Consider the following 144,179-nt stretch of genomic DNA (forward strand, 5'->3'; position numbering starts at 1 on the left):
AATAAGGTCGTACAGGATCCGCAAGGGGAGGGGAGACAGATGCGATAGGCGAGGCGAAGAGCATGGCGTTCACGGACCTCAAGGAATTTGTAAAAGGTATGAGGAGCGGAGATCCAGGCAGGGTGGGCGTAGCAGAGGATAGGGCGGATGAGGGATTTATAGGTATGGAGGATGGTGGAGGGGTCCAGACCCCATGTACGGCCAGAAAGGAGCTTGAGGAGATGGAGTAAGGAGCGTGCCTTGGCTTGGATTGTCCGGAGGTGGGGGGTCCAGGAGAGGGGACGGGCAAGGGTGACGCCAAGGTACTTAAGGTTGGGGGTGAGGGCGATAGGACGGCCATAGACGGTGACATAGAAGTCGAGGAGGCAGAAGGAAGGGGTGGTTTTGCCTACAATGATCGCCTGGGTTTTGGAAGGATTGACCTTAAGCAACCACTGGTTGCACCAAGTGGTGAATCAGTCCAGATGGGACTGGAGAAGGTGTTGGGAGCGCTGCAGGGTGGGGGCGAGGGCAAGGAAGGCGGTGTCATCAGCGTACTGGAGAAGGTGAATGGAGGGCGGAGGCGGCGGCATGTCCACCGTATACAAATGGTACAGAAGAGGGGAGAGGACGGAACCTTGGGGCACACTGGCCGAGGGGAAGGTATAGGAATCCGTGTTATGGATGGTGACTTAGGAAGGACGTTGGGAAACAAAGGACCCGATCAGACAGACGTAGTTAATAGGAAGGGCGAAGGTTTGGAGCTTTAGACCGGAATGCCACACACGGCCATAGGCGAGTTCGAGGTCAAGGGAGAGAAAGATAGCGGAGCGACGGGAATTAAGCTGTTCGGAGAGGAGATGATTGAGGTGAAGGAGAAGGTCATCGGTATAGAAGGACGGCCGAAAGCCACACTGGGTAACGGGAAGAAGGCGGTGCTGGCGGATATGCTGGTGGATGCGGCGGGTAAGGATGGATTCCAGCCCTTTGCCGGCAGTGCGCCGCCCTATAAAGCCCGTTTGGTGGATGTATCTGCCGGAACTATTTGCGATCACGTGCCTGGCGTTTCAAAGTAGTTTCTGGGCTAGCTGCAACCGCTGGTGAAGCTGTTCTGCAGGCTCCGCAAACTGGTAGCGGTCCCTGGCGACCCTTGGTGGAGACCTGGTAGACCTGGTGTTACAATGTGTTGTGGCCGCCTGTAAATATTTGTGTAGGCAACACAGACGACGTAGGTGTTCCTGGTGAATATTCGCCCTGTCATGCAGACATCCCGTGTTGGTTGGACGTAAAGAGGGATGCCGGTGCAGTAGGCGCTACTATGTATGAAGTGGGCGGCCACAGGAAAAGCAATTGCCAGGCTCGGATTCATAGGAACAATCTGATGGAAATTTCTTGTCGTCATTCCATTCTACAGCTGATGGTTGTCATTATTCGAAATTGCGAATACATTTAATGAATATTCTTGACAGTGTGCAGTCTGGGGCACAGTTTAATCTTGTCACAAACGTTCATAACAGCATGTAATCCACTATACATTAAAATTACAGACATGAGATTATGACCAGCAGCTTAATAGCATGTTGATCCACATTTGGAACGCAACCCAGCAGCAGCATGGTTTAGACAACTCCTTGGCAGATTTCCATAGACCGGAGGTACAGGTATACAATTCCTTGTAAATTAAGGGACTGTCGTCCATGAGCGTTCCAGATCTTTCGGGTTAAGATTAGGCGAATTTGGAGGCCAAGACACATACGTGAGTTCACTGTCATGCTCCTCAAACGACTGTACCACTATCTGGCCGTGTGACACCGACATTTATCCTGCTGTAAGGTGGCATCGCCATCTAGAAAGACATCAAGCTTGGAGGGGCGCAGGTGATTCCTAGCAGTGTTCATATAGTACAAATCACCAGCAGTCTAGGGGTAGCGTTTGTGCATAGCAATCAAAGCGTCCTTTGTGCCAGGTTTGAAGACAGGTAGTACTTAAATTTTGGAAAAAGAACATGAGAAATAGCGGTTGTAAACCTCCGTTTTTAAGAATCACCCTCGTACTGCCAACGGCCTTGTCAAAGAGGCAGAAGGGTCAGAGAGAGTTTCAGAGCAAACTTTCGCCTATGGGTTGGGAAACTGTCTCTCTAACTCAGAAGAATCAGCAATGATGAATGGCATGACGATGCAGAAGGCTATGGAAATCACTGTGCAATATATACACAATGCATGTGCACAAAATATGTGGGCAGTAATTGAGGAAGTGTCATGATTATCTCTCCACTGGCAAAACATTACAGATTAGTTTCCCATTCAGATATCCTTTAAGGGAGAGCAATGGACGAGGTGACTATGGGAAAACAACAGCGTCGTCCGATGGGTGGGAGAGTGGAACGTCGGACGTACGAATGTCATATGAAATCTAGAAAATTTAAAAACAGAATACGAAGGTTCTTCTAGATACAGCTGGCTTAGTGAAGTGGAATGGAAAGAAGGTAAGAATTTATTGTCAGACACATATAAGGTGAAACAAATAACATGAGAAAATTGTGCAACAAGTGTAGGATTCGTTAGCAGAGAGTGGGTTGCTGTGAACAGTTCAGCAATAGGATTCTTCTATTCAGAATCGGCAGCAAACCAACACCAAGAACAGTAGTTCAGGTATACATGCCTAGGCCACAAGCAGAAGATGAAGTGGTAGACAAAGCACATGAGAATATTGAACAGGTAATACAGTATCTAAAGAAGGTAGGCAACAATGTAATAATCCTCAAGGAATAGAAGGCAGGAGTAGCGGAAAGAACAGAAGACAGAACAACGAGAGAATATGGGCTTGGTAGTAGGAATGAGGGAGCGGCATGACTAACTCGGTTCTGAAATACATTTCAGCTATTAATAACAAATAGCTTGTCAGAAATCACAAGAGGAGGAGGTATACTTGGTAAAGGGCCGGAGACACAAGGTGATTCTACCTGGATTACATCATGGTCAGGCAGAGATTCCGAAATGAGATGCTCAGTTGTAAGGCGTACGCAGGAGCATATTTGTTGTAGACTCAAATTGAAAATTTAGGAATTACGAAGGGAAGACTGCAATGTTTATAAAAATGGGAAAAATGAATGTGAAAAGAACTGGGATGCTGAAGTGGTGAGGGATAATAAAAAGAGTTTGAATTCTCTAAGGCTGTAGGTACTGCCATAGTGAGTACCACGGTAGATAGACCAGTTGAAGGCGAATGGATGTCTCTAAACAGGGTACTCACAGAAGTTGGACAGACAAATACAGGTAAAAAGAAAGTAACTGTGGATGAACCTTAGGTAACAGAAGAAATACTCCAATTGATCGACGACAGAAGGAAGTGCAAAAATGTTCAAGAAAAAGAAGATACATAATATTTGGAAGTCCATCGTCTCGGATGTTGGACAGTGACTGAGGATATATATAAAGAAAACGAAACACCACAGCCTTATCATCAATGAAGTTTATTTCAAACGACTAATTTCGGTGCAACACTTACGCCGTCTTCACCTCCATTACAAACCGAAAGAGTAGTTTCATTCCTCAGCCCATGTAGCGTAGAATAGACTTCACATTCCGGATGCAGGCAGTCCATGACAACTAGTATTATATGTAACTTCCTGGCAGATTAAAACTGTGTGCCCGACCGAGACTCGAACTCGGGACCTTTGCCTTTCGCGGGCAAGTGCTCTACCATATGAGCTACCGAAGCACGACTCACGCCCGGTACTCACAGCTTTACTTCTACCAGTATCTCGTCTCCTGCCTTCCAAACTTTACAGAAGCTCTCCTGCGTTCGCGGTCTGAATAAAAGGCTCGGATGGTTCTACGACAGTGTAGGTTCCTGATTTCTCAACTAGCGTCGTAGGATGACGGGATTTCGGGTTTCACTTAATACGTCAGATGTCCACAACACGCAGGCGGCGGCTACACCGCGATCAGGGGAGTATGGAATGGACTGGGCGGCTTTTACGTTAGAGGGTCTCGGTAAGGCGCAGTAACGGGTTCATATTCAAGGGGTGTGGTTCCAAACCGTCTTAGCTGTGCTGAGACAGAACCAGAGCGCCAAGCGCTAGTAGGAAACACTGAAGCTCAAATCGTTAAAGGTACCTAAAGCTGGCTTTAACTAGTGACAATTTTGGTGGAAAAAAACCTGACCGTGATTAAAAAGAGTAGATTAAATACAGTTGGTGACGACTTCTTTGTCGCTGTTAGAAGTAGTTTATCTCGTAGCGAAACTGAAGTAGACAGTTCTTATGAGTTCTTAGGGTAGGGGTTATACTTGACATTCGGAATAAATTAAGTATTGGTTCCTGTTACTGAGCCCCCCTCCACCTCACCTGCTCAGACGGTACAGTTGCTGAACAGTTCAAAAAACTTTGAGTCTCATCACAAATAGGCACCCTACTCTTGCAATTATCGTTGGTGGTGACTTCAATTTGCCCTCGATTTGTTGGAGAGAATACGTATTCAAACCCGATGATAGGTCTAAAACATCGTCAAGAACTGTACCAAACGCTGTATCCGAAAATTATCTTGAGCTCACTGCAAGTGTAAATAGTTTCGAAAACATACGTGACCTCCAGCAACAAATAATCCTGAACAAATAGATATGGGATACAGGAATTCGTGACTATAAGATGGTTGTAGCGATAGTGACAATCGCAACATTCAAAATCCACCAAAAATAAACGCGAAATATATCTGTTATAAAAGGAGATAGAAATTCACTTACGCCTTCCTAAGAGACAGCTTTCACTCCTTCCCAGCTAGGTAATTGTAGACAAGGTATGGCTCAAATTTAATGAAATAGTATCCAAGCAATTGTGAGATTTATACCACATAAATTAATAAAAGGTGGAGCTGGTCCACCACAGAACACAAAATAGATCAGAATACAGTTACAGAAGCAGCGAAAGAAGCATGCTAAATTTAAAATAACAAAGTCTCACAGATTGACGATATTTTACTGAAGCTCAAAGCTTAGCACAGACTTCAATGCGAGATGTTTTTAATATCTTCCACAATGAAACTCTGCCTCGAAATCTGATAGAAAATCTAAAGATATTCTGGTTGTATGTAAATTACAGCAGCGACAAGACATAATCCATACCTTCACTGCGCGGTACCAATGGTAATATGAAAGTGCCACTAAACGGGAGTTATTAAACACTGTTTTCGGAAATTTCTTCACCAAAGAGGACGAAGTAAATATTCCAGAATTCTAATGCAGAATAACTGCCAATATGAGCACCTTAGAAGTAGACATCCTCAGTTTAGCGGAGCAGCTTAAAGCACTTAAGGAGGCTAAGTGCTTTGGTCCGTATAACATATCAAGAAAGTCCCTTTCAGAGTATGGTGATACAATACTTACCAATAACATACAACTGGTTGCTTGACGAATGATCTGTACCAAAAGACTGGGAAGTTTCACAAATCACACCAACACTCAAGAAAGGAAATAGGAGTAATCTGCTGAATTACAGAGCCGTATCACTAACGTTGTTTTTTTTGGAACATATACTGTGTTCGAATAGTGTGTGTTACCTTTAATGTAACGGTCTCTTGCTTCACAGTCGGCACAGATTCACAAAATTATAGTTCTTAGGAAACATATAGTTATTCATTCACACGGAATAATTAGTGCCATCGACACAGGATCTCATATTGATTCCATAATCATAGATTTCTAAAACATTTTGACACCATTTCTCACAAGAAACTTGTAATCAAATTTCGTGCCTATGGAGTATCACTTCAATTGTGGAAATGGATCAGAGATTTCCTCTCAGAAGGGTTACAGTACGTAGTAATCGACGGAAAATCATCGAGTGAAACAGAAGCGATATCCAGCGTTCTCCAAGGAAATAGCCGGCCGCGATGGCCGAGCGGTTCGGAACCGCGCGAATGCTACGGTGGCAGGTTCGAATCCTGCCTCGGGCATGGATGTGTGTGATGTCCTTAGGTTAGTTAGGTATAAGTAGTTGTAAGTTCTAGAAGAATGATGACCTTCTATGTTAAGTCCCATAGTGCTCAGAGCCATTCGAATCATTTTTTTCCAAGGAAATGTTATAGGATCTCTGAGGTTCCTAATCTATGTAAAAGATTTATGAGATGAACTGAGCAGCTCTCTTAGATTGTTTTCAGATGATGCTGTTAGTCGCGTGTAGTAAAGTCATCATAAGAACAAAATAAACGTCAAAATGACTTAGACACGATATCTGAAGGGTGCGAAAAGACTAAATTTCATTGGCAGAACAGTTAGAAGATACAACACGTCTATGAAAGAGATTTCGTACACTAAGCTTGTTGGTCCTCAGAGTACTACTGTGCTGTAAGAGATCCTTACCAGACAGGATCGACGGAGGACATCGAGGAAGTTCAAAGAAAGGCAGCTCGATTTGTATTATTGCGGAATAGGTGAGATACTGTCACGGATATGATAAGCGAGTTTGTATGGCAATCATTAAAACAAAGATTTTTTAATTGCAGCAGCGAGATCATATCACGATCATTCAAACACCTACTCTGTCCTCTGAATATGAAAATATTTTATTGCCACCAACGTACGTAGGAAGAAACGATCATCATAATAAAATAAGAGAAATCAGAGCTCGTGCAGAAAGATTTAAATGTTCATTTCTCCCACACTGTGTTCGAGAATGGAACGGTAGAGAAATGGTGTGAAGGTGGTTCGAAGAACCCTCTGCCAGGCACTTAAGTGTGAATTGCAGAGGAGTCATATATATGTAAATGTAGATGAAGACCAAGAACGAAGTGGTCAGACTATAAAGGGTATATTACAGGGATGCAGTCTTTTCTCCGTTGTTCAATCTATACAGCGTGAGCATTAATAAAAGTGACAAAATGCAGGGACGGATTCCCGACTGGAAATGCTGGAAAAAAAGTTTCTATGAACAAGTGTCTCGAATGGACGGTGTGTGTGAAACGATAACAAATGGTCCCGGAAATCATTACAGAGGTGCATCGCATCCATGCCACAACAGATGTTCAAAGTAACTTCCATGGGATACAACACACGCGTTCACACATACCTGTCGTGCAGGATACACATAATTGTACTTTGGCGTACACCATGTTGGCGGGCCACTTGCTGGAGCCAGTACCAGGGTTCGCCTCAATAATCTGTAGAACCCGGTCCTCCAAATATGGTGCAGGCACAGTCCGCCGCCCTCTGCACGTTCGTCTGTCTGGAAGGACCCGTGATCCAAGAACGCCCAAAAAGGGCTTGAATTGTTGTGTGATGAGGTTGGTGTCTGTGAGGGCACTTGTTATTTGTATAGCCGTGCGGCCTCTCGACCGTTTTCATCTGCTTGACCGTACACAAACACCATCTCGGCCTGTTTCCGACATGAATGGCGGACCATTCTGCTGCTTACAATACGCTGCGTCAAATCACACAGCCTGCTACGTACAGCAGGCCGCAATGACCGAGCGGCTCTAGGCGCTACAGTTTGGAGCCGCGCGGCCGCTACGGTCGCAGGTTCTAATCCTGCCTCGGGCATGGATGTGTGTGAAGTCCTTATGTTAGTTAGGTTTAAGTAGTTGTAAGTTCTAGGGGACTGATGACTTCAGAAGAAAAGTCCCATAGTGCTCAGAGCCATTTGAACCATTTGTTACGTACAGGGAAGACACGACATGTGGTCAGAGAAACATTCATTCGTCAGTGCCATCTACTGTGGCAACGATGCATCTCCGAACACATGTTCATAGGCCTTTTTTCCTCCATTTTTTATTGTACGCTTCGTGCCAGAACCCTATATGTTAATCAATGGCTGGTTGCCAATCTATTTCTGTCATAAATGGCGGGTCATCGTTTCTTGGAAACTCATAAGTCCAACATTCTCTCCGATCATTTATATTCTTATGGCTATGGCTGGAAAATACCTGGATAAGGCCGGGAAATACGCGAAGATTTCAGCTGGATTACATCATGGTCAGACAGAGATCCTGATATCAGGCAGTGGACTGTAATGCGCACCCAGGAACAGATGTAGACTCCGATCACAACATAGTAGCGATGAAGAGTAGGCTGAAGTATAAAAGATTAGTCATGAAGAATCAATACACAAAATAGTGGGATACGGAAGTACCAAGACATGCAAGAGTGGTGACATCAAGAGTGCAATGGGAATTCCACTGTTCAATGCAGAGGAGAGAGCGTATAGGTGGAAAGAGTATACTCAAGGCCTCTATGAGGGTAAATATCTGTCTGATGTGATAGAAAAAGAAGCAGGAGTCGATTTAGAAGAGATGAAATGAAATGAAGTGATCGTACGGCATTGATGGCCGGCAGGCACCATCCGGGATTGTTCGGCCGCCGGGTGCAAGCCTTATTTCAGGTGAGGCCACATTGGGCGATGTGTGCGTCGTTGATAATGAGGACAGCACAACACCAGTCCACGAGTGGAAAAAATCTCCATCCCGGCGGCAATCGAACCCGAGCCCGGTGCATGGTAGGCAAACACATTACCACATTCTCTTCTTTGCATTTTATTCGTTGTATTTGGTCGTAGCGCACGTCACATGACGTCCATTGGATTTCGTTGTTGATCCTTTCACTCAGTTTTTTTATCACAGAGACCAGCCAGGTCTCTGACCGAACACACTGAGCTACTGTGCCGGCACTCAGCTAAACAGGCGGACTTAGAAGAGATAAGGGGTCCAGTATTGGAAATAGAATTTAAAAGAGCTTTAGAAGACTAGAGATCAAATAAGGCTGAAGGTGTAGATAACTTTTCACCGGAATTTCTAAAATCATTGACGGAAGAGCGAGAAAAATAATGTATATAGAATATATGAGTCTGGCGATATACCATCTGACTTTCGGAAAAATATCAGCCACACTGACAAGTGCGAGAACTACCGCATAACCAGCTTCACAGCTCATGCGTCCAAGCTGTATCAAGAATAATGTACAGAAGAATGGAAAAGAAAACTGAGGATGTGTTACAAGATGATCAGTTTGGCTTTTGGAAAGGCAGAGGCCTCAGAGAGGGAATCCTGACTTGGCGGTCGATAATGGGAGCCACACTAAAGCAAATTTAAGAGACCTTCATAGGACTTGTCGACCTGGAAAAAGCGTTCGACAATGTTAATTGGTGCAACATGTTCGAAATTCCGAGGAAAGTAGGGGCAAGCTTTAGGGACAGACCGGTAATATACAACATTTACAAGGGATAAGAGAGAATAATAAGAGTGGGAGACCATGAATGAAGTGCTTTGATTAAAAAGGATGTAAGACCGGGATTTGGTCTTTCGCTCCTACTGTTCAATCTATACGTCGAGGAAGCAACGAGGGAAATAAAAGAAAGGTTCAGGAGTGAGATTAAAACTCAAGGTGAAAGGATATCAGTGATAAGATTCGCTGATGACAAATTCTATCCTTAGTGAAAGTGAAGAATTACATGATATGCTAAATGTAATGAACAGTCTAACTCTGATGAGTACAGGAGATGGATTGAGTGCAAATAGAAGAAAGACCAAATTAATGAGAAGTAGCGGAAATGAGAACAGCGGGAAACTTAACATCACGACTGACAGTTACAAAGCAGATAAAGTTAAGGAATTGTACTACCTAGGCAACAAAATAACCAATGACTGACGGAGCATGGAGCGCATCAAAAGCAAATTAGTTCTGGCACAAAGGGCATTCCTGGCGAAGAGAAATCTACTAGTATCAATCATAGGTCTTAATCTGAGGAAGAAATTTCTGAGACTGTACGACTGAAGCACAGCATTGAATGGTACTGACACATGAATTGTAGGAAATCAGGACCAGAAGCGAAATGAAGCTTTCGAGATGTTGTGCCTCAGACGAATCTTTAAAATTAGGTAGACTGGTAGGGTAAGAATGAAGAGGTTCTCCGCAGAACTACCATGGGCTACCAGAGACTAAGTAAGCGTGGACTAGGGTAGTTTTCCTAGTAGCCTTGGTCAGTTAAGATAGTACCCACGTTACCTGTACGTTAGGGGTGTTGCATACCTGTCGGTCTTTACCTCATATAGAGCGCCTTGGTTACGCACGCGGTCAGTTACTAGATTTCCCAGAAACGGGAAGTGGTTAAGAGTCTAGGAACTGAGTAAGGATGTATAAAAGGCCCGCGTAACCTACTGAATATCTTTGTTCTACACACTTTTACTTCAAAATAAACAGTATATATAATAAAACTGAAACTGACAATGTTTAATTCCGGTTTAATTCTAAAATAACTGATTTGTAACGTGAAACACTGGGATGTTATAGTAAAAATAAAAAATACAATATAAATTTACCATACATTGCAACAAAACGCAGTTTCCTAAAAATAAATCACGAAATTAAAAAACCGCAGAACAAAAATGTATAAAACATCGCTTCAGTACTCAAGTACTTATATGAACATGTTTCTGTTATCAGTAACAACTTTCGCATTTATCGACATTAACAGGAAACTCTTGCCTTTGATCATAATGAAGAACGTTCTACTGAGTACAAAATAACAACAATAATTACAAAAAATTTCATGTTTTTGTATTGAAACTGTACTTCAATCAAAAGTAATTGCTTTTGTTACACAAAAGAGCAGAAGTTATACGATCAACTAATTATTATTTATTATAAAACGTAACGTATATTCTTTACGGATATAAAATATGCAATGAACTGAAACTGAATGGCGCGGATATAATTATGTGAAAAACAAACAAGCAAACAATAAAAAAAGAAAGAGAAAGCGTCGGCTCCCAGTTCCTCTGTTACACAATCATTTATTACAATTAAATCAATACAATGAAATGTGTAGCCTTAGCTGCATACAGGCGTTGATATACGTCAACGAGGGCAGTTGAAAGTGTGTGCCCCGACCGGGACTCGAACCCAGGATCTCCTGCTTACATCGCAGACGCTCCATCCATCTTTCTTTCAAAATTTTGTTTTGTTCTATGTTGTACGTTGAATTTGTTTGGGGCGGACGTCCGATGACACCCGTTCAGGTTCTTCGTTGATTCGTTCACTCAGTTCTTTTTTTTATTACAGAGGGTAGCTAACCCTCTGACCGAACACACTCTAACACCAAGTCTCAATGCAAGACTCACAAAGGGACAGAAAATTTTGTTTATCGCACTAAATTATCTCTGTTGCCTACAGCTTGTTTTGCGCCTCTTATTTTGACCGAAGTCCTTCCAAGCAGCTGAAAGGAAGTGAAGTTTTCAATTATCCCAGGTTGTCCGTTGCCTGATGAGACAACTAACTGGGATCTAACTACTTCTTTTCATGTTACACTGGCGTTTCATACTCCAGCGACTAAATGTGAATCCGCAGGAAAATATGCATGGGAGTACCGAGCTATCGCTTTGTCCATGAGGCAGGAACTTACCTTCCAATTGTAATGACACAGTGAAGTCAAGACAGTAACATACTTTAAAAAAAAATAACGGTGCAGCTTAGTTTTCGCGCGCTTATTTGTTAATTTCGATTGATAATTCAGTTTAAGATATTTTGAAGTACGCGCCAATTTTCTGTAAAAGTAATAAGTAACAGCCATCTATTACTAGCATAAAAAAATGTGAGTGTGAATATCATTAATTAGGCTGTTTGCACAAACCAGGAGTTGTAGATATTTTTATTTTTGTGATACATTTTCTAAAATCCTAAACAACACAGAACCAGTAAAGAGTGTAATAAAAAGAAATTAAAATATACAAAATATTTTATTACGCCGGCAAGAGAACTCCGTTAGTTGGGCACAGAATTTATTGTAACAGCAGCAGGAGTAATAGTCTGTGACTGGAGGTAGTGGTTGCTTGGTACAACTGTGTATTTTCATGATGTACGAGGAAAATCGTGTGGCAACATACATACAAGCTGGGTATACACTGAGATGTCGGAGGAAGAAGTTGATCGTTGTGAAATATTAAACGTAACACTGCAATACAAGAAATAATAGAGAATACTAAACTAACACTGTGTCACCACATCCACGGCAGCAATCTAAAGAAGTCACACATTTTTTTATAAAATGCAGCTTCTCGATGATACTTTTAGTTCACGTTCTGCAATTCGAATATTAAATACGATTTAGAGAACTTTCTTTTGTTAGTGACTATTTTACAACTCATCATCATAAAACTACAATGGTTGTTGATCGAAGTGTGACACTAAAGTATGAAGTTGCTTTAGAAACCCGCTGTTCCACTATCGCAGTAAAGCACTAGGTTTATTAGCTACACAGCACCATCTCTATTAATATCAGTCTTTCTTAGATCATAATCAGTAGTATACTTGGAATGTATGATTGTATGAGTGCTTACCATATCTATTATGACGCTAGGTTACTATGTGATTCAGTGGTACAATACGTTACATCATTAATGTTCTCATCCTTTGTAATATCATGTTGCCATTTCCTGGCCGGGCGGGGTGGCCGAGCGGTTCTAGTCTGGAATCTCTCGACCGCTACGGTCGCAGGTTCGAATCCTGCCTCGGGCATGGATGTGTGTGATGTCCTTAGGTTAGTTAGGTTTAAGTAGTTCTAAGTTCTAGGGGACTGATGACCTCAGATGTTAAGTCCCATAGTGCTCAGAGCCATTTCAACCATTTGTATATTTCACGGCAAAGTGAAGACGTGGTCAGGGTAGGAGCACCGTCGTGTTTATGTCATTGATGGGAGGCAATAGCATACAGACGCGACCACCGTAAGCAAGATGCGCAATAGACCACGCTCATTCCATCGCCAGCGTCGAACATGTTGCCATCTCATCAGGCGGAGCGCTCTACTACTACTCTGGGAGAAGACATTTGAAGCAGAAGATGCGACACGTACAAAGCAAGTTAAAGCAAAAAGTTCTTCGTAGTCCAACGCGAAGTGATTGAGATGTTTACCAGTTTGCGAAGAAAGAAGCTGCGTTAGGTGCTCCATTGAAACTAAAATCCACATCGAAAAAGTGGCCAATGTAACTAGTGTATCGTTTACTCTCGTTAGGTTGATCGACAGAGAACTGGAAAGTGTACGGGGAGATGAATCCTCGACATTTTCAGCGGCACGTAAGGAAATATTCAGACGATATTCGAAGGCTACTTTAAACAATTTTAATTAGTGAGTCGATCGCTGGATGGTGGTTAATTCCTGTGTTACAGATACAAGAAGACCCACTTTCAAGGAAATTCATTAAAAGTTATAGACTTTAATAAATTTAGAAAGAAATATAAACACTTTTCGTAAAGTTCTTCTTATTGTATGATTTAGGTGGAAGAAGATGGTGAATAGCCGAGAAGTTCTTCAGGAACTAATTAGCATCGGGGCGAAACAAATTGTGTACTTAAAAAGTATCCGAAAGCACAGACGTGAGTGTCGTCCAGTTGTCTGTTTGGACGAGCCATATTAACACTTGTCACAAAGCACTGTATGGATGGACTGACAATTTACTACAGGGTGTGCTGAAATCTATTTCGAAAGGAAGCAGAATTATTATCATCCACGCTGGCGGAGAAGGACTGTTTTGTGCCGAATGCCTAATAAGATTTAAATCTGGTCAGAAGAAAGGGGATTATACAACAACAAGGAGCTCTCAAATTATGAAAAGTGGTTCTGGGAGAGGTTGATATCTAATTTGGTACCTCATACTGTCCTCTTTACAGATAATGCAACTGACTCTTGCTACAATATGAAACTTCACAAGGGGACAAATGATGTGCTGCTTAACAGAAAAGGGAATTCATTTCTACAAGGATTTTCTGAGATCCCAGATGTATTCACTGGCAAAAATGAACAAACCAGGTGACATCGCTAATAAAATAGACAGTATTTTAACCGAACATGGTCGTACTGTGTTGAGACTTCCTCCGTACCACCCATAATTGAAACCTATAACGCTGATACGGGTAAGAGTCAAAACAGGTATTCTGAACTTAAATGTGACATTCAGAATTGACATGTTATTAAAACAGAGATGAATAAATTGTTTCCATAACAACTTAAGACTGATAGAACGCTGTGAGCACATGGTATAGATTAAATAGGAGAGCAGTTTATTTGAAGTGAAAGATGATTAAGTATTATGAGTGCTGTATTGTAGTTTTGTTGTTTGTATAACATATCTGTAACATTTACACAGGGCGGCAAATCAGAGCTCCAGCGACAAACTTTCAGAGGTGTTAGTGTAGACCAAAACAAGAAAAAACTCTAGTAAACATAGGCTCTAAAATGCACACCTTCAGAGCTATAAGCAAGCCTTTGCTGGAGTTTATCGATGAAATGCTGGTTTAACCTGTATAAGATATTGTGTACCCGGAGGATTTTGAAAAATCAATTGGTCTGTCACCCTACTGCCTACAAAAACTTAGTTTCTGAAAGACATTTTCTCATTAACGGTATAACTTTAACTTTTCGTTGTAGAGGTTACCACAATATAGTTTTGTACTGTAACACCTAGACAGTTCTTCGTTGGTATTAGCAAGGAGAACTTGATCGTCTACATGATGTAGCACGATATATTAAAGATTTTATTACCTTATCGCTGAATGTCGCCATGACCTATTATTCTGCACTGTATTGCAATTGCTTTGACTATTTATGTCAATAGAAGATGAGTTTAAATGCATTCGTATTCTGTTTCACAATTTACTGGCTTTCACTCAGAAAACTCTTGATATTCGATATTTTTAATTTACTCATTTAATTAGTCTGTTGAATGTATATGTGAATACACAAAACGAACTGAGTTCCTGAAATTATTTCTCCAGAAGGATTTACAGAGTTGTTGAGGAAAGGGATAGGTTGGACGTATTCAATAAAAGGTCAGAATCATGTTTAGTTTGGCTTAGCTTATTAAGAAATGTATTTGTTCCATTTATTAACACAAAAAATTTGTTTCGCATATTAGTAAACTACCTACTTATCCATACGTGGTCCAGGGGTATCTTAGAGTGTAACAGCATTTAAGTGTAATGATGCTAGAATATGTTTCAGTAGATTAGCTTCTAAGTAGGGTAAGGTCATCTTCAGGAAACTAGTCCTCTGATACAATGTACATTTTCGAGTTCTTTGAAATTTTTCATAAACATCACGGTTTGACCAATCTTTCAGCTTCTCTGATGGATGGTACTGAAAAATCTAAGGGGACCTCTAGGCGTTAGTTCTGTTAGCGCATCAATTTTCTTCCCGCCCAATTAATGGAATCTTGACGACGGTGGTCAGCCACAGGGGTCAAAATTCTTTCCAAACCCCTGATTACCTTCGGCTGAATTACAAGCATCATGTAAGCATGCGTATTACTCGACAGCAAGTCGAAAGGGGTGTAATGACGACCAATGGAATTAATTAGCACGTTCCTAAGATCCCGAGGAATCCCTCTCTCCATATCGTACATACAAATTTTTATACCTTAGTAGGGGTACTCAATGCACTATGTTGAATAAGTGAGACTCTACTGAAAGAGTTCTCAGTAGCACACGAAGACCACTTGGAACACTGTCTCCATCACACCTAGTGTCCTATTCTCACACAGTCATTAAATAGGAAGAGAGGAACTGCGCAACGCTCGAATACAGGTCTCCAGTATTTCTCGGTGGACAGCCGCTGAGCAGAATTCGTCCTTGACAGGGCGCAGCAGTGCTGCCAACTGCGCTGCTGGTGACGGAGTCGTCAGCGCAGCTCGCAGGGCCCGCTGGGCAGCAACCATCAGCGCGTTATGTTGGCCACCTTTCTTGCTTGAGCGGGCGCCGGGTCCCGCAGAATCTGTTCCGCCGCCAGCCATGACGCCACCTCAGGTTTTGCTGTCTCAATCAACCCGTAACGCGCTGACTGGGGCAAGGGCTCCTCCTGGAACAAATGAACACACAACTGAGATGATAATTTTGTAGTGGTTGTCGCGCACTGCTACACAGCACAAATAGACCTAAGAACACAATGAAAAACCGACAACGGCTCACGATAATAAAAAAAAAAGCCATCACGACAGAAGTATTTCCAGTTTTAAACATCCACTTAAAGGGAGTCGCCGGCCGGAGTGGCCGTGCGGTTCTAGGCGCTACAGTCTGGAACCGAGCGACCGCTACGGTCGCAGGTTCGAATCCTGCCTCGGGCATGGATATGTGTGATGTCCTTAGGTTAGTTAGGTTTAATTAGTTCTAAGTTCTAGGCGACTGATGACCTCACAAGTTAATTCGCATAGTGCTCAGAGCCATTTGAACTATTTTTTTAAAGGGAATCGAGTTGATTTCATTTGTTTGTGGCACTTAGTTGTGTTGTTCCTTCTTTCTCGATGTCTCTAGCTTCCTGTATGTGACGGAAGTGAACGTCAAGGCAGGAAAAGAGTTGTCTTTCCTTTTTATCATTCCGTGTCTCCGTATGTAAGAACGGAGCACTTATAGATCACTTTGTTGTCTGCCAGTCGTGTCTGTCTGTCTGTCGACGGCTAAGAACAACTCGTCAAAACCTGTTAGGTGCTTCCCGTTAACCTACAATCATGAAATATGCCAAGAACAAAGTTTTCCCAGAACAATTACAGGAAAAAAAACGAAAATTGTCACTTTGCTACTATATCACAGGGAGAAGAAATATTTCTCTGTCCTCTCTGTGAAACTGTCTTTTTATCCGTCCGTTAAGACCTCTTTTTCTTAGTAACGGAAAGCATATCAAGCTGAAACTTATCACATACTCAGGTCTACAGGCCTTTGACGTTGTAATAAACGTAAGCTTCTACGTCAATGCACTCAAAAGATACGATCATTTACGTCACATATTGTGATACTGGCAAACTCACCATAAAAACCTCTAGGGTACTTCCTGTTTACCAAGAATCATGCGATTTTGCAAGAAACAAGTTTTCATAATGCAAGTAAAGGATAAAGAATCTGAAAATTGTTAATTTTTAATTATGTCACAAGAAAAAATCTTTCCTTTGGTCATTTGTAATCCTACGGAACAGGCCTCGCGCGCTCCGAAAGCCAGAGAGAATTGTTATACTAATCGTTTCTCACATATCCTAGCCGTGCGTTTTGATTCTGCATGCCTGGTCTGAGAATGTGAGACGAGAGTGTTTTCTTGTAGGTGAAGGGAGTCTTTTAGTTTGCAAAGGCAGTCTTGCCAACGTAGCTTGGTTAGGCAGAAGGGCTCAGAGCTTTACCAACAGATAGAGATAGGTGCTTTTGTACGAGAGTTTACGAGCGCGTAGGTAACAGGTAAGCTGTGGTCTGTGGCTTAGCCCTTAGACCCCCCCCCCCCCCTTTTGCGCCACAAAACCTTACCTCTCTGGCTTTCGGAGGATGCGAGGCGCGTTCAGTCGGATCGCAAGAGCTCTTGTAAGTGGGATTGTGTATCCCGTACACATTGCGAGATATAGACACAGACATTAGAATGGCTTTGGTATACTTTATACTCCATTTTATAGTGCGGTTTCAGGCTTATGATGTTATGAGAAAATTTAGGTTACTCGTTCTAAGTGTAATTTCGCATGTGCGTGAGTATTTCTGATTTTCAAATGAGCAATGTCTTGTCTAGAGATCTTTTGGCTACCATGTGTGGTAGTAAGTAAAAGAAACCGAGCTTAGATAATTTATCAGATTGTTTCACCCTCAAGGCTTTAAATTAAAAAAATGTGTTTGCTAACACGAAACGTGACTTTGAAATTCTAAATCTCTCGATTTGTAACTACTTTGTAATTAGGTCTTCGTTTCAGGCACGTTATCGTGTGATTCTATGATAGGATCGAGATCTCCTCTTTTGCATTCTTTCATACGTGTTTGCACCTTCAATGACTGTTTGGAATGCGGGTTATTTTTCAATAAAATATAATTCTTGTGGCGAAATAGGTTTCACATTCCGCGGATTCGACAGTGCTCTACCACGTGTTCAATATAATTTGGTCATCTGTCTGTTAGTGTCCGTCAGTGAATTCTGCTACATTTTCGTCGTGAAACGAGTACCGATAAGTGTAACTAAATTTTGTCTGCATTTCTGACTTACTGTATTTTCGTAATTTTCTTATGTGATTGTTTCTGTCGACGTACATGCGTTTTATAGCTTTCTGTAATCCACTGCTGTGTCTGTCTATCTTTCTCTCTTTGAAGCAATGTGAGTACCTATAGGCGTGGCAGGATTTTATCAATTTTTCTTTTCCTCATTTAACAAATTTTTGCGATTTTCGTATCTACTCATTGTGATGACTTGCTTCTCTGCCCAGTGTTTAGTAGCTTCAGTAGATACGGTGGTGTGGTAGCTTCTCCGTTGTAAAACCTAATCTTGCATCAGTGATGGTGTTTAGTTCTGTGTTTATTTGTTTACCTTATGAAACCACGTGTGTCTTCCTCTGCTTTCATATTACGATACACTGATCCCTGCTTCCAATTGAGGTAAACGGGAGTTTTTTTTTGGTCATCAGTCTACTGACTGGTTTGATGCGGCCTGCCACGAATTCCTTTCCTGTGCTAACCTCTTCATCTCAGAGTAGCACTTGCAACCTACGTCCTCAATTATTTGCTTGACGTATTCCAATCTCTGTCTTCCTCTACAGTTTTTACGCTCTACAGCTCCCTCTAGTACCATGGAAGTAATTCCCTCATGTCTTAGCAGATGTCTTATCATCCTGTCCCTTCTCCTTATCAGTGTTTTCGACATATTCCTTTCCTCTCCGATTCTGCGTAGAACCTCCTCATTCCTTACCTTATCAGTCCACCTAATTTTCAACATTCGTCTATAGCACCACATATCAAATGCTTCGGTTCTCTTTTGTTCCGGTTTTCCCACAGACCATGTTTCACTACCATACAATGCTGTACTCCAGACGTACATCCTCAGAAATTTCTTCCTCAAATTAAGGCCGGTATTTGATATTAGTAGACTTCTCTTGGCCAGAAATGCCTTTTTTGCCATAACGAGTCTGCTTTTGATGTGCTCCTTGCTCCGTCCGTCATTGGTTATTTTACTGCCTAGGTAGCAGAATTCCTTAACTTCATTGACTTCGTGATCATCAATCCTGATGTTAAGTTTCTCGCTGTTCTCATTTCTACTACTTCTCATTACCTTCGTCTTTCTCCGATTTACTCTCAAACCATACTGTGTACTCATTAGACTGGTCATTCCGTTCAGCAGATCATTTAATTCTTCTTCACTTTCACTCAGGATAGCAATGTCATCAGCGAATCGTATCATTGATATCCTTTCACCTTGTATTTTAATTCCACTCCTGAACTTTTCTTTTATTTCCATCATTGCTTCCTCGATGTACAGATTGAAGATTAGGGGCGAAAGGCTACAGCCTTGTCTTACACCCTTCTTAATACGAGCACTTCGTTCTTGATCGTCCACTCTTATTATTCCCTCTTGGTTGTTGTACATATTGTATATGACCCGTCTCTCCCTACAGCTTACCCCTACTTTTTTCAGAATCTCGAACAGCTTGCACCATTTTATATTGTCGAATGCTTTTTCCAGGTCGACAAATCCTATGAAAGTGTCCTGATTTTTCTTTAGTCTTGCTTCCATTATTAGCCGTAACGTCAGAATTGCCTCTCTCGTCCCTTTACTTTTCCTAAAGCCAAACTGATCGTCACTTAGCGCATTCTCAATTTTCTTTTCCATTCTTCTGTATATTATGCTTGTAAGCAGCTTCGATGCATGAGCTGTTAAGCTGATTGTTCGATAATTCTCGCACTGTCAGCTCTTGCCGTCTTCGGAATTGTGTGGATGATGCTTTTCCCAAAGTCAGATGGTATGTCGCCAGACTCATATATTCTACACACCAATGTGAATAGTCGTTTTGTTGCCACTTCCCCCAATGATTTTAGAAATTCTGATGGAATGTTATCTATCTCTTCTGCCTTATTTGACCGTAAGTCCTCCAAAGCTCTTTTAAATTCTGATTCTAATGCTGGATCCCCTATCTCTTCTAAATCGACTCCTGTTTCTTCTTCTATCACATCAGACAAATCTTCACCCTCATAGAGGCTTTCAATGTATTCTTTCCACCTATCTGCTCTCTCCTCTGCATTTAACAGTGGAATTCCCGTTGCACTCTTAATGTTACCACCGTTGCTTTTAATGTCACCAAAGGTTGTTTTGACTTTCCTGTATGCTGAGTCTGTCCTTCCGACAATCATATCTTTTTCGATGCCTTCACATTTTTCCTGCAGCCATTTCGTCTTAGCTTCCCTGCACTTCCTATTTATTTCATTTCTCAGCGACTTGTATTTCTGTATTCCTGATTTTCCCGGAACATGTTTGTACTTCCTCCTTTCATCAATCAACTGAAGTATTTCTTCTGTTACCCATGGTTTCTTTGCAGCTACCTTCTTTGTACCTATGTTTTCCTTCCCAACTTCTGTGATGGCCCTTTTTAGAGATGTCCATTCCTCTTCAACTGTACTGCCTACTGCGCCATTCCTTATTGCTGTATCTATAGCGTTAGAGAACTTCAAACGTATCTCGTCATTCCTTAGTACTTCCGTATCCCACTTCTTTTCGTATTGATTGTTCCTGACTAATGTCTTGAACTTGAGCCTACTCTTCATCACTACTATATTGTGATCTGAGTCTATATCTGCTCCTGGGTACACCTTACAATCCAGTATCTGATTTCGGAATCTCTGTCTGACCATGATGTAATCTAATTGAAATCTTCCCGTGTCTCCCGGCCTTTTCCAAGTATACCTCCTCCTCTTGTGATTCTTGAACAGGGTATTCGCTATTACTAGTTGAAACTTGTTACAGAGCTCAATTAGTCTTTCTCCTCTTTCATTCCTTGTCCCAAGCCCATATTCTCCTGTAACCTTTTCTTCTACTCCTTTCCCTACAACTGCATTCCAGTCGCCCATGACTATTAGATTTTCGTGCCCCTTTACATACTGCATTACCCTTTCAATATCTTCATACACTTTCTCTATCTGTTCATCTTCAGCTTACGACGTCTGCATGCATACCTGAACTATCGTTGTCGGTGTTGGTCTGCTGTCGATTCTGATTAGAACAAGCCGGTCACTGAACTGTTCACAATAACTCACCCTCTGCCCTACCTTCCTATTCATAACGAATCCTACACCTGTTATACCATTTTCTGCTGCTGTTGATATTACCCGATACTCATCTGACCAGAAATCCTTGTCTTCCTTCCACTTCACTTCACTGATCCACACTGTATCTAGATTTAGCCTTTGCATTTCCCTTTTCAGATTTTCTAGTTTCCCTACCACGTTCAAGCTTCTGACATTCCACGCCCCTATAATTGTTCATTTAGGATTAATCTTATCATGAATTCATATTGTTATCTTATGTAGAGTGTTGATTGCCTCAGGTCGATTTTTGTGTCCATTGGACTTGCTAATAAATTTAATTTGTGAAATCTTAAACAAACCTTAGTTCTTCCACTTTGCAAACCATGTGGCTTCTTGATCCACTCAGGTACTATTAATATGTAAAGTACTTGGCCCGAATTTAAATAGAATATGTTGCGTTTCTGGTGTCTAAATTAAATCTGTACGTTGACAACGCTTACTTTATGACCAAAGAAAGCGAATTTATCACCGATAGTCAAACGATATTTTACAGAGCTCAGGACAAACTAAGTTCATTATATTCAAGAACCAATAGCAAACATGTAAGATTCAGTGCGCCCTCCTTCCCAGGAAAGAATACAGAGATACGCAACAGAAATGTCTTAGTAGGCTGACTCTCCAAGACAGTTTCTTTTCACATAGTCTCCCAACTAATTCACACTGACGGGAAAAAAAAATTACAACCCCAAGAATGAGTTGTGCGAGATGATCGAAAGTTGGTAGGTTTGATTCTGCATCTGAAACACGATGTCTTTTCCAATTTCGCGCCACTAGCATTATAGTGGCTCTAGCTAGCATGGTCGTAAGAAGACCAGGCTCCGTACAGCAACGAGGCACTACTGAGAGGGAAGACCGTCGTGTTCGGCATAAGGCTGTCGCGCACCGTACTGCATCTGCAGCAGTATTTCGAGCAGGAGTTGGCACTACAATGGCACAAGGAACTGTTATGAATCGGATACTTCAAGGACAGCTCCGAGTAAGACACCTCTAAGTAGCGTACATTCCACTCATCCCAAATCACCGCCGTTTGCGACTTCAGTTCGTCAAGCGAAAGCTAAGTGATGGGCGAAGTGGAGGTCTGTTCTGTTTCCTGATGAAAATAAGGTCTATCTCGGTGCTAGTGATGGCTTTGTGTTTGTTAAAAGGAGGCCAGATGAGCGTCTCCAACTAACATGCCTGCGGGCTAGACACGCTGGAGCTACACATGGAGTTATGGTCTGGGTTGCGATATTGTATGACAGCAGGAGCTCTCTCATGGTTATCCAACGCATCGTAACTGCAAATTTGTACGTCAGTCTGGTGATTTGGCTTCTTGTGCTGTCATTCACGAACAACAATGCAGGGAGTGTTTTCCAACAGGATTACGCTCGCCCACATACCGTAGTTGTAGTCCAACATGCCCTACAAAGTGTCGCCATCTAGCCTCGGCCTGCCCAGTTACCAAATCTGTCTCCAATCGAGAATGTACCGGACATCATCTAGCGACAACTCCAGCATCATCCATATCCTGCATCGCGGTGTAATAGCCCCGCCAACGTTATGGTAAAGATTAATGCCTTCAATGCTTGATCCACCAACCATCGATCATTGACCATACTATTGTTACAGCTACAATCAACAAAATACGTGGAATCAGTCCATTTCGCCTGCGGGAGGATGCGTTAACTCAGAGTTGCTCCATTGCGTGCGGTCGGCTATAGAAAAAATTTTGTGAACGGAAAAGGGACGGGCTATAGAGAAGCTTTATTGTATGGACCTATGGGACTCGGATAGGCATAATTATCGATTGTTCAGAACCATTTTGTAAAACGTAAATTGGTACAGAGTTGTATAAAGAAAGAGAGAGAGAGACAGGTCTGAGATATTATCATTGTAAACCTACGCGAGAATATATTGAAATTCTATAAAAGGTAATTCAGTCGTTCTCAATTATTTTATGAAGTGGATTTTGAGGAAGTAAATTGTGCTGAGCTTCTTTAGGAATTACGGACGTTTGGTTGATGATATTTGCTGGTGGATCTGCAAGCACGGTCATGGGAATTTAGAAGTGTTTTCCAGTTATTAACAGAAATCTGTGGTCGGCTACGCATCGTATATCCGAATGTGGACTGAGTCGCACAGAATCAGTATCCGAGACTCCTATACAAGTTCCTATTTATGATCAGTAAAAGTTTTACAGGCAACCGGAGGATATCGGCAGTTGCTTGTGCTCTGCGAGATAATGAAATTTCACCACTGCAGATCTAATATTCTTTTTATGTTAAAATCATATCGCCGGATGTTTTTTAACAAGGCTACATGATGTACGCTCGTCTTCTGTAAGACTGTGCAGGTACAACAGGAACAGTAATTTGTGCTCTAATAAATGGGATTTCCAAGCATTAGCAAGATAGTTTTTGCTTATTCACGACACAAACATTCTCAGCGTAGAGCAGTAGACACAGATTTAGACATTAGTTTGTCTTTATTATCTTTTAAGTTAGCCTATTATTACTTCAAGTTTAATCGATTTCTTTTCACGATTAATTGCACCTTCGGTAAATTATATCCGCACATACATACAACGACATACACAAATATAATAAGGGATATACTGTACCGTCACCGGTGCAACACATTGTATGGAAGTTCGCATACTTACTTTCATCATTCTGAAGGTTATACAGGTTATTAATGTACCAGAATTTCACAAAGCAATGTCTTTTCTCGTGATTAAATTAACCTGTGATCTTGCAAAGTAAATGACTGACATATGTCACTTAGACAAATGTATTCCCAGAATATCATTACTCTACATTAATTACTTCTTGGTGTTAGGGTCTATTTCCGTTAGTGTATAACAAACAGACATCTTTAACCTGACATCGATAAAGAAATCAGGCATACAATTATTTTACAGTGGGTAATAATCCTTTGTAAAAACCCACCAAACAAATTCTAAGTGTATGAATACAGAGTCTCGCGGCGATATCATTGAATAAAATGTACTCGGGTTTCCAACCACGTCCATTGCTTAAAACTACACGAGCTTTCGACCAAGCACTCCTTGGCCATTGTCAAGTGTATGACTGCCAGTGGGCTGTTGGTGCGCCCTTATATACCCTAGCTGCCGGCTGTGACGTCACTGGTGTCCATGACATTGCCATATATGGGCATGTTTTGAGTCGGGGTTCGATGTGCCCTCGTCAACCGCGCGATCGCTGGATCCCAAGCAGCGCTGAGCTGCAAGCCACCGTCTCTATTCAGAGTGTTTGTGGTAATTTTTAGTTCAATAGCTTCTTTTATTAAACTGTCTCAGGAGCAGTTAGTGAGAGCCACGACAGAGGTATCGTCAAATTTTATGTGGTGACCGTTTTCTAACTCATGCTCAGCTAACGCAGATTTCTCTGGATAGCGTAGGCGATAGCACCTGTCATGTTCTTTCCTGCGTTGTTTCACAGTGCGCACTGTTCGTCCGAAGTACTTCTGGCCACACTCACAAGGTATTGCGAAGACTCCAGGTGTTCTGAGGCTTACTGCGTCTTTAACTGGTCTCAGTAATTGACGGATTTTCGTTGGAGGCCTGAAGATTGATTTGATCTTGTGTCTTTTCAACAGGCGGCTTATCTTACCCGACACAGAGCCACAGAATGGCAGCAAAGCAAGTTTCTTTTCCTGCTCTTCGTCGGTGGTCTTATTCTGAAATTTCCCAGAAATCACTTCTTTCACTTGATGGACGCTATAGCCGTTATTCCTGAAAACCTTGTGTAGGTGGCTCAGTTCATGGGGCACGTTATCGTCGTCTGATATTACTCTTGTACAATGCACCAATGTTTGTAATACTGTGCGCTTCTGTGCTGCGTGATAATGGTTGGTGGCGTGCAGGTACAGGTCTGTGTGGGTAGGTTTTCTGTAGACACTGTGGCCAAGGCACCCATTTCGTTTACGGTGGACAAGGACGTCGAGGAAGTGCAATGCATTATCTTTTTCCACCTCCATGGTGAACTGGATATTACTGTTGATGCCATTGAGGTGTTCCAAAAACTCGTCAAGTTTCTCGCGTCCGTGTGGTCAAATGACGAACGTGTCGTCAACATATCCAAAGAAACACTTCGGCTTCAGTGGCGCAGTATCTATGGCAATATCTTCAAAATTCTCCATGAAGAGGTTTGCAACAGCTGGAGCCAACGGGCTACCCATTGCTACGCCGTCTGTCTGATCGCAATAGTGGCCGTTGTACACGAAGTAGGACGACGTAAGAGTGTGCCTAAATAGCTCGACCACGTCACTTACCAAATACTGGGAAATTAGGTCCAAAGCTTAATACTCCTTATATCTATGCTTGATAATTATAACTGTACATTAGCAGGGATGCTGACACTTTGGAAAAGGTGAAAATTATATCAGCTATGAAATAGCTGCTGCTTACTTTCTCGGGTAGCGTAATATTTACATCAATAAATTCATATTTTCAAAGACAGTAATTCCCTTATCTGCAAAAACAGCTGCTTGTTTACAATACACTGTTGCTTGCTTTGCTCTCGTACCAATCGCAGATGAACACTAACCGAACCACAGTATGTGGACACCTCTTAGCGAACATTGATATTCACCCTTCGCCTTTGCAACGGCTCTAGCTCTGATGGGGACTCTTTCAGCGAGGTGTCTGAATGTCTGTGGAGGAATTTCAGATCACTGTTCCTCAAGAGCAGAAACCAGTGAAGATAGTGATGTTGGACGCTTGGATATGGAGCGAAGTCGACTCTCTAACTCACCCCAGAGGTGTTCCTCTCGGCAGGTCAGTCCATTTGAGCAGGAATTTTGGAGTAGGAATTAAAGCCCATGGAGAAGAAATAAAAAACTTTGAGGTTTGCAGATGACATCGAAATTTTGGCAGAGACAGTGAAGGGCTCGAAAGAGCAGCTGAACGGAATGGACAGTATCTTGATAGGAGGATATGAGATGAACATCAACAAAAACAAAACGAGTACAATGGAATGTAGTCGAATTAAATCAGGTGATGCTGAGGGAATTATATTAGGAAATCAAACACTTAGTAGAAAGTAATAAATGAGTTTTGCTATTTGGGAAGCAAAATACCTGCTCATGGTCGAAGTAGGGTGGATATAAAATGCAGACTGGCAATGGCAAGAAAAGCGTTTCTGAATAAGAGAAATTTGTTAACGTCGAGTATAGATTTAAGTGTCAGGAAGTCCTTTCTGAAAGCATTTGTATGGAGTGTAGCCATGTATGGATAAATAGTTTAGACCAGAGCTTCCCAACGTGTGGTCCGCGGACCCCTTAGGGGTCCGCCGACTCTTTATAGGGGGTCCGCGGCCACCCTTCACGAAATCTTGTAAAATATGAAAATCAAATTTATCACTATTTTTTTCGTGTGAAAAACATCAGTACTTACACGGCGGTAGATGCGCTGAAACCTTTTACGCATGCGCGGAGCCAGCTTTGTCGACCAATCACAGCGCTCGCTGGCACGTATGCGGCCCCAGGCATCATTAAATGTTAAACTTGCTTTGTCAGTGCACTACGTATTTCATAAGTCGATTTTTGACTTTCAAGTTGTTTTCATTCATCTCTAAACCAAAGACTATTGATACTTTGGGGTGGGGGGGGGGGGGGTCATTGGGAACATGGAACTAGCATTAAGAAGCTTCCAGTTCCCATGGGTTTCGCTCTGAAATTTAAAGATACTGTGCTCTTGACTGACTAGGGGTCCGCCATGGATTTTCGTCTGAGGAAGGGGTCCACCAGCTGATAAGGTTGGGAAGCCCTGGTTTAAACAATAAGCTTTCGAAATGTGGTGCTACAGAAGAATGCTGAAGATTGGATGGGTAGATTACGGAACTAATGAGGAGGTACTGAATAGAATTGGTAAGAAGAGAAATTTGTGGTACAACTTGATCAAAAGAAGGTATCGGTTGGTAGGACGCGTTCTAGTACCTCAAGGAAGCGTGCGGCGTAAAAATCGTAGAAGGAGACCAAGAGATCAATATAGTATGCAGATTCAGAGGGATGTAGGTTGCAGTAGTTACTCGAAGAGGCTTGCACAGGATAGAGTAGCATGGAGAGCCTGCATCAAACCATTCTTCGGACTGAAGACCACAACAGTAACAACATTGTCCACGAACCATTCCTTCACACATGCTGCTTTACGGCAGGATGCACTGTGATGCTGATACGATCATCGCCTCCGAACTGTTACTCTCCTGTAAGCAGTACACACTGGCGAAAAATTTACCGTTTTCTTAGGCACAAAAAGGGGTCACACTCTAACTACGAAGCACAACACGTGATGGCAGGTAATGTGCTCCACGCATTCACCGAACCACAACCCTTCTATCCGACTGTCACAGCACCACCTGAAGCGTCGCTTAGCATTGACTACAGAAATGTGTGGCGTATGAGGAGCTGCTCGACCACTTAGTTCACTACACACAGTTATTGTGCCAGCCGCACTGCTGGCAGCAGTTCAGAATGCACGGGTTCTTCCCTCTGCTGATTTCATGCGATTTTTTACAATAACCCTCTGCAGTGCTCGAGGCTCCATGTCGGTCAGTACACGAAGTCTGTCTGGTCTCGGTTTAATTTGGTTGTTCCGCCGCGTTGTCACTTCACAATCACATTACCAACAGTCGGCTTGGGCAGCTTTAGAATGTTTGAACTGTCTCTGATAGGTTTGTTACTCAGGACACAACCAATGACTAACGCACGTTCGAAATAATTGAGCTCTTCTGACAGACGCATTTTGATGTCACTGCTTGTCTTCTGACAACACAATACTGTTTGAGCCGTGGCGTGGTTGAGGGCGTCGCCTTTCGAATTCCTGGCGCCACTAGCTCGGTCTGTCGTCTGACGTCCCTCTGGTTTGAGACCACTAAGATCTTTGCTGGAGGTTGTTGATAGCTGGTCGATGTGGCCGAGCGGTTCTAGGCGCTTCAGTCTGGAACCGCGCGACCGCTACGGCCGCAGGTTCGAATCCTGCCTCGGGCATGGATGTGTGTGATGTCCTTAGGTTAGTTAGGTTGAAGTAGTTCTAGGTTCTGATGACCTCAGATGTTAAGTCCCATACTGTTCAGAGCCATTTGGTTGTTGATGGGGGACGGGGCGTGTTGTGTCGTAGTGAGTTGTTGAGTGGTAACGGAGGGAGGGCGGTGTGAGAGGTCCGCCCGGCGAGTAAAGCGACCGCTTGCTCAGGCGTCTTGGGCACAGAGTCCGGCGAGTGGTTGCTCGGCATACTTGTAGGCCGATTTGAACCCGTGGCTGACTTCGAGTGCCGTCTTCGTACGTAGCCTGTCCAGCCAGCTCTGGGTCGTGGCACACCGGTGAGAGAGTTGAAGCCAGTTGCGCTGTACTGAAGTCCGTCCCGCTTTGGAACCGGCAAGTTTCAGCTTCTGTTAACTTTGGATTTTGAGGTCTTAGCTGTTATTAGTGAAGGTCTGCCTGTTTTCCATTTAGTAATTTTACCTAACTGAAACCGTTGTTTTTGAAGGCCTGCCGCTTTTGGTAATTTTGCTTAACTGAAGTTGTTATTTTTGTAGGTCAACGTGTTTTCTATTTGTTAATTTTACTTAACTGGTGCTGTTATTATTGAAGTATCTGATGCTTAATAATAATAATAATAATAATAATAATAACAGATAAATGCAGACTTTGCAAACAACAAATAGAAAAAGTAGATCACATCACAAGCGGATGTACAATATTAGCAAATGCAGAATACCCCAGAAGACATGACAATGTAGCAAAAATAATACATCAACAGCTTGCCTTACAACATAAACTTATAAAACAACATGTTCCCACATACAAGTATGCACCACAAAATGTACTGGAGAACGATGAATACAAATTATACTGGAACAGAACCATTATAACAGATAAAACAACACCACATAACAAACCTGACATCATACTCACCAATAAAAAGTAGAAATTAACACAACTAATCGAAATATCCATACCCAATACAACAAATATACAAAAGAAAACAGGAGAAAAAATTGAAAAATACATCCAACTGGCTGAGGAAGTCGAGGAAATGTGGCATCAGGATAAAGTTGACATTATACCAATTATACTATCAACTACAGGAGTCATACCACACAATATCCACCAGTACATCAATGCAATACAGCTACATCCAAACGTATACATACAACTACAGAAATCTGTAATTATTGACACTTGTTCAATTACCCGAAAGTTCCTAAATGCAATGTAACATATACCATACAGTTAAAAGGAAGTCACGCTTGATCAAGGCCCGCGTCACCTTCCATTTTTAACCAGACATAACGTCTGAGACAAGAAAGAAATAATAATAATAATTCCGCGTGCCCAGCGGCAATTCAAAATATGTACATGGACATTTCCCCGAATATAGAGACCTGTATAACAATAAATGCATCCGAACTAAGGACTTATGTCAAATACCGACTGTACACTAAACACGGACAGTGGTATAGTCATTACGGAGCGAAAATAAGATATTAATGAACAGTGTATAAATGGAGTGAGCGAGTACTCACGCTACCTTTGTAGATCTGATGTTCACATCCTTATCCCTTAACCTATTAGTGATGAAAGCTTAGTGTTAAGCAGAACCTAACTCAGGTTTTCTTTATTGTTTCACGAAAAAAATGCACCAAAACGTACTCACGTCACGGAAATGTATCTACATGGACGGACATTTAACATAATGAGACTCCTGCTTCGCAATGACCTTGTCTTGACCATCTAACCATGCCAAGATGTGGTGAGACAAAAAAAAAAAATAACATCTGAGGTCATCAGTCCCCTAGAACTTAGAACTACTTAAACCTAACGAACCTAAGGACATCACACACATCCATACCCGAGGCAGGATCGAACCTGCAACCGTAGCGGTCGCGCAGTTCCAGACTGAAGCGCCTAGAACCGCTCGGCCACTCCGGCCGGCAGACAAGACCACAAACTACCATCGACAGCCCAAAGCGAAGAACGCCAAAGTGTTTTGTGTTCGTGTGCAACATGAAAGTTTATTAGTGTGAATTTAAGCGATAAGCAAATGACGTGCAACTCGCACATAAAGTAAAACTCTACAAAAGAGACAAAATCCCTGAGCTAACTAAAACATCGTGCAGATGCACAGACATTGATTAGTGTATAAGCCATCTACATTTGATTTTCGTGTTAGATTATAAGTTTCTCTCTTTTCAGCATGACTGAATTTATTAAATTTATGAATATGAAAGCTACACCAATGTGTTGTACAATCATTTTTCAAGGAATGAATTTCACCGCTTGTCCATTGACAGACGATCAGAAATGACCGTGGCACCGACCACAATGAATTGAAGCATACTAGTGCGAAAACAATGGACCTCTAGCTTAAGGCATAAACACTTCTATGCACTTATTTGATAAATATTATTGATATTATCATGTATACGTCATGTTAATTAATTTAAGTGTGTGGTTTTGCAATTTACATGAATGCATATACTGTGTGCAACTACAGCATCTCTAGAATTACGTGTGGATCACGAGAATCCAGTAGTAGTTCTCGTTCTCCACACGGGAGGCGATGAAATGTTGTATTTTCACACCGTCACATCTCGTCACATAAAACACTGATTTGAGTACCGGTACTGAAAGACTCCACGAGCCATTTATTTGCCAATGTATAATATTTAACTAAGCGTTGTAATGATATATTTTGACGATTTACAAGGAGAAATGAATCCAGCGCCACTGACGCGCCTAAGAAACTATAGATTAACTCAACGCACATATTAAAGACAGACTCTGAAGAGATTTGAATATTACAAAAAACAAGCGCCCAACCCATCGTCCACTGACGGACGATATCACTCTTTTTTTATCTCCTGTATAATACGGACGCACCATTAGATATGCGTCATTATAAGATTTGTAATTTATTTAGGTCTATTGATAAATTCTGTTGTAAACTGGCCCTTAGGTACATTTTCAGTGCGTGTGACGTCCGGGAATTTCTTAGCAAACTGTACTTCTCAAATCGTACATCGCTCGCACAAAGCCTCGCTCTTCTATAATGGTACGAGGCACTTTATAAACGGGAAAGGGAGCCACGTATATGTTGCTTCCCCTTTTCAGTCTGACAATAATAACAATATTTCCTTACATCAGAAGGCCTGCCTGTTCCCTTCTTAATTAAATTAAGAGCTGCTTCATAATTTGGGTTAGCTGACACCCTCATTAATCAAAGCCTAGCTGTTTTTATTACCCTCTTATTGAGATTTGATATCTTACTCAGTCTGTGTTGTAATTAAATGACTGTGACTGATAAAGACCTAGCTGTTTCAGAGGTGTTATGTCAACAAGGTAGTAACAGGAAATGACACATGGTGGTACACGGGCCCTAACCTTCCGCCTTACATCCCTTTGTCAACAATTGTGGGTTCCACTGTTTCTATGTAAACTGGAGGTGGAATGGGGAGAAAGGAAAGGAAAGGAACTATTCATGTCTGCTGCATCGGTATTTCCATGCTGAATAAGTGGCGGTAAGTGAAAATGCGTGCCGGACCAGGATTCGAACCCGGAATCTCCTGGTTACTAGGCAGCTGCATTAACCATTGCGTCATCCAGATATAGCGTTTATCAAAATCGCGCTGATTGTTTCGGCACGCCTTCCGGCGGATCCAAAGTCATACCTACCGTCAGCTATACGCTGTCCCTGTCGTTCTCCATGCCCGCTTCTTTTGGGATTCCTGGAGGAGGTCGATCGTAATTGTGCATCCGCAGTGAAAGTGGTGAATTCATTTTTCATCGAGGCGAATCACTCATGTGAATGCGTATTCTTTCGGACATTACATTTATGTGATCGTTCTACTTTAAACCGTTCGTGACACCTACTCCCAGATATTCAACGTATACGTTATTCATCAACTGTGTAATCAAACAAAAACTGGTCCTTTCGTCTGTTTTGCGCAATACAATACATTTGTTTATGCTTAGGGTCAACGCCCAATTTCTGCACAAAGCGGTGATCCTTTCCAGGTCTTTCTGTCTTTCGCTACAACATTCTGCAGTTGCGACATCTCTACATACAACAGCACCATTGACGAACAGCCCCGTGGTGTTTCCGATGTTACCCATAACGTCATTCATACACAGAAAAGCTGACACGGATGAAGCAAAAACATCCGTCCGCAAATGGTCGTTTGTACTAATGCCGCCAATATGTATTCAGCAGCAACAGCTACTGATTGAGAATGAAATACTGCCCTAGTCATTGCAAATGTGGTTGAAATGTTAACTTTTCGAAGAAGTACTCATCCAATAGGCTTCAAATTCCACATTGGGCCTAACTTTACAAAAATTACAGTATTGTTTCAGCACACTGCCTTTTGTGATTTAATTTACACTCTTGCCTGTTAAATGAGTTGTCGATCATTCATTTATATACAGTACAGGAGCTGTCTTTACTGGATCGTATTTTTTTCTCTTACTATCGTATACACTACCCAGTGTCAGTTTTCACTTTTAATTATCATACGCGACGATTATATGGTAAAAAATGGTACCCTAATACCCCTTGGGTACCCGAGAAGATATAGTTATGTCTGAAGATTTCGCCCCATTAAGAACAAAGTGCAATTATCCGTTTGATAGATGCTACGATATCTAATGACATCAATGGAACATTATACTCCAGATCTTTCTTCCTTCTTTATGATCCAAGAGGAAAGTAGTATAGGGAAAACGTATTGCTTTCTATTTTATCGATCTCCACTGAGAGACGTTTCTACACAAATCAGCGACACTATCATCAGGGCGAACACAAAGAGTGGAAATACCACCGTCTCAGCCCTAGCTTGCATCTTCCTTCGTACTTCTTCGCTTCAACAGGCAAAGGTCGTAAGCGAAAGTCTGCCGTTCTGTTTTACTCACCTCCCTCGAGAGCCATTTCCACATCAATCAGCGAAATCATCATTAGGGGCGAATGTATTACGGGCGTTCATTTTAAAAGGCATTGAAATATCTCGAAAGCTGTACATCGGGTCCAAGAAAGTTATAATTTCAATTTGTTTGTCTCGGAGGGGATCATCCAATGACACCACACTCGACCACCCAACCCACATCGTGCGTGCTTGGCTGTGGTAACATTGAAATCTACAATGGGAAACCTCGGTTTTTATTGCAGTTTAAGGTTCTACGTCAAAATCTAAATAGGTTTTGTCTGAAGCATTTCCTTCCTTTCGCCACAGATATCGCTGTAATAGGAGGAATATAAATTGGTACATAATCGTAATTTACGACATACTACTCAATGGCCCTTGAATATCAAATGGCACGTGGGATCACACCTCCATGCAAGATGGTAGGACGGGCCAGTATTTCATAACTGATAATTGGAAACCCCATTCGCAACATTGTATTCTACCAACATGTCGAACAGGAGACACTCGATGCGGCACCGTGGCCGTGAAGCGAACTACGACGCATCACAACATTCAGTACATTGCGAGCGGAGCTCACGTATCGCGCAGACGTAGAACAGATAACGGCTCTAAACATTTCAGTACTTGCACAGTGTTTACTGCATGCACACCTACATATCACCTGGAGAACAGACTTGCAAGTGGACTATGAATGTTGCAACCACAGAAGAAAAAATTGATATGATCGTGATTTACGGAGAATGTAGGAGAAATATTGAGGCTGCTGTTGCCTTGTATGTCGAGCGTTTTCCAGAGAAAGCTCGCTCTCGTTCGTTGTTTTATAAGGTTGTGAACTCCTTCATGCCTGACGGCAGCGTACAGACCTGCAAAAGAAAACGAAGCAAACGTGTAACAGGAGAAGCTAATGAAATAGCTGCAGTAGTAGCAGTGCACAACAACCCGCGGATAAGAGCCCGGAAATCACCCCGCGATTCCGGTATGTCACAATACTACTGTATCGTTGAAAGTATCATCCATACCAAGTGTCACTGCATCAAGAAATTCATGTCGCAGTTTTCCATAACTCGCAGGATTTTGTGGGTGAGCACGTCAACAAATGCAAACGACCCTCACATTCTTCGCCGAGGTACCACTTTCCGATGAGTCTATGTTGACCAATCATGGTACCGTTCACTGGTATAGCATGCGTTACTGGAATGTTGGTTACGAAAATGTATGGTGTGACGTCGTAGGGAACAAACTAGGTGGTCCGTATTTTATCGACGACACGTTGAATGAACGCAAATATCGAACATTTTTGGTACAGGAGCTACCGGTACTGCTGCAGGATATTGCCCTGGACGCTCGGCAATGTGTGTGGCTTCAGCATGAAGATTGCCCAGCATATTAAGCAAATGAAGGATGGAAGGTATTCGACCGTGTTTACACTGGTGAGTGGATCGGCAGACGTGGCCCTATTAATTGGTCCGCTAGCTCACGACGTCGCTGGATTTCTTTTTGTGGGGATATTTAAAAAAATAAGATGTACCAGCAAGTGCCAACACGTCGTGAAGACACGGTCAACCGCATCATATGCGGCTGTGCTGACATTCCCGCCGATATGCTTTTGTCCCGTGTACGGTCATCTGAATAACAGATGACTAAGTGTTGAAGATGGAGGTACTACGTTTGAACACTTACTCCAATTGGAAAATTAGAGTAGCGTTCACCTCGAGCCACTGTCATAGTGGCGCGTCGAGTAGTCCCCTGTTCGATATGTTGGAGGATTACAACGTTGCGAATGAGGTTTCCAATTAGATGTTATGAAATACTGGCCTGTCCTACCCTCGCAGCGTGGAGGTGGGGTTCCATATGTCACTGGATATTCATGGGCCATTGAGTAGCATGTCGTAAATTACGATTGTCTAGCCATTTCAATTCCTTCGATTACAGCGGAATCTGTAGCGAAACAAATAAAATGCTTCAAACAAAACGTACGTAGATTTTGCACTAGAATCGTAACCTGCGATAAAAAAAAAACAGGGGTTTTCATTAAAGGTTTCAAAGTTTCCCCCCGCAACCCACAAAGGGAATGGGATGGGGTGGGGGTGGGGGGGGGTCAACAATGCAATTACAACTTTTTTAGCCGATGTGTAGTCTTCGATATATTTCAATGTCTTCAGTTAAATGAAAACACTGTAGAGTGACAGCAGTGTCTGACCAATTTAGTTCACACACTTTCTACTTCTTCGGACCATTGGGTGAAGATGTTTAGACAAAGTGTATTGCTCTCAATTTTACTCATTTTGGGAGACATCTCTATAACAATCGGCAACACCATCATCGGGGGGTGAAAATACAGAGCTGCAGTAGTGCAGGCCTTGCCCCAGCTCACTCTATGAGACTTCTTTTCTCCTTAGTCGGTCTGTCGGGCAAAGGTCTTTAGTGAAATAGTGTTGCTCTCAGTTTCAATTATTTTTGAGGTGTATCAAAAAAATGGTTCAAATAACTCTGAGCACTATGGGACTTAACATCTGAGGTCATCAGTCCCCTAGAACTTAGAACTACTTAAACCTATCTAACCTAAGGACACCACACACATCCATGCCCGAGGCAGGATTCGAACCTGCGACCGTAACAGTCTCGCGGTTCCGAACTGACGCGCCTAGAACCGCACAGCCACCGCGGCCGGCTGAGGTGTACCGTTCCTACAGCAGTCTTGAGCATCATCATCTGCGGCGAACGCACGGAACAGCAGCTTTGTCGTCCTGACACCAGCTCTCACTATGAATGATCCTTCTTACTTCTTTGGTCCCACGTGTAATGGTCTTTAACGAAACCATTGTGCTCTCAGTTACATTGACCTCCGCTGAAAGACGTTTCTACAGAAGTCCTTTACACCATCGTCAGGAACGATCGCAAAGAGTGGCGCACAGCGCTGGCCCAGCGCTGGCTCACACTTTTCCTACCTACTTTTTCAGTCCAACGGGTACATTTCTTTAGCAGAAGTGTATTGTCCTCAGTTTTACTCATCTCCGCTGTTAATGGTTTCTACAGCAACCAGCGAGATAATCGGGGTCAACAAACAGAATGGCAGGAGTTCCGGACCTGCCGTACCTCACACAGTTCCTACTTCTTCGGTCCAGTGAGTAAAGGTTTTTAACGAAAGCCTTCTTATGTGGTACTATCCGCCACCCACATCACTCGGCTTTAGGCAAAACTCGTTTTAGGTCATAGTTACTTGCTTAGTGGACTAGTAAACTTTGTTTCTTTCGACATTAATTGACATTATTGTTGCAGTCGTATACTGATTCTGTACTAAACTGTATGTATTTTAATAAAATTTTCTCGGGCTTCCAGCCGCGTCAGGTAGTTAAAATCCCACGATCGTTCTGAATACCCTTGTCCATCGTGCTAAAGTCGTCTCAGTTGCAGAAAGTCTGCCACAAGAACTGAGCCCCCTCCGAAAAGTCTTCCGGGAAAACGGGTACACCCACGGACAGGTGTCACAGGCTATATCTGGTGTGACACGTAAGAAACACACCTATAGAGAAGAGAACACCACCGAAGAGTCAGCAGCTCGTGGTCGTGCGGTAGCGTTCTCGCTTCCCACGCCCAGGTTCCCTGGTTCGAATCCCGGCGGGGTCAGGGATTTTCTCTCCCTCGTGATGACTGGGTGTTGTGTGATGTCCTTAGGCTAGTTAGGTTTAAGTAGTTCTAAGTTCTAGGGGACGGATGACCATAGATGTTAAGTCCCACAGTGCTCAGAGCCATTTGAACCACCACCGAAGAAGAAAGCAAGAAACTTGCGTTTTTGACTTTCTTTGGTACAGTGTCGGGAAAGATTAGCCGGCTCCTGAAGAGATTTAACATTTCATCGGTGTTCAGGGCCTCAGCAAAAATTCGTCAGCTCATGAAGCCTGTGAAGGACGATCTAGGGCTTAGAACGCCTGGAGTGTACAGGATACCGTGTCAGTGTGGCTGTTACTACGTCGGCCAAACAGTACGCCCTGTGGAGCAACGCCGGACGGAACACGAGAGGTGCTTACGCCTACCCCATCCAAAAAAATCAGCCGTGGCAGAACACGCCTTAGAAAATGGACATCGAATTCTATTCGACAGAACATCTGTCGTTATGAAGACGAATGGATTTTGGGATGGAGCCATAAAAGAAGCCATTGAAATAAAAACCTCTGAAAACACCATCAACAAGCTCAGCACAGCCTGGGACACGGCTATCGCGATGTTAAAACGGGCGCGGCGGACGCGGGATGAAAACACCATATATGGCGAGGAAGAGAGCACCAGTGACGTCACAGCCAGCAGTGCGGCTATATAACGACGCGACGACGGCGACACAGCAGTCAGTCTTACCACTTGACAATGATCGGGGAGAGCTCGGTCGAAAGCTCATGGGATTTTAACCACCTGACGCGGCTGGAAGCCCGAGAAAATTTTATTAATTCATATCGCTGCGAAACCATGCATTCATACAAGTATGTATTTTGTTTTAAATGTCTATGTTATTCAGTCGTGATGTTGCATAAATCTTCTTTTAAGAGACTTTGTAAATTTGCAAGTTTGTAAAACAAAAAACTTTGTTACCAATTTGTCACGAGGTCATCTGAAGGGCAGGCCGTTGTGGCCGAGCGGTTCTAGGCGCTTCAGTCGGGAACAGCACTGCTGCTACCGTCGCAGGTTCGAAACCTGCCTCGGGCATGGATGTGTGTGATGTCCTTAGGTTAGTCATTAATCTGAAGGTAGGCAGTTCGAAACGCATACTGAATGATAAATAGGTGCAGAAACTTTGCGAACAGCCTGTTCAAAAAATGGTTCAAATGGCTCTGAACACTTTGGGACTTAACATCTGAGGTCATCACTCCCCTAGAACTTAGAACTACTTAAACGTAACTAACCTAAGGACATCGCACACATCCATACCCGAGGCAGGATTCGAACCTGCGGCCGTAGTGATCACGCGGTTCCAGACTGAAGCGCCTAGAACCGCTCGGCCTCACCGGCCGGCAACCTTCTGTTTTAAAGCCATTTTCATCAACGTGATTATAATGGTCGCACGCTTCTACATACGACTTTCAGTCACGTTTACAGTAACGAAAATGTGTTGGTCTCAATTTTACTCATCTCTCTAGAAGCGTTTCAACAGCAGTCAGCGACACCATCATCAGGGGCGAATACACAGAGCGCAAGCATCGCAAGCCCGGCGCCAGCTTACACTATGAGTCATGTGTCGTACATCTCCGATCCAGCGGGTAAAGAGCGTATCTCGCAGTTACCCTGATCTCTGAGGAGAGTGGTTTCTGTAGGAATCTGCGACACCATTACCGGGGGCAATGTACAGAGCAGCACCTACGCTGGCCAGCATCAGCTCACAGAATGAATCATCCTTCTTACTACTATGGTTCCACGTGTAATGGTCTACAGCGAAACCGTGTTGGTGCCAGTTACACTGACGTCCATTGAAAGATGTTTCTACAGTAATCCTTTAAAACATTGTCAGGGGCGACTGCAAACAGTGGCAGCAAAGCTGGCCCAGCCCCTGCTCACACAAGGAATCTTACTTCTTTGGTCCAATGGGTAAAAGTCTTTTGCGGAAATGAATTGCTCTCAGATTTACTTGTTTCTGTTGAGAGCCGTTTCTACAACAATCAGCGAAATCATAATCAAGGACGAACGCACAAGGTAGCAGCAGTGTCGAACCTAACCTGGTTCAGACGTTACCTACTTCATCGGTCCAATGTGTAAAGATCTTTAGTGAAAGCGTGTAGCTCTGTTTCACTGACCTTTCAGGAGGCTCGTTGCGACAATAATATGCGGCGCTATTATCTGGGACGAACATGCAGAGCAGCAGCTGAAGTGGCCCTGCACCAGCTCACACTATGAATCATCTCTCTTATTACTTTGGTCTCACGTGTAATGGTCTTCAACTTTCAGTTACAGTGATGCTCGCTGAAAGACGTTTCTACAGCAGTCAGTTTGTCATCAGGGCAACCACAAGGAGTGGCACGCAGCGTCGTATGAGCCCTCGCTGCACTATGAATCTTCCTTCTTGTTTGTGTTGGGGCTTATGGGCGCTCAACGTCGAGGTCATCAGCGTCCTGACGCGCATTAAAGGGAACGAATGTGGGCAGACCTAATAAAACTGAAGCACACACGCAAAGAAAGCAGGAAAAGAAGGAAAATGCTACATAAGAAAGTAGAACGTAAGGAAAGGGAAAACGTAGCAACAAGAATGCCACAGTTAATTGTCATTGACTAGCCACTTACATAAAATATGGGCGAGCTTGTCACACAATGAGCAAATTAAGATCCTCTCCCTAAAATCTTTGTAAAAACATTTGACGTGGCACAGAACTTTAAAACTTTAACCACATTCGTCCGATTGTTGCCTAAAAGAGATGGCAGGTCCGCTGGCAAGTCAGCTGCTGCCCGCTGGTCAGAAAATAAAACGCAATCCAACAAAACGTGGCGCACAGTGACCTGGACGCCACAAGCACCACACATTGGAGGGTCCTCCCGCCGGAGCAGGAAGCCATGCGTCATAGGACTGTGGCCGATCCGAAGCCGAGTGAGGAGAACCTCGTCCCGTCGACGGGGCTGAAAGGAAGTACTCCACATACGCGTTGTGGGCTTAACTATACGGTCTTAAGCGAAAGTGAGCTACTCTTAGTTTTACTTATTTCCTTTGAGAGTCGATACGACAACAATCAGCGAAATTATTATTAGGGACGAATGTATAGAGTGGCAGCAGTGCCTGACCTTCCCTAGCTCACACATTTCCTATTGCTTCGGTGCAATGGGTAAAGGTCTTTAGCGAAAGTGTGTTGTTCTCAGTTCCTCTAATTTCTGAGGAGAATCGTTTCCACAGCAGTCTGCAGCACCATCATTAGGGACAAACGTATAGAGCAGCAGCTGCGTCGATTTGTCACCAGCTCACACTATGAATGATCCTACTTTGGTCCCTCGTGTAATGGTCTTTAGCGAAACAAGGTTGCTCTCAGTTACGCTGATCTCCGCTGAGAGACGTTTCTGCAGCAATCGGCGACATCATCGTCAGGGCGGCTCGAGCCCTGGCCCCGGGCGCGCGGCATGCCTGTGCTGTGGCGCGCCCCGTTATTGATTGCCGGCGCTGCTGGCTCCCCTTTAAAGGCGACCCAGTGTGGCGGCGGCGGCGGATCATTGACCCAGCGTCCCGGCTGCCGGCCGGCGGCCGCACTGCTGCCGTGGCACGCGGCGGCGAGCGCGACAAAGCGGCCAGCCCGCAGCCCGCCAGCCTCGGCCAGTGCATTTGCTGCATGCCGGCCGCCTCTGCGATCCTGCGGGGCGCCACCCACCAGCATGTCAAGGCCCACCCCGCCCACCGTAGAGGCACACGCACTCCACCCTCAGAGAATACCGAAAAGATTTATCGTCTGCACTGACGGAGCTGGGGAGTGTTACACCACGAAGCACCGAGCCAAACTTTGTCAGAGATAGCACCGGATGCACACTAGTGGAAATTAGAGAGTGCTATCATTAGGGCCCGCATTTTAATGACCTAAAAACAGTGAAATATGCAAGCATTTATGACCTAAAACTTACATAAATATGACCTTAAAAATTAAATATGACCTATTAGAAGTTAATTTAGAACATTCTTGTTTGTTTATTTAATTTTTTATTCACCACAAAGTAATACAAAATTCACTTCTCAAAATATTGTAAGTATAGTTCTTTCTTTCTGTAGGGTTTTGGCTAATTTGCACCTATTTTTTGAATGCCTGAATGTTGTATTTTCTGAACACAAAGTACAGTGAAAAGATCATCTATCGAAACAGTAAAACAATTTTTTGTATTTCTTCATAGCATCTAAAGCGTTTCACATTATTTAGTATCGTATGTGAATCTTCAGTATCTGCAAAGTTGCACTGGATCACAAGATGCATCTTCAGGTTTACATCTACATCTACATTTATACTCCGCAAGCCACCCAACGGTGTGTGGCGGAGGGCACTTTACGTGCCACTGTCATTACCTCCCTTTCCTGTTCCAGTCGCGTATGGTTCGCGGGAAGAACGACTGTCTGAAAGCCTCCGTGCGCGCTCTAATCTCTCTAATTTTACATTCGTGATCTCCTCGGGAGGTATAAGTAGGGGGAAGCAATATATTCGATACCTCATCCAGAAACGCACCCTCTCGAAACCTGGACAGCAAGCTACACCGCGATGCAGAGCGCCTCTCTTGCAGAGTCTGCCACTTGAGTTTATTAAACATCTCCGTAACGCTATCACGGTTACCAAATAACCCTGTGACGAAACGCGCCGCTCTTCTTTGGATCTTCTCTATCTCCTCCGTCAGACCGATCTGGTACGGATCCCATACTGATGAGCAATACTCAAGTATAGGTCGAAGGAGTGTTTTGTAAGCCACCTCCTTTGTTGATGGACTACATTTTCTAAGCACTCTCCCAATGAATCTCAACCTGGTACCCGCCTTACCAACAATTAATTTTATATGATCATTCCACTTCAAATCGTTCCGCACGCATACTCCCAGATATTTTACAGAAGTAACTGCTACCAGTGTTTGTTCCGCTATCATATAATCATACAATAAAGGATCCTTCTTTCTATGTATTCGCAATACATTACATTTGTCTATGTTAAGGGTCAGTTGCCACTCGCTACACCAAGTGCCTATCCGCTGCAGATCTTCCTGCATTTCGCTACAATTTTCTAATGCTGCAACTTCTCTGTATACTACAGCATCATCCGCGAAAAGCCGCATGGAACTTCCGACACTATCTCTTTCCATTGTCAAAGATCTACGGTTGTCGCTGTGGATAGTTTTGTACCTGGAAAAGCTCCTCTCCACATGACGTCACTGGAGCGTATTTGAAGGCAGCCGGGTCACTGGAGTTCAGCTTTGTTTCAGTATCTTCAAATGTTGCGGCATTCCCTGAAAGACTGTCTCTAATTTTGCACAGTGTAGAATATCCAGGATTCTGTTGGAGAACACTTTGCAATTTGGTTTTCACTTTGTCAGCCACAGGACCACGAGCTCGACCCTACTCACTCCGCACATGTTGCACAATACTCAGGGCCTCACATGGCTGAGTGCCAACAGCTTCCAGTCGTTTGATGGCTTTTGATCTCACTGAAAAATTGGCGTTGATGTATGTCAAGTTTCGAGACAATGTATCTGTAAAAACTTCCTTCACAATTTTGATATCACTTGATTCATCGCTATCAAGCTCACAGAAGATTGTATTTATTTGGGTGTAGTTGGTGCAATAATACTCAGCAGCATTAAGCCAAGAACCCCATCGTGTAAGAATAGGTTTAGGTGGGAGGGGCGTTGAAGGTGCTTGTTCCTTGAATTTATGCACCCGTAGCGGAGCCTTCACATAGATTTTCTTGCCACAGGAAATTAATTTGTCCACATCAGGGTAATTTGATCGCACCTCTTCGGCAACTCTGTGCAACGCATGTGCAAGGCAAGTGGCGTACACCATACTGGGGTACAGAATCTGAAGCCCTTTGGCAGCTTTAGCCATATATATGAAGCACCATTTGTTACAAGCAGCAAAACGTTGTCTTCTTTCACACCATTCGGCCACAGTAGCTTCAGAGAGTTGTCAAACAAAATATCAATCGTCGAATTGTTTACTGTATCGAGAGCTTCACACGTTAGTAGGAACATATCGCCAGGGTCATCAACTTTTAGAACACCAACAACAACATTTGCAGTATATCGTCCACAAATATCCGTAGTATCATCTATCGACAACCAGATCTTTTGCTCAGCAATAGTAATTCGTATTTTGTTGAGCACGTCATTGTAGCATACGGATAAATAGTTCTTTCTCAGTGTAGATTCATCTGGAACTGGATGTGTTGTGTACTTCTCCAAGAACCGTCTCAAGTGTGGATTCTTCAGCTTTTCCAATGAGATGTTGCAGGACACCATCATCTCACACAAATTCTGTTCGAATAACAGCGTTTGCCTACTGTTATTTTCAGCACTTCGTTTCACACAGCTGTTGTGTTTAGCGATATTACAGTGTTGTTGCACATTAAAGCACTTTTCTCCACTAACTTTAACTTCACACATTTACAAAATAATATTTTCCAATCAGTACTAAAGAACTTCTTTCCAAATTCTCGAACATATCCTCGCAATTTCACGCTGTCGGAGCACTTCGCTTTGGGCATGTTGAACAAGGCAAAGGCTGTATTCAAACTGGTTACTGGGAACACCAGTGCGACTACGATGATTATACGGCAGAAGCCGCCTTTGTTGGCTCTGAGAGGGTATTGTCGACGCTGCGCAACAATGTTTTATGTTCGCGGAACGACTGTTGTCGTACACCGATTTTCTGCTACAGTCCTGAGAATAAAGCTGTGTACTAATTTATGTGTTTATCTTTCATAATAGCACGTTAAATATTGTCTCGTGAGCAACATATTCGTTTTATTATTCGTGTGTCCCGTAAGATACGAGAAAAATGGCATAAGCATTTTTGGCAAAAGTTGACGGAAATATGACCTATTATATTAAAAGTTAGCCGCAATATGACATATTACTAAAATTTGTTGAAATATGACTTTATATGCACAATCAAAATACATTTTACGACACTAAAATGCCTAGATTTGTGTATAAATTGTTCTAAAATTCACCCTAGTAGTTCAGAAAAAAATATGACTTCTCATTAAAATCCGGGCCCTAGCTATCATACAATTCAATAGGAATTATTACGTGATTTATGTGCCGAGGTGGCACTCTCATACCTTTCGTTAGCACTATGTAGAGGATGAATCTCGAGCTATTCGTTTGTCTCGGTTCGACTCGGATATAAGGCTGGTTGGAAGGGCCAGATGTGGTTGTTTTTGGCGGTCAGTTGGGGCAGGTGCCCACGATTGCTATAATTGTGACGTATGAAATGGTGGCCGTATCGTGTGTAATATACTGCAGAATTTTACGGGCAGAATGGTCGTTTTCCCCAATGTCAGCGAGAAACTTTGTGATGTAGCCACATAGCGGCAGAAGCTGTACAGAACATTACAAGTAATCAAAAGAATTAAGACATTAGCTGCTAGTGGGTACTGAAGTCAATCCATGGAGAAAGTTGAAAATTTGTGCTGGACTGGCATTCGGACCCGGATTTTTCCATTTCTCGTGAACTGGTGCCTTACCACCTCGGCTATCCAGATGTCCCTGACCTACCCAAATTCCCAGCTTGTCCAGACACTTTTGACATACTGCTGCGCATTACTCTCACTGCTGAAAGCGATCCCTGATTCCCGTACGAGCTGGGCTTATTTGTGAATATGGACTGAAAGGTTCATTGGCCACCCTGTCCGAAATGTCTGAAGATATATGCACTGCAAGGTTCACTGGCCCTCTTGATATATATATATATATATATATATATATATATATATATATATATATATATAGGTGCGATAGGCAATAATGTCTCTATCAACAAAACTTTCAAGTCCAGGTACGTTAGGAACTCCAGTGCCTCCACGTACAATGGCTTCGGTGAGCCAACCATTACCATGTGAGAAAGTATCCTTAATGTCAATACTAAAATTAAGTCTGCAACCACAGAAAACACAAGGTCCGTATATATATAGGGTGGTCAGAAAATGTCTGAAACGCTTGTCGTGATGTTGTAGGGCAGATTGTACTGAGACATAAATGTTGAGAAAAAAATGCGATACGTTGCGCCGTTTGCGAGCTATTTAGCATAGAATTTAGCCAGTCGGGGCGTCGCGCGCTCACATTCAAGCGGCGTGCCAGGGGCGGTGTTGCCCAACGAGTGCTTTGTATCGTTAGCTGAAACTTGAGTTTACACGCGCGACGATCTGATTGGCCAACTTCAATGCTAAATAACTCGGAAACGGCGCAACGTATCGAATTTTTTTCTTAACATTTATGTCTCAGTACAATTTTCCCCACTACATCGCCACAAGCGTTTCAGAAATTTCTGACCACCCTGTATATATACAGGGTGAGTCACCTAACGTTACCGCTGGATATATTTCGTAAACCACATCAAATACTGACGAACCGATTCCACAGACCGAACGTGAGGAGAGAGGCTAGTGTAATTGTTTAATACAAACCATACAAAAATGCACGGAAGTATGTTTTTTAACACAAATCTACGTTTTTTTTTTAATGGAACCACGTTAGTTTTGTTAGCACACCTGAACATATAAACAAATACGTAAACAGTGCCGTTTGTTGCATTGTTAAATGTTAATTACATCCGGAGATATTGTAACCTAAAGTTGACGCTTGAGTACCACTCCTCCGCTGTTCAGTCGTGTGTATCGGAGAGCACTGCAACATACATCGCGTTTCTACAGAATGATCTGCCAACGTTGCTCGAAAATGTCCCACTGGAAACGTGTCGACGTATGTGGTATCAGCATGATGGTGCACCTGCACATTCCGCAATTAACACTAGGCTGACCCTTGACAGGATGTTCGACGGGCGTTTCATAGGACGTGGAGGACGCATAAATTGGCCAGCCCGTTCTCCTGATCTTACACCTCTGGACTTCTTTCTGCGGGGTACGTTAAAGGAGAATGTGTACCGCGATGTGCCTACAACCCCAGAGGATATGAAACAACGTATTGTGGCAGCCTGCGGCGACATTACACCAGATGTACTGCGGCGTGTACGACATTCATTACGCCAGAGATTGCAATTGTGTGCAGCAAATGATGGCCACCACATTGAACATCGATTGGCCTGACATGTCGGAACACACTCTATTCCACTCCGTAATTGAAAACGGAAACCACGTGTGTACGTGTACCTCACCCCTCATGGTAATGTACATGTGCGTCAGTGAAAAAGACCAATAAAAAGGTGTTATCATGTGGACGTGATGTTCTGTTCCAGTCTCACAATGTCGAGCAAAAAACAAAATATTTCAAGGTATTAACCCGTTTTATATTGGATTGTAAATTGCTGGTGATGAACCTGCGAAGAATGATGTAGTTCAAAGTGAAGTTAAATATGTAACATTTGTTGTTAGAAATAGAGTGTACATGACTTTTTGTAAACGCAAGGGTACCGTAACGTTCTGAATAAAGATTGTTATTTACAGCTAATGTCTGCGTTGGAATTTTTTTATGGCAACTGGGACCATATCAGAAATTACCCGGACGACCTGCGCCTCGCCTTCCTTGTTCCTACCAATCAAGAAAGGGTTGATGAATTAGCAATTACATTGTACGGAAACAAAATAAATTATTCAGTGGCTGTTATTGTACTTGAAGAACTCTGGTATTATAAGCCAAATCTTAAGTGCTCTCCGATACACACGATCGAACAGCGGAGCAGTGGTACTCAAGCGTCAACTTTAGGTTACAATATCTCCGGATGTAATTAACATTTAACAATGCAGCAAACGGCACTGATTACGTATTTGTTTATATGTTCAGATGTGCTAACAAAACTAACGTGGTTCCATTTAAAAAAACGTAGATTTTTGTTAAAAAACATACTTCCGTTCATTTTTGTATGGTTTGTATTAAACAATTACACTAGCCCCTCTCCTCACGTTCGGTCTGTGGAATCAGTTCGTCAGTATTTTATGTGGTTTACGAAATATATCCAGCGGTAACGTTAGCTGATGGTTCAAATGGCTCTGAGCACTATGGGACTCAACTGCTGAGGTCATCAGTCCCCTAGAACTTAGAACTAGTTAAACCTAACTAACCTAAGGACATCACAAACATCCATGCCCGAGGCAGGATTCGAACCTGCGACCGTAGCGGTCTTGCTGCGGTTCCAGACTGCAGCGCCTTTAACCGCACGGCCACTTCGGCCGGCAACGTTAGGTGACTCACCATATATATATATATATATATATATATATATATATATATATATATATATATATAGCGAGAGGACCCGTGAACCTTGCACTGCATATGCACAAACAAGCCCAACTCCTACGAGAATCAGGGATCACTGTGGGTAGTGAGGGTAAAGGTTAGGGGCACTAGGTCAGTATTGTCTGGACAAGCTAGGAATTTGGGTCGGTCAGGGACCGAGTTCAGATAGCCGAGGTGGTCAAGGCGGCCATTCATGAGAAACGGAAAAATCCGTTTCCAAGTCCTGACCCAGCACAAAATTTCAATTTTCCCCATGGCCTGATTTCAAAGCTTTCTAGCAGTTAATGTCGCTATTCCACCGATTAATTGTCAAATAAAGGCTGCAGGATCAACGATGGCATCTGGTCTTTTGGGCATGACCGAAGGAAAATACAACCATATAAGAGGGGTGTTCAATAAGTACTGCAACAAAATTTTTATTGGCCAATTTCCTTTGAAAAAAGACAATTTGCTGTGGGACTTCGTGTAATATTCCCGCTTCAGCACCTATAGTTTCATGAAGTTCTGATAGGTAGTGGCGTATACGTAGCCTTCAAAATGACGTGTGTAAAGAGGTGCATTCCAAGCAGAGAGCTGCCGTTGACTTTCTTTTGGCAGAAAAACAGCATGTCAGATATTCATAGGGCTTGCCAAATGGCTAAGAAGACCTGGAAGTGAACAAAAGCACGATGAGTCGTTGGGTTAAGCCAATGGTCTCCATCGCAACAAGGTCGCGCAAACCTGTCCGATCACATGCGTGCCGGCCGACCGCACACGACTGTGACACCTGGTATGTTGAAACGTGCGGACACTCTCATTCGGGGTAATCGACAGTTCACAATCAAACACCACGCTGCTCAACTGGACGTGTCTGCTGGTGGTGCTGTGCACAGTAGGAGCTCACGAAACTTAATTTTCCTCATCTACCCTACAGCTCAAATCTAGCACCTTCGGACTTCCGGCTGTCTGGCGCAATGAAGGATGCCCTCGTCGGGAAACAGCAGGTGGATGATGGGCAGGTTACTGATGCAGCAAGACGTTCGCTCCGACGTCGACCAATACAGCGGCACCATGCGGGTATACAGGTCCTACCAGTAAAATAGCGTAAGCCTACATCTACATCTACATTTATACTCCGCAAGCCACCCAACGATGTGTGGCGGAGGGCACTTTACGTGCCACTGTCATTACCTCCCTTTCCTGATCCAGTCGCGTATGGTTCGCGGGAACGACTGCCGGAAAGCCTCCGTGCTCGCTCGAATCTCTCTAATTTCTTTTACATTCGTGATCTCCTCGGGAAGTATAAGTAGGGGGAAGCAATATATTCGATACCTCATCCAGAAATGCACCTTCTCGAAACCTGGACAGCAAGCTACACCGCGATGCAGAGCGCCTCTCTTGCAGAGTCTGCCACTTGAATTTGCTAAACATCTCCGTAACGCTATCACGCTTACCAAAAAACCCTGTGACGAAACGCGCTGATCTTCCCACACTGATGAGCAATACTCAAGTATAGGTCGAACGAGTGTTTTGTAAGCCACCTCCTTTGTTGATGGACTATATTTTCTAAGAACTCTCCCAATGAATCTCAACCTGGCACCCGCCTTACGAACAATTAATTTTATATGATCATTCCACTTCAAATCGTTCCGTACGCATACTCCCAGAAATTTTACAGAATTAACTGCTACCAGTGTTTGTTCCGCTTTCATATAATCATACAATAAAGGATCCATCTTTCTATGTATTCACAATACATTAAATTTGTCTATGTTAAGGGTCAGTTGCCATTCCCTGCACCAAGTGCCTATCCGCTGCAGATCTTCCTGCATTTCGCTGCAATTTTCTAATGGTGCAACGTCTCTGTATACTACAGCATCATCCGCGAAAAGCCGCATGGAACTTCCGACACTATCTACTAGGTCATTTATATATATTGTGAAAAGCAATGGTCCCATAACACTCCCCTGTGGCACGCCGAAAGTTCCTTTAACGTCTGTAGACGTCTCTCCATTGATAACAACATGCTGTGTTCTGTTTGCTAAAATCTCTTCAATCCAGCCACACAGCTGGTGTGATATGCCGTAGGGTCTTACTTTATCAGGCGACAGTGCGGAACTGTATCGAACGCCTTCCGGAAGTCAAGGAAAATGGCATCTACCTGGCAGCATGTATCTAATATTTTCTGCGTCTCATGAACAAATAAAGCGAGTTGGGTCTCATACGATCGCTGTTTCCGGAATCCATGTTGATTACTACAGAATAGATTCTGGGTTTCCAGAAATGACATGATACGCGAACAAAAACATGTTCTAAAATTCTACAACAGATTGATGTCAGAGATATAGGCCTATAGTTTTGTGCATCTGCTCGACGACCCTTCTTGAAAACTGGAACTATCTGTGCTCTTTTCGAATCATTTGGAACCTTCCGTTCCTCTAGAGACTTGCGGTACACGGCTGTTAGAAGGGGGGCAAGTTCTTTCGCGTACTCTGTGTAGAATCGAATTTGTATTCCGTCAGGTCCAGTGGATTATCCTCTGTTGAGTGATTTCAGTTGCTTTTCTATTCCTTGGACACTTATTTCGATGTCAGACATTTTTTCGTTCGTGCGAGGATTTAGAGAAGGAACTGCTGTGCGGTCTTCCTCAGTGAAACAGCTTTGGAAATAGGTGTTTAGTATTTCTGCTTTACGCGTGTCATCCTAGGTTTCAGTGCCATTATCATCCCAGAGTGTCTGGATATGCTGTTTCGATCCACTTACTGATTTAAGGTAAGACCAGAACTTCCTAAGATTTTCTGTCAAGTCGGTACATAGAATTTTACTTTCGAATACACTGAACGCTTCACGCATAGCCCTCCTTACGCTAACTTTGACATCATTTAGCTTCTGTTTGTCTGAGAGGTTTTGGCTGCGTTTAAATTTACAGTGAAGATCTCTTTGCTACCGCGTTAAATGTCGGTTCTGTTGAAAAATCGGGTTTGTAGCCAAAGTAGAGGAGAATAATAAGGTGTATTGGAATCCTGAATAAAATCAACTTGCTTTCAGGAAAAAAAGTGTTGCGTTACTTACTGAATGCTCCTCATATATTGGTGTTTGCAGTCAGTCACTTATAGCTGCGTAGAATAGGAACTACGAGGCCTGTTCAGAAAGTAAGCTCCGATTGATTGCCAAATTGAAACCACAGTGAACATCAGAAATGTTTTACTTGTAACAATTAGCCACACCTTTCAGCTACTTCTCTACGTAGTCGCCGTTCTGACTTAGACTTTTGTCATAGCGTTGTACCAACTTTTCAATAGCCTCATCATAGAAGGCAGCCGCCAGTGCTTTCCGCCAATTCTCCACGCTGGCCTACACCTCGTTGTCTGTGTCAAAATGTTGTCTTCAAAGACAGCGGTTCATGTGACCAGAGATGAAACTCAGGGGGAGACAATTGCGGACTGTATTGTGGGTAATCTAACATTTCCATTTGAAAACGATGCAGGAGCATCTTCATTGCCCCTGCAGAATGCGGCTGAGAATTGTCGTGAAGACGAAACAGCACGACAGTTATGTAATGTTAGCTGCATAGCTTCAGGCGAAATTTCTCACCAGGCTCTCGTACTTGGCGGCAGACACTATTTTCTAGACATCTTTACGCACTCACTGCGAGCTCAGAAATGAGAAGAGCGACGTGATGCTAACTGGGGTTATACTAGAGACACTACCCAACACATCTGTGCAAAGCTTTATCGGATTTTCATAGTCGTTTCCATTTCGCGACCGATCGGAGCTTACTTTCTGAACGCCCCTCGTATGTCCAGCCTACTCTACATGTACAATGGCTCATGATCAAGGAAGCCGAAAACCAGACTTGATGATGTAAGACCCATTAGCAGTTGCAGAACTGCTGCCCTGACACCAGAAATAGCAAAGAGAACGGAAGTCTTACCAGTTCTATTAATTAATTTGCTAAACAATTGTTCAAAATTAATTATGTTTTGCTCAACAGGAAATGCTCAGCTTTAAAAAGCTTTTAAGTCTGGCATATCTTAATTGAGGCCTGATTCGGCTGATGTTAGGTGGCTAAATAATTGTTATAAATGACCACTGAGCCTTTTCTAAGAGTACCAAACGTTCTCTTAATATCTTTTGAAAATGACTATTGGCGCAGAGATTGCTTAGTAGGGGAAGCAGTAGAGAAAGTAATAACCAATGTCTGTCTAGAGAGTGAAGATGAATACCAGGTGCAGAATTATGAAACAGGAATTTCCCTATAGATGATGGTGGCCGTCAGTGTAGGGCCTGTGAGACCGTGTCTGCAGCGCCATCTGATTCCTGTAACGGCTGACGACGAATGTCAACACACAGTAACCCAAGTTCTACACATCGGTATCTGTTTCTGACATTTTCTGCAGGACCGGACCATCATTTTGCAGGACAATGCTTAAGCACGTACAGTGCAAGCTGTTACTGATTTGTTTGACTGATGGGCCTGCTAAGTGCTATACCACCTACTGCACTTCCCTGATTTAAGCCCTCGTGAGTTCAACTCGATTTCTAAACTGAAGGAAACACTTCATGGCATACGCTTCAGAACTGCTACAAATTCGTCGGGCAACAGACCGAGCCACTCGAACTGTCAACATAATTGGCACTACTAGGAATATTCTACGACTTTCACATCGCTGGCAACGGGTTATACGCAATGCTGGTGACTACTTTGAAGGTCAGTAAAACATTCAAATACGTATCTATTTTGTATGAGCTGTAAGTAGATAGTATGTCCAAACGAACATTAGATTGCGTCGTACTTCTGAACACTGCAATATCCTTTTCATCCGCTGACACCCGCCAAGCGACCTTCAATTAAAACAAATTAAATGCTTTCGCAATTGCGAATAAGGACAACCATCAGCTATAGCATGGAATGTCGACAGTGAAAATCTCTGCCGGACCGGGACACTAAGCCGGATTTCGCACCTTTCGCGAGCGCTGCTACCCGTGCTCGACTCACGGCCAGCCCAAAACTTCCGTAAGTCGCCAACCATCCGTCTGTGACCTGTAGTCGTACATCCATTATGTGTATTCCCGTACAAGTCAAACGTTATACTTGAAAGTCGCTTGCTCGATATGACCAGAGAAATACGACATTACTGTGCCTGTCTTATTCTGATTACGATGTGAAGTTCATTCGGACATGCATGCACGTCCGAAGGAGCAGCCACTGCGGTGATTACGCCCGTTATGAAACACGCGATAAGGCCGGTATTACACTATCAAATTTCTTTGTCTAAGATTTGATCAAATATGTGATCAAATATTCGTCAAATGTATTTGACAAAGATCTTTGACGTGGTGCTAAAAAGGGGTATTACACTGCCATATTTTTCGTCGAAGTTCAAGATGGCAGACAACAAGAACTTGTCATTAACCGCAGCAGTTGCATGTACCACAACTGCACTGTGTGCACATGCGGAAGAGAAGCGGGGGCAAAAAGGAAACGTACCTGGATGAAGCCGTGGGTTTTACGACGACACGACAAAAGCACTCGACAAACCTTGTTACGTGAGCGTATAGGGGAGGACGTAAAGTAGTACATCAATCACTTAAGAATGGATGAGCACACATTTCTGCATGTGCTCAATGAAGTGTACCCTCATATCACAAAGTACAATACTCACTTACGATCTGCGATATCTGCAGAAGACAGGCTCACTGTAACACTCCGATTCCTTGCTACAAGAGAGAGTTAGGTTAGGTTAGGTAAGGTCTCCAATCTTCTTAATCTATTTTTGTACTCAAGGTGCCTCACGTTGTAAAGCACCTCATCAGCTTCATACATCTCTATTAATTTCGTAGTTGTCAGTACACACCAATTGTATTTACCGGCAATGTTTATAAAAACACTGCAGATGACAGAACGCTGCAGCGATGCTAGCCCTCCACGTGGTAACATGTCACATTGCACTGAACAGAAGACAAGCGACTTCTTTGATCAAATCTACAGCGAGGCCCTAGATTTGATCAAATATTTGACGACAATAACACAGGCCCTGCAAAGTCGTATTTCAATTAAAACGTGTCCACTGTATGGGAATATACATAATGGTTGTACGAGTGCAAGCTATAGACACGTGGTTAATGACATAGGGAAACCTGGATCTGGCCTCCATAGACTCGGACAGCCAAATGGTAAGGCGACCGCTCGCGATAAGCGGGAAATCCGGGTGGTAGTCCCGCACCGGCAGAGATTTTCTTTGTCATTATTCCATTATACAAATAATGGTTATCCGTGTTAGCAACTGGGAATACATTTCATACAGTTTTCAACACGACAATGCTCTCCCACATTTGACACGAGTCTCAATGAGCTGCCCCCGTGATGTTGAAATACTCCCGTGACCAGCACGATCCCCAGATCTCCCCCGATAGAACATGTTTAATACCAGCTCAGACGTCAGCGACATCCCGGAGCCAGAATTCAGGATGTCAAGGATCAGTTACAACAATTATGTGCGAATTTACCTCAGGAGAGGATACAACGGTCTTACGAAACCCTCCCCAGTCGAATGAGAACATGCGTCCACGCCAGAGGGATGCAACGTCATACTGAAAAGTGGGCTCGTACCACCAAGACCTTAATAAATGTGACTCGATTTTGTAATCACTAACATGGAATCACATACCCTCCCAACCCAAAAGGTTTCATTTCGTTTACTTCTGGGTGGTCCACGTCTTTGGTCAAACGGTATGTATTGCTACAACGCTCGGGAAGCCAGAATACGGTGTGTGGTACGCATGTATCTTTTATTAATTAAATATTTATTTTAACAGTCTCACTAGCAAATTGCCTGGAACATTTTACTAATTTCTGTAATTAACGATCATCTCCTAATATGATTAATCACAAGTGTGGAAAGTAAAAGAAAATTATAAAACCTCAGTGAAAAGCTGCAAAATAAGAATAGCTCTATGCCGTACTTGTAATACGATTCAGTGGTATCTAGCATATTGCTAGTATTGTTAGAAATGTGTTGGATACTACTGAATGCTGTTAAAAGTATGACATGGAGCTATTTATCTTATGTTGTGAAATTAATGATTGTACAGTTGGAGGTACCGCTGAAGACATTCTCTTAATAATATGATGGAAAGTTGGGAAAAGCCTTAGTAGCAACTTTATCGAGACTAGTTAACTTAGGGCAGAAGCAGATTGCCTCGCACATCCTGTGACACGGATATCAGTACCAAACGGCCTCTCACACTGTAGCCAATGCTAGGAGGTTCGCACCCGCAGTCACATATGAAAGTCAGTTGACCAGGATATGCCCAAATTTAGGACGCTTACGTTCACGCAAGCTGTCGGCTGTAATAGTAGTAGTTTCCATATGCTGTCCTTAGATCAAGCCTCCAGTACTCTTCCCAGCTTCCATGCCGTCATAATTTTACCCTCTAACCACCCTGTTGCTGGCTCCACACACAGATCAGACTCTTATCAAACCAACATAATCCTACTCGCTCCCAACAGGACAACTCATACGCATTACCCCTCACTTCCTACTTTCCTACCATCACGATACTTAGTTAATGGACTTGTCATCTGCATCGTATCAGCATTCATGGTGTCAATACCGTTGTCTTTTTGTTTTAGTACCACCAAAGGAATCGTGTTGTAATCTAATTATTTTATTCCTCACAACGGTGCAAAACTATGAGTATTTTTTCAGTATGATTACGTTGAAGAGCAGCAATATGGCTTCTGCAAACACAAACACGGAGAATGAAAGGACTGGCAAATAACAAAAGCGCTCGTCACAGCAGAAAGGTTTTGAGCTTGGATTGCAACATCACAAGTCTCCATGCGTCGCACGTACTGCACTGTTGACTTCGTAATTCGAAGATAAAAGATTTACTGCTTGTAACGATTGTTGCTCTGATTAAGAGCGCGGTGAAACTTCTGCTTTTATCGGTTTACCACACTTCACTGACTCTTTTGTAATCCGGACTGGCTGGTAGTTCTTTGCTCAAGACAATTACAAAGATTTGCTGGGCCGGCCGTTGTGGCCGAGCAGCTCTAGGAGCTTCAGTCTGGAACCGCGCGACGCTACGGTCGCAGGTTCGAATCCTGCCTCGGGCATGGATGTGTGTGATGTCCTTAGGTTAGTTAGGTTTTAGTAGTTCTGAGTTCTAGGGGACTGATGACCTCAGATGTTAAGTCCCATAGTGCTCAGAGCCATTTGAACCATTTGAAGAATTTCGTAAATGTTCTCTGTTTTCTTATAGGTGTTGTGCATTTGTAATAAAGATTGTACTGTAGTACGCGGCAGTGGTATTCCTGGGTGCTGCAGTTTATATTATGCAAAGAGCACTGTTTTCAAGGGATAAGCTGCTCTGATACCAAATACTAAGCTGGAATTGAGAATTTTTCTCAGACTGAACAACTGTATCACAATGTTGAGTGTAAGAGAAACGTGGACCCTTAACAATTATACAACAATCGAAATCTACTTGGGATATGACCCTAAAATAGCATGCTAAGAACTAAGTTTGGTAAGAAGATTACAGGAAATTCTTATTACAACAATGAACAGGATAGTGGGATGGGGTTAAGCATTCCTGCAATTGTAAGCCTAGCGCAGATACTAGCAATAAGAACGTGAAATTGTGGTGACATAGTTGAATCTAGTCAGTGGGTAGATACATGGGAAAGAGCAGATAAGCGCAGGTAGGAAGAGAGACCACCGCGTCAAAAATGTTGGAAGCATTCTGAATAGAAATTATAACTACACATATCTGCAACCGGTCACTTATGAAACATTTTTAGTTTCATTAACTAACTTTCAAATCATTATACCCTAAGATGAGGAGCAGAAGTCACATATTTACTCTTGGAGCAAGATTCTGGGTACTAGAAATTGCTTTCCTGTACAAAAGATCAGGAAGTCTTTTCTCAAGGTATTTGTATGGAGTGTAGCCATGTCGGGATGTGAAACGTGGACGATAAATAGTTTAGACAAGAAGAGAATAGGAGCTTCGAAATGTTGTGCTACAGAAAAATGTTGAAGATTAGACGGGTAGATCACATAACTAATGAGGAGGTACTGAATAGAACTGGGGAGTACGGGAAATAGTTGCACAACTTGTCTAGAAGAAGGGATAGGTGGTAGACATGTTCTGAGGCATCAAAGGATCACTAATTTAGTATTGGAGAGCAGCGTGGAGGGTACAAATCATAGAGGGAGACCAAGAGATGAATACAATAAGCAGATTCAGAAGGGTGTAGAGTGCAGTAATTACTTGGAAACGAAGAAGCTCGCACAGGATAAAGTAGCATGGAGAGCTGCATCAAACCAGACTCTGTACTGAAGACAACAACAACAACAAAAGATCATGGCACGTTATGTCGGAAGTTGGCCTTAATGGCATACTGAGGAAGAATTTTCGTCCAGATCCAAGTAACAGCTTCCATATCCATCAATTTTAAGTGACTGAGTTGAGCACCATGTACAAGGTAATGAAAGTAAAGTAATATTTCATAATTCGCCGAATGCGGGTTTCTGTAAATATAAGGCAATGACCGACTGAATATGTACGTAGCACAAATGTGAATCTGCCAGAAAATACTTTTTTGCAGCTGAAAGTGTGCATTGCTTGAAAAACAGTTAGCGTTTTGTATCTGAAAATTCATCTATGTTTCTCCAGGTTTCAAACGTATTATACGTTTCAACAGACTGACTTTCGTCCGTTACATGTGCAACTGTGTATATAGCTCAGCACTTTATGATGCTTGAAACATATCACGTCGATATGGCAATATTTACAATGCGACGCTTTCCCTCGCAAACAGGAAACACATTTCTTATTTATAATAGCTGTTAACGGCATCTCGGAGTCTTCTGGCCGCTCTCTGGCGGCAGCGTTCGACCCTGCACTATTCCGCACGTCCGCCATGGCAGTTTCGCGTATTTTTATTATGAGCCTCGCACGAGTAATGGCACATTCCGAGAACTGCCACGTCTTCCGAGCGCCGGCCAGAAGAAATTTCAGTAATTTAGTGGCGCGCCGAGAATCTCAGTCAGTGCCCCCCTACGTCTTGCACAAGGGCGTCTCTGCTAACATACGCTGAGTCTCCTATTCTAGCGCAGCCATTTGGCAACGTTAAGTCTTCAAACTGCTTCTCTCAAGTAGCTGGCCACACCAAGGAGACATCATAAATTCACCAGTGTATTTTTTCCGGTACAATGAATGGCGATCTGTATTCCAACCGAAAGAAAAGAGGCACTATCATTCTGTGCTGCTGATTTCTGCGGACATTAATATGTAACTGGATTTGCTGTCATATATTTACCATCAATGTTTTCTGTTGAGTTTTTTGAATTATTAGTTCAAGTGCTTTCAGGATTTTGTAAATGTGCTAATCAGCATTTTTTAGATGTGCTAATATAAGAAACCTCTTTTTAAAAACCACAAAATACTTTCAAAAAATGGTTCAAATGGCTCTGAGCACTATGGGACTTAACATCTGAGGTCATCAGTCCCCTAGAACTTAGAACTACTAAAACCTAACTAACCTAAGGACATCACACACATCCATGCCCGAGGCAGGATTAGAACCTGCGACCGTAGCAGTCGCGCGGTTCCGGACTGAAGCACCTAGAACTGCTCGGCCACCACGGTCGGCAAAATACTTTCATTTCAGATAGGTACATAATATAACTTACCGATTCCAAATGAAATTTTCACTTTAAAGCGGCGTGTGCGCTGATGTTAAACTTTCTGCCATATTAAAACTGTGTGCAGGACCGTGAGTCAAACTGCCTTTGCCTTTCACGGGCAAGCGCTCTGCCATCTGAGCTACCTAAGTTCTCGCGTTCGAGACTCGGTCCGGTCTGCGAGGAAGTTTCAACTTATCAATTGTCTCCCTGGACAGTCATTAGGTACATTTTTTTCGTATTTCAGCAGATATTGGCAACTTGGTTTTTTCAGTGCCTAGTACAGTGTGAGCAAATAAACACTGCTGAACACGTGTTGCAAATGCTGTCTAGTGTCGTAGGAATGTTTTGGATTTTTTAAAAGTGGAATTATATTTGTTTATTCCCTACAGTGGTCCCAAGGTAGTCCATTGCAAAGTTAATTTTCACGATATGTACTAACAATGAGCACTGAATATGGGTTGAGAGTAAACCAAAGAAAGACGAAAAGGATGAGGAGTAGAAAAAATGAAATTAGAGGTAAGCCTAACATTAAAACGATGAAAGAGACGAAATGAAGAAAACAAAATTATGCGTAACGGCCGAGGCAATGAGGATATTGAGCCGTGTGCGGTTCGCGTTGATGCCGTTCATAGCTTGGCATCTTGTAATAGCGATAGTGGCGTCTTGTTTTTTTTAGTGTGTTCACTGGCGCCACTACGTTTGCTCGCCTTGTCTGTCCGTGAGTGGCAGCAGCAGCGTTTATCGAAAGCGCGTACCGGTCATCGTTTGTCGAGCGAGTGGAGTTGGAACGGAGCAGCCGGGAGCTCCGGACAGCCATTACTCGACCGCTGGCGACACACATGGACTGTCCGACGGAAGGATGTGGTCGCGAAAGTGCACGACCACGTCAAGAAACGGATTCAGCGAGTTTCGGTAGAATGTATCGTGATATTCGAGTAGTACAACTTTCACCTGTGTGTGTGTGTGTGTGTGTGTGTGTGTGTGTGTGTGTGTGTGTGTGTGTGTGTGTGTGTGCCGAAGTGACCTCATGGCAATAAGTTGTCAGTCGACGATTTATACTGGGATCTTTCCCGTGCCTGACTTGAGTGGGGACGACCGTTGGTTGGTCGTTCGGTCGGTTGTCGCAGCGGACGACGTGCATTTGGTCTTCCGACCGCTTCTAGATCCTCTGTGTTTGTGCCGACTTATAATTCCTCCGTGTTGTTTCACAGTGACTGGTTTTAGTATTGTGAGTTGTTGGTGGAATTGTTTCCCCGGATCCGCGTGTATCTTGTGGTTTTGAATGAGCAGTTATTTTAATGTTGTCTGCGTACTAAGTTTGGTGAGGGGTTGCCAACGGATACCAGGTAGATTGGGGGGGGGGAGTCAGCAGCAAGGAGGTCCGTGCAGCGCGAGGGCAAGCCGGCGTGTTGCCACTGACAGATCGAGGAATGGTAGCTGCGAGACCGACGACTTCGTTGCACACCGTACCCTGGACGTTTAAGTTGAGTGAAGAGTTAATGCTAATGCAACCGCGACTATACTGAGATCTCGCCTTTGGTCGGCGGGTTGTTGCTCCCACGACCGTTGAGCCTGGCGGCAACGAGTGAAGTGTTGGAGGCGGTGAAATATTGCAGCCGTCTTTCTCTATTTGTTATTCATCACTGAATTTAGTATTATTCTTATTAGTGAAGTGCAACCAGCGTTATTTTCTGCCATGTAGCCGCTGACGCCCCAGTTACCTACCCTGGAGGTTAGCGTACTTTTCCGGCGGTGTACCTTTCGTCGTCGTGTTGACGCTGCCCGACACGATGTGTAGTTCGACAGCCGCTTGTGTTGTACTGTGCATATTTTTTTGGGAAGTATACCTTGGCTCTCGTGTTTCCTTCGGCCTTGGGTGTTTTCTGAAGACGTAGTGCTGTCTGTGTCTTCGCCCTTGCCTAAAAATATTCCATCGTTGTATCGGTGATCGAACGTTAGGCGGATTGGTTAGTCGGTCGGTCGGCACTTAAGCTGCCCCTAGTTTGATTTGTCATCCTGTTACGTGAGTACAACTCTTGGCTGCCTGTCTCACCTTACCTTATGTTTGATTTACCTTCCCAGGCCGACTCTTGGAACACTTGCTGAGAACCACTTGTCCTGATTCCTTAAATTGTGATGGTTGTTTTAAGGATATTTGTAATTTTCTAATTATTGTTGGTGTGGCCTTCAGTCGAGCAATAATTTCACTTCTTTGGTGATAAGACCTACAGCTTGTTACAGTTTGTTTTAAAATGAAGTATTCATCTTAATATGTGCTATTCGGAATTTTTCTTCTGACTTGTAATTCAGGTCTTCAGCCGTTTGTTGTTTGAGGTTGTAGTTGGTGGCCTTCGGCCCTAAAATTGTGGAATTTTTTTCTGTGATAAGGCCTTCAGCCGTCATACAGTAAATTGTGTTATTTTAATAGATTGTTTTCAAATTTTAATTTCTTTAAATAAAGTCTACGTATTTGTAGTGCAACCGAGAGTAACTGATTACGGCCCCATCCAGAATCGTAACCCTATCCTACCCCATCCTGAGAAACCAGCTCTCAGATATAAGAAAGAGACTAACACAGAGAAAGGGGGCACTCTTCGCTAAATAAAGTCTACTACTGAACGGTCCAGTCACATTAATGTGACCATTGCCTGTATTCGACGATAACCAGGTGGTAGCACTAACAGTGGAAGGAATATAAGACGTGTCGGAAACGGAGCGATTTATCTTATGGGAGAAGAACATGATCATTGGCTCTTTGAACCAAGGGTGGAAGCATTTCCGAACCGGTATAACGGCTCTTCTTGATGATTTGGTTTGATTTGTACTTGGCCTCGGCTAAAACTCGGCAACAGTCGGTAGAGTGTTGAGATCGTTATCAAGTTACGAAGACGACGTTACACAAAATAACAGTGCTGAACCGAAATTTCGACGTGCGTGAGATATTTACTTCACCAAGAATCGCAGTTAATCGTTCGTAATCGATGTTTAACTTATTAATGGTGAAATATTAATGATAAAACCAATACAGTCACATCCACAACAAATTCCCTACAAGCTGGTCGCAATTTCAAGTATCTAAGAAATCGTAACAGTGGGCTTGTTATTTGAGTCAAAGATTCTACACAAGCGCCGAGCGCTGCAGTCAAATGTTATCGCTGCGCGTAATTATTGCTCGGGAGTTTCATGTTAATAATTTGATAGAATTTTTAAATCACAAATGCACGACTTGCCACGAGAGGGTGTTTTATTGCACAATATCAGTCACTTCCTAACCGAGCCTTGAGAAGAAAACTTTCCCAGGTGTTGGGGGGATTTAAATTATATGCTTCGGACCTATCACTGACGTTCCATAAACCACTGGCTATTATGAATGAAAATTGTCTATCAGTGTTCGTTGCCTAAATCACTGTCTAAGTAATGTTTAGTTCAATTATCTAGTTAAAAGTTCACTTTATTGTAGTAGGTAAAAGTCCTCCGTTCGAATTCTAATGCCGTGATATTTGAAGTCAGAAGATCGTATTACTGCCCCTGTTAGCCTCTGACTGAAAAGTGGCATACCAGATGCCCCATTCTATCTTCCTCAGCACCTCTAAAAATTTTTCCTAAAATTTTGGCATGCGAACATATTCGTGTGCTTTCCAACATGCAACTCACCTCTAGTCTCACAACTTCCCCTAACTGTAATGCACTCAGACACACTGCTCCATCAGTGTAAGTCGCTCATACACATCACTCTAACTGTCGACGTCTCCTGCATCATAGTTATAGTCTCCTTCGTTCTGTCCTCCTCCATTTCCCCTTCTATCGCCTCTTCACACTGTCACTCTCGCTCTCTCTCTCTCTCTCTCTCTCTCTCTCTCTCTCTCTCTCTCTCTCTCTCTCTCTTTCTCGCTGTCATTGTCACAGACTCTGAGCTTCATTATCAACTGCTCTCCCCACTTCCACTTACTCCTTCTCTTTATTCTTCTCCCAGCGCCACTGTCTCTTTCACGCTTTTCCTAGCAGTGTGTTGCCCCTGTCAGCTATGTTCCATTGCCGCTATATCTCTCTCTTTCCCTCACAGTACCATTACCTCCAGCACTCTTTCTATACCATAACCACTATCTACTATCTTTCACTATTTTGTTACTATTTCTTCTCTTTTCCCGATGCCACTGTCTCCTTCTCTCTCAACGTAAATGAGCAGGAATATGTTCGCATGTTAAAATTTTTGGGAAAAATTTTTAAAGGTAGAATGAAGCAGCTGTTACGTGACTTTTCAGTCATAGTCTTTAAAACAGGAGCATATTCGCTTTTTTCGTGCTCCAGTAGGAGCAGTTTTCTTTGCCACAACATGGCATTGCATTCACATGAAAAGAACTTAATGGTTCAAATAGCTCTGAGCACTATGGGACTTAACATCTGTGGTCATCAGTCCCCTGGAACTTAGAACTACTTAAACCTAACCAACCTAAGGACATCACACACATCCATATCCGAGGCAGGATTCGAGCCTGCGACCGTAGCAGTCGCGCGGTTCCGGACTGAGTGCCTAGAACCGCTAGGCCACAGCGGCCGGCAAGAACTTAATGGGTAAATAAAATTTTGACATTTTACTAATGTGAATTTGAAATAACGTAAAACTATTTTAACACCTCATGTCGGACTTTCTGAGCACAAAAAATTTGCATGTGATTCTGAACTACACATGGGGTTCCCAGAACTCTTCTGATGATGACTGGAGCACTTTAGAGCATATTATTTCATGCTGTGTAGCTTTGTAAACTATGTAAACTATATTTACGTATTATACGTATTTAGGTTAAGTTTGAACCACTGTGTGTCGTAAATGGATAAACATATCAAGAAAATATTCAGGCTTGCTCGAGATTGGGATGTTCGCAATATACCGTAAAAATTTAATCTGTGTGCTGTGCATAACTGTCTTGCAATCTGCGGTTTGGTTTTGGTGTCTAGAAACTGTGTTTTTGAGGCTTTTCTAGATAGCGGATGATGATTTTTGAAAATGGGAATATGGCACTTCTGGATAAATGCCTAGATAATGTACTCGTACCTTTTGAGCAATTTGCTGCTGTTAGTTATTTAGATATCCACTGCTGACGCCGAAAAAATGGTGAAAAATGCTTTTTGTCGGATATTCTCAGGAACCGACCATAAATTAAATAGTGCCTTCATATTGTAAGCCCCTTAAGGCGTACCGTACACCACAATGAATGCAAAAACAACCAGCGACTCGCTTCATTTGCCATAGATGGAAGAAGTGTGTATGTTATATTGAAACTTCGACCCTAATCGTAGGATAGATACAATAGGACGATCCTTCTGCTAGGTACAGAAATGGTCCCTAGTCCAAGGGCTATACAAAACACTTGACTGTACCTCTCTATCCCCAATAGAACCTGTGGCATGAACCTCCGAAAAATCCCGTTTTTATGTGCCGCGTTTTGGAACATATTGGTAGCATATGGTATTGCATGCGTACCGATGGTACTATGGGGTAAAAACTCTAGGGGAAGAAAGAGACTGGACTATATACAACTGACAATATGCGTTGAGGATAAGTTCTAGTCTGAGATGAAGAGCATAGTGCACGAGTGGTAGCCGTTCATTAATAGCTGATGACAAAATAAAATTACCGGTATCGTGGAAAGGCAGCGACTTAATTGTCCACCTTCGTCACAATTCTAAACTAAATACAGAAGGTTGGTGACTAATAAATTTCGATGTCAGCTAAATCATTTCGCTTGCATAATTACTTATGTAAATGATCTTTAGTGAGCGTGGATTATCTTTTTAGTCCCGACGTGCCGATAATGTGATAATCGTGCTTTTATTTTGCTTCCGAGTCTTTATAAATAAGAATTTACTGGGCTGTTATTGCTTGGACACATTCATTCCTATCGCAACCTGGTACGAATGTTCCGTGAAATCGTATTTCCTTTACTGTGCAATAATGCCCAACTATACCGAAGACCTGCTGGAAGTAAAGAACACGTCATCAACCAGTGGCATGCTATGACAACTTCTGAATCTCGTGAACCAACAGAGCAACTTAAATTCAATATGAAAAGTGCTTGCGAAATCCATGTTTATTCACACAGAGGAGACATTCGATCCTTATTAATTTCATCATATATGAGCATAAAGTAGAAATTTTAATTTTACAATGAATTGACGTCACTGGGATAGGTATATACTGTTGCGAGAGAACGGAGCAGGCACTGTCGAGTCTCACTGGCCTATCAACAATGGACCAACTTCAGTTAGTTTTCAATGCCGCTCTCACTTATTTGTTTCTACACTGACGGAAATGGACGGGTTACACTATGAATCACCAGTCCGATATTTATCAAACTTTGTGAAAATGGTCGTTACATAATGGATATTAAAACTAATTTTCATTCAGTTGGTAACTGATGTGCGTCACTACCGTCAGCGTGAGGTGTGACACCCACAGGTACGAATGCGCTCTTCGATTCGTTGTGGCCTCTGGATATCTTGAAAAATTTCGTGCCATACCTCGAGCTTATGATGTGTCGCTTTATGAAGTACGGCTGGTATGAAAGTACACATCTTCCCTTTATACCCCGATATTCTCAAGTAAACTTCAGAGTGCAGCCCTATATTATCCCACAGACTTATGTCATCTAGTAACTTCGCTATGAAAGATGTGCCTCCCACAATCTGACGAGCATATACCTCCCTTCACCAATTACCAAATCAGTGCTGTTGTCGTATCCAGTAGCTCCACACACCACGATACAAGGAGCTGTAGTGGTATCACAGTTTTCTGTGACTTTACACCAGACCGCACTTGTTACCGACGACCTTATCGCCACAAATTAAAGCTTGACTCATCACTGAAAATAAAAAAAATGTCACTCACAAGGGTAACTCTCCATCGCAGCCCTCTCAGATTTAGTGGTAATATGGCCAAGTGGATAGCCAACAAAAACTGAACACAGATCAAGCATGAAAACAGGAAGAAGGTGTACTTAACTACGAAAATGCTATAGTCTCTTTTCTCTGTGAGGTTTTGGACGGATTAAATAAAAGGTTGCGAACGTTAGGTGTTTTCTTTGATTTAACGAAGGCTTTTGACTGTGTTGACCACAAAATATTACTGCAGAAGTTGGAACATTATGGAGTAAGGGGAGTAGCTTACAATTGGTTCGCCTCTTACTTTAAGAACAGAAAGCAGAAGGTAATTCTCCGCAATATTAGTGGTAATGATGTTCAGTCCCAATGAGGCACTGTTAAATGGGGCGTTCCCCAAGGATCGGTGCTGGGGCCATTGCTGTTTCTTATTTATATAAATGATATGCCTTCTAGTATTACAGGTGATTCAAAAATATTTCTGTTTGCTGATGACACCAGCTTGGTAGTGAAGGATCTTGTGTGTAATATTGAAGCATTATCAAATAATGTAGTTCATGAAATACGTTCGTGGCTTGTGGAAAATAATTTGATGCTAAATCACAGTAAGACTCAGTTTTTACAGTTTCTAACTCACAATTCAACAAGAACTGATATTTTGATCAGACAGAATGGGCATGTTATAAGCGAGACGGAGCAGTTCAAGTTCCTAGGCGCACGGATAGATAGTAAGCTGCTGTGGAAAGCTCATGTTCAGGATCTTGTTCAGAAACTAAATGCCGCTTTATTTACCATTAGAACAGTATCTGAAATAAGTGACATTTCAACATGAAAAGTAGTCTACTTCGCATATTTTCATACGCTTATGTCATATGGTATTATTTTTTAGGGTAATTCTTCTGATTCAAAAAGGGTATTTTTGGCTCAAAAACGGGCTGGTAGAGCTATGTGTGGTGTAAGTTGGAGAACCTCTTGTCGACCCCTATTCAATAGTCTGGGAATTCTGACATTGCCCTCACAGTATATATTTTCTTTAATGTCGTTTGCTGTTAGCAATATTAGTTTATTCCCAAGAGTTAGCAGCTTTCACTCAGTTAATACTAGGCAAAAATCAAATCTGCATGTGGAATGCACTTCCTTGACTCTTGTGCAGAAAGGAGTGCAGTATTCTGCTGCATCCATTTTCAATAAGCTACCACAAGAACTCAACAATCTTAGCAGTAGCCCAAACGCTTTTAAGTCTAAACTGAAGAGTTTCCTCATGGCTCACTCCTTCTATTCTGTCGAGGAGCTCCTGGAAGAGCTAAAAAATTAAGCAAATTCCAGTGTTACATTCTTGATTTTCTTTATTTAAACTAACGACGTGTCACCTGAATATGTTTCTTATACTTCATTTTACCTGTTTCTACAATCGTGTTATAATTTCATGTATTGACTCGTTCCATGACCATGGAGACTTCTCCTTAATGTGGTCCCAAGGTACAATAAATAAATAAATAAATAAAAAAGAAGCAAAATAGAAACAATGAACCGCCCAAGGTCAAGTCTTGCAACATCGACTACATGTGATTAGCGTCGGCGTCGTGTTTCTGTGGTTATGGTGATATCCATGTTCAAACTTCCATCATGTCCCCCCGCCCCCTTCTCTGTTTTTTTTTTCTTCCACATAATTATGAACTGTCCGTCCGGCCGTTGACGTGTCTGTTCGATGTATTCAGATTTGTGCACGTGTCGTGATGTAACGTACAGCGAGATGTAGCGAAGGGACCTCCACACGTACGTACTTCCTATTTGTTCTACACAGGTAACGCATGCTATGACTTCTGCGCTCCGTTTTGGAAGTTTTGACTCTTGAATTCCTTTTTTGTATCACAGTTCACACCGATTTATTTGTTTTTTCATTTGTGTGAGGGGCCTATACGGCATCTCACCTGCTCTCACTGTTCATCACATTTACTGGCGACAGTAATTTATTCTTACCACATGACTCATCTTCTATAACCAGTGAATAGTATGGCAACTGCCAAGACTACAGAAGGAGAACAAACGTATCAATGGGAGAGCACACAGTTCATAAATTTCTGGGAAAAACATTGGCTCAAGGGCGATTTTAGCACTGATCTCCCACTTGGCAGTCCAACACCGTGACACTGAACGACAACGCCGTCGTTCTCGTAATTCGCAAGATGTTGCATATCTTAAGCGTGGACCGTTCACTGTTTCCATTGTGCTTCCGTTTACACAGACTTCTTCCTTTCGATTTCATACATGATCTGTGTTCTGTATTTGACGGGAAATCCACTTGTCCATTTCACCACGAAATCTGGGAGGGATGCGATGAGGAGTTTCCTTTACCAGTATAATTCTGGTTCTGTATCATGTCCTTGCCACACTGTCATTCTGAGTCCACCTCATAAAGTTCATGATTCGACGAGTCTCAAGGTCAGAAAAACATTGCCAGTCACATTAATGTGATCGTCTGTCAAAGGCCTGAATCACCACCTTTGGCACCGCGAACCGCTGCTAGACATGCAGGAATGTACCGACAGATATGAGGAGCCACGCTGACTCCAGTGACGCGGCCAGATGCGCTACGTTTCTCTACTGAGGATCCATGGCACGAACAGCCCAATCGAGGTGGTCCCACAAATTCTCGATTGGGTTTAAATCCAGGCAGTTTGGTGGTCACGAGTACGGTAAACTTATCCTCGTGCTCTTCAAATCATGTTCGTACTCAGCAAGCTGTGTGGCTCGTTGCATTATCCTGCTGATAGATGTCATCGTGGAGTAGCAAACCGGAGTGGTGTAGCGGTTCTAGGCGCTACAGTCAGGAACCGCACGACCGCTGCGGTCGCAGGTTCGAATCCTGCCTCGGGCATGGATGTGTGTGATGTCCTTAGGTTGGTTAGGTTTCAGTAGTTCTAAGTTCTAGGGGACTGATGACCTCAGAACTTAAGTCCCATAGTGCTCAGAGCCATTTGAGTAGCACACTCCGTGTAGGAGTGGACGTAGTCCCCGAGAACAGATGCGGACTTATGCTGATCCATTGCGCCTCCAAGAATGATGAGATCACCCAGGGAGTTTAATCTGTCATAAAGGCGAAGGATGGACACACCCCGTATTAATGTCCATTAATATGTGTCCAGATACTTTTATCACATAGCGTAAACAAGTACACTACTGGCCATTAAAATTGATACACCAATAATATGACGTGCTACAGACGAGAAATTTAACCGACAGGGAGAAGATGCTGTGATATGCAAATGATTAACTTTTCAGACCATTCACATAGGGTTGGCACCGGTGGCGACACCTACAACGTGTTGACATGAGGAAAGTTTCCAACCCATTTCTAACACACAAACAGCAGTTGACCGGCGTTGCCTGGTGAAACGTTGTTGTGATGCCAATGACTGTTAGCAGAATATGGAATCGATGGGTTCAGGAGGGTAATACGGAACGACGTGCTGGATCCCAACGGCCTCGTATCACTAGCAGTCGAGATGACATGCATCTTATCCTCATGGCTGTAACGGATCGTGCAGCCACGTCTCGTTCCCTGAGTCAAGAGGTGGGGACGTTTGCAGGACAACAACGATCTGCACGAACAGTTCGACGACGTTTTCAGCAGCATGGACTATCAGCTCGGAGACCATGGCTGCGCTTACCCTTGACGCTGCATCACAGACAGGAGCGCCTGCGATGGTGTACTAAACGACGAACCTGCGTGCACGAATGGCAAAACGTCATTTTTTGGATGAATCCAGGTTCTGTTTACAGCATTATGATGGTCGCATCCGTGCGTGGCGATATCGCGGTGAACGCACCTTGGAAGCGTGTATTCATCATCGCCATACTGGCGTATCACCCGGCGTGATGGTATGGGGTGCCATTGGTTACACGTCTCGGTCACCTCTTGTTCGCATTGACGGCACTTTGAACAGTGGACGTTACATTTCAGATGTGTTACGACCCGTGGCTCTACCCTTCATTCGATCCCTGAGTCGGCGGGATCAGGGATTTTCTCTGCCTCGTGATGACTGGGTGTTGTTAGGTTTAAGTAGTTCTAAGTTCTAGGGGACTGATGACCATAGATGCTAAGTCCCATAGTGCTCAGAGCCATTTGAACCATTTATTGATCCCTGCGAAACCCTACATTTCAGCAGGATAATGCACGACCGCATATTGCAGGTCCTGTACGGGCCTTTCTGGATACAGAAAATGATCGACTGCTGGCCTAGCCAGCACATTCTCCAGATCTCTCACCAATTGAAAACGTCTGGTCAATGGTGGCCGAGCAACTGGCTCGTCACAATACGCCAATCACAACTGTTGATGAACTGTGGTATCGCGTTGAAGCTGCATGGGCAGGTGTACCTGTACACGCCATCCAAGCTCTGTTTGACTCAATGCCCAGGCGTATCAAGGCCGTTATTACGGCCAGAGGTGGTTGTTCTGGGTACTGATTTGTCAGTATCTATGAACCCAAATTGCGTGAAAATGTAATCACATGTCAGTTCTAGTATAATATAGTTGTCCAATGAACACCCGTTTATCATCTGCATTTCTCCTTGGTGTAGCAATTTTAATGGCCAGTAGTGTATTTCTGAAAAGCAGTTATCTGCAAGTCGTTGATACCGTCTCCTGCCTCTGTAACCTCTATCACTGACAGAGTTTGCAAAATGAATGTTTAATCGTGCAACGGAGTTTGCGCTGTTATTGAACTTCTTGCCAGATTTAAAGGTAGTGCCAGCCCCGGAATAGAAAGCTGAACCTTGCCTTTCGCCGGTAAATGCTCTTCCTGATTGAGGTATTCAGGCACGGCTCACAACCTGCCCTCACAGCTTTACTTTGGGATTTGGGAAGTATAAGAGTTACAGGTAGATATGAGCTTCTGACTGCAGATCTGGAGTCGGGTCTGGATAGCTCATCCCGTAAGAAAGGAAGGTATGGTCCGGATTCGAGTCCCAATCAGGCAGTCAATTTTAATCTGTCAGGAAATTTTTGTCACAGAGTTACTTTCTACTAGTCAGAGCTATGCAGCGTCTGAGAACCTCGAAGCCAGGAAGATCGCGTCGGTCGCCACTATGGGTCTTGGAGCCCGAACCCTCTAACTTACCAGGTGTCAACATGCTGTAGACATGATACCAAGCAGAAATACTAGCGAGCTTCACCCTTCCATTTAGGCACTGCCTGCCTAGAACCTGATACACTTGCCGAGTCGGGACAATGCCACTCCTGAGCGTCGAAGGGGGTATCGAGGAGCAGCAGCAATGCACTCGGCTGGTATTTGGTACAATTGTGGTACAAATCCCCATTTGGCCTTCTAACGCTGTTTACCTGAAAAGCTTGAGCCAGATACTAGAATGATTCATTCGAAGAGGACACGGCCCATTTCCTCCCATTTCCTTCCCAATCCAAGCTTGTTATCCTGTCTGAGTTGATCTGGTCGTTGACACATTAAACCGTAATCTTCCTTTCTCTTTTAGAGCTCTCTAGGCCACTGGTGTCATGTCACCGCTGTCAAGTTAAGTTCCTAGCTTATCCACAGTGCTTTTCCAGCCTGTCGTGTCCGCCGCATGGGACTCAGAAGGCACGGTGGAAAATTATAAAATGTACAGAACACATCATGTTGTTCTCAATGGAGAGACGTCTACAGACATTAAAGTGACCTCTGGTGTGCCACAGGGGAGTGTTATGGGACCATTGCTTTTCACAATATATATAAATGACCTAGTAGATAGTGTCGGAAGTTCCATGCGGCTTTTCGCGGATGATGCTCTAGTATACAGAGAAGTTGCAGCATTAGAAAATTGCAGCGAAATGCAGGAAGATCTGCAGAGGATAGGCACTTGGTGCAGGGAGTGGCAACTGACCTTTAACATAGACAAATGTAATGTATCGCGCATACATAGAAAGAAGGATCCTTTATTGTATGATTATACGATAGCGGAACAAACACTGGTAACAGTTACTTCTGTAAAATTTCTGGGAGTATGCGTACGGAACGATTTGAAGTGGAATGATTATATAAAATTAATTGTTCGTAAGGCGGGTGCCAGGTTGAGATTCATTGGGAGAGTCCTTAGAAAATGTAGTCCATCAACAAAGGAGGTGGCTTACAGAACACTCGTTCGACCTATACTTGAGTATTGCTCATCAGTGTGGGAAGATCGGCGCGTTTCGTCACAGGGTTTTTTGGTAAGCGTGATAGCGTTACGGAGATGTTTAGCAAACTCAAGTGGCAGACTCTGCAAGAGAGGCGCTCTGCATCGCGGTGTAGCTTGCTGTCCAGGTTTCGAGAGGAAGCGTTTCTGGATGAGGTATCGAATATATTGCTTCCCCCTACTTATACCTCCCGAGGAGATCACGAATGTAAAAGAAATTAGAGAGATTCGAGCAGGCACGGAGGCTTTCCGGCAGTCGTTCCCGCGAACCATACGCAACTGGAACAGGAAATGGAGGTAATGACAGTGGCACGTAAAGTGCCCTCCGCCACACACCGTTGGGTGGCTTGCGAAGTATAAATGTAGATGTAGATGTACTAATCAAACCCACCTTACTATCTTAGTAACTGGTAAAATGATAATTTTCGTTTCTAAACCTAAACGTGAATGTTCTGAATAGTATTGGTTGGATGCCAGTGACCAATTAATTCAATGCAAAGGTGCTGCTTTCTTCGTTTACCAGAGTGGGCGGTATGTCAACGGCCATCTTACAATTTTGATGTGCCGCGAGCGCAAAAAACCCCAATATTTCACCATCTCGTCGAAAAGGCACTCATGGATAGCCCTGCTAATCCGCCCTCGTAGGTACAAACAGCAATTATCCATATCATAATTCTAGTGATGTGGCCTGGGAAGTAGGGTTGGTTAACCACGAATAAAAAAAAACACAACTGCAATAATCTTCAAATGTAACTGAAATGCAGTTGATCCTGTAATAAACAGCAGTTACATTAGCAATGGAAAAAAATGGTTCAAATGGCTCTGAGCACTATGGGACTTAACATCTATGGTCATCAGTCCCCTAGAACTTAGGGGTTAAACCTAACTAACCTAAGGACAGCACACAACACCCAGCCATCACGAGGCAGAGAAACTTCCTGACCCCGCCGGGAATCGAACCTGGGAACCCGGGCGTGGGACATTAGCAATGGATTTAGAGTTAAACCCATTGCTTGAACGGGCACAAAAGGCAACGGTATCAGGCGAACATCTTCCCTTACGTGTCTTGTACGACACTCCCATTAGTCATGTTAAATCTAATTCTGTTCGTTACGAAGAGAATTTTGCCGTCATAAGACGTGACGCAGCGGCGGCCCTTTAAAATCCGCGCCACCGGTGCGGCATGGATGATCGAGTAACGCAGTGGCGGCGTGCGCTGCGTCACACGCGCCACCACGAGGACCTTCTGGAGAAGTGGAAGCCAAGTGGAGTCTGACCTGGAGAGCGAGCGAGCAGTAAGGAGCGGGTGTATACTAATAGAGAAAACGGCCATTCGATTTGACTGTACGCAGAAGCTACCGTGGTGGGTCAGCGGCAACAAAGATGAGTCCGCTGGCAGGATACTTGCCATACGGCGAGGCTCGGCGCAGTTTGCTTCTCGGCTGTCTGGCTGGTCGTTTATGAAGAAGAACGTGGAGACAGCGAGTTTTCTTGTGTGAGTGTATGGTAGGATGAGACTGCTGGTTGGTGTCAACTAATGTTATAAACTACTATGGGCCGTTGCATGTGCTGTGTGTATATTAGCCTGATCAGCACACATTATATTACCAGTACTCGCTGTGTCACTTGGGTTCATGTTTCTGAATTCCTTATATATATTGCTGTCAGGTGCCTGTCTGGTCGGCCACTTTCTGTTTGACGTCATTTGAGTTGCATTTATGTTTCTGTAACCAACCCGCTCCTTGTTTAATGTGTATTTCAAGATCTGAATAGTGAACAATGGTTTTGTGTCTGATAAAAATTACTGACAATTTTTTGGCAAGTTAATAAGCTATTGAGTGAAATGAATTTATTCTTTACAGTGTATTTAGTTTTAATTGAGTTTGATTTCAAAGCAACACCGGTGTTTCATGTGTGGTGTTTTCCAATGTAACTAGTTTTTACATTATTACTTGGGCATCTTGTTGATTTTTTAAATATTTATTTATTCGACTGCTATTGAATTGACTCATATTGTACTACTTCTTCTTTTGGAAGATAAAACTGCTCTAAGATATGCTAAAAATGTACTGCGTATACAGGGTGGTCCATTGATAGTGACTGGGCCAAATATCTCACGAAATGAGCATCAAACGAAAAACTACAAAGAACGAAACTCGTCTAGCTTGAAGGGGGAAACCAGATGGCGGTATGGTTGGCCCGCTAGATGGCGCTGCCACTGGTCAAACGGATAACTGCGTTTTTTTTAAATAGGAACCCCAATTTTTGTTACATATTCTTGTTGTACGTAAAGAAATATGAATGTTTTAGTTGGACGACTTTTTTCGCTTTGTGATAGATGGCGCTGTAATAGTCACAAACGTATAAGTACGTGGTATCACGTAACATTCCGCCAGTGCGGATGGTATTTGCTTCGTGATACATTACCGTTTACCAATTGTGGCAAAGGTCGATCGTGTTGATGTTTGGCTATTGTGATCAAAATGACAAACGGGCGTGTGCTATGTATGCTGCTCGGTATCCTTGACGACATCATCCAAGTGTCCTGACCGTTCGCCGTATAGTTACGTTATTGAAGGAAACAGGAAGTGTTCAACCACAAGTGAAACGTCAACCACGACCTGCAACAAATGATGATGTCCAAGTAGGTGTTTTAGCTGCTGTCGCGACTAATCCGCACATGAGTAGCAGACAAATTGCGCAAGAATCGGGAATCTCAAAAACGTCGGTGTTGAGATTACACCCGTACCATATTTCTATGCAACTGGAATTGCATGGCGACGACTTTGAACGTCGTGTACAGTTCTGTCACTGGGCACAAGAGAAATTACGGGACGATGACAGATTTTTTTGCACGCGTTCTATTTAGCGACGAAGCGTCATTCACCAACAGCGGCAACGTAAACCGGCATAATATACACTATTGGGCAACGGAAAATCCACGATGGCTCCGAGAAGTGGAACAGCAGTGACCTTGGCGGGTTAATGTATGGTGCGGCATTATGGGAGGAAGGATAATTGGCCCCCATTTTATCGATGGCAATCTAAATGGTGCAATGTATGGTGATTTCCTACGTAATGTTCTACCGATGTTAATACAAAATGTTTCACTGAATGACAGAATGGCGATGTACTTCCAACATGATGGATGTCCGGCACATAGCTCGCGTTCGGTTGAAGCGGTATTGCATAGCATATTTCATGACAGGTGGATTGGTCGTCGAAGCACCATACCATGGCCGGCACGTTCACCGGATCTGACGTCCCGGGATTTCTTTCTGTGGGGAAAGTTGAAGGATATTTGCTATCGTGATCCACCGGCAGCGCCTGACAACATGCGTCTGCGCATTGTCAATGCATGTGCGAACATTACAGAAGGTGAACTACTCGCTGTTGAGAGGAATGTTACACGTATTGCCAAAAGCATTGAGGTTGACGGAAATCATTTTGAGCATTTATTGCCTTAATGGGGTATTTACAGGTATCACGCTGTAACAGCATGCGTTCTCAGAAATGATAAGTTCACAAAGGTACAACCGAAATAAAATGCTCAAACGTACCTACGTTCTGTATTTTAATTTAAAAAACCTTCCTGTTACCAACTGCTTATCTAAAATTGTGAGCCATATGTTTGTGACTATTGCAGCGCCATCCATCACAAAGCGAAAAAGTGGTCCAACTAAAACATTCATATTTCTTTACGTGTTACACGAATATGTAATAAAAATGGGGGTTCCTATTTTTAAAAAACGCAGTTGATATCCGTTTGACCTATGGCAGCGCCATCTAGCGTGCCAACCATAGCGCCATCTGGTTTCCCCCTTGAAGCTAGAAAAGTTTCGTTCTTTGTAGTTTTTTTCGTTTGACGCTTATTTCGTAAGATATTTGGCCCGGTCACGATCAACGGACCATCCTGTATATTAGCAAATTAATATTGAGAGCTTTTTTAAATTTAAAAAAATTTGTGAGGGGCACAAACCATTTGCAGCTCAAGCCAGTCGTAACACTCCCTGTGATTCGCGGTATAAGAATCCTTATTCACATTAGCCATTTCTAGAACTCCAGAAATCCATCACAAGTAGGTATTTTAACATTTCAACAAAGAAAAGTAATAGGTAAAGAAATTTTCACTTTTGTTAATCAGTTTTGCACTTCCACGTGAGTTTTTAAATACTGATTCTGAACTATACTCTTCCTCTTCTGCACATAATCAACGGTTTAAGGTATCGTGATTCAGTACTTCCGTCACACGACCAGTCGGCCATCTGCGTGGTTTAACCATCAAGACACAACCATCAGAAATCTCGCAAGTGGCAAGCCATGCGTCGAAATCACTTACAAATCATGTTGAGTCAGCATGACGACTTGAGGACGCGGTCCTATCGTCGTTCTAATAACCGTCACAGTTGTAAATGATACTTGTATGCACATTCAAAGTCACTTACCACTAGCACACATTACTGCGTGTAATATTTGCGGAATAAGCTATCGCTACTCACAAGCTGTTTTGGACACTCGGAACACTGTCCGAAAAGAGATAATACACTGAAAATACTATACTACGTCAGAAAATGAACTTCTTTTGCCACGCGTTCACCTACGTGACGTGCCTCTGAGACGGCCTGCTAGTGACTCCGTCCTCCGAGCGCGCCAACACCTTAGGTGGTGCACACTTCACTGACTGGAACCGCAAGACCGCTACGGTCGCAGGTTCGAATCCTGCCTCGGGCATGGATGTTTGTGATGTCCTTAGGTTAGTTAGATTTAACTAGTTCTAAGTTCTAGGGGACTAATGACCTCAGCAGTTGAGTCCCATAGTGCTCAGAGCCACACTTCACTGAGCGTACGCTTCTGCGCTCGTGAGACACATTAGATGCATACGCCGAAATTGAATGAAAATAGATGAAGTGAAACAGAGGAATCTGACCCATTATGTATTGTCCTCTATTACCTTCTTTAGATCACAATTCAAAGAAATAATTCTTAACTTGAAGGTTTAAGAACTCCTCGAACTGATTTTTGTCTTTGTGCGATATCCCGATCTGTTGCATAGCAGACCAAACAAGAATTCCCTTTCAGCATAGCCAGTTCACTCGCTTTTAAGCTAACAGAAAGGTCTACCTTTACGAAGATCCTTCTAGAACAATCGAGGTGTTTTCTGTGTTGCCACGCAAACGCCACGTCCATGTAACTTCCAGCTATTTCACGGTCGCCTTCCCGTTCTAAGCAACTCACCGCCTTCTACAGTATATGTAACGTTGAGTCGTCCGCCTGTCTGGTATTCTTCAAATGCTCCCTCTTGCTTTAATTTGACTATAAAGTATTTCAGGTCGTCTTACGTGTGGCGTGAAATTCCTCTCTTTATAAATTTAGCTGAAGCCTTTAGTATTAGTTTTATTATTAAGAAGTAAGGAAAAGGAAAAATAGAGCAGGATACATTTATACATTACTACGTAACGTAGTTACTATGTTGCACGCAGAGGTGATCCACTGGTTCTTGCAGGAAGCATAGTCGCTCTAGGGCCAAACTGGAATATTTATTAATATTTTTAAAATTTTTGCACTGAAATTTTCGTTTACTGTATTCGAGTACAGCTCACTGTAGCCCACCCGGCTAGTCGAATCGTCACCTGAGCAGATGTTGTTTGCTTTCGTAAAATGCGGGGACTAGGAAGCGCTTACGCACTACTTCCTGAAGAGCCAATGAGGATGATGATGATGTTTGGTTTGTGGGGCGCCCAACTGTGCGGTTATCAGCAGCCATGCAAATTCCCAGTATTTACACAGTTCAATCTCACTACGTTCATGAATGATGATGAAATGATGAGGACAGCACAAACACCCAGTCCCCGGGCAGAGAAAATTCCCAACCCGGCCGGGAATCGAACCCGGGAGCCAATAAGGAGCGAAGAAGATACGCCACGTGTTGGCTGGAGGATGCACCCGGAAAGTCGGTCCAACACTGGACGCTGTCTGTGGTCGAGGCCTCCAGTTAGACATGATGTGCACCATCTCCTCTAGCTCTCAAAGTTGTTTACAAACTTGTTGGGACGAAACGACATCTTTTCATGACCTCTTTGACTGGCTAATGATCTGCCTTTCTACACTGGGTGCACCCAATATGTTGTATTCTGTACTTCAGAATACAAGGAAGTGGGTCGAAATGTTTCTTTTACTTCCCACCTATTCCCTTTAGATGCTCACACCAGTAAACATCCTTGGAAGACCCATTGAGCCGTACAGGTTGTCATTTCTTCGAGCTGACATCAAAATGATATAAAATCTAAGACGAAAACAACGACGCACTAAGGAGAAGTTATCCATATGGGATGGAAATCGGAATATATGACGTACATGTGCAGAAAAACAAATGATTACTGTTTCAGAAAACTTGGATGATTTATTCAATTTAAAGAGCTTCACAAATTGAGCAAGTCAGTAACGCGTAGGCCCACCTCTAACCCTTGTGCAAGTTGTTATTCGGCTCGGCACTGATTGACAGAGTTGCTGGGTGTGCTCTTGAGGAATTCCGTCAAATTGGCGCATTAGAGCTGGTGGGTGGGCTCCCGCCCATTACGTTCCAAACATTCTCGACTGAGGAGAGATGCGACGACCTCGGTGGTCAAGGTAGGGTTTGAGAAGTACGAGGACAAGCAGCAGAAACACTCGTCATGCCGCACGGGATTAGCCGAACGGCCTAAGGCGCTGCAGTCATGGACTGTGCGGCTGGTCCCGGAGGAGGTTCGAGTCCTCCCTCGAGCATGGGTGTGTGTGTTTCTCCTTACGATAATTTAGGTTAAGTAGTGTGTAAGCTTAGGGACTGATGACCATTAGCAGTTAAGTCCCATAAGATTTCACACACATTCTTGAACACACTCGTCATGCACGACCGGGCATTATCTTGCTGAAATGTAAGCCCAGGATGGTTTGCCATGAAGAGCGACAAAACGGGGTGTAGAATACCGTCGACTTGTCACTGTGCTGTAAGGGTGCCACAGATAATAACCAAAGGCGTTGTGCTGTGAAATGAAATGACACCTCAGACCATCATTCGTGGTTTTGGGACCGTATGGGCGAGCGATAGTAAGGTTGGTATCCAACTGGTGGCTATGACATCTCAAGACACATCTTCGACCTGTAATCTTATTGACTGGAGTAGAATTGTCTTCAGTTATGAGTCCAGTTCGACTTGAGTCCCGCTGACCAGCGAAGAATTGTCTGGAAACGCCCTGAAGAGCGGTGGGATACCAGCCTATCTCTTAACCGCCACGCGGCCCAATAACCAGGATGATGGTCTTGGTGCCATTTCATTTCATAGCAAGTCCCCTTTGGTTGAAACTTCCTGGCAAACTTCCTGTGTGCAAGGCACACAAGAAGTCACACAGTTTTAATCTGCCAGGAAGTTTCATATCAGCGTACACTCCGCTGCAGAGTGAAAATCTCATTCTGGAAACATTCCCTTTGATTGTCATTCGCGGCACCATTAGAGCACAGCGGTACTTCAGTGATATTCTAAGCCGCTTTGTTGCCCTTCATTGTACGCTATCCTGGACTTTGCCAAGATAATGCCCGTCCACACAGGGCGAGAGTTTCTACTGCTTGTCTTCGTGTTTGTCAAATCCTACGTTGGTCACCAAGGTTGCCGGATCCTTTCTCAACTGAGAACATTCGGAGCATTACGGGAAGGGCCCTCCAACCAGCTCCAACCAGCTCGGGAATTTAGCAATCTAACGCTCTAATTGGACGGAATTTGGCACGATATCTCTCAGGAAGACATCCAACAGTTGTTCATCAATGTCAAGCCGAAGAACGGCTTGCATAAAGGCGAGAGGTGGACCAACGCGTAATTGAGTTGCTCAATTTGTGAAGCTCTTTCTCTTGAATAAATGATACGATTTTTCTTAAATTGTAATCGCTTGCTTATGTGTACACATGCATCACATCGAACGATTTCCGTCCCATTCGGATAATTCCTTCGTGGTGGCTTCCTGTCTTAGGCTGTATTTTGACAATAGTAGAACTGCAATCCCATTTCCACTTTGCATCTGCACTCGTTCGCTCACTTACTGACTGGAAAGACTCATCGCCATGGGCCATGGCGTTGTGTGGTGGTTTGTCCTTGACATTTTCAACAACAACGAAACACGCTGCTCTTCTTTGAACTGTCTCCATATTTCTTCATTTCGATTGAATACAACTTCCGATTAGACGATAGGCATCAAGAGTGCAGCATGTGAGTTCATGATTCTCTTCCAAACCATTAAAATTCCATTAAGTGATATCTGGTATCTGCCTTCACCATTTCAAAATTTGTGCGGCGATACTTTGCATGACCCAGACAAGAATCAAGTTATGGTTTCGTAGTCATTTATTCTTCAGATTTATCGGTAACTCCATATCGAAATAGTCCACAGTTTTGCTGATATTTGATTTGTGCGCATTAGGCCGTCTTCCAAGGGATAATTCTCTGACTGACGTTTCGTGTCTCACTGCTGGGGAGAGCATCAGAGGCCGAACAGTTTAAACATAATGATACAAACACATCGGCTTGCTGAGTGTGAAAGATTTCTTGCGCACATCCTTTGGTGAGGATATTGTAGTGAGCTGCAACTTCTGTCATGCTTGGCTTTACAGGTCCTCAGATCTCAGTTCGTGTCATTACTGGTAGTGGGGTTACATGGACACGCAAACCTACGGCGAAAAGCTAAAAGACATCCTTAGGTAGTTTCTCACCATACCTACTGATAGGCCGTACAGTGCAGTTCACAGCCGGCCGCTGTGGCCAAGCGGTTCTAGGCGCTTCAGTCCGGAACCGCGCTGCTGCTACGGTCGCAGGTTTGAATACTGCCTCGGGTATGGATGTGTGTGATGTAGTTAGGTTTAAATAGCTCTAAGTCTAGGGGACTGGTGACCTCAGATGTTAAGTCCCATAGTGCATGGAGTCCTTTGAACCGTTTTGCAGTTCACACCGTGGTCCCTCGACTATAGGTAGGGGAAGGGAGGGTAAGATGACGAGGAGTCTAAGATGACGAATCATTAACCTAATGGGACTGCCGAGAGACAGCACCACTTGAAAGACTTGTCTTGCTAGATGGTAGCGCTCCACGTGTGCTCCAATACCAACCAAAGCTAACCGCCACCATTTAGCCGTGAGACACCATCATTTGTGTTTACACGCATGTTCGTTGTACTATTTCGGTGCATTGAAATAACATCTGGACCACACGTGGTAAGTTTTTCCATCCTAGTTTCAGTTTTTTCATAAACTATAAACTATGCTATTTCTTTAATGTATATAGCAATCTCCAAATAGAATTTAGTGAACTGTCGTTTTCAGATTTAGATTTCAAATGTCAACTTCGGGTAACTTGACGACTGTACTTGGCAGACAAGATAACGAATTCACCACCTTATCCGAAGATTTCGTAAATTATTTTCATAATCTTTTCAATTTCATTTGCTACATTCAACATGGGTAACAAATATAAACGACAGCAATGTCCAGAGGAATCTATAACCCTAGCTGTTCAGGAGAATTGTGCGGCAGTATACGCAAATGCAAAAAAGTGCAGTCTTCCAGAAGGTACATTGTGGCGTTACGCCAAAAACATACACGGAAGAAGTATTTTTAAATGTAATACCACAGTTTTAAGTTGGAGGCTCCACAGGAGCTAAATATAATGGCAATTAATTAATGTATTAAGTTCGAAAAAATTAAATTTTATTTATTTTTCAGACTTTTCCGACCAGCACCGGACTGTTTCGATGTACGTTCACTGATGAGCAGCTGCAAAACCTCAAGGACTTGGACAGAGAAGCTTTCTGCTTAACAAGGGAACAGTTCGCAAAACTCGCCTTTGACTACGCTGAAACACGGCTTCAACAAGGAAAAGAAGAATGTGGGTAAATATTTCATCCAGAGCTTTAAGGACAAATTCAACATTTCCCTCAGAAAACCAGAAGCTACATCTGCAGTCACACTGGCAGCTTTTAACAAAACTAGCGTTGAAGCGTTCTTTAATCTGTACTCACAGATTATAGGTGAGAAAAAGTATGGGCCTCATGAAATTTATAACGATGAGACTAACTGCTCAACTTTCCCCACTAAAACTTTGAGCGTCTTAAGCCCAAAATAAATAGTAGGTTTATCAAATTATGTTCTCCTGAAAGGGGTATGAACGTTAGCATGCAGCTTCAGCGCTGTTGATCATTATGTCCCACCTTTCTTCATATACCCCAGGGTGCGGACGCAGCAGCACTTTATGAACAATTCAGCGGCAGATTCTGTAGGTTTGTGTAATCAATCTGAGTGGATGAACGCTGAAATCTTTGTCCTGTGGTTAGAACCTTTCATAAACAATGTCAGACCAAGTAAGGAAAACCAAATCTGTTACTGATGGACAACCACACATTGCATGTTACATTAAATGCTGTGAGTTTATGTCGAAAAAATCATATTAGTTTACTGGGTTTTCCCCCACATACCAGCAATCGTATGTAACCACTTGATGCGCCTTTCTATGGCCCATTTAAAACTGTCTACACTCCAGCTTGTGATGGGACATCCAGCAAAGTGACAACTATTGAAGACGTTGCTGGGTTATTTAATGTGGCATGTAGCTAGGTTGCTAGAATAGGTAACGCCGTAAACGGCTTTAAAGCAATTGGATTTGTTCCACTGCATTCCCAAATATTCGGTGATCACGACTTTGAGCCATCGATGACAACAGAGAGACCACACAATGCCTCAATGGTTAGTCTGGATGAAAAGACAGTTATCAGACCATTTGTCGCCTCTGCAGGTAACGCAGATGATACCACAGTAGGCCTAGCTGGACCGTCTTGTGCTCCTGAAGTTAACACTGATGGAACTGCAAAGCCTGGACCATCTTGCGCAGAATCATCCTACTTTTCCCTGCCTCCTTCACCTAACGTTGCTAGAAAAGAAAGGAAGCAGAGAAAAAAATTGCTCTCATTCCACATCACGAGCAGTCCTGTCAAAACAGCTTTACAAAATCAAGAAGCTGAGAAGAAAACCAAAGAAAAGAAGAAAGAAGAAAACAAAAAAAGAGATGAAAAACAAAATGCCAAAAAGATGGTTACGAGAAAAAGAAAAAATAAATGTAATAAGGAACAATTTTGTGGAAGATTCCTCAGATTCCTCGATATCAATCAATTACAATGAAGATGACGAAGATATTGATCTCGTCGGAGAAGAACTTTGTACAATCTATAATGACTATGGAATATCAGAGACTTGCTATGCTTGTTCTCGCTGTCACAAATGGGCCTATGCTGCTTATACTGGGCTCACTGCTGCAAAAGCAAAGTGTATCTTTTCTATCATACGAAGCGTCGCCTGTTGTTATTTTCTACAACTTTTTGTTTCAATAAAACTCCCTGTCATTTCAAGAATGTGTTCATTTTTACCCCTCTACTTACATTATTTCGTGAAATACTGAATTTACGAAAGTTAACAGACTTTTAGGTCATCTTGTACATATACGTATCATTAGAGTCTTGCGAAACTGCCGTTCTTTGACTATATTTTCTGCTGAAAATATGCCTATGACGAAATTTTTCTTCACTCTTTATACGGCATTGACTGAAATTGTCAGTAATTGAGGAAACACCAAACTGTGCCCTTCAGCATGAATAATTTTGCAGTCAGATAAAGACTGGGACATTAGATTAGTGATGCGTCATTATCTTGAAACGTGCGTGGTTTCAAAGAAATTTCATAACAAATTACTGTTCTTCGTGACGTACCAAATCCGAATTGCAACAGACAGATCTATAGAGGAATGCGCTTCTCGATTACGCCAACATTATGTAGAACAATTCCGTGATCTCATGAATACATACCGGTGTCTAAGCGCTGTCGTATGAAAGTCGATGAGCTTTTGCAACAAAACGTGTTGCTACTGAAACTGTTCCCACATGAAGTCAGCTTCAATAAGCGGTTATGAATATGCATTAGCTTGATCTCAATATGCAGGTCTATTCCAGAAACAGAGGCACGTCGATGTTCGGTATTCCCATGATAGAAGCTAGATACTGTCTACAACTGGCTAGCTTTCGTAATGCAGTAATTATTGGGTTCACCATTGATGACCATACACGATGAAAGATTGCATTCGTTGTGTTTTAAAGGCTACTCCTGCAAAATAACCATTTCTGTGGTTGTTGAACCTGTATATATACCTCAATTATGCTGCCAAAGAATTTCAAGAAGGAACTGTTATATGCCACTGTCTGCACAGACAATTTTAGTGACTTTTCTAGATGATCTGGTTAAATACTGCCAGAGTGTATTAGAAGACCTTTTGACCCCCTAAAGGTCGTAATTGCGTTAAAAACAATTTCGGTTTAGTTCCTCAACTGACGCCGTAACCGATTCTCTCATCTTTTAGGGATGATAGTGGCTATCTTACTCTCGACAGGATTTTTTATTTATTGATGTTGTTGTTGTGGTCTTCAGTCCTGAGACTGGTTTGATGCAGCTCACTTTCATTTATTAAAAGAATCATTCTTACAGCTTAGATACTGTGCTTCACATATTCCCTTACACTGCTGGTCTTTTCATAGTTTCATACCTACTGCTGAACGTCATGCACAATCAATTATGTTGACTCTCTTCCAATAATCTTTACTCTCTGCTGCTCGTTGCAACCCATAGTTGACTATTCCTAGACGTAGTAGCACAAGTCGTATTTCCTTACCTCTTCTTATGGCAAACGTTTTACAAAAGCTTATTTCCTTAATTCTTCTTATAAGTGTTTCTTCATTTCGTAGAAATATGGAACACTTTTCTGCTCTCCTGTGACATTAATAGAAACCGAAAATCTCATCTGTAGGAGTTAGGGTCAGTACCGAAAACATCAGTCTCATGGACCTGTGATCACACTGATCATCCACGAGACGCAGGAGGCAATAGCTAATGAAGTCCAGATTGATGCCGTGTGCGTCTTCTTCTTCTACTACTTCCTTTTATCATTCCGGAAGGCGACTAATACAGTTGCACACTAGTCACAAGAATAAGAGCTCACTGTGCTAACAAAGGATGCTCAAAACATCGTTCTTCACAGTGCTCAACCGACAGAGTAACTTTGAGTGCATTGCTAGGGGTTACTATAAGGGCGCTATTTTCGCGATTTATATTAATATGATGAACAGTCCCGTAACCCAGTTTGCAGATGTTACTGTTGCACACGGTGATACCGTGACGATGTTACGAACTGATAGAGGTTATGGAGATAGGTAAATACATCAATTTGAAGTAAGGGACCGTAATCCGGAAACGAACAACTCGGAAGTTATACGGAAAATTCCTTCTGATACCGTGGCAGTGGACATCTTCTAATGCAGGCTCTTTGCTTTCCATATTTTGGGAGAAAGTTGTATGGAGCAATACAAGAAATAAATGTTCAGTAAACATCAGCTCTAAAATGCATACTTTAAGAGCTGTAAGCACCTGTTCATCTTTGCTACTGTGAAAGACATCCCTTCTACTGAACATGTGCTCACAGCTCTTAAAGTATAAATTTCAGAGCCCATGGTTCACTAGACATTTTTTTCTTGCTTTGGTCCATCGGACCAGGGTCCCTTAGATCAACCTGATACATTTATCCAGCTGATCATCCATTACCGTTTGTAACATCATCGCGGACCCATCTTGTACACAAACCGAAAAGCCAGAAAATAAAACAAATGAAGACCGCAGGATGAGATTCATTTGAAGGAGTCGTTCGAGCGATTATCGGTTATTCTTCTTCAGTCGAGGTCTCTTACGAGATAGGACTGATAAAGAGAAACAATGCAAGGAATCGCGACTTTCACCACAGTTTCGATAAATATGCGTTTGACCATGACAACGGTTCTCAACTAACTACAGAAGCAAACTCTACAAGAGTCATTGAATAATACCGAGAGGTTTACTTTTGAGGGCGTTTGTTTCAAGGAGACCCAGTCCATTCGCACGTTGATGACGATGATGTAGGGAAAGACAGAGCATTCCGAGCTGAGACAGAGACTTCCCGCCAGACGGTTTTGCCGCTCATCTGTTCGAGAATGCAACAGTGGTGTCCATATTACCTTTCGCCACTAACTGTAAGGTGGCTTAAGTAGTATATACCACAAGGCAGCTTTGCAGTGTAGCTGTAGATGTAACTGTTCAATGAATTTCTGACGTCCTTCGATAGCATAGCATTGAAATGCCTCCAGTTTTTTGTTAGTCCTAATTTTCCTGAGGACTACGTTTGACTTCCATACAGTGTTGTACACAGAGGTCGAGAAAAGCATCCCACTTAATTGATTCGCAATATTCTACTGTTTCACTTCATTTTATTCTATTTTACTTGAGTGTTGATATTCTTAGAACCCTATCTGTCAGAACCATTTACCAAGTAATTAAAATAATAATTTAATTAAGAGAATATTAGTCGTCGGGTATAAAAACAGTCCAATGAACCCAACACGACAGGTAAATTTTGCTGACGTGCTGTTTACTGTATATCAGTTTTTAAATAATCTGAGACGAGCGTCTGCGTCAATAACTTACCATTATCGCACAAGATGGCGTAACAGTATCCCCTTGTGATATTTTTTGTCTACTAACAGATGTTGAAGCTTCTTACTCCTTTGCTGCATCATCTCCTCATCTTCCCCTACCTTTTATTAAAATGGTACTTTTTTTTTCTTTCCAGCCATTTATGCTTTCTGGCACCCTTTTTAATTTTTTCGTAAAACTCATTTTTGAGTATACTATCAGATTCATTTACAGGTGCATTAGCTCAAACAATGATGATGATAGTAATACAGTCACACAAACGATTACAGATTCGCCGGCCGCCTGATGGCCGAGCGGTTCTAGGCGCTTCAGTCTGGAACCGCGCGACCGCTGCGGTCGCAGGTTGGAATCCTGCCTCGGGCATGGATGTGTGTGATGTCCTTAGGTTAGTTACGTTTAAGTAGTTCTAAGTCCTAGGGCACTGATGACCTTAGAAGTTAAGTCCCATAGTTCTCAGAGCCATTTGAACAATTTGATTGCACATTCAGAAAAGTTGGATGATTTATTCAAGATAAAGAGCTTCACAAATTGAACAAGTCAGTAGGCGTTGGTCCATCTCTGGTCTTCATACATGCAGTTTTTCGTGTTGACATTGATTGATAGAGTGATTAGCTGTCCTCCTGAAGGATGTCGTGCCAGATTGTAGATTGACGAATCGCGAGCTGGATGACCTTCTGATAATACTCCACCCGTTCTGAATGCGAAGAGATACCGCAGCCTTGCTGGCCGAGGTAGGGGCTTTGACAAGAATGAAATACGCAGTTGAAATTCTCGCCTTGCGCGTACCGGCATTATCTTGCTGAAATGTGAGCCTTAGATATCGTCAACTGTGTTTTAAGGGTGCCGCAGATGACAGCGACGAAGGTCCTGCTACGAAATGAAATGGTGCCGGAGACCATCCCAGACTTCTAGATGTCGGGCGGTATGGCAGGTGACAGTCAGGCTGGTATCAGATCACTATCAGGGGCGTCTCAAGACACATCTCCGCTGTTCATCGGACCTCATTTCCAAGCGAAACCCATCACTGGAGATAATTCCAATCCAATCAATGAGATCCCACCTTGCAGACGCCCCAGACGGTGGTGGGATACCAGCCTGCCTGTTGCCTGCCACATGGCCCGATAACTAAGAGTGATGATCTGAGGTGTCATTTCATTTCATAACAGGACCCCTTTGCTTGTAATCTGTGGCATCGTTACAGCAAAACTGTATGTCGACGACACTTTGTTGCCCCTTTCCTTTCTAATTGTAATAATTTGTTCGTCTGTTCAGGTACATCAAATCTACCGATGTCTGTCCCGTTCGGATAATTCATTCGTGATGTGATGCTTTTTCTTTCTTGTCTTACAGTGTACTTTGAGATTAAGTCATAACGCTCTCTTCAGTTTCCTCTCAGCATGTGATATCTCATCTTCGCTTCTTATAAGCCTATACTGAGATCGCCGGCCGCTGTGGCTGAGTGGTTCTAGGCGCTTCAGTCCGGAGCCGCGCTGCTGCTACGATCGCAGGTTCGAATCCTGCCTCAGGCATGGATGTGTGTGATGTCCTTAGATTAGTTAGGTGTAAGTAGTTCTAAGTCTAGGGGACTGATGATTTCAGATGTGCTTAGAGCCATTTGAACTATTCGATGCTGAGATCCCTCTCCTGGCCCTTTCCTCCATTTTAACGCCACTGTAAAAATGAATGTAATCTACTATGTTTTCATTTTCCTTGTCCTTGTCCTTTTTTTTTACGGAGAATACCCTGCTACCTTCAACCTCCCTAATTCTGGAATAGTGTCTTTTCTTTGTGCTTAATCTTCTGCGCATTCCAAGTTGTTATAAACATAGTCCATTTCCGTAGCCATTTTCGGCTACGTGATGGTCCAACCCTGTTATTTTTCCGAAACTTTTGACGAAGTTTTTGAGCCGAGAAAACATACACTCATGCTCATAAATTAACGACAATGCTGACGCATGGTGAAACAACGTTCTGGTGGGCGGTTTGCGGGTTTAAATAACCTCGGGGTATGACCATGCTGTGCATTTGAACTGCGGTCGTCGCACGGTGGCGCTGGCAGCAGTCCACATACGCAGAGGTGTGTTGGTGCTCGTCAGGGTACGGTGTAGCGAGTAAGTGTGCAGACGTTTTCAGACGTGCTAATTGTGACTGTGTGTTGAAAATGGCTCAAAGAACACATATTGATGACGTTATGAGGGGTAGAATACTAGGGCGACTGGAGGCTGGTCAAACTCAGCAGGTCGTAGCACGGGCCCTCCGTGTGCCACAAAGACAAGACAATGGCCACGATTCCAGCAGGCAGGAAACGTGTCCAGGCGCTGCAGTACGGGACGTCCACAGAAGACTGATATCTCACCATCAGTGCCCGCAGACGGCCACGGAGTACTGCAGGTAGCCTTGTTCGGGACCTTACCGCAGCCACTGGAACAGTTGTCTCCAGACACACAGTCTACAGACGACTGAACAGACGTGGTTTATTCGCCTGGAGACCTGCAAGGTGCATTCCACTGATCCCTGGTCACAGGAGAGCCCGTAAAGCCTTGTGTCAAGAACACAGTACATGGGAATTGGCACAGTGGTCTAAGGTTATGTTCACGGACGAGTCCAGGTATAGTCAGAACAGTGATTCTCGCCGGATACCACCCCGTTAATGTCCTTGAAAGGGACCTGTATGGAGGTTGTGGTTCGACGGTGAGGGGTGGGATTATGATTGGTGCACGTACACCCCTGCATGTCTTTGACAGAGGAACTGTAACAGGGCAGGTATATCGGGACGTCATTTTGCACCAGTATGTCCGCCTTTTCATGGGTACAGTGGGTCCCACCTTCCTCCTGATGGATGATAACGCATGGTCCCAGCAAGTTGCCATCGTGAGAGTACCTTGAAACAGAAGATATCAGGTGAATGGAGAGCCCTGCCTGTTCTCCATACCTAAACCCCATCGAGCACGTCTGGGATGCTCTCGGTCGAAGTATCGCTGCACGTCTTCAAACCCCTAGGACACTTCTGGAGGCTCGACCACCTGATCCAGAGTATGCCAACCCGTTGTGCGGCCTGTGCACGTGTGCATGGTGATCATATCCCATACTGATGTCGGGGTACATGCGCAGGAAACAGTGGCGTTTTGTAGAACATGTGTTTCGGACGGTTTTCTCAACTTGTCACCAATACCGTGGAATTACAGATCTGTGTCGTGTGTGTTCCCTATGTACCTATGCTGTTAGCGCCAGTTTTGTGTAGTGCCACGTTGTGGTAAGAGCATGAGTGTATTTTAAAAATGCGTGAGGGCCCAGCGATTCAGCGCACACCCTGGAGAAACAGACAGTATTTCGGGTTGCCATCCCCTAGTCAGACAGCCTTTCCAGAACTTTGAGCTCTGTCCGTGCGATAAACAAAGAAAGAAAATGTCAGGGCCGGATGATTGACAGATGGGACGTAGGGAAGCACTTTGCGTCTCGTTCTTCCGCAGATGAGGGGAGAGTCTGCCAGTAGCTACGCTACCGCCGGTAGAGTCCTCCACTTCATGGAAACACGCAAGTAGTCTCGCCCGCGTGGACAGTGCTACGATAAAGCGGTGTCTTCCGTGAGATGTCAGCAAATCTCTATGCTCAATAATTATAGCAGCGCACATTTATATCTACATATGTACCTCGAAAGCCAGCAAACGGTGCACGGCCGACGGTATGTTGAACTCGTTCCACTCGCTAGTGAAGCTAGGGAAAAAGGCCTTTCTACGTGCTTCGATACGATCTCAAATGTCTGCTATTTCATCTTAGCGATACTTACACGATATGCAGAATCGTTCAGTTGTATGTCTAAATTACCTGTTTTCTAAATTTCTTGATAGTGTTACACTAAAATGTCTTCGTCCCTCTAGGTGTTCCCATTTCAGTTAACGCAGCATTTCCATAACAATCTCGCGTTGATAAAACTTAGAGATAACTAGGACCATACCTCTGAGTTGCTTCGACGTTTTTCTTTAATCAGAAATCGTGAAGATCCCAAACATTCAAGGAATACTCACGAATGCGTCGCATAAGTATTCTCTGCACGGTCTCATTTCTAGATGAGCTACACCTTCATAGAATTCTTCCAGTTAACCAAAGTCGACCATTCGCCTTTACTACAGGCCACCCTACAAGTTCGTTCTACTTCATATCGCTTTGCATCTGCCCACCTAGATACCTAAATGATGTGACTGTGTCAGGCAGCACATAGCTGTATTCGAACATTACGGGATCGGTTTTCCAACTCATATGAGTTAACCGTTTATGTTCACGTGTGCCCTCTAGGGTGCCTTGACTAGTAACCTAAACGTTCAAGGCCCCGGGTTCCTGCCACGGAATAAATTTGGATTAAAAATCATCACCAATGGCGGCCGAAGACTTCCGGCATCAGAGGCCTTCCTTGTTCTCCAACGACGTCATCAAAGAGGGCGGAGGAGCGGCAAGAGGTTCAGGGCACTCTCTCGACCTTTGATTGGGAAATTGTCTCAAAAAGGCAGCAGAGTCAGCAGTGATAACGGGATAAGGTTGCAGGAGGCAATGGATATCACTCCTGTAAAGACACATAATATGTATCCTCAGGACATGTGGCTTGAGAGTGAAACAGTGTCAGGATGATCTTTCCATTGGCAAAGGATTCAGGATTAGTCCCCCATCCTCATCACCGGTTGGCGACTGTCAAGGGGACTTCATCGTGAAAAATAATTTAATAACCAACGACGGGATGACATTTACGCGTCGGAGCATGGAATGTCTTAAGTTTGAACGCAGTAGAGAAATTAGGAAATCTGAAAATTAAAGTCCCAACTAGATGTAGTTGGGGGTCAATGAAAGCGGAAGAAGATAATAGTTCCTGGTGAAACAAATATGGAGTAGAATCGGCATCAGCAGAAAAGGGTGTAACGGGAGTGGGATTCGTTGTGAAACTAGGGTCGAAAGTCAAACTACTGTGAACAATACAGTTCCAGATTTATCATTAGATGCGACAGCATACCAGTGCCGACGACGATAGTTCAGGTATACATGCCAACATCGTAAGTAGAAGATGAAGATGCAGAAAAAGTATATGAGGATACTGAACGGTCAGATCAGTATTTAAGGGGAGATGAAAATCTAATATTCGTGGGAGACTGGAACGTGGTTGTAGGGAAAGGAACAGGAGAAATGACTATGGAAGAATATGGGCTCGGCAGTAAGAATGAAAGGGGAGAAAGACTAAATAAATTTCACATGGTAATAGCGTTTACTCTGTTCAAGAATCACATGAGGAGTTACTAGTTGGAAATGATCTGAAGTCACAGGAAAATTACAGCTGGATTACGTCCTGCTCATGCACTGATTCTGATATCAGACATAGGATTTTAATGCTTACCCATGAGCGGGTACAGATAATATCGCAATTTACTAATGCTGACTGCAGTTTAGAGAATCTTACTTAGTAATCAGTGTGGAAGGAAGTGGGATACTGAAATAATGAGGAATGATGATTCGTCATTGAAGTTCGCTAACGATGTGAATACTGCGATAGGGATTATCAGATTAGACGGGTCAGATGAAGAGGAGTGGACATCTCTAAGAGGTGCAATCACAGATTTGGACAGTCAAATACAGGTACCAGGAAGTGTGGCTGTGACGAAACCTTTGCTAACAGAAAAAAAATTTTCAGTTGATCGACGAAAGAAGTACAAAAAAGGTTCAGGAAAATACAGGAATACGGCGATACGAATTCCGTAGGAATGAAATAAATAGCAAGTGCAGGGTAACCAAGGCGAAATGGCTCCAAGAAAGACATGAAGAAACCGAAAAAGACATGGTCTTCGCGAGGACTGACTCGGTATACAGAAAAATCAAAACAACCATCAGTGAAATTAGAAGCAAGGATAGTAAAATTAGGAGTGCAATTGTAATTCTACCGCTTAATGCAGAAGAGAGAGCAGACAGGTGGAAAAAGTCGATGGAAGGCCTTTATGAGGGGGAGGACCTGTCCGATGACACGATAGAAGAAGAAATTGGAGTCGGCATGGAAAACATTGGCGATCCAGAATTACGATTTAAAAGGGTGCTGAGAGACTTGGGAGCGAATAAGGCAGAAGGGGTGGAAAAAATTCCATCGGAATTTCTAAAACCATTGGGGGAAGTGGCAACAAAAAGAATATTCAAGTTGGCACGTAGACTCTATGAGACGCGACATACCATGAGACTTTCAGAAGAACTTCCCAAGGTAGCAAAAGCAGGTAACTGCTGGAGGTATCGCACAATCTACTTAACATTTCATGCATCCAAGCCGCTAACAGGAACAATATACAAAAAAAATGAAACTGAGAATCTGTTAGATGACGGTCAGGTTGACTTTAAGAAAGCTAAAGGCACCAGAGAGACAATTCTGATGTTGTGCCTGATATAGAAGCATGGCTGAAAAAAATCAAGACACGTTCACTGGATTTGTCGACGTGGAAAAAGCGTTCGACAATGTAAAATGGTGCAAGATGTTCGAAATTGTGAGAAAAACAGGAGTAAGCTTTAGAAAAAGAAGGTTGATATACTCGTACAACATTTACAGTACAAGAACCAAGAGTGAACAATAAGATTGGAAGTAGAAAACGGAAGTACTCGGATTAAAAAGAGTGTAAGACAGGGATACATCATTCAACCCTGTTGTTCAGTCTATAGATCGAAGAAACGTGAGGGCAACAAAACTATGGCTCAAGAGTGGTATTAAAATTCAGGGTAAAGGGATATCAGTGACAAGAGCCGCTGATGACATTGCTGTCCTCAGTGAAGGTAAAGAAGAATTACAGAATCTGTTGCATGAGATGAACCATCTACTTATTACAGGATGTGGATTGGGATTAAACCGAAGAAGGATGAAAATAATGAGGAGTAACAGAAATGAGAATAGCGAGAAGTTTAACATCAAAACTGGAAATCAGGAAGAAGGCCAAGTTAGGGAAGCAAAATATCTCACGATGGACGAACAAGGGAGACATAAAAAGCAGACTAGCGCAGGCAGAAAAGGCACTCCTTGGAATGAGAAGTTTACTGGTGTCAAATATAAACCTTAATTTGAAGAAGATATTTGTGAGAATGTACATTTGAAGCACAGCGTTGTATGGCAGTGATTATCGACAGTGGGAAAAGCGGAACAGAGGGGATTCGAAAAGTTTGAGTTGTGCTGCTGCTGAGGAATGTTTAAAAGTAGGAAAGTAGGTGGACTGAAGGGAAGGAATGAGGTGGTTCTCCGCAGAATTGGAGGAGAACGGAGCATATGTAATTTATATCTCTGAGATGGAGTGGTGAGCGCAGGAGAGCAATTCGTGACGGGCAGCTCCAAACCAGCCAGAAGACTGGTAACTCAAAAAAATATTAAATTACATTTTTACAGATTCAGATCAAGCTACTGTTCACCATAAGAAATAATAATTCTGTGAAGTTCGTACTGAATTGTACTACAGTTGCTAAACGACGACACTTTGCGTACACTACAGCGTTATCAGCAAAGATCTCGCTTATCTATGTAGAGAAGAAGCGCGGTCCGATCATGCTCCCATGGTGGGATCTTGACGATGTCTTTGTTTCGAATGAACACTGTCAGTACAATGTATTTGGTTCAATTACTTTACAAGCGTCCCAGCCATTCATATATCTATGAGAGTATTTCACACGCTCGGACTCTCGTTAACAGTATACAGTGTGGCACTTTGTCAAACGATTTTCGGGAACCTAGGAATATGCAGTCCGCCTGTTACTCATCATCCAAAGTTAGTAGGACATCGTGCGCGAAAAGGGCAAGCGTACATGAGCCGTGTGCGGCCCTCGTTGATGCCATTCATAGCTTGGCATGCTGTAATAATGATAGTGGCGTCTCGTTTTCTTAGTGTGTTTACTGGCGCCACTACGTTTGCTCGCCTTGTCTGTCCGTGAGTGGCAGCAGCAGCGCTTATCGATAGCGCGTACTGTGGTACCATCTTTGGAGTGGCCTCTAATATTTTCCTGGTCATCATGTGTCGAGCGAGTGCAGTTGGGACGGAGCAGCAGTGAGGTCCGGACAGCCAGTACTCGCCCGACCGCTGGCGACACACATGCACTGTCCGACGGAAGGATGTGGTCGCGAAAGTGCACGACCGGATTCACCGAGTTTCAGTAGAATGTACCGTGATATTCGAGTAGTGCTACTTTCACCTGTATATATATATATATATATATATATATATATATATATATATATATATATATATATATATATATGTGTGTGTGTGTGTGTGTGTGTGTGTGTGTGTGTGTCCGCCCGTCGAAGTGACCTCATGGCAATAAGCTGTCAGTCGACGACTTATACTGGGATCTTTCCCGTGCCTCACTTGCGTGGGTACGACCGTTGGTTGGTTGTTCGGTCGGTCGTCACAGCATAAGACATGCATTTGGTGTTCCGACCGATTCTGGCTGTGTTTGTGCCGACTTATAATTCGTCCGTGTTGTTTCACAGTGACTGTTTTTAGTATTGTGAGTTGTTGGTGGAACTGTTTTCCCGGATCCGTGTGTATCTTGTGGTTTTGAATGAGCAGTTATTTTAATGCTGTCTGCGTGCTGGATTTGGTGAGGATTTGCTAACGGACATCAGGTCGGTTGGAGCTCAGCAGCGAGCAGGTCCGTGCAGCGCGAGGGCAAGCCGGGGACACTGACTGCGTGCTGCCACTGCCGGATCTAGGAGGGTTAGCTGCTAGAGCGACCACTTCGTTGCCCATCGAACCCTGGACGTTTGAGTGAAGAGGTAACTGCTACTGCAACCCCGACTATGCTGAGATCTCGCCTTTGGTCGGCAGGTTGTTGCTCTCAAGGTTGCTCGGCCTGGCGGCAACGAGTGAAGTGTTTCAAGGCAGTGAAATATTGGAGCCGTCTTCCTCTATTTGTTATTCGTCATTGAATTTAGTATTATTCTTATTAGTGAAGTGCAACAAGCGGTATTTTCTGCCTTGTGGTCGTTAATGCTCCAGTTATCTGCCCTGGAGGTTAGCGTATTTTTTCCGGCAATGTACCTCTCCTCGCCGGCCGAAGTGGCCGTGCGGTTAAAGGCGCTGCATTCTGGAACCGCAAGACCGCTACGGTCGCAGGTTCGAATCCTACCTCGGGCATGGATGTTTGTCATGTCCTTAGGTTAGTTAGGTTTAACTAGTTCTGAGTTCTAGGGGACTAATGACCTCGGCAGTTGAGTCCCATAGTGCTCAGAGCCATTTGAACAATTTTTGCTATTCGAAATTGATCTTCTGATTTCTAATTTAGGCCTTCAACCGTTTGTGATTTGAAGTTGTGTGCGGCCTTCAGCCGAGCAATAATTTCACTTCTTTAATAATAAAGCCTTCAGCCATGTTACAATAGTTTTTTAAGCAATGTTGTTTTAAAAGCAAGGTATTTGTTGAGATGTGTGCTATTTGGAATTGTTTTCCTGACTTCTAATTCCGGCCTTCAGCCGTTTGTTGTTTGAGGTTATTGTTGGTGGCCTTGCGCCCTAAAATTGTGAAATTTTTTTCCTGTGATAAGGCCTTCAGTCGTCTTTACAGTCAAATGTGTTTTTTAAGAGATTGTTTTAATATTTTGATTTCTTTAAATAAAGTTTATGTGTTTGTTGTGCAACCAATAGTAACTGATTATGGCCCCGTCCACAATCGTAATCTTATCCTGCCCCATCCTGATAAACCAGGTCTCAGTACATATAAGAAATTTTGCTGGAGCATCATCGTCAGTTGCCGTAATACTGAAGACACGGTTAGGTATATCGTGTACGCCGTTTTCACGGCGAGACCAGTTAGTTGTACCAGAAGTAACCTCCACCATAGACCATCAGGTGGCTTGCAGAGTATTTATGTACTTGTAGAAACAATAGGAATTCTAGCCAAACCTGTCGTCTACAACGGAGACAGAGAGGGGACATGCGGAATTACCAGCTAGACCAGTATTAAACATTATCAGATTAAAAATCAGACAGAAATGGAAGACATAATACAAAGAAGTCTCCAAATAAAAAGGCTAAGTTTATGCTAAAGTGATCCCAGTATCTACCTCCGTAGTCAAGGCTGCTCAGTTATGCCTGTACTTTGGCGCTCGACTCGGAGATAAGCGGATTCAAATCTTGGGTGTTGATGAAATTTCATCGGCAGTATTTGTCCGGGGAAGGGAGGAGAGGTGGTGGAGTATGTTGCTGATCATTAAACGTTGAGCCGTTGTCCATGTCTATATTCCGATCCTCTCCGTACTGTCTCGTGGAGGGACGGCATGTGATACTGTTAACGGTGATCCGTCCATCGGATGGGGACGTTAAGCTTGGCGTTCCACTTGGTGCTGTTCGAGAAGCAGAAGCAGTTTGCTGGCACCAAGTTCCGCTCCCCCCCCCCCCCTTCCTTCATCACCACCACCACCACCACTACATCATCATCATGCAACATAAACATAATACGTACCCGACACAACTCTCATGTATCCGCAAGGAAAGTGGCGTGTCGCAAAAGCCGTCAAGCGCCGATGCCGCACGCCAACACACCGCCGTATGGCCTGCGACTACACAATGTTCCTACACCACTATTTGCTGCGCGACCTGCAGATGTCTTTCACATACACCGGACCAAACCACAGAAGGCGTGCAAATGGCCAAGAGAGGGCGCTCCTGTCACGACCCTTTGCTGCATCCCATAAAGTGACGTCCAGCCAATCAGGAGGAAGTTTACCTCCGCCGTACAGGTATTTAAGACCGCGCCCGCGCCGCTCACGGCTCCTATGTCACCATCCATAACACGGATTCCTACACATTCTACCCCTCCGCCGGTGCCCCAAGGTTCCGTCCTCTCCCCTCTTCTCTACCTTCTATATACGGCGGACATGTCGCCGCATTCACCCCCCGTCCACCTTCTCCAGTACGCTAATGACACCGCCTTCCTTGCCCTCGCTCCCATCCTGCAACGCTCCCAACACCTTCTCCAATCCAATCTCCACTGGCTCACCGCTTGGTGTAACCAGTGGTTGCTCAAGGTCAATCCTTCCAAGACCCAGGCGATCATTGTAGGCAAAACCACCCCTTCCTTCCGACTCCTCGACTTCTATATCACCATTTATGGCCGTCCTATCGCCCTCACCCCCACTCTCAAGTACCTTGGCGTCCCCCTTGACCGTCGCCTCTCCTGTAGCCCCCCATCTCCAGACCATCCAAGCCAAGGCACGCTCCCACCTCCGTCTCCTCAAGCTCCTTTCTGGCCGCACATGGGGTCTGGACCCCTCCACCATCCTACACACCTATAAATCCCTCATCCACCCTATCCTCTGCTACGCCCATCCCGCCTGGATCTCCGCCCCTCCTACCTTCTACAAATCCCTTCAAATGCTAGAACGCCTTGTGGTCCACCTCGCATATCGCATCTGCCTCCCATCCGCCATGCGGATCTTGTATCCTCCTTTTCCTCGAATGGATACGGATCCTCTACACCTCCTGCAAACTTGATCACCCTCACCTCCCATCCTCTCCCGCCCCCGTCCGCTGCTGTGCCTGCATTCCCGCGTCCCACCTGCTCTCCATCTCTCCACTCTCCATACCCTCACCCAAGGTGGCTTCCACCAACTCCCCCTCCCTGATGATGCCCTCATCCCCTCCATCTACCCCTCCTACCAACTTTGATCCCATCTACCCCCTGAGTTTTTTCCCAAGGGCACCCTCTCTCCCTTCTCTCCCTCCTCCCTTCCCTCCTCCCTCCTCTCCACTTGGCTTCCCATACCCCCTACCTTCTTTCCTCCTCCTCCCCTCTCCTCTGCCACTGGCATCTACACCCTCCCCTCTCTCTCCTCCCCCACCTTTTCCCCTTTGGCATGTCCCTGGAGTCGTACTCGTCCAGTGAACATCAATTTGCTGGGCAAACCCCTACTCCCTTACTGACACCTCTTCTTGCCGTAAAGCCATAATGCACACGTACTCTACGCTTGAAATGGCAGTACAAGGCACGTTGGCAGACCGAACACTGAACAGAAGGGGCGCAGTACTTTCACTCTACTGAGAAAACAGATTTACTGTTACTTTCATTATACACATGGCTGTACATAGCGATTTTCTGTGGTCAAACGTTATGTAGTGAGAGACTTTCGTTGAAAAAGAAAAACAAACACCCACTGTAGGAATCATGAAAGAGATGCAACACTGTTTTTGGAGTGATTTGTAGGAGTAGGCAATGCATCAATAACAAAAAGAATCAAGAAGTGTAATCTGGCACGGATGCCTCAATAAGCTGAATGAAAATGAATAGCTAAAAAGAGTGCGAAAGGTAGCTCATCGAAAGAAGAACACGCGGAGCAGTCAAACTATAAGCTGGTATAGAGCTGTGACTCTTCAAGCTTTCCCGGCGGATGTGTTGTAAATAGTCTTCACGGGTTTGCCGCCTGTTCACGTTGTGCAGCTTCCACAGTGTTTCCTCGGAGCAACTGTCCGACATCTTCAGGTGGTTCACCCTAGCTGGTGGCTAGGTACGGCTGATGCTACCCGCACGCCGACGCCCTGTTTATAGAACACGCGCGCGAAGAGTGCACAGCCGCGGAAATCGCGCATGCGCAATGATTTGCCATATTCAAACTCCCTTTGCCGAAAATCGTTTGTCAACAGTGCGGCCAGACGCTACTCACCAACGGCCGCACTAAGCCAACATTATGATGGGCCAGTTATCGAAGAATCCTGATCTTCGAGTCGTGATTTAATAGCAGCCAATGCAAGGTTCCACGCTGTGCTCAGTTGAAATCCCGTGTCCTTGTTAATGCGATTATCGGCTGTACGGATATGTATTGCTTCCTCAATGACGCAATCCCAGCAAGGTTATGCCGAGGACAAAACTTCCGTCTTTTCATAAATCACACGATGTCCTGTATTCAGACAGTGTTCGGCAATTGCCGACTTTTCTGGTTGGCGAAGGCGTGTATGAGGCTAATGTTCATCGCAACGTTCTTGTACTGTGCGGCATGTCCGGCCAATATACGCTGCCCCACACTGACAAGGAATCTTGTACACACCACATTTCCTCAGGCAAAGTAACCAAACCCAACAGATTTCTCAGTTTTGAATAAGGTTGAAAATCACACTTAATTCTATATCTACTGAGGACTCTTCCGATTCTTGACGACATGGCACCAAAATACGGCAAAAAGATCAAAGTGGTGGGTGCCATCGTATCTTCATTCTGCTCCACAGATTGAACTCCCCATGGCCTGAATGCATTACGTATCTGTCTCTCAGAATAACCGTTTTGTCGGAACACTGTCTTCAAATGTTGTATTTCGCTCGACAGGCCCACAGTGTCAGATACCACATGTGCTGTATGAACTAAGGTACGTAATGCACTACCGCATTGTGCAGGATGTTGACAGCTTGTGGCCTCCAGATATAGATCTGTATGCGTTGGCTTGTTGTAGACGCTGTGTCCCAAGGTTCCATTTGATTTCCTTCGTACCAAGACAGCAAGAAAAGGTAAAGCACCATCTATTTCCACTCCAATTGTGAACTTTATATTCGTATGGAGCGAATTCAGATGCTGAAGAAACGTAGGTAGAGTATCAAGCCCATGTGGCCACACCAAAACTGTATCATGCACATATCACAGAAAAGGAGAGGGTTTGAGAGTGGCTGACTGTAGTGCTTCTTCTTCAAAGTCCTCCATAAAATAATTGGCCACCACAGGAGACAGAGGGCTTGCCATGGCAGCAACGTCCTTTTATAAAGGTATAGAGCTGTTGGCAGAGCGATGACTGTAATATACACGGTTCAGTCACATTAATTTGACCACCGCCTACGTTCGACGTCAACATGCAATAACCACTCGCAGAGAGCAGAGGCCAGCAATAGCAGACGAGGGAACATAAAGCGGAACCACTCACAGACGACAGGCGGTAGCACAAGCAGACGAGATTATCCAAAGCGTGTCGCGGGGACGCGGACAACGGTGCATTCGTTGTCGTAATGCGGAAACGGAGCGAGTTATCTCGCGTCTAAAATGACATGATCGTTGGCTTACGGGGCAAGGGTGGAAGCATTTGCGAAACGACTAAGTTTGTAAACTGTTAGCGTCCGCTGTGGTCAAAGAATATATTGCATGGCAAAATGGCGCTATCCAAAACCGGTGCCGTGGCAACTGTGGTTCACCATGGGCCGTAGATGACAGGGGTGAACGACGGCTGTGCAGATGTGTACTGGCGAACATACGTGCAGCTGTTGAGCAATTGACCTATTGATACATAACTTATTGATACATAACCAACACGGATTGAGAAAATATCGTTCTTGTGCAACACAGCTAGCTCTTTGTTCCATGAAGTAATGAGCGCTGTTGACAAGGGATCTCAGATCGATTCCCTATTCCTAGTTTTCCAGAAAGCTTTTGATACCGTTTCTCACAAGCGACTATTAATCAAATTGCGTGCATATCGAGTATCGTCTCAGTTGTGTGACTGGATTCGTGATTTCCTCTTAGAGAGGTTATAGTTCGTAGTGATAAACGGTAAATCATCGAGTAGAACAGAAGTGATATCTGACTTTCCGAAACTAGTGTCGTAGGCCCTCTGCTGTTCCTGATTTATATAAATGATATAGGTGATAATGTGAGCAGCCGCCTTAGATTGTTTACAGATGATGCTGTAATTTACCGTCTAGTAAAATCATCAGACGATCATTTCCAAGTACAAAATCATCTAGAGAGAATTTCTGTATGGTGCGAAAAGTGGCAATTAGCACTAAACAAAGAAAAGTGCGAGGTCATCCGCACGAGTACTAAAAGAAATACGATAAATTTTGGGTATTCGATAAATCGCACAAATCTAAGGGCTGTCAATTGGACTAAATACTTAGGAATTACAATTACGAGCATCTTGAATTGGAATGACCACATAGATAACGTTGTGGGGAAGGCGAAACAAAGACTGCGCTTTGTTGGCAGAACACTTAGAAGATGCGACATACCCACTAAACAGACAGCCTACATTACAGTTGCCCGTCCTCTGCTGGAATATTGCTGCGCAGTGTGGGACCCTTACCAGGTAGGATTGAGGGAGGTAATCGAAAAAGTGAAAAGAAGGGAAGCTCGTTTCGTGTTATCGCGCAGCAAGGGTGAGAGTGTCACTGATATGATACACGAGTTGGGGTGGCAGTCATTGAAACAAAGGCGGTTTTCTTTGCGGCGAGATCTATTTACGAAATTTCAATCACCAACTTTCTGTTCCGAATGCGGAAATATTTTGTTGACACCCACCTACGTAGGGAGAAATGATCATCATAATAAAATAAGAGAAATCAGAGCTCGAACGGAAAGATTTAGGTGTTCCTTTTCCGCACGCGCCATTCGAGAGTGGAATGGTAGAGAAGTAGTATGAAAATGGTTCGATGAACCCTCTGCCAGGCACTTAAGTGTGAATTGCAGAGTAACCATGTAGACGTAGATGTAGACCTCCCAGATGAACAAAGGGGTTACTGACTGTATGTGCTCAACGATTAATCAGCAAACGTTGCTACGTATGGGCCTCTGTAGCAAGCGCATCGTTCGAGCACACATGCTGACTGTTGCTCATCGCCGATGAAAGCTGAAATTTGCACGCCAGTACCCCAACTGGACGTCTACTGAATGGCCACAGGTGGACTTTTAAGATGAACCATATTTAATATTCCATCGACGTGAAAGGAGGGGGCATTATTGTCTGGGGAATGTCTTCGTAGAATTCCCTGGGCGATCTCTCCATTCTGGAAGGCACAATAGATCTACAAAATGGTTCAAATGGCTCCAAGTACTATAGGACTTAATATCTGAGGTCATCAGTCCCCTAGACTTAGAACTGCGAAAACCTAACTAACCTAAGGACATTACACACATCCATGCCCAAGGCAGGATTCGAACCTGCGACCGCAGCAGCCATGTGGTTCCGGACTGAAGCGCCTAGAACCGCTCGGCCACCGCGGCCGGCAATTCATCTACACAAGTATGCATCTATTCATGGATACAATGCCTTCCCTACTACAGTTGTTTTCCCTCAGCACTAAGGTATGAACCATCAGGATTACCCAACGTGTTACACAATTTGCAGTGTATTTGCCTGGTTCAAAGAGCGTCGGAAAGAGTTTACCGTAATGCTCTAGCCATTAAACTCGCTGGATTAAAACTCGGTCGTGAACCTGCGAGGCCATCTCTATCGTGCTGTACGGGCCATGGATTCTCATCAGAGAAACCTAGACACTTGGCCGCGTCATTCTAGTCGTCACGGCGACACATCCCTGTTGGTACGTTCCAGAACCTCATTGACTCTCTTCCTGCACATCTCGCAGTGGCCCGCGCTGCAGAAGTTGGTTATTCAAGCTTTTGACGAGTTGTAACATCAATGTGGCTGGACAGTGTAAGTCCACGTTGCGGACTGGAAAGGAATGGATGCGAAATAAGGACGGTAGCAGCGAAGACAGATGAAAAACTTGCACTCATTTCTGCAAATCACGAAATAACATCGAATCATGACATGGTGGGAAAACAGAGAAGCTGGCCGCTGTGGCCGAGCAGTTCTAAATGCTTCAGTCCGGAACCGCGCTGCTGTTCGAATCCTGTCTCGGGCACGGATGTGTGTGATGTCATTAGGTTAGTTAGGTTTCAGTAGTTCTAAGTCTAGGGGACTGATGACCTCGGATGTTAAGTCCCATAGTGCTTAAAGCCATTTAAAAAACACAGAAACTTCTAACATTCACGACGATAAGGGGTTCAAGTCCCATCGGCGGCGACAGTACAGGAGACGGAGCGCAAATTAGTATTGGAGAACGACGGGGAAGGAATTCGGCCGACCTTTTCAAAAGAACCATCACGGCATTTGTCTTAAGTGATTTACGGAATTCATACATAAGGTAAACAGTAAGGCCGGACGGAGATTTGTTACGCTGCCCTCCCGAATGCGCATACAGCGTCATATTCACGAGGAAGAGACCGCTTACCTTGTTTTCATCCATGTAGGGAACCCACGTGTACAGTGGTTCTGACAGGCTGCTGTACACGTTCCACACTATTAGGGAAGCCATTTGCAACAGTAAACATATTCAGATAACATGATGGATGAGTTGTTGGCAAAACAGGGGCAGCCAGTCGTCAGTACGCAGCATCCTCTACGACTGTGGGGAAAATTCCAGAGGGTGGAATAATGGTACTATCGGCAAGATGGATTATGTAATAAAAACCAGCACGAGATTCGTTATTTCGGCCGCAGTCGTCCAACGGGACAACATCTGCCCTAGCTAGAAGTCTTTCTTCAGCGTTCGCTGGGGAAGCTGCACTGAGCGAGTGTATCTTCTGCTTCTAAAGGGTGCTCTGCATCCTTGACGAACAGTTAGATTCACCCCCCCCCCCCTCCCCGGCCCCCTCACCCGAAGGCCCCAAAAAATAATTGAGTGCTGTCTCGGTCCCAGTAAATAAACCCAGGAACACTGGGACAGTCTCCCCTACACGGGTAATTTTCTCTAGAGTCTCTCAGTGATTCGAGTCATTGCGTAAGGTTTCCATATTGTGGAAGGGACCTACAGGGCGGCATCAGTGTTTATCACGTTACTGGCATGTATGCCATTACACGATTTCCGTACGGATGAGCACACAGTATGGGCTGTGGGTAAACCAAAGGTAGGTGAGAGATCTGAAAAGCAGCAAAAAATCGGATTAGTGGGAAAATTCTTATTGAAAATGGGGACTACGTAGTTCACGATATAAAGGAATTAAGTTATAATGAAAACAAATAACACATCACGGATGAAGCAAGATAAGAAAAAGACTAGCACAGTAAAGAAGGGATTTCATGCAAAAAAGTTAAAAATGCGATATAATTTCAGAAGGTTATTTCCTAGCATGTGCATCTGGTGCGAGGAATGGGAGATATGCACTATGAGAAAACATCTAACATTAGAAATAAGAAGCTTATCGGCAGAATGGGCGAGAAAAGGAATATGTGAAGAACAATAACTAGAACAATGTACGAAGTGACTTCGAACAGTAAGTTACATATGTCATCATCCTTCAACAAGAATGACTCATTGTCGGAGGAGAGTACAATGTCACTGAAACGTCTAGGCTACAAAGACAGAGCGGATTAGGTTGTGGCAAGGGGCCAAAATGAGTACCTGTCAGTTGCAATCAACATATAAACTTTATTTACCAACACACAGTATTACAACAAGGGTGCAAAATACTTGAAACTTTAATCGATCTCCCTTGATTAACTTTAGATCGGCTATAGGCCTCACTCAAAATCTGAGACACAAGGCCTAAGCAAGAAACTGAATTACAAGGTTCTTCAGGAGGTTTGGCCCAAAAATATTTTCTAAATCTTCAATCTAAACAGGCTGAAGGCCTTAGCAATTTAATTTAAATGGAACTCGGCTGGAGGCCGCACACTAAGCAATAAGGAGAGTTACAATAAGAACACAGGAGACCATATCTCAAAACATTTTATGCAAAATGGCAAGACAAGAACATTAATTTAGGAAATATTAAAACTCGGCTGAAAGCCACATATCAACCAAATATGTTTAACGGCTTAAGGCGTTGAAAAAAAAGTTTCTATTAAAAAGGCAAAAGGCCTTATCTTAAAACATTTCATGCAAAAGGGCGAAACAAGAACATTAATTTAAGAAGTATTAAAACTCGGTTGAAAGCTGCACATCAACCAAATAACTAAAATCCAAACAAGGAAATTACTATGTAGCACGCAAGGAACGGCGCTCAGAAGTTTCCAAGAGTCGACCTGGGATTGTAACACTAACGCTCGTTTAGGTGAGATAGGCAGCCTGACCAACAATCTCTAAATCCTAAGGCAACCCAACCGACAGACAGCCGACGAATCAAGCAACTACCTGATTTCCGTCATCAGACCAAAAACACTACAACCAAAATTCCATTCTTCGAATATAGGTGTGCCAATAAGCCAAGGCACAATAGCTACTGACACACATGAACATCGCAACGGCTCTGGAACTACACGCCGTGGCGAACAGCATCAACTCGGTAAGGAAACACTTACTCGCTGCTCTGTCGCAACCGACCAACTGGCTACTGCAGTACACAGACAGTATTACAGAATTTAAAGCATTGCTCAGTCGAACCGACAGAGTACGTAGTGTTGCACGAAACACTGCCACAAGAAACTCGAACACTCGTAATACGAATCACTGATGAACAACTAGAACAAATCACAGACCGACACACACACAAAACCCAAGGACGGTCGGTGACGAAACACACGTCATCTGACCAGACGACCGATCAACACCAACCAAGTTAGTTGGCACTCAAACCATGTGTGTCAGCAACGGTCGGGCGAGTCTTGCCTATCCGGAGCTCACTGCAGCTCCAGCCCGACTCAACCCGATGTGCGTCGGGAATTGAGAGATACGGCGATCCGGGAACACTGACTCGGACCCAATCATGCAGAGGTAACTCTTGCCCATTGGCCACGACATCTCCACACAAGAAGGAACCTAGCCACGTCCAGCAAGATGAACCAGTGACGAGGCCCAGAAACGGTCAAAAGACCAAACACACGTCACCCAAAGAGGCCACCAACTGAATGACCGACCAACGGTCGATCCCGCTGCCATCTCCGTCCGTCGGACAGATCATCCTGTGTCGCGAGCGGTCGGCGAGTCTGGCTGTCCGCGCCTCCCTAGCGCTCCGTCCCCGACTGTTGCTACGTTCCGACTGCACTTCTGCTGCGTTCCAACTCCATCCGCTCCAGGTCCGATCTCCAGCTAACTGCCAGACACACGACGACCCGGAAATACTTATCGGTACGCGCTGCTGCTGCCGCTCACGGACAAGTAAGGCAGGAAGTTAGTGACGCCAGTAAATGGAATAAGAAAACGAGGCGGTACTACCGCAAGAGAAGATGACAAAAAAATAAATGGCATGAACACGAGCCGTGCATGGCTCAGTCGCGAACTGGGTTTCCTGTAGACACCGTTCTGTTGTAGTACGGATGACAGTTGAAGCAAAGTACGGGAGTGAAATGGCATGGCAACTGGAAACGTATTCCAAAGTTAAAATACGAGGGACAGAAGCAATCTTGGGGCAAATAGCACAAAGATTTGCCGTGAAATTCTGGTGTTATATGTACCAGCGACGCTTCCAGTCGCAATGAAATGGTGTCAAGAATTTGACAAAGGCCCTACGGACGTATGTGATGCTGATTGGGAAGGAAGAACATCGACGCCTACAACAGACAGTAATGTCTAGTCCATCTAAGAACTGATTCGCAGCAATCGTAGGTTATCCGACGTGCAGGACGTTCACACGGAAGCTACTGAATGTCTCCGTGACCAAGGAACAGATTTCAATCGTTGGAGAACTGAACCATTCGTAGAACCTTCCGACCATTATTTGCTAAGACTTGAGGACTGTTGAAAACTAGCATCATGTTTTCGTGTCAGTTTGAAATGTAGTGCAGCATTCTATAAAAGTTATTTGGCCTGCCCGTAATAATGTACAACTTTATTTTTGAAGTTCTCTCGCTCATAAGGACTGAACATGGATGAAAACATTAAGCAATAACAGTGTCCATTGGAGTGGGGTAGCGAAGTTCAGACATTGTAGTGGAAGACAGAGAGAGGAAAACATGTAACAATTAATTGAGGGCTTTCGTTGCAAGTGCTACTCTGAGATGGAGACGTTAACGTAGGAGACGGCTGGTGGCACCAAACCAGTCAGAAATCTAATGACGACACCCCTCCCCTCAACATGACATCCTACAGCAAAGTGTGAATTCATCGTTTCTTGGACGCATCTTGGTTTCATTAAATGTTCTCGTAATTCTGAATATGGACAACCATCAGCTGTAGAATGGAATGACGACAGTGACAATTTGTGCCGAAACGGGACTCGAACCCGTATTTCCCGCTAATCACGAGCTAGTCGTGTACGACTCATGGTTAGACCCAAACATCTCTGTAGATGCATAGCTGATGACTTACGCAAGTTTGGCACGGGCCATGCGCCGTGCACGGATACCCAAAAATTAAGGCAACCGCTCGCTATAATCGGAAAATTCGGGTTCGAGTGCCAGTTCGGCACAAATTTTCACTGTCGTCATTCAGTTATGAAGCTGATGGTTATCCATATTCGAAACTGCAAAAACGTTTAATGTATTTCATAACGGTTGTAGTCGTCGCAGTTCCTGTTGATTTAGTCATACATGCATCCGAATTCAGACTAATACAGACACTACAATACCGCATCGAACTGGATTTCACCCAGTGGATCATAATAAAGTAGCACCGAGTGCTGGCCTAGTCGGCGATCACTGGTGAGACGAGGATATTACGTACATAGAATGACTAGCTTGCTTCTCAGACCTCTTGTCAGTTGTGTACAATTCGAATGGCTGTACATCAGATATTATTGAGCTTATTAGACCATCTACACTCATGCTCATAAATTTAGGAGAAGTGCAGAATGTGGTGCCACACAACGTGGCACTACACAAAACTGGCGCTAATAGCACAGGCACATAGGGAACACACACGACACAGATCTGTAAGTCCACGGTATTGGTGATAAGTTGCAAAAACCGACCCGAAACATATGTGCTACAAAACGCCACTGTTTCCTGCGCATGTACCCCGACATAAATATGGGATATGATCACCATGCACAGGCCGCACAAAGGATTGGCATGCTCTGGATGAGGTGGTCGAGCAGCTGCTGGGGTATAGCCTCCCATTCTTGCACCAGTGCCTGTCGGATCTCCAGACGTGTCCTAAGGGCTTGAAGACGTGCAGCGATACGTCAATCTAGGGAATCCCAGACGTGCTCGATGGGGCTTAGGTCTGGAGAACAGGCAGGCTTCGCCATTCGCCTGATATCTTCTGTTTCAAGGTACTCCTCCATGATGGCAGCTCGGTAGGGCCGTGCGTTATCATCCATCAGGAGGAAGGTGGGACCCACTGCACCCCTGAAAAGGCGGACATACTGGTGCAGAATGGCGTCCCGAAACACCTGACCTGTTACAGTTCCTCTGTCAAAGACACGCGGGGGTGTACGTGCACTAATCATAATCCCACCCCACACCATCAAACCATGACCTCCATACAGGTCCCTTTCAAGGGCATTAAGGGTTTGATATCTGGTTCCTTGTTCACGCCAGATGAAAACCCGGCGAGAATCACTGTTCAGTCTATATCTGGACTCGTCCATGAACATAACCTGGGACCACTGTTCCAATGAACATGTATTGTGTTCTTGACACCAGGCTTTACGGGCTCTCCTGTGACCAGGGGTCAGTGGAATGCACCTTGCAGATCTCCAGGCGAATAAATCATGTCTGTTCAGTCGTCTGTAGACTGTGTGTCTGGAGAAACTGTTCCAGTGGCTGCGGTAAGGTCCCGAGTAAGGCTACCTGCAGTACTCTGCGGCCGTCAGCGGGCAGTGATGGTGAGACATCGGTCTTTTTCTGGTATTGTACACCGTATACGTCCCGTACTGTAGCGCCTGCACACGTTTTCTGCCTGCTGGAATCGTTGCATAATCTTGAGATCACACTTTGTGGCACACGGAGGGCCCGTAGTAAGATCTGGTGTGTTTGACCAGCCTCCTGCCGCCCTAGTATTCTGCCCCTCATAACGTCATCACTATGTCCTTTGAGCCACGGTCACCATTAGCACGTCTGAAAACGTCTGCACACTTACTCGCTGCAGCGTACTCTGAAATCTACCAACACACTTCTGTGTATGTGGACTGCTGCCAGTATCACCATGAGACGACTGCAGGTCAAATGCACCGCATAGTGATACCCCGAGGTGATTTAAACCCGCAAACCGCCCTTCAGAATGTTGTTTCACCATGTATCAGCATTATCCTTAATTTATGAGCATGAGTGTAGTCAGTCGTTTACAGCTCACATGGTTGGTTCCCAATGAATCAGGCAGTAAATGAGATAGTGTCGTACAGTTAGGATGCTGGTTGTGCTCACCAATATGCGGAAAATTATTAGATCTGATGAGTTTATCCTCAGTGCACAGTTTAGACGGTGACGGTATCCTTCAACGTGTCGAAAAGCATTGGTTTAATGGGCATATTGTGTGTGAGGGCAAGGATTGGTACTATCTCATAGACTCACTAACATTCAAAATTCCTCAGTTATTTGGTCTTTCCCTTGGAATTTTTTCTTCTTCTCAAGTCTCTAGAGCCGCAGAAGTATTTTCATGATATTCCATTTTCTAAAAAATGGCTCTGAGCACTATGGGACTTAACTTCTGAGGTCATCAGTACCCTAGAACTTAGAACTACTTAAACCTAACTAACCTAAGGACATCACACACATCCACGCCCGAGGCAGGATTCGAACCTGCGACCGTAGCGGTCGCGCGGTTCCAGACTGTTGCGCCTAGAAGCGCTCAGCCAATCCGGCCGACTCCATTTTCTAGTTAGCGCTTTTCATATATACATGTCGTCCCTGATTCACTTAATTTTCAGCCTCCTTCTGTATCAAAACCTCTAACACCTCGATTCTCTTCCACTCCAGTTTTGTCTCAGTCCATGATTCGCTTCCATATGATGCTGTACTGCAGACATAAATTAAGAGAATTGTCTTACACAAGCTGAGTGGTGTGCCTGATATTTATTTTAGTATGAAACTGTATCTTTTACTGTGCCGTCTGTTCGTTATATCGTCCTTCTTCCGTCTCTCATGCCTTCTGCATGGGCCCGCATTGCCCTATTACTTGCATTACCAGAGATGTATGTTGGAGGGGTCAGAATGTTTTTTCATCACACATTATGGAATCGTGACTCTATAAAATTTGGAAATAAGGCCATTGGCGATCCACATCGTCTTTTATGTACCGCCTCCCCCCTCTATATGTCGAGCATCTGTGCGACTATACTCTTACAGTGAATGCACATCCCTTCTGTAAACCCGGCCGGAGTGGCCGGGCGGTTCTAAGCACTACAGTCTGGAACCGCGCCACCGCTACGGTCGCAGGTTCGAATCCTGCCTCGGGCATGGGTGTGTGTGATGTCCTTAGGTTAGTTAGGTTCAAGTAGTTCTAAGTTCAAAAATGACTCTGAGCACTATGGGACTTAACTTCTGTGGTCATCAGTCCCCCAGAACGTAGAACTACTTAAACCTAACTAACCTAAGGACATCACACACATCCATGCCCGAGGCAGGATTCGAACCTGCGACCGTAGCAGTCGCGCGGTTCCGGACTGAGCGCCTTAACCGCGAGACCACCGCGGCCGGCAGTTCTAAGTTCTAGGGGACTGATGACCTCAGAAGTTAAGTCCCATAATGCTCAGAGCTATTTGAACCATTTGAACATTCTGTAAAATCATTTCTATCCCTTTCGTTAATCCGTCTCAGATTGAGCAACACTACTCAAGAAGTGGTCAAACCAGGGTTTTGTATGCTGCATCTTAAGAACATTAATTATGCATCTTCACGAATCATCCAATAAAATCTCTTCCTATGTCTGTTTTGACAAAAGAAGTTATTTTACTGCGACTGCGAATTTACCGATACTTTGAAATGGGCAGGTGCCATTCACGAAAACTTAATTTCTGCGTAAATTTAAATTGTATGGGAACATAATGTTTTGGTGTTAACCTGCAGTAAAATGTACAGTGCGCTTGTGCTACTCTTCGCTGTAATCGATTCCTTCACTTTTAAAGCATTCCCTTCAACATGAAACACAGCTTCCCAATAGTCTATCTATGAATTTAGTCTCTTCCTTCAGTTACAAAGAAACTAAACAAGTGGTCTACGGTAAGATTTCTTGCTTTGCTATTTTTTTATATTTGTATGAATCGGATAAGTTTTTGTTGACGTAAACAAACACTTGCGTGAGTTTTCTACTGTCTTGCTTCTAGGGAATTGTCACTCTCGCCATGAAAATAGGATACCAAGCGTTTTTTGTATGAAACTGATAGTGTTGTTAAGGTTTCTGCGCGGTAAAAAAATTCTGACATAACACAAAAATACATATTCATTATAAAACATAATAAAGGAGTATTATAATACCTGTGAATAGTTGAATATCTGAATCAACTTGTGCACTGTGTTATTAATATAGACATATTTGAACACACTGTTTGAAATTATTATCAATACTATCTATTATGACAGCTACAGTATAAAGCCTTAAGCGCTGTCTGCCAAAATAATAAATACGTGAAGATAACGTAGTAACACCATATTAGCATTTGTAGGCGACATTATAGATGCAAATGACACAATAACACAGATGTTGTAAATACTATGTACAAGACGAAGATCAGTAAATATCGAAACAATAACTTCACTGAAAAATTTTAGTTGAAGAAGACATTACATTGGTTATAATATTGTGAGTTATTTAACTAAGATCTTCATAACTAGCCGACGTATTTGCATTATCTAGTGATAGAACTGATAATGAGGTCTTCTGAGGAATTGTACTGTTAGTGATAGAACTGATAATGAGGTCTTCCGAGGAATTGTACTGTTAGTGGATCAGGTATGTTAAGGGCCCTGTATCAGATTCGTGAACTTACGTAAAAGTCAATACATTAATAAACACTGAAAAATTATTCTGCACTTTCTACAGTTGCAAATATTTGTTTCCTGTGTGGAGTCAGAAATCGAGACTTCCTCCATCACTTGAATGGATCTCATACGGCATAGCCCAAAACGAAAGATGTCGAAATTTGTCAGGAGGAATATGAACGATAGTGCTCCACTATTCTTAAAGTAAAAAGAAAAGAATAGATTACCGTATCAAGTTTTATCACGTGTCATAGTGATCCAATTGTAATGATCATCCCTATCACACAGGACTATGAAAGTTTTCTCTTGAACATTGACTCTGAAAACTAATGTCGTTTTTATATTGTTATTTGGTTTACATCAATTATTTGGAAAAAGATAATAAATATAATAAGCTGTGAGTTTCATAACTAACTCGTGCTATGGTTCCACAGTTTTTAACCATGCAACAAACTAAGACACAATTAAGTTACAAAATGTGAAATGGTCAAATTAAATAGCTTATTACAACGTGCATTATACGCAGCTAGAAAAATACAAAAACATGTTATGAAATGTACCAAAAATTCGTTTGCGCAAAATTTTATGCAGAATAGTTATTATATTCGAGTGTTGAGAGTACAGCTTTATCCTCCATAGAGGAACGTGCTTTGCTTGCCTAAAATCGAAATGATTTTTAACGGATATAGTGGTTTCCTACGTAACAGACACGTCCAGTTCCTCAAAAGCGCCTAAAAATAAGCTTTTCATCACAGAGAGCACGTAAATAGTCATATTTTTTTCACTATAGTCCTTATCCGTTGCCTTGTTAATTGCTGAGGAAAGGAAATAACATTGACGTCCTTAATTGCTGCCATGTAGGTTATTTAATGTCAGTCAAGAGCTTTACTGACTAAAAGTATTGTGATATATGATTTGTTGAAGTTGGCCATGACAGAGTGTTAAGAATCATATGTTTTCACATGAAAACCTGAACATTTCAAGCTTATTATATACTGTACTTTCATTGATTTGCTACTTTCTCGCTTAGAAGCTAAACTTTTAAATTCTCTTGTGGAAATTAATGTTGTTGTAATCATTCGTAAATGCAGGAAATTCTCAGTATTGTCGGTAATATTTCTTAAACACCATAGCCACAACAGTTACACAGCACAGTTTAAGATACTTTGTGTATTCTTTTTGTCTGCAAGGCAAGAAGTTCGTATCATAAGGAAACAAGAAAAAGTGTTCAGTTTATATTTAGCAAAACTACCGGTGCTCCCAGTCGTAACTGAAAGCAGCTTGATGTGTGGCAAGCTATAGGCACTTTCAGGTCTAAAATGGTGTTTGATATTTTTCGGCAACTTATACGCTGAGAGCGACCTCAGTAAACGGAGTTTCAGAGAGATGCTACATGTTGGTTTGAGGGTTATGAAGTCTGCTGAAGATATATAGAGGAAAAAAAGAATGGCGATGGAAAAATGCGACATAAAAGTTACAGTGAAGTGGCTTCTGACGGTTTTCTGGTGTTATGTATGATGGGCAGCCTCGATGATTAGTGACACAAAAAATACAGAACAGTCGAAATGCTCGCAGGTAAGTCGACAGTAACGTCCGCGACAAAATCTGCAGCAGACAGTTACTCTAAAATGAATCCATACATACCACCGGCGAAATATAATAGGCAGCAAACAAAATAAAGTATAATCCCTGTTTTTTTCTTATAATATTTGGCACTTACTACAATAATATACTCTTATATTTATTTTTCGGATGTAAACACAGGGGTGCTGTCATGTTTCCTGGAACCACAATTCGCCTTATGGAGCTATACATGTCGTACTGACTTCGATAACATGGAAGCTTGCAACTGTATCAGTCATGATTTAGTTAACAATATTAGTGCACTACTAACATTTCATCTTGTGGAGCACAATGAGTCCGAAGAATTTGTGCTCTATCTCGAGCACTTTAATACTTTACATTAGTTTAGGATGTGATGACTACGTGCGTGTTTTTCTGCCTCTTTTTCGCAGCAATCGTTTTTTTATGTTATAAAAGCATCGTGCCTTTATACGCAGAAATTCAGACACACGCCAGACAGGATTCCCAGATGTCGTTGATGTGTAAAATCTTGGTTCATTAGCATATCTCACTTTTACTTTTAGGGCATCATGTATATTTAGTGATAAATAAACATGGCTTACACTTTAAAATTGTAGTCATGAGTTCACCTTGCAAAATTTTGATAGTAAGTGTTTGGTGATGTAATTTATTTTCAGGCTGTGTTATGTGCCTTTTTTTAATAAAATTGTATGCTCTTATTACTTATCGCCCAGGTTCGGCCAGATGATAACCTCAATATTGGAATTACCTTCAGAATAACACAAATAAAAATTTTATCTGCTTGTGGTGGTTTTTGCAGCAAAATATCTGTTATAATAGCTGTGCAGCGCAATTTTAAAAACATTCACAGTGTAATGTTTATGGTGAAGTTACAGTGTTATGATTTGATGAAAACAAACCCTGTGGATAATTAATTATGTATATCAAGATTTGTGGGTAATGAAAGCCGACCGACGGTAACAGAGGAAGAACCATAGACATGCAAAAATGACGCAGGCCACCATAATACTCTGAAACGAGGATAAATCCTTGGTACACGTTGTGCTATACAAGAAGACATGTAACTGGCGCAGTCGTATTATTATTTAAATTGTTACACAAACATCTACAGCCTTTCTAAGAAGATAGTTCACGATGTAACAAATTAATTGCATCGTAACAGCGACATAGAACAGCGACAATAGTGGCCGTAACGTGAGAAAAATTTCCTCCCTGATATCTTGTTAGTGACTGACGTCACTAGAACATTGAAGCCTACGCTTATACTAGAGCACCTAATGTTTTGTTTGGTTGCAAGCTCAGTCGTCGCGGCATACACAGAGTTTAGATGCAGTACCTGGGTTTGGTGGTCGTGCGGCAGCAACAACCAGAGCAGCAGCGCCAACAGCAGGAATGCGGCCGCCGCCGCTGCCACCCCAGCCAACCCCTGGCCAGAGCCCGGCGCCGCCCCCGCTGCCGTCGCCCCCAGCAGCTGCCGGCCGGCGGGCAGCCTCGCCGCCTCCGCCTCGCAGCCCTTGACGAGGCGCGCCAGCCGCCGCGCGGCAGCGCGCACCTCGCCCGCTGCCGCCGGCGACGACGCTGACGTCGACGAGCGCTTCATGGCGCGCTCGCTGCGCTGCGATGCGTTCAGCCGGGCCGCAGGCGCTCGACTGCCGGTCCGCCTGGGCAGCGCCTCGCTCCGTCTTGCGGCTGCCCGCATTGCGCATGCGCGTGGCGGAACCGCCCCTCGGCGCCTGACGACACACGACCATAGCAAGCTTTTACGAACGCCGCTGAAAACGACTTAGGCCGGTAACACCTTCGACCATAGATACTAGTAGACTGGCCTTGCTGTGCAGAATCTATAGGGCTGGTCTGGCTCCAACATAAACCACGGGACTGTTGGCAAAACGTGGCGGGATTTCAAATCAGCGGTCTGCCATCCTATGTTTGTATCGTATTTTCTCCACATTTCTCAATTGACTGCCAAACACTGCCAACAAAAATTACTTTCTTATTTTCGAAAAATTATGCCAGAACTACATTTGCCCTGGATTTGTTCACAGTACCATTTATAAAATCTAACAAATACATCGAACGCCACTCTGCTGGGCAGTGAGGTGAAATTACTATAAACTATCAATTAAAGTAAAATGTCGTTAAAATTCTTTTAAAAAGTAAGATTGAGGTCGTGTCAAAACTTTAAACATTGGAGTCGCCGCGTTTTGAGTTCTAGTCACTTATAAAAGAAAATGGGATATGGGAATTATGTTAACAATAGGTGCCAAAATTGTCGACTTTAGGAGCAGGTCCGTTTTAGAGTATCAATTTTAAGTGCACTTCAAAGGTTCAGATGCCATTATTTTTACAAAAGTTTAAGCTATCAGTTTTAAAAAAAAAAAATATTTTAGATGAAAGGGCCTGTATCCAAAGCTGCCTTCGGCTTTTTTCATCCTCAGGGAACCTATGAGTAGGAACGAGAAACAGTTATACTTACTTCTGTAACCGAATTATCACAGATACTTTCCAAAATGCAATAGGAGTCTGATTTTACAGGCATCACTTTCAACACTTCAATTTACGTGATACTCTTTTTCAAGTGTAAAAAACATATAAAAGTCTCTTCATCAGATTTCAACAAACGCATCTGCTCTATCATAGAAACACTTACACGTGAAATGTAATGCCATTTCCCCCGACAAAACGCTGAGTACAGCGCAACACGAAACAACCATGTTTTGCCAACATTCACGTGACTTCATCCCAGACAGGATGGAGCCACGAAAATGACGTCAGGGTAGTCAGTGTAGGTCGAAGGGTAGTGCAGTATCAAATTTCTTTGGAAATGTTGATGTGTCTAATATCTTTGACGCTGTGTAACAGCGACCTTCCGTCAAGTTTTGCCTTTCGTCAAATCTCTTTGATCAAATGTAGCGCATCACCATAGATTTAACTCAAACGTCTTTGGTATTACATCAATGTGCAGCGCGGTATTCGAGGCCTATGCTGTCAACTAGAGAATCTTTCTTGTGTCGCGAAAAATCAGTGTTGTAGTATTTCTACATGTACATTTGGAGCTACGTATATACTCCACAACCCACAGTAAGGTGCGTGGCAGGGGTACCGTATACCACTACTAGTCATTTCCTTTCCTATTCCACTCGCTAGTCTGCCCTTTGCTGATATAGCACATCTGATGTGAGTGTTCTGCTTCTTAGTATGTAAGGAGCCCATACTGAAAATGCACTCTCGTGCATTCGAGATTAACTTCGTAATTCTACGACCTCGACTTGCAACTCCTACAAAAAATTTTGTAGAATACTTTTATTATTTCACCGTGAAACTCACAGTTTCACCCAAGTACTTTCCCTTTGCTTCTGATCCTTTTCGAAATATAAACACAATGCAATTTCAGTACACACAACTGCAGAGCATAGTAACGAAGCCTTCGTCGGCCATTCGGAAGGAACTATGACAAAATATTTGACGACAGTGCTGTACCCCTTTTCGATCCAAGGCAAAAATTTTCGTCGAATAATTATGAGGAATACTTGATCAATTTTTTTTTATCAAAGAAATTTGATAGCGTAATACCGGCCTTAGGGGCCGCACAGACGGGAGAAGTTATCCGTCATCGGGAGTTAGTTTCGACATTGACACACACGAATGATTTATTAAGCAATTTCGAGCAGTGTTTCGAACATGACTGCGTCGTGAAGTTGAGCTGTGATATTGGAACGATTTTTGTTGGAACTGTAAAACAGTAGGCTATCTTACAGAATTTACAGAGTCCATTTCACACCAGTAACGCCAAATGTGCTGTAGAATTCTTTCCTCTCCTGATTTCGCAAATCCATCTTAAAGTCCTCAATTTCCTTTTCACGTATTAGTCTTACAATTTAATTACAAATATTTATATTACAGCCTTGCAGTCTCGATGTGTCTTTAGAAATGCTATCAAGTCAATAGTAGTACCGGTACTGCTGGTTTCCATTACTGTTGTAAATTACATGAAGGAGAGTTATATTATATGGAATTGCAAGGTACTTAAATATTTCTCTAGAATAGGCGTGCTATAAATATTTAAACTAAAATATCCTAATAATAGTACCTTATTCTGTACGGGAACTACAAAGTTTAATATTGCGTCTAGATGTTTCATAAATAACGCACAATTAGCGTAAGGAGCGTAGTATTTTGAGATTATCACTGTGATGTTCAAACGAATTTCTGCTTCTACAGCACGAATTTAAAAATGTTGCTTCCTAAAAATATGGCAGTACGAATGTTTCTTTTTTTCTAAATTTGTGTCCTTCCTTAACGTGAGTCACAAACCCGGCTTCAGATTCACTTTTCGGGCTGGTTCGTGCTCCCTTGACAACTATAAATTTTACAGTATGTTTCATAGACAAAAAATCTCCATGTGGGCATAGCGAAATGTAACAAAACTACAGTACCACATTTACTATTTGGCAAACGAGAGGCAATCAGACAGCCACATTTCATCAAAAACTATCAACCAAATTGCTTTGGAATTACGAGGGATCAGCAATCGATCGCTACTATCTGCGATTTGCCCACACATCTGCGATCTGCCCACAGATCTCGCGTCATCTGGCGACGGGTTGCTGCGACTGGTTCACCTTTTGCACGATAGTAGTACACACATATATGTAGCGAATACTGGTATTGCATGAAATTCTTCTCACACTTTTGAGGGCATATTGCAGACCATACGAGAAAAGCAACCGCTGAGTAGCTTCGTCAGCACAAAATTTGAAGCCAGACCGGGAATTTTTTCAGGACTCTAAAACACAATGCCTTTGTATGGATTGTCAGTAATGTGACATTTTTTCTGCCCGAATTCAACGGCACTGAAATATGAGGATATATTGACTTTTTGACTTTGTAACTTTAAAGTCTCAGATCTTATTTAGGAAACGGATATAGACTGGCTGTCAGCCAAATATCTGTGGGTGACTCTCGAAGGAATAAGATACTGTAAATGCTCAAATCTTGTAAAATAACAAGCAAAACAGACGAATATGCAAACATCTGCTGAATCTGCACAAAGAAAAATGTATCGTTTGATTTGACGTCTGAATTTTTTAAAGAAGACGGAGAAATAACGTCTTTTTATCTGATGCCTTAATTTTGCCATGTAATCAAAAATTTGAAGAAAGAAATACATTGAAAACATTAACATAAATACACTAGAAGTTCGTAGAGTAGGACACCATATAATCTTTGCCAATTGTAACAGTTCTACTGTTAATTTCTCTGATCTGCAAGTGAAACTATTTAAAACAACCTATCAACATAGCACAGAGAAAATATTCTGCAAAAAGAAGTTGAAATCAAATTGCGTTGTTTAATACACACATATATAGGGCCTACATTCTAGCAGCTACAACATGTACACTGTAATTGTCATTTCATGGTTAAACTTCGAATTAACATTTGTACAACTTTATACTTCACTTTAGTTCAGTACAATAAAAGGCTTTTAGTAAAATTTAGAGCCAATGCGAAAGAATAAATGGCTACACATACTGAATTCGAATCACATCAGATTCTTTACCTTTTCTTTAAATTTCAGTCAAAAATGGTACTACAACGAAACATATTCCTTCGGAGAGGAAACAACACTAGTAATAATATTTATAGACTATGCCGTCAGAACTTCGAGTAACTTAGATACATTAGAAACTGGGAAACATAATGTCATTATTTCGCAACTTTCATGTTATATTTCGGTGTGAACTCTTAAGATATGAAACATTCATTACATTTTGTAGCCATTTAAAATTGAAGCGCCCCAACGCCTTCCCACATGAACCATGGACTTTGCCGTTGGTAGGGAGGCTTGCGTGCCTCAGCGATACAGATAGCCGCACCGCAGCTGTAACAACCATGGAGGGGTATCTGTTGAGAGGCCAGACAAACGTATGGTTCCTGAAGAGGGGCAGCAGCCTCTTCAGTAGTTGCAGGGGCAACGGTCTGGATGATTGACTGATCTGGCCTTGTAACATTAACCAAAACGGCCTTTCTGTGATGGTACTGCGGACGGCTGAAAGCAAGGAGAAACTTCAGCCGTAATTTTTCCTGAGGGCATGCAGCTTTACTATAAGGCTAAATGATGATCGCATCCTCTTGGGTAAAATATTCCGGAGGTAAAATAGTCCCCCATTCGGATCTCCGGGCGGGGACTACTCAGAAGGACGTCCTTATCAGGAGAAAGAAAACTGGCGTTCTACAGATCGGAGCGTGGAATGTTAAATCTCTTAATCAGGCAAGTAGGTTAGAAAATTTAATAAGGAAAATGGATAGGTTAAAGTTAGATATAGTGGGAATTAGTGAAGTTCGGTGGCAGGAGGAACAAGACTCCTGGTCAGGTGAATACAGGATTATAAATACAAAATAAAATAGGGGTAATGCAGGAGTAGGTTTAATAATGAATAAATAATAGGAACGCGGGTCAGCTACTAAGAACAGCATAGTGAACGCATTATCGTCGCCAAGATAGACACGAAGCCCACGCCTAACACAGTACTACAAGTTTATATGCCAACTAGCTCCGCGGATGACGAAGAGATTCAAGAAATGTATGATGAGATAAAAGATATTATTCGGATAGTTAAGGGAGACGAAAATTTAATAGCCTTGGGGACTGTAATTCGATAGTAGGAAAAGTAAGAGAAGGAAACGTAGTGGTGAATATGAAATGAGGATAAGGAATGAAAGAAGAAGCTGCCTGGTCGAATTTTGCACGGTGCAAAACTTAATCATAGCTAACACTTGGCTTAAGAATCATGAAAGAAGGTTATCTACGTGGAAGAGGCCTGGAGACACTGGAAGGTTTCAGATATATTATATAATGTTGACATAGAGGTTTAGGAACCAGGTCTTAAATTGAAGGGCATTTACAGGGGCAGATGTGGACTCTGACCGTAATCTGTTGGTTATGAACAGTAGATTAAAACTGAACAAACTGTAAAAAGGTGGTAATTTAAGGAGATGGGACCTGAGTAACTGACATAACCAGAGGTTGTAGAGAGTTTCAGGGAGAGCATTAGGGAGCGATTGACAAGAATGGGGGAAAGACATACAGTAGGTGAAGAATGGGTAGCTTTGAGAGACGAAATAGTAAAGGCACCAGAGGATCAAGTAGGGAAAAAGACGAGGGCTAGTAGAAATCCTGGCGTAACAGAAGAAATATTGAATTTCATTTATGAAAGGAGAAAATATAAAAACGCAGTAAATGAAACAGGCAAAAAGGAGTACAAACGTCTCAAAAATAAGATCGACAGGAAGTGCAACACAACTAAGCAGCGATAGTTAGAGGACAAGGATGTGGAGGCATATATCACTAGGGGTAAGGTAGAAACTGCGTACAGGAAAATTAAAGAGACCTTTGGAGAAAGGAGAACCACCTGCATGAATATCAAGAGCTCAGATGGAAAACCATTTCCAAGCAAAGAAGGGAAAGCAGAAAAAAGTGGAAGAAATATATAGAGGGTTTATACAAGGGCGATGTACTTGAGGGTAATATTATGGAAATGGAAGAGGACGTAGATATATGATATTGCGTGAAGAGTTTCAAAGAGCAATGAAAGACCTAAATCGAAACAAGGCCCCGAGAGTAGACAACATTCTGTTAGAGCTACCGATAGCATTGGAAGAGCCAGCCATGACAAAACTCTACCATCTGGTGATTAAGATGTGTGAGACAGGCGAAATACCTTCACACTTCAAGAATAATATAATAATTCCAATCCCAAAGAAAGCAGGTGTCGACAGGTGTGAAAGTTACCAAACTATCAGTTTAATTACTCACGGCTGCAAAATGCTGACACTAATTCTTTACGGACGTATGGAATAAGTGGTAGAAGCCGACCTCGGGGAAGATCAGTTTGGATTTCGTAGAAATGTTGGAACACGTGAGACAATACTGACACTACGACTTATCTTAGAAGGTAGATTTCTAGCATTTGCAGACTTAGAAAGCTTTTGACAATGTTGACTGGAATACTCTCTTTCAAATTCTGAAGGTGGTGGGGGTGAAATACAGGGAGCGAAAGGCTGTTTACAATTCGTACAATAACCAGGTGGTAGTTATACGAATCGAGGGGCATGAAAGAGAAGCACTGGTTGGGAAGGGTGTAAGACGGGGTTGATTAAAACCGAAATGGCCTTTAAATATCCCTGAAAGTCGTCATCTGACTTTTCTTCTTCTTCTTCTTAATCATTTTCATCGTCATCGTTGTCCTCTTCTTATATAGGATGGTCTTCACTGCCATCGAGAGCGTTACTTATGCCGCAGTTCTTGAAAGATTCAACAACTTCTTCTCTCACTCTAGACGACGATTGTTTTATCCACTGACACAAATAAATGGTTCAAATGTCTCTGAGGACTATGGGACTTAACATCTGGGGTCATCAGTCCCCTAGAACTTAGAACTACTTAAACCTAACTAACCTAATGACATCACACACATCCATGCCCGAGGCAGGATGCGAACCTGCGACCGTAGTGGTCGCGCGGTTCCAGACTGAAGCGCCTAGAACCGCTCGGCCACACCGGCCCGCCCACTGACTCACTTCGGCGTGAATTCATGTTGGGTTTGATCTATCATCTATTTGTTCTATTACTCTCTCATTTACACTTTCAGTGGTTTATTTATCGGGACATCAAAAGGTTGCAATTGTGAAGTAAGTCTTCGCGGAATAACAGCAACCTTTGTATTTCCCCGTCTCAATTTCTCTTTCACAGAAATTTTCAATTGACTACTATATTGACCCAGCACAAGAAAAAAACTCTTCTTCAATAAAGGACCTTTCCTTCGCTCCCACACTCTGCTAAGCCATAATTTCATACCTGATTCATCCATCTAACACTTGTCATGCACGTAATCGACAACACCTGGCGGTATTTCAGAAGGTTTTCGACATTGTTTTGCTCTTGAAACTGATCATTGTATTACTTTTAGTATAGTCATCATAAAATGAAAGGATAATAGTGTAGTGCATTTTTTCATGTCCACTTATTTTTATGGTTACAATTTTACCACCTTTCATGGCAACAGTTCTGTTATTCGGCACATCAAATATCGGAGGAATTTCGTCCATATTCGCCATTTAGTTTATTTCCACGCAGGTTTTCTTTTCGACGTTGAATAATAAAGCGATGGGAGAGTAATATTTTCTCTTCATCTCATTTTGTGAGATACAGTTGTTTTGGTTCGCATGCTAAGTCGATGACGCTTCATAAGCCTATAGCACCAACCAACCTTACCCTTAAATCTGTCAAGTTCCAGTATAGCGCTAACTTACGATCATGTATTTGAATCATTTTTGTATAAATTACAGTGCCATTTTGACGGTGTCCTTGAATCCATTTCAATGTCATGTTCTACTCACGGCCATTTTGCATTCAGTCCTCTATTTGCACATTTGTTCTTCCTCATTTTTTCAGTTCTTCTTTACTAGTCCGCCAATCTCGTATGGCTTTTTCTGTTGGTGGAGGGCCGAAATGTCGCTCAGTTGTTCTGTTTCCATGTTCTTCTGCGTTTCAATTTATAACCTGTATCATATGAATACATTTTATTTTTTCCATTACGGAAAAAGCTACTAAAAAAGTATTGTACTGTCGCGATACCACGAATTACTTTCAATGCAAGTTCACAGGCTGCTATGTCGCACCATAGACTAGACAGTGTTCTCCGTTTGTGATGGCGGGGCTGGAGGGAAACAGTGTTAGCAAACTTGTGAATCCCCGCAACTCATTTTCGTCGCATCGGTTCACTGCTGCTTCCAGTTGTACCCAGTGATGACAGATAGAGATAGGTTTCCCGCGGCGTCGAATGTACGGCCGTTTTTAAGACTAGCAGGAATTTTAAATCAATCACTGGATCTTTTTTTATTAATTTCGAGTATAAGAAGCACGTAAATTTTGGAGGAAATTTTTCGAAGAAAAAAGTACGTCTGATAGTCCTTAAAATACGGTAAGCTGCGAGAAAATGTTGATAAAAGATTCCGAATTAATGCTCCATTCGGTTCACTGGGAGGTAAATGCCTGACGAGAAAAAATTAATTAATCAACGACGGGAAAGACGGGTATCGTACAATATGTACTAGAATCAATAAGGAAAGATGAGCACGAAAGGCAGGAAGGGTGTGATATGGGGCTGTAGCCTCTCTGGTCTATCCATACACCGAATAAGCAATGACACAAAAGAAGAAAGGTTCAGGATTGGAATTAAAATTCAAGGATGAAAGATATCAGTGGCAATCTTCACTAATAGTACTATCCCCAGTGAAAGTGAGGGAGTTTTGTAGGACCTTTGAACGGAACAAACACTCTAGTGGGAGCACATTATGAATTGAGAGTAAACGGAAGAAAGACGAAAATTATGACGAATAGCAGAGATGAGATTAGCTATAAAATTAGCATCAAAATTGGAGACCATGAAGCAGACGAAGTGAAGAAATTTTACTAACTTACGAACAAGGTAACATACGGTGGACGAAGCAAGGACATCAAAAGCAGACTAGCAGAGGCGAACAGGGCATTCCTGGCCAAAAGGACTCTACTATCATCAAACATAGGCTTTCATTTGAGGAATAAATTTCTGGAAAAGTATGTATGGAGCATAGCATTGTATGGTAGTGAAACATGGGGTCTGGAAAAATAGAGCAGAATCGCAGAGATTGAGTTGCCATGCTACAGAAGAATGTTAATAACTAGGTGGTCTGATAATAAATGAGGCAGAAATGAGGAGAGGAACTTGGCACAGTGTTGACAGTAGAAGGTGCAGGGTGGGAGAAGATGTGTTAAGACATCAAGAAATAACTTTCATTGTGCTCGTGCAAGCTACAGAGAACGAAAACAGTAAGGGGAGACAGAGGTTGTATTCTGTTCCACATATAAGTTTAGCGCCCAACATAAAAGATAGCAGGATGCAAACCCGTTACCTCAGAAAAGTAGTTGCTATATTGAAGAAGTCGTGCTAATATGCTTTGAACTATGCTCATCAAAGGACTATTAACACTATAACAGAAGTAATATGGGGCATCACGATATAAAACAAATAACAGCGATTTATTAAAAGTATATACAAGGTACATACACATTTTTGTGTGGAACAGAGGAGTGGGACTGAAGTAAAGTCCGAAAACTGGTGACCTAGTTGAATGTACGATGACTAATCTGACTAAAGTTCTGTCAAGAACTATTGTCAGTTGACAGTCTTTTAGTTTAGGCCAGGTAAAAGTTATGCCCTTTGACACTCACTTTGACCGACTGATAATATTTGTTGATATCTGTTGCACTAGAACCGCGGGAACTGTAGACAACTGTTCGACAACTTCTACTGGTCGGTAACTGTGACTTCTGGACAGCAACTGCTTTTCAGTGGTTGGGGGTTCACACCTGCTAAAATTTATGTTGGGTTCCAAACTCATTCCGTTTTTAACTCAACACAAAACTGGCTATGAGGATGGGATTAATAGTACGTTGTATCATTGCCCTCTGTGGGAGCTGGAACTACTACTGGAGGTTTGGAACAGGCTATTTGTGACTCTTGTGGGAAAAACATAATAAGATACCTATTATGTGCGCCGTCTACGTGGCGACTGATGGGAACTTATGTGGCCAAACGCTGTTGATAGTTTGGCCAGTATGGACCTCTGTGGTTACGTATGTGTACTGTGTGTGATTGTGGAGACAGCAGATTTGAGTATCTCCAACAAAGAACGGAGGACTCTGAGAGTATGCGTGGAGGGCTGCAAAAAACCAGACAGAGACTACTTTTGTATAACTACAGATGCTACAAATCCGATTCTCTCTTTCTTCAAGCCAATGTCTATGATAAGCTCAGTGTTAACATGGTATATGGGGGACGTCTACCCTCACACGTGACGTTATTACTATGTATTTCGATTCTTTCACATCAAATTTTGTTGATTATCGATTGTAGGTACGTGATAGCAAAGTCAAATAATATACAGTTGCTGAAAGAATAAAAAAACTACCGATGAACACCACAATGAGCTATAGAGACACAGTGCTGGAGCTGCTCTTGTTACTAGTACTTCATTTCGAGCCATGTTGCTGTTTATTCATGAAAGAAAAGTTGTGCTACAATACAGACCAGATGATTCGATTAACATCTGATTTGCCTGTAAGAGAACAAAACTGCAATATTAGCTTGTGCATCCGAGTTGGGACCAGACAGTTGATGTAAATTTCAAAGATAAAACATTTAGTGGCAGCTAGAGCTGTAAAGTGTTTTGGCTTTTTGTGAAACTTTATAGGCCGCTATTTGACAAACTAACAAGCAAAATAATGTTTTTGATCCTAAATATCGGCGTGTGTAAATTAAAACCACCAATGGACCTTGCCGTTGGTGGGGAGGCTCGCGAGCCTCAACGATACAGATAGCCGTACCGTAGGTGCAACCACAACGGAGAGGTATCTGTTAAGAGGCCAGACAAACGTATGGTTCCTGAAGAGGGGCAGCAGCCTTTTCAGTAGTTGCAGGGACAACAGTCTGGATGATTGACTGATCTGGCCTAGTAACATTAACCAAAACGGCCTTTCTGTGATGGTACTGCAGACGGCTGAAAGCAAGGGGAAACTACAGCCGTAATTTTTCCCGAGGGCATGCAGCTTTACTGTATGGTTAAATGATGATCGCGTCCTCTTGGGTAAAATATTCCGGAGGTAAAATAGTCCCCCATTCAGATCTCCGGGCGGGGACTACTCAAGAGGACGTCGTTATCAGGAGAAAGAAAACTGGCATTCTACGGATCGGAGCGTGGAATATCAGATCCCTTAATCGGTCAGGTAGGTTAGAAAATTTAATAAAGGAAATGAATAGGATAAGGTTAGATATAGCGGGAATTAGTGAAGTTCGGTGGCAGGAGGAACAAGACTTCTGGTCCGGTGCATACAGGGCTATAAATACAAAATCAAATAGGGGTAATTCAGGAGTAGGTTTAATAATGAATAAAACAAAAGGAGTGCGAGTAAGCTACTACAAACAGCATAGTGAACGTATTATAGTGACCAAGATAGATACGAAGCCCACGCCTACTACAGTAATGCAAGTTTATATGCCAACTAGCTCTGCAGATGACGAAGAAATTGAAGAAATGTATGATGAGATAAAAGAAATTATTCAGGTAGTGAAGGGAGACGAAAATTTAATAGTCATGGGAGACTGGAATTCGAGAGTAGGAAAAGGGAGAGAAGGAAACATAGTAGGTGAATATGGATTGGGGGTAAGAAATGAAAGAGGAAGCCATCTGGTAGAATTTTGCACAGAGCATAATTAATCATAGCTAACACTTGGTTCAAGAATCACAAAAGAAGGTTGTATACACGGACAAATCCTGGAGATACTAAAAGCTATGGCAAAAAGGTGGGAATTTAAGGAGATGGGACTTGGATAAACTGACTAAACCAGAGGTTGTACAGAGTTTCAGGGACAGCATAAAGGAACAATTGACAGGAATGGGGGAAAGAAATACAGTAGAAGGCGAATGGGTAGCTCTGAGGGATGAAGTAGCGAAGGCAGCAGAGGATTAAGTAGGTAAAAAGACGAGGGCTAGTAGAAATCCTTGGGTAACAGGAGAAATATTGAATTTAATTGATGAAAGGAGAAAATATAAACATGCAGTAAATGAAGCAGGCAAAAAGTAATACAAACGTCTCAAAAATAAGATCGACAGGAAGTGCCAAATGGCTTAGCAGGCATGGCTACAGGACAAATGTAAGGATGTAGAGGTTTATCTCACTAGGGGTAAGATAGATACTGCCTACAGGAAAATTAAAGAGACCTTTCGAGAAAAGAGAGCCACTTGTATGAATATCAAGAGCTCAGATGGAAACCCAGTTCTAAGCAAAGAAGGGAAAGCAGAGAGATGGAAGGAGTATATAGAGGGTCTATACAAGGGCGAGGTACCTGAGGACAATATTATGGAAATGGAAGAGGATGTAGATGAAGATGAAATGGGAGACATGATACTGCGTGAAGAGTTTGACAGAGCACTGAAAGACCTGAGTCGAAACAAGGCCAAGCACTTAAATGTGAATTGCAGAGTAATCATGTAGATGTAGATGTGTACATGTAGATGAAGGCTCCGGGAGTAGACAACATTCCATTAGAACTACTGACCGCCTTCGGAGAGCCAGCCTTGACAAAATTCCACCATCTGGTGAGCAAGATGTACGAGACAGGCGAAATACCCTCAGACTTCAAGAAGAATATAATAATTCCAATCCCAAAGAAAGCAGGTGTTGACAGATGTGAAAATTACCGAACTATCAGTTTAGCGAGTCATAGCTGCAAAATACTAACGCGGATTATTTACAGATGAATGGAAAAACTGGTAGAAGCCGACCTCGGGAAAGATCAGTTGGGATTCCGTAGAAATGTTGGAACATGTGAGGCAATACTGACCTTACGACTTATCTTAGACGAAATATTAAGGAAAGGCAAACCTACGTTTCTAGCATTTGTAGACGTAGAGAAAGCTTTTGACAATGTTGACTGGAATACCCTCTTTCAAATTCTAAAGGTGGCAGGGGTAAAATACAGGGAGCGAAATGCTATTTACAATTTGTACAGAAACCAGGTGGCAGTTACAAGAGTCGAGGGACATGAAAGGGAAGCAGTGGCTGGGAAGAGAGTGATACAGGGTTGTAGCCTATCCCCGATGATACTCAATCTGTATATTGAGCAAGCAGTAAAGGAAACAAAAGAAAAATTTGGAGTAGGTATTAAAATCCAGGGAGAAGAAATAAAAGCTTTGAGGTTCGCCGATGACAGTGTAACTCTGTCAGAGACAGCAAAGGACTTGGAAGAGCCGTTGAAGGGAATGGACAGTGTCTTGAAAGGAGGCTATAAGATGAACATCAACAAAAACAAAACGAGGATAATGGAATGTAGTCGAATTAAGTCGGGTGATGCAGAGGGTATTAGATTAGGAAATGAGATACTTAAAGTGGTAAAGGAAGTTTGCTATTCGGGGAGCAAAATAACTGATGATGGTAGAAGTAGAGAGGATATAAAATGTAGACTGGCAATGGCAAGGAAAGCGTTTCTGAAGAAGAGAAGTTTGTTAACATCGAGTATAGATTTAAGTGTCAGGAAGTCGTTTCTGAAAGTATTTGTATGGAGTGTAGCTGTGTATGGAAGTGAAACATGGACAATAAGTAGTTTGGACAAGAAAAGTATAGAGGCTTTCGAAATGTGGTGCTACAGAAGAATGTTGAAGATTAGGTGGGTAGATCACGTAACTAATGAGGAGGTATTGAATAGGATTGGGGAGAAGAGAAGCTTGTGTCACAACTTGACTAGAAGAAGGGATCGGTTGGTAGGACATGTTCTGAGGCATCAAGGAATCGTAAATATAGTATTGGAGAGCAGCGTGGTTGGTAAAAATCGTAGAGGGAGACCAAGAGATGAATACACTAAGCAGATTCAGAAAGATGTAGGTTGCAGTGCGTATTGGGAGATGAAGCAGCTTGCACAGGATAGAGTAGCATGGAGAGCTGCATCAAACCAGTCTCAGGACTGAAGACCACAACAACAACAACAATATCCACTGCATTATGGAAATATTTGTATTCCATCATTTACAGTATTTTCAAATTATTTACCTAATAATGCTCCTGGTGATAATAATTCATATGTAAATTATAAATAGATTTGTCAATTAATTACGAAAATTATTACTGGTACTTGTTTTCAAACTTATATATTGTGGTATGATGAATTTCTTATATACTTTGGTGGTTCATTTTATCTGGTTAGTATTTCTCACGATTCCAATATTCTATGTCTAGAACTGATTTTAATGCTATGCAACCGGTAGTACAAGAAGTAATGCAAATGCTATGACAGAGACTCCTGTACCTATCACATCAAGAAATATGTTAAGAAAAGTATTATAAGATTTACAAGTGAATCTTCAGTTTCTCTTATTAATAAAAACGTTGAGGTATTTCATGACTGAATAAATAAAATATACACAGATATTTCATTTCAATAAATTATGTTCGTCAAATAAATGATACAAAATGTATAGTTTCATTTGTTTTTCAATTTTACACTTCATTTTTTCCATCCATATGTTACAATTCTTTCTTTCCGATTAATCTACTCTAAGCACTTCCAAATTTGCACATACAATTACAGAAGTGTTATTCAAAGTAAAGTTACCTTCAAATCTTACTTGAATATTACTTGGATCACCACTAAATGGTTCAAATGGTTATGAGCACTTTGGGACTTAACATCTGAGGTCATCAGTCCCCTAGAACTTAGAACTACTTAAACCTAACTAACCTAAGGACATCACACACATCCATGCCCAAGGCAGGATTCGAACCTGCGACCGTAGCAGTCGCGCAGTTCCGGACTGCAGCGCCTAGAACCGCTCGGCCACCGCGGCCGGCGATCACCACCAAATATAGTTTTAAGTTTCAAGTAAGGAGCCTCTATTACAATAACCTTTTATTTCCACTTTACACAATGCTTTTTATATGTATTACAACAACCAGTATTAACTAAAGTACTTGCAATCATTCTTAAAAACGCTTATTTATATGAGTAGGTTCTTCAGCTATTACTGCAGTATTTTTATTTAACTTGTATTTATGTAATTCATCGTATAAAACGCTAAAAAATTCACGTATAGCATTCCAGTAATAATATGTATCGAACTTCCGATATTATAACAATAAGAATCAAAATGACATGCATATGCTTCAAATTATATGTGTTTGTTTTTTTAAGGAAAATATACAAACCTTCAGTACTTAAAGAAAGTGAATGTATTTTAAGATATTCTAAACTATTTTTAAACTTTTTCACTCATAATACAAATATAATCATCTGGTCGCCAATTTCTAGTACTTATAATTTTTTTAACGGACATGTTATATTATTTTCAAAGATTTCAAATAAATAGTAAAGGTAGTGTCTTTTTTTGAGTTATCATACCTGGAACAGTTTGAAGTTCCTCCAAATGCTGTGGACTGCTCACTATGAAATTGCAAATTGGTTGTGTCAGGGAATAGCTTTATTTCTCTCTTTTTCGTTTTGAACCCTTGGTTTCGAGATAAATTGCTCAATTTCCGAGTTTAGAATATCTGCAAAATAGTAAAATACAGTTTTTGTTGTTCCTGAAAGGAGGAATATGTATAACTGATTTGATTTCTCATAGAAATACATGCACGATATTGTTTTCTCGAACTGTCACTGGCGTGGAACACTTTTATTAACTGAAGTCCCCCAGTCCGAGTGTACAGGAATTGGTAGTACAGATGTTGACAAGTTTCGTAGTGTTGGTCACATACATGTATGTGTTATGAGTGTCCATGGTTTATCAGGGTACAAGAACAAGACGTCTCCTTGTATAGTTTGTTTCAACGGTTGTTCATGTATACTACATAAAGTTTTTTTAAATTAATTTATATTGCTCTCTGATGTACACATGACATGTCCAATCTGTCTGGTTAGTTATAGTTCAATAACATTTAGAAATTTCTTCTGGACATCTAAAGAGGTTGCCTTGTCAGAGATTAAGCCGAGAGTTGTGAGTATTGTATATCTGACATTTGTTTTCAAGTCTGTGGCTGACAAGAGGACCATCAGACGTGTTAGTCATGGATTTTGATGAGTCTTAGGTATGTTGTAGAGAGACCTGTGCATAGTACCTGGCCAGCAGCTTTTCATGCTGCGGCCCCTAGTTTCTGAGGAAATCAATGCTGAAGTTTTGTGCATATCTACGAGTACTATATCCATAACATGAAATATGTTTCGACCAATCGAGTGTAGTGCAGGGGCTAAGGTTTGCAGACACCACATAGGCGGTGCAGGTTCAGACCGATCCCATGCGCCTGTTTTTCGTTTTTCATTTTACTGAATATCGTTAAAAGGTATTGGTCATGCAAAACCATTCAAAAATAATCATTTTCGCCGCAATCATTCCTCCAGTAAATTTATCATTACAGAGCACTTTCTTCAAATGTGTACTCCTTTAGTTAGAGAATCGTCGTAGCCGCTAATCATTTGCATCGCTTGCTCAGCTAGAACGGAATACCGGATGGTATTTGTCGTAGAAGCAACAGAAACAAAAATTCGTAGAGTACTGCACGCATTTAATGAAAGCTGTTGCCTTGCAGGCACACGGATTTTTCAGAAACGCTACCGGAACACACAGTTCTGTTAAATTTAAAAAGATTGTTCTGTCTTTGACCAGCTTCATTGCGAATCACGTTTATTTGCTCAGTCCTGTGAAAGCATACATTGATGCAGAATTAAAAAATGTACTTTTATTGAATCTTCGCTCGAATGGATTTCTCTACTAGTATTCATCAAGTCGGTGAACACTTGAATTTTATTGTGAAAATTTTTTCCTCCATGCTAAAACAAACATCACGATGTTGACAAAAAGGAGTACATTAGGGAAAGATAACGTTTATGGTACAGGTGAATGCTTCTCTTTTATTTACAAGAATTTAATTATAAACTGACTGGTCGGTCTACCCTCCACGTATCAGCAATATAAAAATATTTTTCTTGCCCCATACACTAAAGAATGACAGGTTTAAAAAACTCTTCGTGCAGAACTTTTGTGAACATCTCTGGTTTCCTGGAAGTCACAATTACATTTTTTAATTTACAAGCCAAACCATCAACTCTCATTGCATATTTAAGAAAACGTAACTGAATATCTTTCTCGACGCAGTTATAGTATACTTTGCTGTGAAGGAATGACCAATCTTGCACAATTAGCTTTTCGCTTATGTTCCGCAAGCAATCTATTGTACCTCGACTGGTGCTCGAAGCCGGTTTGACTAGTATTAATTACACAGCCGAGGTCAGAACTAGGAATGAGTACTTTCGTCGGTATCTGGAATCTTTCCGCAGCTGCTAATACATTGTCAATCGCTGAGAGCTCTTCAGAACTGTCGATATATTTGGAATCGTAACTACGAACCACAAACGAAATACATATTTGAAGAAAGTTTGGTGCAATTATTGATTTATTAATTAAATAACTACGAAAATGACTAGTTGTGAAAGACTTTGCGTGACTTATACTCCTCAGTGATAATCTGAGCAATCAAAGTGAAGGAAGAAGAAAAAGGTACATAGGCAGAATGTGAACCCTTATCGCCAATGTGGTAGCCATGAACCTTAGCTTCCATACTACGTTGACTTGGTCGAAACATATTTAACGTTATGGATATAGTAGGTACGCATAAAACTTCAACATCAATTTCATCAGAAACTAAGGGCCGTCGTACGAAAAGCTGCTAGCGAGGTACTCAGGACAGGTTCTTCTACAACATGTCCCAGATTCATCAACATTCGTGGTTAACAGGTCTGATGGTGATGGTTCCCTTATAAGTAAACAAACTAATGTATTTATGCATATTTTATTATCTTTGTACACAGCAAAAAATTTATATGAAATGCTTCTAGTATCATAAACATTGTCCAATACAATGCTGTCTGGTTAATCATCATCCAGTGTTAGTTTTTTGTTGGCTGCAAAGTTTCTTCGTATTCCATTTTTAATCTGTGCCATTTGTTTGGTTTTCTTGATCATCAGAGTGAGAACAGTCATTAGGTGAAATTGATTCCTTTGACATATTTGAGAAACTGTTTGGGAAGAATGTGTTGATATCTTTTTGATTGTGACAGCTGTATAAAATATGTGACCAACACCGGTAGCCAAGAGTCTGAAAGAATATTATTCATCGGTCTGAATACTCGTATTTCTAAAAAATTTGTTTATATGAAGTCTTTGTTGTCTTCCACCAAAGCAATGTAGATAAAGTGCTTGAATAATTTTGTGAATTCATACATTTAATTTTGTCTATATCTGAATGTACAATGATACTGAATAGATTGAGTCCACACAAAAGCCTATCGTCTACTAAATGAGTCACGGTAACGGAGATTTTTCCACATCTGATATGCTATTCTCATCATGTGTTCCCCTGATTAGCAGTCAGCACATGCAGCATTAAAAAATAGGCTTTGATTGAAGGTGTCAGCGTGTTTCATGTAATATGTATCTTTTAAGTTAGTACTTATTAAATTGTAAGTTGGAGTAATGATTACTTTTACCAATTAATATTTGTTAATTTCTGTGTATGTCTTTGCCAAAGAAAGAGTTTTCAGGTTTTCCGTTTCTTGACATGAATGTGATGAAATATATCTTCTCCATTTTGTATTAGATCAATTAAAGTACACTAAAATCGTTTTGTTTTAGAAACATAACTTCTGTAGGTTTACATTTGTTCTATGGCATTAGTAATTATTATTGCATCATGCCCTTCCAGTCTCAGCGAGTGAAAATAGGATAGGAATTTATTAATTCCAGGTCACACCTCAGGATATACTTCTGGACCTCGAATTCCCAATTCAGAGGTTCACACCACCATTGGAAATCGTAGGGTTGACCATGGGAAGCCATTGTGAGGACAGAGGTCGTCATGCAGACAGATGTATAACCCTACCACTACTGTTGTAATTTAGTATGCTTCTACCTAAATTACAGAAAAATCTGTTTCTATGTTGTCACGCGTACTATACCCCAACAGAACAAATAGTTCTTTTACGGTAAAGGCTACGTACGCGTATTATATTGAAGCTAGGACAACTCTGTTGCAAGTTCATTTAGTGGTTTAAAACATGTACTAATGGTCGCCAACCTATCCAGGCAATGAAACCAGTGAGGTATTGGAAAAGCAGAAGTATGAATTTTGCCCGCTTTCTTCCTATTATGTAATTTGATTCTTCAAATAAATATTACTCCACGTAAACAATGTTGGTACAGACACTGGAATTTCTTTTTGACTACTACGCCCTTATACATTACATTTTTAAAAGAGGAAAGAAGCTAAAAAGAATTTGGGCAAGCAGGATCTATAGAAAAGTAATTTCTATAATAAGCAAACTTAAATACTAAAATACTTAGAATCTGAAGCACACACTATTTATACTGGACATTTCACTTCAAGAAAACTTCTTTCTTTTTGAAATTTACTTTCAAAAAGCTATTACTCTTTGAACTAACTCTGTATTGTCATTTACCAGAGTCTAGTAACTTAGCCACACTTTGATTGAATTTTACGTAAGCAAACTTCTACTATAACACTTTGCAATTGTTAAGAAAACACAAAAACAATTTAAATGGTGCCCCTTTATATTAACTTCGTACTTCTTAAGTTTGTAAAATAGGAACTCGGATTCATCAATTATCAGGAAAGAACCTTATTTAAGTGTATGATTAGCATGAAATAACAGTGTGAACCACTTTCTTTAAAGTTCAAGAATGATTGTTAAAACACAGTTTAAATTAATGGTTCACGCTGTACAAAAGCAAATTTACTATGAAATAGTCTTATCTGGTGGCTCTAGGCTTGGGTGTGGTGAACAATTATGGCGGCTACACGATCCACACTATGGCCTGCAAGTCTGCTGGTGTATGGGCTTAATTTCTCTCCTTGGCATCGTTCAGTTCTACACACAGTAGATCAACAACTCGCAGCTATGCCGTAAACCATTTGCAGTCTCCATCCGAGGCATTTTGTGCGAATTTGCGTGCAAATCTTCTCCTGCTCCACAAAGGCGTTGCCTACAAATGAGCGTATGGCATCGTTGGCCGGGAGGCCCTATTCAGGGAAGTTCGGCCGCCAAGTGCAAGTCTTATTTCAGTCGACGCCACCTACATTGGGCGACTTGCGCTCCGGTGATGAGGATGAAATGATGCTGAGGACAACACAACACCCAGTCCCCGAGCGGAGAAAATCTCCAACCCGGCCAGGAATCAAACCCGGGCCCGCTTGCATGGGAAGGGGTTGTTGCCTACAGACTGTGTGTCTTACGTCCTGCGCTGGCTCTAGGACCACGCCATTTCGCCCTTGCCATCTTTTCCATTCCCGAGAGCCTCTTTTGTTTTAAACAAAAGTACACTGGCTTCTATATAACACATATTTCTTATATAGTTGCTAAGCGTAACTATTTCTTAAATTGTCAAATTTACATCAACATGAACAACTTATACACAAAAAGTATTTTTAAGTACGAAAGGTCATTAGAAATTTATTTAACATAATAAACAATTTATATAGTATTTTACACACATTACTCACATACAATGCAAAGAACTTCAGTCTCCAGTATAGCACATTTTACTATACTTATACAGAAAATATAGTACCAATGTGCGAAAATTTTAAAGCAAAAAAATAATTATAAAAAATTTAAATGAACCATAAACAAATATTATTATAGATGGCAATATTATTAAGCACAGTCCTCATGCTGTTTTCGTCTGGGAAGATCAGGTACTCGAACGTTTGGCTTTTCGTCTTCTTCGGTCTTTGCCACCCCTGCTTCGGGAGAGGGGCAGGTGAGGCCGGCGTCTCCGTTTCCATGACCATATACTCAGCCTCCTGTATCTCTGCAGCGGCCGTTGGGCAGCTGCATTCGTGTTGTCCATATGCGTCGCTGGAGCTGCCAGCATTTCCGCAAGGTGGTAACTGTCTCTGTTCCTGCGTTTACCCGTGTCTTGGTGGGGTCAGGCATCTCTTTTTGTTTTGTACGAGACCCGCGAACCACGACCTGACATAGGCGCCGCACCTCGGCGTGTGACTCGTTTAACTCTGCCTTTTGGGTCGCCCTCTCCTCCGCCATGCAGTAACTGCGTCATCGGTGGCTTTGAACAACACTACACGAAGTCACCGCTCTCTTCTTCGTAATGCCGCGGCCCATTTCCCCCTCTTCGGGCAGAGGCGATTTGGTGGGGTAGCGAGGTGACAGCCTGCGCCTCTTTCTCGGTGTTTCGGGCAACGTAGCCTTTTCTGTTGTTGCCTTATGGGAGCTTTTCCTGGTCTTCTTCTTCTTGTACTTGGTATAATTGCAGCTGCAATGACTTGCAGCGTGTGTGCCGCTGCAGTTGTCACAGGATGGAGGTTCGTCACGTATCTTGGTGCTGCTGCGTGTGTCATGTCCTTTCACACACTTTAAGCACGCAATCTCATTTCCACAATGCTTGGCGACTTGGCCAAGTTGCTGACATCAGTAGCACTGCTCTTACTTCGTCTTGCCATCGCGCTCGTTCCCAGCCAACTTGAGCGGGAACTCAACCAAGACACGACTTTGCCTAGCTTTCGATATCTAGCCATGTCTCAAGCGTAGACGAGTGAGATGAGCGACAGCAGGAACTGTGCGACCCGCAGTGAATAGAGCAGCAGAAATAATTCCATGGTATCTGACTTACGACCATCGTGTGTCTCTATAGCCGCTGGACCACAAGCCCCTCTGCTTCTTCTACAACGACTGTGCCAATCGCACACTTCTGTAAGGGATGTCGCAGATGGTGATGGGAAGAATGGAGGACAGTGGTGGTGGGGAACCCGCAGCCCACTAGAGGGTCAGTGCATCGCGTCCTGGTACTGCCTGCCTACTCTATCCGCTGCCTTCGTTGCCGTCACTCCAGAGGGCTCTTGGCGTATCCTTCCATTCTGAGATCACCTAGAAACTGCTACCCTGGTTCACAAGATCATCATGGCCCAGTATCTCCACTGAATTTTTGATAATCGAGTCCCAGAACCCGTCCATCCGGCACACCACTTTCTCCTGTTCAAACTTAAAGATATGACCTTCGTGGAGGCTGTCATCAGAGCCTGAAGATTTATCAATTGGCCAAGGCGAGCGCTTATCACATGTTCTGAAAAATACACCTATCCACTGTTTGCCACATGCGCAACTGGCGCTACAGACTCCAGATAGGTGACCGTATTCATAATTTGTCTTTCACTGAGCCGAGCATATTTTTCATTTTTGAACGGAAAACGGTTCTAATGTTATTTTTCACCAAAATCCTGGAAATCTCGACCGTGAGTGGTCCAGCGTATGAAAGGAACGCCATACGCTTTTTGTCTTTTCCGGGTCGACTCCTTTCCTCTTCTTATTCAGCTGGAGAGCAGGTCCTACCAGTGTCTGCCGGTAGCCTTTCCTGAAAAAGGTTTCCCAAAGATTTTGCAGTTCAGTGCGTAGATTCTCCTTGTCGCATATGTCTGACGCTCTGCGCACCAAGGTGATGAGAATGGATTTCTGTTCTGGTGGATGGTGGCAGTTACTGGCGTTTATATTCAGGTGCGTGTGCGTCTTTTTTCTGTAGACAGTGTGTCCCAGAGCGCCATCTGTTTTCTTCTTTATCAGCATACTGGGAAAGGTACACATCCGTTATCTTCTACATTCGTAGTGAACTTTATACTGTTGTGTAAGTTGTTAAAGAGGTCAAGAAATTCTTGCACGTTTTCTTTGCCAAGAATGTGTCGTCCTCATATTGGTAGAATACCTCTAGTTTCAAGTGCTCGATTTCAAGAGCTGTTTCTTCGGAGAACTCCATATATAGGTTTGCGGTGCCTGGCACTAGAGGACATCCCATGGGAACTCCATCTGACTGATGGTAGAACTTTCCACCACATGGTAAGCAGATGGTACTGAGTGCAGAACAATTCCACCGTGTCTTGGTCAAAGTGGCTCCCTAGTAACGTCGAGGAGTCCTCTACTGGTACCTGTGTGAAAAGTGACGTGTAATCAAAACTGAACAGGAGATCACCCTTGTCAGAGCACCTTTCCCGTTCATCAGCTAAAAAATTATGCTTGGCTCAGTGAAAGACTAATTGGGACTACAGGCACCTTGAGCCTATAGCATCAGTTGCGAAAGCGGGAAACAATAAAGCGGCCAAATGCAGCTGTGTGTTTCGCAGCGCCCCTCTGAAAATATAAACGGCCAAATCTGCAGTTCAGAGCACAATATCAACGAAAATCATATGTTTTAACTTTCAACAGACGAAGGTGCTGTCTTGAGCGGACGGGTTCCGGGACACAATCATCAATAAGGCAGTAAGGATACAGGTCCATGATAATCTTGCTAACCAAGACAGCGGTTTCCAGCTGAGCTCAATATTACATGTAGCAGTAGCAATAATATGTCAAGAGTGCTGTGATGTGAAGACGACGAAGGCTGCAGATGGAGAGATAGGCAGCCCCAGAACATGATTCACAGACCGTTCAGTGCACTGCGAGTTCCCCTCCCCCCCTCCCCCCTCCCCGCCCCCCCCCCCCCTCACCAGCAATCGTTTGCCGCTCTTCCTACCTCCATTCGTGACACCGCTTCCAGAGACGCCTTTGCAGAGGTGCATGTTGGTCAGTGGCTACAACAATAGGCATGAGCTCGATACTTTGCATGAAGAAGACGAATAGTAAACTTGTCGAAATGTTGCAGCAGAATGACGCCTTAACTTGGCTGACAGCCCAAGAAAAGCTCATCATCGAGATTCGCCACGAAAGTCCGCGTTCCCACATATTGTGAGTGGTGCTTTCCAAAACTTTCTCATATGGAATGAGTCAAATTTTGGGTGCTCCAAATTTGGTTTTTCACAAGTTCTTCTTTTAATTTTTCAAAAGTCAATTAGTATCTTTCTGTCTACAAGTGAACATTATTGATTTTATCCTTTGTGGACCCTCGTTATCCGTGAAGTAGTTGTAATACGGTCTAAATCGCTAATTTACTTTTCATGAATTTGCATTGCTCTACCTTTAGTATCATTCCACTATCCCTCAACGTATAGAAGATTCGTTCATTAACTCACAATATTCTTTCAATGAAGGACTGGCTATCAGCAAATCACCAAGTCATATCATATTCCAAGCACTAAGTTCTCTTACCAACACTTTCTTAATAGTGTGGATGAACACTGATACAGATGTTTCCAGCGCAAAAGGAGTAACTATATCTACAGCATTTTCCAGCAATGAGGAAAGCTGTCAGTTTTATCGATTCTGGCTCCTGAAGAATTTTGCACTAGCCCACAGTCAGATATAGGCTTCCCACGTGTTGCAGTTCGTGAAATTTTAGCAGCACATCATCTAAACATTCTGGATGATCTGTCTCACGTTTCGCGACCTCGATTAGATACCATGTATCTATAACAGCTCCACTTCTACTGTCTTTTTTATTAAGCAGTATCACTGCATTATTCTATTGAAACTTTTGTCGTTCTACAGTTCCTAGTTCCTCCATATAGTTTATTTTATTTTCCACTGCCTCTTTTCTAGCTAATTGTACCTTATAAATGTGCCAGTACGGTTCATACGGCATTGCTTCAATTTTATGTTGTATACTGTGGACTAAACCAAGATGAAAGATGGCGGTGCCGTCTGGGCAGGCCACTGCCGTGTTAATACCAATCAGGCACTTCCCCTTTCATTGTCTTTCAGTGATTATCATGTAATTTCATTCGCCTATTGTGTATCTAAATTCTACCGGATTTATATTAATCTGTTGGATTATTAGGGTTAGGGTAAACCATTGACTGATCTCACAGTACTTGCTTGACTTGAGTAGCAGTAGAAGAGACAGCTTTTTAGACGCTGGAGGTAACCATTGTATTAGGGGCAGCCCTAGAACTTTCCCCGAGCAGCAACGCTGGTCGCGGATTCCTTTGGAGTCACCGAAACAGGCCTTGGATCTGTCATGACAGTGGATTATGGGCCGCCTTTCTGGAGGCTGGCCTTGTTCCGCTAGCGGCCAAGCAAGAGGGTGGGAACAGTGTGGCTGAATGCGAAATGATGCTTTTTTAGAAACTGGTGGCGCCGGGCATCCTGGCGCCTGCCTACCTGCTTTATTACCGAGTGGACGTGGTGTGGGAGCCTGGTCTCCTTATCCCGCGTGCAGGTCCAGGTAAAGCGGCGTTGGGCTGGCGCCTGGCTAATTTATTTATTACAAGATGAAAAACATACCCTGTGAGGCGGGATGACGACTTTCTCTGGATGTCGCGTGTCTTAGATGCCGCCACGTCCCGCCAAAACGGCGCCCATTAAATCGTTTTATGGATGAGACAGAGCTTGTTTTCACTAGGAAGCTTCCCTCGTCTTGTGAAATGCACCGGGGGTTTCGCTGCATGGCCTCCAGGCACTGTGTGCTGTTTTTTTGGAGAACGGAATGTGTACTGCACTGCAGTGATTGGTTGAGGAAGATCAGGTCCCCTTGCTGAAAAACATGAGTGTCACAGACACCACTGCTGAGGCGTGATAGGTTTATTTGAGAACAACGGGGGCAATGGCTGTTTTTCGGAAGGTTTTGACCAAAAGGGAGAGGCAATGACTTGCTTTTCGACAGTCGCGGAGTACAGTCTCTAGAGGTCCTCTGTTCATATGGAGAGAGCAGTTAGTGGTAAAGACATCTTGACACTTGGGCGAAACTTCGTACTTTCGCGGACGTGCGACAATCGCCAGCTGATGTGGGGTCACCTTCCACAGTCGGTGAGTGTCTCACGTCCGTGAAAGTATAAGTTTCGCTCAGGTGTCCGGACATCCGTATAAACAGAAGAGCTCTAGCGACTCTACTCCGTGACCATCGAGAAGGAAGACCCTGCCTCTTCCTTTCGCTCAAAACCTTCCGAAAAACAGCCGTTCACCCTCCCCCCCCCCCCCCCCCCGCCCCCACTCCACCGATGTTTTCAAATAAACATATCATGGCCCAGCAATGGTGTACGTCACAGTCATGTTTTCCAGCAAGGAGACCTGATCTTCCTCAACCAATCACTGCAGTGCAGTACACATTCTGATCTCCGAAAAAACAGCACACAATGCCCGGAAGTCCTGCAGGCAAACCCCCGGCGCATGCCACAAGACGAGGGTAGCTTCCTAGTGAAAACAAGCTCTTTCTCGTCCATAAAACGATTTTGTGGGCGCCGTTTTAGCAGGGCGCGGCGGCATCTAAGAAACACGACACCCGGAGAAATTCGTCGCCCGTCTCACAGGGTATGCTCTTCTTTACCTGAACCTGCATGGGGGATAAGGAGACCAGGCTCCCACACCATGTCTACTCGGTAATAAGGCAGTTAGGGCGGCGCCTGGATGCCTGGCACCACCAGTTTCTAAAGAAGCATCATTTCGCATTCAGCCGCACTGTTCCCACCCTCTTGCTTGGCCGCTAGCGGAACAAGGCCAGCCGCCAGAACGGCGGCCAAAATCCGGTGCCATGCCAGGCCCACGGCCCTTTCGGTGACTCCAAAGGAATCCGCGACCTGGCATGCTATTCAGGGGAAGTTCTAAGCTGCCTCTAACGCAATGGTCACATCCAGCGTTCAGAAATCTGTCTCCATAGCCGAGTTTAATCCTACTGCTGCTACTCAAGCCATGCAAGTACTGTGAGAACAATCAGTGGTTTACCCTATCCTTAATAATCCAACATATTAATATCAATCCGGTAAAATTTAGATACACCAAAGGCGAATGAAACTGTATGAGAATCACCGGAACACAATGAAAGGGGAGATGTCTACCGGGTGTTATCACGGCAGTGTCCTGCCCGGAAGGCAACGCCATCTTTCAAAGGTTTCCTGAAAATTCTTTTTTGTTACTAATAAAATGTTTTAAATATTTTCTCCGTTCAGATAACTCATCCAAATCTTCCCTATTACTATTGCAGATTTGTCCCAAGACTGGGAAATCCCATTCAAATTTCGAATGTGACAGAAAACCCTGCTCCATTTAATTCATTAAATACAGGTACTGGTACAAGCCACAAATGTGTGTCATGGTTTTCACCTACTCCAGAAGCTTTATCAAAATTTGTTTCCGTCTTGACTTTTCCTACAGAACACGTTATAATTCTCTTACTATAGTCAATAATCGCCTTGTGTTTTAACAACCAGCCCACACATACAATAATTTCAGTACTCAGTTAAGGTATTACCACAAAGTTGTGTTTCATTTTTAATGGAAAACTGTATTAATACTTAAGTCTTAGTAGGTTTACAACAAACACTGGTGAATCTTGTTAACTTCACACCCATGACAGGCAAGTCAACTTCATCTGATTCTGTTTTAATGTGTTCGCAAAACGACTGAGGTAGAACACTGATTTAACTACTACTACCTGCTAAAACTTGTGTTTCTGTAACACGCATTTCTATAGGAACCAAGTCAGTACACACTGCTCTGATTTTCTATCCTAATCCTAAGTCTTTGTAGACTTAGAGAAAGCTTTTGACAACGTTAACTGGAATACTCTCTTTCAAATTCTGAAGGTGGCAGGGGTAAAATACAGGGAGCGAAAGGCTATTTACAATTTGTACAGAAACCAGATGGCAGTTATAAGAGTCGAGGGGCATAAAAGGGAAGCAGTCTTTGGGAAAGGAGTGAGACAGGGTTGTAGCCTCTCCGCGATGTTATTCAATCTGTATATTGAGCAAGCAGTAAAGGAAACAAAAGAAAAAATCGGAGTAGGTATTAAAATTCATGGAGAAGAAGTAAAAACTTTGAGGTTCGCCGATGACATTGTAATTCTGTCAGAGACAGCAAAGGACTTAAGAGCAGTTGAACGGAATGGACAGTGTCTTGAAAGGAGAATATAAGATGAACATCAACAAAAGCAAAACGAGGATAATGGAATGTAGTCAAATTAAATCGGGTGATGCTGAGGGGATTAGATTAGGAAATGAGACACTTAAAGTAGTAAAGGAGTTTTGCTATTTAGGGAGTAAAATAACTGATGATGGTCGAAGTAGAGCGGATATAAAATGTAGACTGGCAATGGCAAGGAAATCGTTTCTGAAGAAGAGAAATTTGTTAACATCGAGTATAGATTTAAGTGTCAGGAAGTCGTTTCTGAAAGTATTTGTATGGAGTGTAGCCATGTATGGAAGTGAAACATGGACGATAACCAGTTTGGACAAGAAGAGAATAGAAGCTTTCGAAATGTGGTGCTACAGAAGAATGCTGAAGATAAGGTGGGTAGATCACGTAACTAATGAGAAGGTATTGAATAGGATTGGGAAGAAGAGAAGTTTGTGGCACAACTTGACTAGAAGAAGGGATCGGTTGGTAGGACATGTTTTCAGCCATCAAGGGATCACAAATTTAGCATTGGAGGGCAGCGTGGAGGGTAAAAATCGTAGAGGGAGACCAAGAGATCAATACACTAAGCAGATTCAGAAGGATGTAGGTTGCAGTAGGTACTGGGAGATGAAGAAGCTTGCACAGGATAGAGTAGCATGGAGAGCTGCATCAAACCAGTCTCAGGACTGAAGACCACAACAACAACAACAATCCTCCCATAATAACTGTTGTTCTAAATCACTCAATAAAATGGCACCACGTTCAGATACTTTGCATGGAAGTCTTTTTAGCCTTTTCCTACTTCTTTCTTCGGTTTGATATAATACATGTTTTATTTACAATTTATTTAACACAGTAACAGTTGCGTTATTTTCATCACACATGTCACAGATATATTGTAGCCTTCTGATTCATTTACTAACATCATACAACTATTGAAAGTTGCATATTCTGGCCCCATATTACAGTTTCCCTTTGTCTGCATAAATCCACGACTCCATTGGATTTGTTAACTACATTAATTAAATTTTTATTCGTCTGCATCTCACATGCATCATTCTTCACTACATACTCACTAATTTCATCTATATTGCATAGCATCTCTTTCACTGCTCGCCTCTTTCTTTTCACACACTTCATAACTACTAATTACACAGTACTTCATATTCTGATTGCTCTTCCCACTAAAACTTTCTCTCTCTTCCACTGTTCTAACCAATCATACATTTGACCGACTTGAATTAGGCATTTCCTATCTTCTACAGTTTCGACTTTGTTGGTTGAGACAGTTTGTTTTGGTGCTGTTGGACACTATGCTGTTACCAGTGCAGCTGCACTACTAGCGCACACCTAACTCGTTGTTGCTTCTCAACAATGTATACACCTTCTTTTGATGTCACTTTCAGTTCGTTTCCTATACCGTATTCGTTGTACTTCCATTGATTTTTTTGCACACTACTTCCTACGTGAATGTGCTCATGATAAAATACTTTATGTATTTATTTTTTATTTATTTCTTGTTTATTTAGCCTGACCAGATTAGGGCTTTAAACCCTGTCTTATCTCTGACCAGGAATAACACATACAAAAAATATTGTATAACAATAACAATAATAATTTGCATTATAAGTAAAAATAATAATTGGCAAAAATAACAATAATTTTAATACTGTTAATGATTATACAATAATGGATGAATTGTTGTTGTTGTTGTGGTCTTCAGTCCTGAGACTGGTTTGATGCAGCTCTCCATGCTACTCTATCCTGTGCAAGCTGCTTCATCTCCCAGTACACACTGCAACCTACATCTTTCTGAATCTGCTTAGTGTATTCATCTCTTGGTCTCCCTCTACGATTTTCACCCTCCACGCTGCCCTCCAACACTAAATTTGTGATCCTTTGATGCCTCAGAACATGTCCTACCAACCGATCCCTTCTTCTAGTCAAGTTGTGACACAAACTCCTCCCCAATTCTTTTCAGTACCTCCTCATTAGTTATGTGATCTACCCATCTAATCTCCTGTAGCACCACATTTCGAAAGCTTATATTCTCTTCTTGTCCGAACTATTTTACGTCCATGTTTCACTTCCATACATGGCTACACTCCATACAAATACTTTCAGAAATGACTTCCTGACACTTAAATCTATTTTCGATGTTAGCAAATTTCTCTTCTTCAGAAATGCTTTCCTTGCCATTGCGTGTCTACATTTTATATCCTCTCTACTTCGACCATCATCAGTTATTTTGCTCCCCAAATAGCAAAACTCCTTTACTACTTTAAGTGACTCATTCCCTAATCTAATTCCCTCAGCATCACCCGAGTTAACTCGACTACATTCCATTATCCTTGTTTTCCTTTTATTGATGTTCGTCTTATAACCTCCTTTCAAGAAGCTGCCAATTCCGTTCAACTGCTCTTCCAAGTCCTTTGCTGTCCCTAACTGAATTACAA

The 144,179-nt window shown here is 42.9% G+C and overlaps 1 long non-coding RNA gene across 1 annotated transcript; it reads right to left on the bottom strand.

Annotated features, from left to right (window-relative positions):
• Nucleotides 1-14,807: 14,807 nt before the first annotated feature.
• Nucleotides 14,808-113,752, bottom strand: LOC126484116 (uncharacterized). Its single transcript, XR_007587809.1, has 2 exons — nucleotides 113,631-113,752; nucleotides 14,808-15,808 (listed from the first exon to the last, which is right to left on the bottom strand). It is a non-coding gene; the product is annotated as an uncharacterized LOC126484116 (long non-coding RNA).
• Between the last annotated feature and the right edge of the window lie 30,427 nt (nucleotides 113,753-144,179).

This window comes from Schistocerca serialis, chromosome 6 (assembly GCF_023864345.2).
Source record: "Schistocerca serialis cubense isolate TAMUIC-IGC-003099 chromosome 6, iqSchSeri2.2, whole genome shotgun sequence".
NCBI classification, from domain to species: domain Eukaryota; kingdom Metazoa; phylum Arthropoda; class Insecta; order Orthoptera; family Acrididae; genus Schistocerca; species Schistocerca serialis.